This window comes from Furipterus horrens, unplaced genomic scaffold (assembly GCF_987537825.1).
Source record: "Furipterus horrens unplaced genomic scaffold, mFurHor1.1.pri manual_scaffold_4, whole genome shotgun sequence".
NCBI classification, from domain to species: domain Eukaryota; kingdom Metazoa; phylum Chordata; class Mammalia; order Chiroptera; family Furipteridae; genus Furipterus; species Furipterus horrens.
In genome coordinates this window covers 68,345,487-68,489,665 of record NW_028327174.1, presented here as the reverse complement: position 1 = coordinate 68,489,665, position 144,179 = coordinate 68,345,487, and the positions used below count along the sequence as shown (strand labels likewise).

At 37.0% G+C, this 144,179-nt stretch overlaps 1 protein-coding gene across 1 annotated transcript; it reads left to right on the top strand.

Moving 5' to 3' along the window:
* Positions 1–37,123: 37,123 nt before the first annotated feature.
* TSPAN8 (tetraspanin 8) lies at positions 37,124–90,031 on the top strand. The gene is made up of 9 exons (XM_090273621.1): positions 37,124–37,174; positions 61,722–61,890; positions 72,992–73,054; positions 77,822–77,959; positions 79,392–79,466; positions 79,567–79,674; positions 83,456–83,590; positions 86,371–86,454; positions 89,754–90,031. The coding sequence occupies exons 2-9, from the start codon at positions 61,831–61,833 to the stop codon at positions 89,805–89,807; spliced, it is 717 nt and encodes a 238-aa protein (XP_090129747.1). The 5' UTR covers positions 37,124–37,174; positions 61,722–61,830; the 3' UTR covers positions 89,808–90,031.
* The last annotated feature ends 54,148 nt before the right edge of the window (positions 90,032–144,179 follow it).

Genomic DNA, 144,179 nt, shown 5'->3' with positions numbered 1-144,179 from the left:
CTCTGTCAGGTGTTAATTAACTATAAAGGTGTGGGTTTATTTCTGGGCTCTCTATTCTGTTCCATTGACCTATGTGTTTCTTTTCATGCCAGTGTCAGGCTGTTTTGATTACTATAGCCTTATAATATAGTTTCATATTAGGTAGTGTGATTCCTCTAACTTTGTTCTTCTTTCTCAGGACAGCTGTTGCTGTGTGAGGCCTTTTGTGGTTTCATCTAAATTTTTGAAATATTTGTTCTAGTTCTGTGAATTACATCATTAGAATCTTGATATGAATTGTGTTGAGTCTATAGATTGCTTTGGGTAGTATGGACATTTTAATGATATTAATTCTTCCTATCCATGAACACGGTATGTGCTTCCTCTTATTTGTACCTTCTATTTTTTTCTTCAGTGTCTTAATTTTCTGAGTACAGGTTTTTTACACCCTTAGTTAGGTTTACTTCTAAGTATTTTATTCTTTTTGAAGCAATTGTGAATGGGATTATATTCTTAATTTCCCCTTCTGTTAGCTTGTTATTGGCATATAAAAATGCAACAGATTTCTCATATTAATTTTGTATCCTGCTACTTTGCTGGTTTCATTCATCAGTTCTAGTAGTTTCTTGGTGGAATCTTTGGGGTTTTCATTGTACAGTATCATGTCATCTGCTAAAGACAGTTTTACTTCTTCCTTTTCAATTTGAATGCCTCTTATTTCTTCTTCTTGTCTGATTGTTGTGGCTAGGACTTCCAGTACTATGTTGAATAAGAGATGTGAAAGTGGACATCCCTGTCTCATTCCTGACCTTAAAGGGAACACTTGTAATTTTTGCTCATTGAGTATGATTCTGGCAGTGGGTTTCTCATATATGGTCTTTATTATGTTTATGTATGTTCCCTCTAATCCCACTTTGCTGAGAGTTTTTATCATAAATTTGTGCTGGATTTTTTCAAATGCTTTTTCTGCATCTATTGATATAATCAAGTGGTTTTATTTTTTATTTTATTTATGTGGTGAATCACATTTATTGATTTGCGAATGTTGTACCAACCTTGCATCCCAGAATAAATCCCACTTGATTATAGTGTATGATATTTTTGATGCATTGCTGTATTTGGTTTGCCAATATTTTTTTGAGGATTTTAGCATCTATATTCATCAGGGATATAGGCCTATAATTTTCTTTCTTTGTAGTGTCTTTACCTAGTTTGGGATTTAGGATAATGCTGGCCTTGTAAAATGAATTTGGGAACTTTCCCTCCACTTGAATTTTATGAAATAGTTTGAGAAGGAGAGGTGTTAGTTCTCAAAATGTTTGGTATAATTCACATGTAAAGCCATCTGGTTCAGGACTCTTGTTTGTTGGGAGTTTTTCTTATTACTGCTTCAATTTCACCAGGTATAATTTATCTATTCAGATTCTCTGATTCTTCCTGATTTGGTTTTGGAAGACTGTGTATTTCTAAGAATTTATCCATTTTTTTCCAGGTTGTCCAATTTGTTGGCATATAGTTGTTCATAATATTTTCTTATAGCCCTTTGCATTTCTTTGATGTCAGTTGTTGTTTCTCCTCTTTCATTTCTGTTTTATTTACTTGGGTTATTTCTCTTTTTTCTTGATGAGTCTGGTTAAAGCTTTGTCAATCTAGTTTATCTTTCCATTGAACCAGCTCTTGGATTCATCAATCTTTTGTATCATTTTCTTAGACTCTGTATTGTTTATTTCTGCTCTGATCTTTATTATTTCCTTCCTTTACTCACTTTGGGCTGTGTTCATTTTTTTTTTTTTTTTTTAGTTCCTTTAAATGTGAAGCTAAATTGTTTATTTGAGCTTGTTTTTTATTTTTTGACATAGGTCTGTAATGTTGTGAATTTCCCTCTTAGGATTGCTTTCCCAATGTACCACAGGTTTTGGATTATTGTATCCTCATTTTCATTAGTTTCAAGGTATCTTTTCATTTCTTCCTTGATATTGTTGTTAACCCATTCATTGTTTAATAACATGTTATTTATTTTCCATGTCTTTTTGTGTTTTTCAGTGTTCTTGTGATTGACTTCTAGTTTCATAGCATTGTAGTCAGAGAACCTGCTTGATATGATTTCAATCATCTTAAATTTATTGAGGCTTGTTTTGTGTTCTAACATGTGATCTATCCTAGAAAACATTTCATGTGCACTTGAGAATATGTATATTTTGTTGCTGTGGGGTGTAATACTCTGATGATATCAATTAAATCCATTTGATCTAGTGTGCCATTTAAAGCCACTGTCTCCTTATTGATTTTCTGTCTGTAAGATCTATCTATTGAACTCAACGGGGTGTTAAAAATCCCCAACTATGACTGTGTTTCTATTGATCTTTCTCCTTATGTCCATTAAACTGGAACCTTCCAGAATGTCTCCTCAGTCAGGTTTTTGAGTGTGAGGGGATGCAGAGATGGGAGAGAGAAAGGGCTGAGGGTCAAAGTTGGGGCAGGGCGACAGTGCATCTGGGTAAGGCAGATGAAAGTCAGTGAGGTGATCTCAGAATGGTGCTGGCATGGTCGGATTGAGGCCTGACCTTCTCCTGCCCTCACCACTGATGTCAGCTAGTTCTGGGTAAAGGGAGGAGTCCAGGAAACAGCTATCACTGCAGGGAGACCAAGAAGAGAAGATGGTTAGTGGGGAATGGCATTTAACTGCCTGCATTCAGAAGTGCGTGCTTATTCGTATAGGGTTTCACACTGATCAGTAGTCCTCTCTGGTCACAGGAAACTAGGCCTGATGCAGCGCGGAGTGAACAGGCGTTTGTGGACTGAAAAAAACCCACAGAAAGGGGACCTAAACCTTGAAGATCTCTGAAGGAGGAAAGTGAAGCTAACGCTTAGCTTATTTACTCTGCAGCTACACATATTTAGATGCTCCTATGTTGGGTGTGTAAATGTTTACTAGGGTTATATCATCTTGTTGGATGTTTCCTTTATCATTATGTAGTGTCCTTCTTGTCTTTTACTATAGCCTTGGTTTTAAAGTCTATTTTGTCATATATAAGTACTGCTACCCCAGCTTTATTTTTCCTTTCCATTTGCATAAAATATCTTTTTTCTATCCCTTTACTTTTAGTCTGTGTATATCTTTCAATCTGAGATGGCCTCTTGAAGGGAGCATATATATGGGTCTTGTTTTCTTCTCCATTCAGCTACCTTATGTTATTTGGTTGAAGCATTTAAGCTATTTACATTTAAGATGATTATTGATAGATTCAAATTTAGTGTCATTTTATTGTTAGAATATTTTCCTCTGTTATCCACCCCCCACCCTTTTCTTCTTCTTCTTAAAGCAAGCCCTTTAACATTTGTTGCAGTACTGGTTTGGCATTTACAAACTTTTTTAGCCTTTTCTTGTCTAGGAAGCATCCTATTTTTCTTTTGATTTTAATTGATAGCCTTGCTGGTTAATGTAGCCTTGGTTGTATGTCCTTGCTTTTCATAACCTTGAATATTTCACACTATTCATTTTGGCCTAAAATATTTCTGTTGAGAAATCAGGTGATAGTCTAATTGGTGCTCCATTGTAAGTAACTATCTGTTTTTCTCTTGTGGCTTTTAGGATTCTCTCCTTGTCTTTGAGTCCTTTCATTTTAATTATGATGTGTCTCAGTGTAGACCTTTTGGGGTCCAACTTATTTGGAACTATCTGAGCTTCCTGGACTTGTGTGTCTTTTTCCTTCACCAGATTAGGGGAATTTTCAGTCAAATCTATTCTTCAAATAGGTTCTCAAGCCCTTGCTCACTCTCTTCTCCTTCTGATATTCTCATGATGTAGATGTTATGCCTCATGTTGTTCAAAATGTTTCTTAAATTCTCCTCAACTTTTAAAATTCTTTTTTCTTTTTGCTGCTTCGCCTGAGTGTTTTTTTCTTCCCTGTCTTCTAAGTCACTGATTAGATCCTCTGCTTCCTCTAACCTACTGTTTATTTCTTCCAGTGTATTATTTGTTGCATATGTAACATTCCATTTTCTTTATTTCTGACTTGTCCTTTTTTTATGGTTTGCATGTCTTTTTTTATGCTGTTGTGTATCCTTATAATCATTATTAAAACTATCTGATAAATTCTGTGCTTCCACTTCAACTAGTTCTTCTGGAGAATAAAAAAATTTTTTTTTATTTTAAAATTATAATTGACATACAGTATTATATTAGCTTCAGGTGTATGATACAGTGATCCAACATTTATATGCCTTATAAAGTGAAGACCACAATAACTCTAGTAACCATTCTGGCACCATACATAGTTACTACAGTGTTATGCTGTACACTACATCCTTGTGACTAATTTTTTTCTTCATTTTTTTATTGTTGTTCTATTATAGTTGTCCCATTTTCCCCTCATTGCTCTTCCTTGGAGAATTCTTCTGTTCTTTCATTTAGGGTCTGTTTCTTTGTCTTCCCATTTTGGTTGCTTCTTTGTATTTTCTGCCTTAGCTATTAATATAATCAGTGATATGGCCTAGCTTTAAGCACCACAGGATGAGGCAGAGTAATTCCTGTGGGCAGGGCTCTTGCTTCTCCTCAGGCCAATGACACTTGGAGAGGAGTGCTCTGCCTGATAAAGATGCCTCCTGCAGTATGGGGAGTTACTCACCACAGGGATCCTGACACCTGTTCCTTTAGATCTCTCCTCAGAGCCACAACCCAAGATGCTCCTCAAGTGTCTCTAGTCCACTCTTTCTTCCCTCTGCTGGAGCCCAGGGTGGATGCAAACAAAATTTTGTGTGTTGGTTCTTTAAGAGGCTCTCTGCAGCTCCAGCCATCTCTTCCTGGCAGACAGAAACCCTGCTGCTTTTCATAGCTGAATGTTATCTGGGATCCTTTCTGGCTCTGGTGCTGTAGGCTGGAGAGCCTAGTTTGGGGTTTAGACCCAACACGTATCAAGTTGAAACCCCAGCCATTGAAATATTCCTTCAGAACTTCAGCTGCTGCCCTTGGGAACCCAGCTAGCCTTCTTATGCCTTCTCCGCACTCCCAACCAGTTTTGTTATGGTGAGATAGTTTCTTCTGTCTGTCTGTAGTTATAAGGCTTCTCTTCATCTAGGGTTCATTTGTTTACTCAGGAAGATTTTTCTACAATTTAGTTGTAATTCCAGAGTGTCGTAGGTGGAAGTTAGTGTAGCTTCCACTTATTCCCCCACCATTGTGGATTTCCAAACGATTCTTGATATTTGGTCCTTGATGCTTGGTCATGTCTGAAATGTTTATGGAGACTTTTAGTCTATGTTCATACACCTACCTAACCCCATGTGCTATATTACCAGCTAGGTTACTGAGGCAACAAGGATTATTATTGGCAATATAGCCATACAATTATTGGACCAATAAAACATGATAGTATTTTTTATGTATTCACTCTCTAAACCAAAAGTATAAATAAACATTATGGGCTACTCAAACCCAGTGATGATTTCTAATGATCGACATTTTGGAAAGGATTATTTTTCAAGGATCTTTTGGTGTGGGCCAAAATGTCTCTGTGGACATTTTGTAAATGAAAATCGCCAGGATAGAATCACTTATGTCAAGGAGTTAAATGAAGTCTGGTGATAATGAAAAGGTTCCTTTATTCTCATCCCACTTATGAACTTTTGAAGCAGTTATGAGACCACATCCTGAATATTACTTCCTCTTTACCATGGCAACCAGACCATCTGTACTTTTCATCTTAAAAGGAGCCAATCAGGTTCACCAGCCAGTATCCTTCATTTACATAGAAGGTCTAACTGACGTCTGTACTCATGGACTTCTGTGCTTGCCATAGTCACATCTTGGAGTCTCACAATCAGGACGTGGTAAATCCTTTTTGAATTACTCACGATACCATATTAGACAGCCAACAGGAAAAGTTTACTTTTTTACAAACTTTGTGAGTTTTGCCTTTATAAACCCTACTTTTTGGGTTCTCTTTGAAGTGCAGTTTGGATTGCTATCTGACTCTACATCTCTTGGATTTGAGTCCTTTAAGGCCCCAAATAAACTTTTGATTTGTTTTATAGTCTCAGATATTTACTGGTCAACATTTCATGGTGTCAGATACGTGGGATTTTCCTTGCCTCTTCCAGTGCCAGCAGATTCAAGTAAGGTAACTAAAGGAGTCCATTGTGCTCAGTCTTCTCCTCAGTGGTCCTGAGTTGGTGGCGTAAGTCCTCTTTGTACCCAAACCTTCCACCTTGGTCGAGGTTCAGGATTATTTGGGTGTCTTCTATTGCCAGTTCTTGTCTATGGGACTTAAAATACCCACCTGGTTTTGCCTTTGGGATTCAATGTGCTTGTCTGGTATGTAATTACTCCTTTATCCCTTTGTCAGAATACTCTTTCTGTAAAATGAGGAGGTCACATTCTAAGGGAATAATTGCTGAGCACCCACTTTCTGAAATTCCAGCTGTGTTCATGTTTGAAAATAGTGGGCCTTTGTCCTGCAATTTCCTTTCTTGATGAGTTATGATTACCAGGGATGATTTGCAGCTGAACTGGCCATTTTGAAGAACTTCTGACCTTTGTTAACTTGCTTTTCACAAATCTAAATAATAAAGCTATAAAATAAAACAAACTGAATGGTATATCTACTTTAAGTGGTACTTTTAGGCTTCCAAATGTATTCAGGACTCTAAATTAACCAAGAAGAATGAACAATTGAAAGAAGTAAAAGTGGCTTTTGAAGCTGCTTCTTTTCCTCTCCCATATTTGTTTTCAGAGGTGAAGCAGCCTTCCTCTCTAAAATCTGCCCCTTTTTAATGAGGCCTACTGAGGCCACTCATTTTATATTCTGAGTCTTCCAACTTTAATGTTCACCCTTGCTTTCTATTTCTATTTGTTCTGTTCAGTGTCTGTTTGTTGAAGCTTCTTGGTAAGTCCCCCATTGTGTTCAAAAGGGGGAAAGCACATGACTCCCAGTGTTTTGAAACACCTTTTGGAAGCAGAAACCCTCATAGTTAAGACATTTTAGGGAATCCAAAGGCAAGATAAATTCCTCTTAGTTTATGAAACAGGCCTTGTGCCTTTCTGGAAAAATGGGTGAACTTTTGGATAATTGGGGCTTTGGGGTAATTTGAAATTTAAATGGCCATTATGGGGTACTTTTGTTTGAGGCTTCTTAGGGGAAATGGAATGTATTCTGTGATTGTTATTCAAAAATGTCTAAAATAAAAATTGACTTTAAAAATGGTTTTAAAATGACCCTTACAGTATACAGAAAACTTTGACTATCTGAGCAAATAACCTTAACTTCATCCATCTGCCAGTAACATAAGCTAACAACGGTTATAAAATACAAACTGTGAGCTCTCTGTCTGTGTCTTTTCTGTGTACATCCAGCTATATATATTATAGATAAGATATTTTTATTTCTGAATGATATTGCCAAACTTAATTTGTAAATTTAAGATTGAATAGTGAGGAAGCCCTGTTCAATTGACTTAAAACAAACAAGCACTTATATGAATAGAAGAAATATGTCAGAAAGTAACCCAAATGCTTTCCAAGTGCATGTGATCTAGGATTAATTTTTAGTAAATTGAAGCTAGCGTAAGGTTATTGGTTTAATTGAAACAGGCAGATCTTTAGAGTTGTTAGTGCTGTAAGATAATGCAACTACACCTCTTTCATTCTACTTGGGCTTCTAATCCAATAAGCTTGTATTATCTCTGATACAAAATTTGTCAGCAAGAAAAATAACTTAAGATGATGGCTAATCACTTTAAAGTCTCATGAAACCTCCAAGAGTAATTAAACATGATTGTGAAAACAAATGATTTAAGTAGTAGTAAATGGGATAAGACCGTCTCAGTGAAATTTTTAGTAAAAGATTTTCTAAGATTTTCAGGTTACTCAGATTTTTAAAGTCTGCTAATTTAAGTTAAATGATGAATTAAGTCAAACTCTAAAGAAGAACTGAGATGAGAAAAGGAGATGTGGTTGTCCACTGCCCTGTTAGCTTTGGGACCAGCAGGCAAGTTGGGAAAGAAGAGTAAGTGGAGGTATTAGTGTGTGATTTTGCCAGGCTAGAAGGGCACAAGATGCCTCAGATTAGGATCCAAACATTTCTGACAAAACCTGATTAGGATAGTAGGAGATGAGATCTTTTGGAAAGTGATGCAAATAAAGAGGAAGATGTTTATAATGACTGAAAATGATTGTATATAAAGAAGTAAGATATGTGTGTTTGGTTTAAAAATAAAATAAAAAAAGGTATGAGGGGTGGAAATACATTTTTACTGATGGGAAAGAAAGTAATTTTGTCCTAAAGTAAAATGATTGGTTCAGAACAAGGAAGAAAAAAGTAGGCCCAAAAGCTGAGGTGTTTGTGAAAGTTGTGGAAGGTTTGTGGAAGTTGCCGAATGTTTATGGAAAAAAATATTGAAAAAGAAACTTTATGTATGGTCAGACTAACCAATTTTGGAATGGATTTATTTAAATTAACTTAAAAAATATGCTAATACAAAGTTAGGATTTGGTTTTCTCTCTCTCTTAAGAGGACAAAGTTTTCCTGTATTATTAGTATGCTCTTAACAGGATTGTAAAGAGAAAATAAAGACTATGCTTTATTAAGATAAATTCCTGAGCTCTCATCATAAGGTCTTTGATTGCTTATGTAAACCAAATCTCCTTAATAATTAAAGAGGTAAATTTTGCTTCCAACCATTTAACTTTCTGTATTTGCCTGTGATAATTAAATGGAACATTAAGTATTGTTTCACAATGACCTATGATCCCTTTGACCCAGTGTTTTAAAACAGTTGATATGTTTGACGATTTTAAATTTTAAGTAGAATCTTGATCTTAACCTGAAATTAACTATTTTTTTTTAAAAATAAGGAATCTCTCTTTACAAAAGGGGAAACTAAACTAATTAGATGATCTGATATGCTAGAATCTCTATTTGATATGCTAGAATTAAAGTTTGAAAAGTGGCTTTTAATCCAGTTGCCCCTTCTCAAGGATAAATATGTGCTAGTGACTATTTGTATAAATTTTAACTTGGTAGAAGCATTCTCATATTGAAGAGGTCACTAAAATAATTCAAGAAAGAATTTTCCAATTTGGGGAATCCCCACAGAGCTCCATAATAATTAGTGAATCCACTTAACAGGACAAATTCTACACCAAGTATGTGAAATTTGTCCAATATTACAAAATTTCCAGTCTGCTTATTAGCTCTGTGTTTTTGGCTTTGTATTATAGAAATGAGTACAATAATCAAAACTCAATTGACAAATTAATTAAATTTTTAAAATCTGTTTTAGGCCTAAAGCTCTTCCCTTATTTAACCTGAGGTCTATTCCCTTTGGTAAACATGTACTGTCTCCTCTTGAAACCACCAGTTGGAGATCTATGAGGCTAGGCCAAGGAATGTATGAACTTGCCTTGCTAAAAGGGGACCTTGTGTCCTAAAATAAGAAACTCATGAAAGACTTCAAGAATAATACAGGCTTGTAGAAAAGTATTTTCTTAGTGCACTCCCAGGAGACAAAGATGTTGATAATTATAGCCTATAATCTGGAGGTATAGTCTATTGGAAAAGACATCACAAGGATTCCCTTCAGCTTTGCTGGAAGAGACCATACTAGGCACTATTTTTTTTCTATTTCTTCTAAATATTTTATTGTTTATGCTATTACAGTTGTCCCGATTTCTCCCATTTGATCCCTTCCATCTAGTCCACTCCCTATTCCCCCAGTCAATTCCCATACCATTGTCCATGTCCATGGGTCATTCATATATGTTCTTTGACTAATCCCTTCACTTTCTTTCAACCAGTCCCCACCTCACCCCTCCCCTCTTACAGCTGTCAGTCTGTTCCATGATTTTATGCCTCTGGTTCTATTTTGCTCATTAGTTTATTTTGTTCATTAGATTCCTTTTATATTGTTTATTCTATTACAGTTGTCCCAATTTCATTTTTTTCTTATGCACCCCTCCACCCAGCCCACCCCTCTCACCCAAATCAATACTCTCTTTGTTGCCCATGTCCATGAGTTTTTCATACATGTTCTTTGATTCATCCCTTCCCCTTCCTTCTACACTTCCTCATCCCTCCTCCGCTCCTACTGCTATAAATCTGTTGCATATTTTCATGTCTCTGGTTCTATTTTTCTCATTAGTTTATTTTGTTCATTAGATTCCAGTTATAAGTGAAGTCATATAGTGTTAGTCTTTTGCCACCAGTCTTATTACACTTATCATAATAGTCTCCAGTTCTATCTATGCCATCACAAAAGGTAGGACTGCTTTCTTTCTGCTCCGTAGTATTCCATTGTGTAAATGTTGCCACAGTTTTTTAATCCACTCATCTACTGATGGTCACTTGGGCTGTTTCTAACACTTAGTTATTATAAATACCACTGCTATGAACATAGGGGTGCATGAGTCCTTTTAAATTGGTGTTTCAGAATTCTTAGGTTATAGTCCCAGCAGTGGAATTGCTAGATCAAAAGGCAGTTCCATTTTTAATTTTTTGAAGAAATTCCGTACTGTTTTCCACAGTGGCTGCACCAGTCTGCATTCCCACCAACAGTGCACTAAGGTTCCCTTTTCTCCACATCCTCGCCAGCACTTGTTTGTTGGTTTATTAATGATAGCCATTTTGGCAGATGTGAGGTGGTATTTCATTGTGGTTTTCATTTGCATCTCTCTGATGGCTAGTGATGTTGAGCATTCTTTTATATGCCTATGAGCCATCTGTATGCCCTCTTTGCAGAAGTGTCTATTCAAGTCCTTTGCCCATTTTTTAAATTGGATTGTTTGTCTTCTTGGTGTTGAGTCAAAAGAGTTCTTTGTATATTTTGGAGATGTATTATTGGCAAATATGTTCTCCCATACAGTGGGTTCCTTTTTCATTTTGATGGTGGTTTTTTTGTGGCTGTGCTGAAGCTTTTTAACTTGATATAGTCCCATTTATTTATTTTTTCCTTTGCTTCCCTTACCCTAGGATATATATTGGCAAAAATATTGCTCCATAAAATATCTGAAATTTTATTATGTTTTTCTCCAGGATTTTTATGGTATTACAACTTATGTTTAAGTCTTTTATCCATTTTGAGTTTATTCTGATGTATGGTGTAAGTTGGTGGTTTAACTTAATGTTTTTGCATGTGCTAGTGCAGTTCTCTCAACCCCATTTATTGAAAAGACTGTCTTTACTCCATTGTATGCTCTTGCCCCCTTTGTCAAATATTTATTGACTATAAAGTCATGGGTTTATTTCTGGGCTCTCTATTCTGTTCCATTGACCTATTTATCTGTTCTTATGCCAGTACCAAACTGTTTTGATTACAATGGCCTTATAGTATAATTTTATATTGGATATTATGATCTCTTCAACTTTATTCTTTTTTCTCAAGATTGCTGAGGCTATTTGAGGTCTTTTTTTGGTTCCACATAAATTTTTGTAATATTTATTCTAGATCTGTGAAGTATGGTATTTTAATAGAAATTGCATTGAATCTATAGATTGCTTTGGGAGGTATGGACATTTTAATGATGTTAATTCTTCCAATCCATGAGCACGGCATATACTTCCACTTATTTGTATCTTTCTTCATTTCTTTCTTCAGTGTCTTATAGTGTTCTGAATACAGGTCTTTTATCACCTTGGTTAAATTAATGTAGATACCTTATTTTATTTTAGTTTTTGCAATAGTAAAAGCTATTTCTTAGTTTCTCTTTCTGTTAGTTCATAACTGGTGTATAAAAATGCTGTTGATTTCTGAATATTGATTTTGTATCCCACTACTTTTCTGAATTCACTTATTAGGTCTAGTAGTTTTTTGCTGAAACCCATAGGTTTTTCTATGTACAACATCATGCCATCTGTGAATAATGAGAGTTTTACTTCCTCCTTTCCAATTTGGATGCCTTTTATTTCTTCTTGTCTGATTGCTGTGTCTAGGACTTCCAGTTCCACATTGCAGAAGAGTGGCAAAAGTGGACATCCCTATCTTGTTCCTGATCTTAAGGAGAATGCTTGTAGTTTTTTCCCATTGAGTATGATTCCATCAGTAAAAAGCATGTAAGAATATGGTGTTTACTTATAGTTCCTGATTTCTGTCAGTCTCATTCCTTTTAATTCTTCCCAGATGTAGCTAAATATTGATTATTCCAAGGTGAGGGCAGATAGAATTTTGAGACTAATATGGGAAGTCAACCACCTCCTTAGAACTGTAGTGTCATGGTCTGGCCTTGGCACTGCTCAGTAGAATGTTCTAAAATCTAATGAGAACCATTAGCAAAATAACCTACTAATTATTTTTAACCTTTTCATCTCCTGGCATACATACACTTACTACTAAAGTTCGCTGGCACACCAAAAAAAAAAAAAAATTTTTTTTTGCTGATCTGACACACACAAAAAAATTGGTATAATTTTGATTAATTCACACTAGCTGGCTATTCTTGTGTTGGCTGTTGTCAGTTTTTAAAAAATATATATTTTACAATCTAAGGAAAAAGAGGTCAGTGCTCCTGACTAAATAATCAGGTATTGCATGTTTAAAAAGTTTTTGTAGCACACCGGTTGAAAATTGCTGCACTAGCTCTATCAATGCTCAACAAAGATCTTCAGATTCCCTAACTTCAGTAATTCTCTACACAGAACTGCTTTATATTATTTGCTTGCTGCCCAATGAGGAGTTTGTGCCATAACTAATACCTCTTGCTGTCCCTGATAAATACCACTTTTCAGGTAGAATGAGGAACAACCAAGCTTTTTAAACTCTCCAAGTCCCTTAAGGGGCATTCCTTTTTCTTTGCAAGTGCTACTCAATGGTTAGAATTTTAATTTTCCAGTATTTTTTGCTGGCTCCCAACTGAGACTATGGTTATTTTAATGTCTGGATTGTAAATTGTTTTAATTATTATTGTTCTAACTTATTTGATTGTCAAACTGTTGATGTTTCGTATAACCAAGTGTCTTAAGTGCCCTGTAAAAACCCAGAAAATGGTTGCACAAACATCTGAGATGATCAATCAAGTCTTCCCTTCTAAAGGACCGCTTCCCAACTAAAATCTTGATGAAAGACAATTCTGGATAAGGAGCCTAATACACATTCAATACTTCTCATAACCCTCTTTTTTGCTCAAAAGCAGCAATTGACCTATGACTGACTTTTGTTCAGATAACACCTCTTCTCCCTATTTCCATGTGAGACATGACACACCAGAAATGAGCCTTCCTGATGACTAGAAACTAAATTTTCTGAATAACTCTGTACCAAAATGATGATCATTAGTGCTTTCTATGGAAAGATCTCAATGAAAACTGGGATATGTGAATGGAAATTACCACAATAGAATCACTTATTTTAAAGGAACTAAAATGGACCTGGGAGATCACAAAGAGGTTGCTTAATGCTTGTTCTAACATGAAATTTTGAACCAGATGTTGAGACCACATCTTGAACATTGCTTCATGCTCACCAGGGCAAACAGATCATCTGTATTCTTTATCTTGAAAGGAGTCAATCAGGTTCCCTAGCCAGTAGCCTTCATTTGTATAGAAGACATAAATGAAGATTGAAATCTTGGACTTCTGTGCTGGCTGTAGAGACACAATCCAGAGGTTTCTTATCTCAGAGTCTCACAACCAAGACCTGTCCAATAGGAAGTTCTCTTTATTACAAAATTTGTGGGTTCTACCTTTATATACTCTACCTTTCTTTGTTCTTTTTGAAGCACAGTTTGGATTGTTATCTGACTCTGTGTCTCCTGGACTTGAATTTTTTAATATCCCAAATAAACTTTTGTTTTACAGCCTTAGATATTTATTGGTCAACATCTTGGACTGGACCAAATGTTCACTAATAAAGCATAAAGGCCCTATATATTCTTTGCACATCTTAGTTCTACAGGATTAGCTTTATAGTATTTCACAGGTCCCTTAGGTCCTGTTTGCTCTTCTTCAATCTTTCTTCTTTCTATTCCTCATATGTAATAATTTCCATTGTTATATTTTCAAATACACTGATACTTTCTTCTGTCTTCACATCTGACTTTGAAACTATAGTGAATATTTTTAAATGTTTTTTATTGATTATATTGTTACAACAGTTCCAATTTTCTCCCCTTTGCTCCCCTCCACCCAGCATCTCCCTCCCTCAGCAATCCCCCCCGCCAAGTCCATACCCCTGGTTTGTAAAAAAATAACTATCCCCCCCCCCCTCCAGACATTAGGACCCTTTGTAATCTTGTAAAGGACAATGGGCGAAGGTCTCAAGCTCCTCTAGCTGCTTCAAGCTGGACATGGTCATCGTCCTACCTACCCTTGGGTCCAGAAAACCCTAATAAGAGTGGGGGTGTGGAGGGGAGGGTGGCCTTCCCACATGGGGAAGGATCGTGCAGACTCCAGGTCAGTTGGCTGTCTCCGGTCAACGGTGTGCTTGGTTTAACAGGCTGGCATCCTTGTTGTGTTCTGGGGGAAACAGATTTGGCGAAAAGGGTTAAAAGACATCATTCAATCCATAACTACTAGATGACAAAAGGCAGGGATTAATTTTTCAATGTTCCATATTAGGAGAAAGAAAGAAAAAAAAGAAAAAGAAAAAGAAAAAAAAGAGGGCTTCTTTGTAGGAAGGTGTGCTAGGCACATCTCACCTGTCCAAAACCCTTTTGCCCATTATACTTAGTTTGGGCTGAGGGAAATAGTTTAGGTTTTCCCCCTCTCAGACCTCTGAGCCTTTTCTGTCCAAGCCATTAGGATAGAAAAGAGAAACCAGTTTTAAAGTGAAGCCCACAGACCACCCCATTCTTCACCAACCCAGCCATTTAGTTCAGCCAAACCGTTGAGTCTCAGGAGGCAGCGCTGCAGAGAGGATTAAGTGAGGCTTATGCGTACAGACAATCACTCAGGTAATGTGATCATAGGCTTATGTCCTTTGAAAACAGAAAACACGTGTTAATTTATGTAACATAACCCACAAACAAGTCTCTAAATCTGTAAGGCTGTCTTATTGGGAAGACATCCAGTTGCAAGGCACTTGAAATTCTATTTGCCTGCAACTTGAATATCTTTGATGATATCACAGACATGGTTTAATTTTCAAGTGAAACCATATTTTAAATGAGAAGAAACCTTTAAGACGGTTAGTTGCCCTATTTTATACTCTACTACTGATCATTGTGATTTTCCTTGAATAATGATTTTTCTCCCTAAGGTTACCCTCCTTGTCTTTAAAGGGACTACATTAAGTCCATTTTTAATTTATCCTGTTCATTTGCATAAACATAACAAGAGCAGCAAATGATCAGTTATGATCTTTAGTTCTCCTTTGCTGGAACTTACCCAAGGAATATTTGGGGTGACCCTCAATCTGTTCTTCAGGGCACAGAAGCTGAGCCACATATCTGGCATTCATCCTTGCCTGTACACACCTGTTTTTTCCAAGTCTTTCTGGTTTTTCATTGTGCCTTAAGGTCCCTTCTAGCCATCTTTCAGGAAAACAACCTTTGTTCCTTCCCTGGAAAGATTGCTGTGGACCGCACAACCAACCATGGTACCAGGCCTTTTATCTCACGGGCTTTTATTATTACCTTTGAAAGTCATTCCCAGTTCCTCAGGGCTTTTTGGTAACAACCTAAGCCCAAGCATGTCTCCTTTAGGCTTGACATTCCAGTCAAAGACTTGGTCAAAAAAAAAAAAAAAAGGAACCTCTATTAACAACTGGTCTTATTAGTTCTATGCAAAGAAACTTATGTCATTACTTACTTGTTTAGAATGCCAAACTCTGGAGGGATCAAATAGGGAGAAAAATATACAACGTGAAGGAAAATCTTTGTCCTAATATTCACTGAACTGGCATTTCCATTCTTCATATTTTCATTTTTCCCCCACTAAAAAATTTTTTTTGTTTTTTTTTCCATTACAGTTGTCTCACTTTTTTACCCCTCTTGCTTCCCTGCACCCTGCCTCTCCCTTCCCCCACATTCAGTCTCCACTCAGTTGCCCATGTCCGTGGGTCATTCATACATGTTTTTTTTTTTACTTGACCCTTCCCCTTCTTACACCCTTCTCTTCCTCCCCCCTCCCCCCTTGTTACTGTTAGTCTACTTCTTGTTTACATAGCTCTGGTTCAATTTTGCTCATTTGTTTGTGTTGTTCATTAGTTTCCTGTAATAGGTGACAGCATAAGGTATTTTTCTTTTGTTGCCTGGCTTATTTCACTAAGCATAATTCTCTCTAGTTCCATCCATGTTGTTGCAAATGGTAGAAGTTCCTTCTTTCTTTCTGCTACATAGAACTCCATTGTGTAAATGTATCACAGTTTTTTGATTCACTCATCCACAGATGGGCATTTAGGTTGTTTCCAGCACTTGGCTATTGTAAATAGTGCTGCTATGAACATTGGAGTGCATAGGTTCTTTTGAATTGGTGTTTCAGGATTTTTCGGATATAATCCTAGCAATGGAATTGCTGGTTCAAAAGGCAGTTCCATTTTTAGGTTTTTGAGGAAATTCCAAACTGCTTTCCACAGTGGCTGCACCAGTCTGCATTCCCACCAGCAATGCACCAGGGTTCCCGTTTCTCCGCACCCTCTCCAGCACAAGTTGTTTTTTTCAGCTCCAGAATTCATTTTGAAATTTTAAAAGATCTTTTTATTGATATTTCCATTTTGTTTGCACATAATTTCCTTGAGTTTCTCCACAATTTTCCTGTCATTCTTTAAGCATCTTTAAGAGAGTTTTAAAGCTTTGTCTAGGAGACCTGCCATTAAAGTCTCTTTAGCGATAGTTTATGTTGATTTTTTTTCTTTAAATGGGCCATACTTTCTTTTTTCTTTGTATGCCTTGTGCTTTGAATTTAATAATGTGATAACCATGGAAGTCAGATTCTTCTCCTTCCTCAGGTTTTGTTCTTTTTTGTTGTTGTTTTTGTTATTACTGTTTTTATTTTTTTTGTTGTTGTAGGCTGTCTCTATGACAAGGGTCAGCCTAAGGTGTTAATTTAAGGTCTTCTCAGGTCTTTTATGGGCCTTTCCCTGGGTGTGCATGGTCACTTTCTAATTTTTCTCATTTATGCAGTTTTTTTGGTCAATGTAAAAATGTTCAAACCTGCAGAGAATTTTTATAAGAGTTTTCATAAGAATTATTTGAGCCAAATTGATGACATATGCTCAAGAGCAAGATCTCCAATGCTCCAGAGAATAACAATTTTGAAGCTTCTTTTATGAATTTTATATTAAGGAAGGAACAAAAGGAAGATTATATGGAGGTGAGAGAAAACAAGGTGGGGATTAGATTACAGGATAATTAATAAGATTAGGTGCTCTCTTGAGCCTTGTTTCAAAGGTGTGTTAACCAAATACACAGAAACAATGGACAGAGCTTGCTTAAGGCAAAGAGAAATCTTTTACTAAAACTTATATGTCTGGGGACTGACTACTTGCTGTGACCTGCCCTGTTAGGAATTTATGATTAGATCACCCTGTTAGGTTACTTTTCATAGAACCCTTCCCCACCTTCTTCACATTTTGAAAGTTTCTCTGATACTCTAATTTTCTGGCTTCTAAAAGGGAAAAGGCTGAAAAATGAAGGTGTGGGAGAATGCTGGCCCTTTAAATCCCCTGGAAAACACTTCTGCTGAGAGTGGAGGGGCTTGCAACAGTAAGCAGAGGTTCAATAACAATGGCTGCCTGTCTTTTTGTCTTCATTTCTGTGATCAGAAGCATAGTTAATGAGTAGAGCTCAGATTTTCAATATTGGGAAGACAAGGTACTTTTTACCTACCCTGGCCCCTGCAAGCTGTGTGGAAGCTGCTCAAGGAATAGGTGTAGAGTTGCCTGTCATGGAACTGGGGATGGAGGATGGGTAGCTGCTACTGTTCTAAGAGCTGAAATTGACTGAAATTAACTACAATTTACTACCCAAATCTCATTCCATGGAAGTTGTAAGCCTTCAACAAACTCCCCAGTTCCCAAATATTTACAACAGAAAGATTCTGCCAGGGCAATTGTCCTCTGGGTTGGGAGACAGATTTCTGGTGTTTCCTATGCTGCCATCTTCCACAAATCCTTTACCAGAGGATGAACTCTTATGTGTTGCATTACATGTTGAATCTTACATGTTGTATTAGTCAGGGTTCTCCAGAGAAGCAGACCAATAGGTTAGGTATATAAAGAGACAGACTTATTATATGGAACTGGCTCATGCAATTATGAAGGCTGGCAAGTTTCAAGAGCTTCAGGGTGAGTCAGCAAAGCTGGAGACCCAGTAGAGCCAAAAGGTGGTGTAGTTCCAGAGTGAGGGCTAGTAGGCTCAAGATTTCAGAAAAGCCAATGTTTCAGTTTGAGTTCAAAGGCAGGAAAAAAGCCATTCTGCCAATTCAAAGACCATGAGGTGGAAAGAATTCTTTGTTACTCAGGGGAGAGTCAGATTTTTTGTTCCTATCCAGGCCTTCAGCTGATTAGATGGGGCCTACCACTTTATGTAGGACAATCTTTCCTCTGTCTACCAATTTAAACATTAATCTCACACCCAAACACTCAAACACCAAATAATGTTTCAGCAAATACCTGGGCATCCCACGACCCAGTCAAGTTGACACATAAAATTAACTATCATGCTTCTTTTATAGAAATTACATCTGGAAATAACTGGATGTCATGGTCCCTTTAGGGATAAAAATCTAGTGACTGCATCTTCTCAGTATGTTACTCAAATATAATGCATAGGCTTAATACACTATGACCCCAGTCCTGGACAAAAACAGAACTTTATGATTTTGGTGATGATGATGATGAAGTGCAAGTCACTTAAATACTCGACAGTTATATTTATGGAGAAAGACATTTCCTTTAATGCTCTTTTATAGGCAAGAGGGAAAAATCTGCGAACGTATTTTGGATAACATACAAAATTGTCAGGGTCTTGAGTTACACCATGCTCAGAGCGCAGGAGTACCTTACGTTAACACAGAACATTCACACTTTATACAAGCAGGGCTTGGGAAGTTTAAAAATATCTGGACAACAGGCTTTTTATAAAGATATTCATATTGGATTCATGAGTATATCACAGTTTCCCCAGGGAACAGTTTAATAGACGAGGCTGATTCAGAGGCAGTCTCTGACATAGTGAAAAGTCTTTAAGCTTTGGAATCTCCTGTTGCAGGAGTACGAGACAGTAAAATCAAGAGCAACCAGCATCTCATGTTCTTACCACCTTAAAGCTCAAGCACCTTTTTCAGTGCCAGACCAGGGAAGAAAGCCTGGACCTGAGAGGGGAGATATAAGTAGAGACATTAACCAAATTCACTTAAAGTTTCTCATCTGGAGCACAAAGCATCTGGGAGCTTTGCCATGGAGCATTCTGGTTGGCAAATTAAGGGCCAGGTGCTTGTGTTATTGGTTCTTAATAATTTATCTCCCTCCTTTTTCCCCTAATCAAAGTCATGGAGTCATATCTTATAGTGAGAAGCATATTTAGAGATCAGCTAGTTTCTCCCTTCTAATTCAGAATTGAGGGCCTTTTTAGGTTTGGCTGGGCCACATATCTCACCAAGGTAGAACTATTTTCAAAATACTGAGTGCATCTTATTGAGGATGTTTCTAATTAATCTCAGTCACACATATGTCATTGGTAGAAATTATTTCATTCTTTCTCCTACAGCAGCAGTTTAAAAGTGTAGATGATTCACTTGTTTCATTTATCTCTTCATTTAGCAAAATTTATTGGTGGTTTGGCACTGTGGCAGGTATTATAAATAAAAGATGATCAAAACCAGGCAAGGACCTGGTCTTTATGAGTGTATAGTTTAGTGATCGTATTAGTAATTTTTATAATAATTTAATTATTATTTAGATTTTTTACATTATATAACTTTTCAGCATAAAGAGAAAACTAACAAAAGAAATGAAATTAATAATTTTCTCTCTGCTGTCCTATTTTGACTGCAACTTAAAAATTCCTTTCGTATCATTCATTGTCCTATGTCTATCATTTTTAGCTTGGTTTTAATCACACTGTACACTTTCCTCTTCATTTTATCAAAAATGAAGAAAATAAGGGAAATATTTCTATGTATACAATTGATAGAATTATATATGAAGGAAAAAAGAAACATTGAAACCATTGCTGTATTTTAAAATGCATTTTTACAAGTTTAAATTATACTTGTCATCATATTTTTATGTTAGCCTACTGAATTCTATAATGTGAGATCATCATCAAAATGACCATAATCTCTTGTAATATAGAAAGGATTACTTTTGCTTAATCTTGTGAGAGATCCGTTGTTGGTCATATTTCTTTCCTTTCCTTACCAACCATAGGCTACTTCCTTCTTTTAAAAATAGGTCTAAACTTACTGGAGGAAAGGTCTGTGCTATTTTCCCTCTCTTGGTTTGAGTTTCCAGAGGGTTAGGGGGTTGGGGTTGATATTCCTCCTGGGAGTCCACATGTGGCTGTCATGGGAATGTCTCTAAAGAAGGACCAGTAGGAGCTAATGAAGAGCAGGATACAGTAAAGCAGTTAACTCAAGTCTTGCATGCTTCTTCTGGATTTCAATTATTCTGGGCAGTCTAGTGGAGTCTGAATTACCCGCAGCTGCTTACTTGCTCACTTTCTTGTCTGCTACAGCAGCCAGCAGCTGTTCTCTCTTTCTTATTCCATATCCAGATGCAAACAGCTGTTCTCTCTTTCTTTACAATTGTCAGCAGTGGCTCATTCTGCCCCAAGCACATGGCCACCTGCAGCAACAGGAATTTTATTTTTCGGTTGTGGGGAAATATTGGACAGAATTAAGAAGGCTGAATGGATGAAGGAATAGAGGGGACGAGAGGTGGTCAGATATAGAAGGAGCCTGTATTGCCAAGCCGGAAGGGGGACAGGATGCTTCTAGCTGTTTTTCAAAGACTGCATAAGTCAGTGACAATAAATACTTCTACTTCTTCCTTACAACTGTGACATTCACCTTAGAAAGCAGGGCATTATCACTCACGTATACATCCCTGCAATCGGAACGCCAAGGAAGAAATTGTGATGGTGCTTGGTGTTCATTTATTTTTTTAAGAAGAATTTATGGGCATTTACCATATATCAAACACAGTTCTAGACACAGAGTAGGTGCTAAAAAATGAGTATATATTTAAGAACATATATATTGATAAGTATAATTATGTGTACTTAAGTATATACTTACCAGTCTATCTTATTAGTCTAGTCTCTGTTAATAATATCAAAAGCTAACATTTTAAAATTAATTTCTTCATTGAATTTAGCATCCCCTCTGCCCACCTCCCCACCCCTGTTCTTCCTTGGGATTGGAAACTTTTGGATTATCAGCTTCACCAAGAAATATTTCTGATTCTCATTGCTCTCTCTTTTTGAAGGGACTAGTGTGAGGAAGTTAGAACTGTTCATAAGTTACCTCATTTCACCTTCATCAGAAACTCAGGAACTCAGCATGGCTGTTCCCATCCAGTTGATGGGGAAACTAAAGTCAGAAGTGTGAAGCTGCTTACTTACCTAAGGCCCACAGCCAGGGAATGACAGCCAGCACAGAGCACAGACTCTCCCACTCCACAGCGCAAGCCTTTTCACTACTGCCGTCTGCTTTCCTACAGGGTTCTCCCTCCTGTTGTTCAAATAATATTAATGTTGCTATTAGAGAATATGAATACTGATAATTGTTTTTAATATTGTGATTGTAGAAGTATCATATAATTGTTCCAAAGTCTTCATCTTTAAATGACAATTGGTCCAAACTTCACCATTTTAAGCTGTAGGGTACTGTTGTAAAGGGTGGAATAAAAGAGGAAATACTGAGGGCTCATAGGTAAAGCTGTTATTACAAAAAAGGATCTGTACAGTGCTAGGCTATTCTCTGTTAATAGTGGCTTTCAAAAGAATATTTAACCAAAGCATGGGAAGGCTTGATACCCTCATTTCACACCCTAACTCAATTTTTAGTGGCCAAACAATGTTAGTGATTATTTGGGATATGAAGTGGGAAAGAATTGGCTGAGGCTCTAAGGAGACTTCCTATGCTTTAGGGCGCCATTAAAAAAGACCTCCTTATTCTTGCATAAATTCCCTAAATTTTCAGGGCCGGGTTTCTGTGGCTGGCCAAGAGTCAGTCTCAGTTAGGATCCTGCCAAATTGAGCATCAACAGCTCATTTGGCTTGGAAGAAAAAGAAATGAGAAACAACTGACATTTGTATACTTGAAATTATGAGCAGTTTCCCTAACAAAGAGAGCAAACACTTTCAGCTTGTTTTACAGGAAACATACACATTGTACAATCTGGTTGGTTAGCAGCTGGCTGTGCGTATGTAGGGCATATGTGATCACATATGGATGCATAAAACTCACATATGTTCACTTAAAAGGACACTGTCAAGTCATTTTATGACTTTTTTTGTTCTCTAGGCTCCATTGTTTATAAAATCTCCTTAGAAGCTTAAAAATACAATTTCTTTCCCTACTGATTTTTGTTCTTTTTTTAACAAGTATTTTGAATGATACTCAAATAAAAAGGACTGGTTCTATTTAATACCAAATCCTACTTAAATGTATACAGCAATAAATACATCATCTAATTGGAAATAAAACTCTATGAGGGAGACAATTTTTTATGAAGAGAAAAATAACCATCTTCTGCCCTTAGAATAGACATTCCCAAATTGCATAATACATACAAGCTTATCATCTGGCATTTCAGTGCTTCTAGTAAGTGTTAAATATTACATATAAGAATTGGTGGCTATGATAAATCCTATCTTTTTATTTTTAAATATATTTTAGCAATAGTCTCCTAGCTTTTTTACTAAGCAAAAATCCTTTGAAAATATTCTTGCTTTGGGAAAAAGCTGTGAAGAATCAAATCAACAAGGCAAAAAACAAACAATTAAACAAAAAAACCTGGAAAGGTGTTCAGAGTCACAACTAGTGGAGGAAAAAAAGGACAAATGTAATTGTTAGTAGATATGTGAGGATATGGGCACTTTAATTGATTGCTAGTGAAAATGGGGATCTTAAATAGCTTTTTGGAAGTAAATATGGAAGCAAGTAATTTTAAAAATTAAGAACATATACTTACTCTTCAATCCAGCGTTTTCCTCTTGGGAATCCAAGTTAGATACAGAAGCACTGGTATAAAAGACATAGACAGGATTTCTACAGCCACATTAAATATTGGAAAAAAAATGAAAAATCAAAACGAAATGAATATACTTTAGGCCCTGTTGTTAAACAAGTTAAGGTATATATATACCATGGAATATTATGTAGTTTCTCAAAAGAGTAAATTGGAGCAAGACCAGTTGCTCAGAAGGGTTACCACCAGATAATGTTGGGGGAGAAAAGGAAGACATATAGAAGAGTAGTTACATAAGCCCATTTTATAAGTCATTGATCAAAAACCTTATATATATGTTTATTTCTGTGTAATTTGTATGTACACATGTTTGTATAAGGTTGTACAATGATGGAAACAAATTTAGATGGATACATGCCAGGTTGTGAAGATGGATTATCTGGAAGGGGGTGAGAGGACTGGTGCTGGGGCTGAGCAAGATACACAAAAATGGAAAAGACTAATATAAGAAAGAATTAGTATAAAAGATATGGCCACATTTATGCAAAATTGCATGTATATACATGCAAAACATTTTTGAAATAAGCGATCTGAAAACAAAACATTTTCGTTTTCTTGTTTTCAGGATTGCTCTCCATAGATAGAGATAAAGGAGGATGTGAAAGTTGTAGAAGAACTTAGATAATTGTGGAGCAATTTGAATGAGGGTTGGCTGATGACCTTTGAGTCTAAGGTTTCCAGCGTAAGATCTAGAAGAGCAGGTTGCATTCAATCATTCTAGGGTACTGGTGCCACCAAGTGGTGCCTGGAGCAATTGTTGGTGGTATTTTCTTAGGATGTCAATTTCTCCTTGGGATGAAGTCCACAACTGTGATTTTTGCGCTCACATGAATAGGAAGTATGAAAATGGATAAGGAGAAAACAGCTTTTGCCCTAGAATCTGAGCTCCCCTTAATTTCTCCTTTTGGCAGTTTCTCTGCTATGCCTGACCTTCTCCTGTCAAAGTCCCTTGAGACGTGTTCAATATTTTCTACCTACTTAGACTAATTTTACACCTTGTCTAACTGCTCCATCTTTTATATGGGTTTTCTTTTTTTATTGTCACCATCCTAGCTTGACCATCTCTTATTATGTCTTTCCTAGTGCTATAAGAACATTTTCTTGGACTTTCATATCTCTGCTCCAATCTAGCCCAAACCCACTTCTATACCAAGCTTCCTGAAGTTCGGGTCATTTAACAATACTACTCAAAAGCCTTCCATTGTTTCTCCCTTTCCACTAGCAAACTCTACCCTTGAAGCACAAGCTTTTACTTGGGTGAACATATTTCTCAATTTTCCTGGGATGATCCTAAGTAACTTCAGTTGTCCCAATTTAATTATTGTGACTTAACTCACTCTCAAAACTGCTCTGATTTGGATAATATATGGACATCCTAGTTCTTAATCAGTAGGTTCTCCTGCCTCTAATACAAACAACAAATAAGCCGACAGAAGAATGTATAAAGTTCCTGCAGTATGGGGATATTGGGTCTGGGTAGAGAGTATATATTTTTCTGTGAATATTTAAATACCAAATATAAATTGTTTGGGATTCATTTCCCTATTTAAAATTTATTTTTTTCTGCCATTTAAATGATAAGTGGGGCTTTTTGTTCAAACTTTAGTAAGAAATTATATCTCTGTAGTTTTTATGTTTCTCTTTTTGTTTTTCATAGAAGAGATTAGTCTTATTTGGTACCTGATGGATATCACATTTATAGATCATTACCCAATGTGAAGAATATGCAACTGAGTAGTAATACAGCATTATTACAGAAATTCTAAGATTTTTGAAGTGGTATAAATATTTAAACTGTGAGTTCCTTCAGCAGAAAAATGTCATATATTATTTATTTAGCAGTTAAGATGCTGCCTGTGCATAAGTGCCACTGAATACAATTTACAACAGTCCTTTCCAGTTCGTAGTACTGAAATTTGGGCACTGCTTCCTGGGTTTATGAATTTTATGTTTCTGCTTGCCACATGTTGGTTGTTTTGACAGGTTGAATATACACTATTTAAGGAAATGCTTTGTCTTTAGCTTTTCATTAGTAGGAATGCACTGTGAATTTTTCTTGTAGTAGAACAGAATTTGAGCTCAGTCACCCATTTTCTCTTACCCAGATCTTTCCATAATCAGTTAAATACATTTTCAAGACAACTATAGTTTGTGTTCTTGAAAAGGATTTTTTGTGTGAGAACCTGGAGCTATACCCTCATTAACACCAGGTGCTCACCAAGTAACTAATTAGTTACTTAATGCCGGTATTCTTCAGATCATTATGTGCACTCTTTTCTTACAGTCTAGATTTGAGTCATTCTAAAGTCCAGGAAGTTGGAGATCAATTTAGGCTACTCTTTAACTCATGGAAAGTTATTCATTCACTGTCATCCCTTTATCTCTAAAGTGTCTGCCAGGTGCTGAGTGAACAAAGGACTTCCCAGAGGGGTGTTTTCCAGCAGATGCATATTCATCCATACCCTCACATGCATACATGTGCATGGACACACATACACATACAGCAACGTTAGCTTGTCATGTTAAAGGAAAAATGAGTAAACTGCGCTCTTCATTTTTTTTTAACGTAACTTATTTTGTGATACTTTCTTTCTGATCACACCAACATCATCAGGAGCAGAACCAGGCTTTAAACATGATGGCACATCTATAGATATTTGGCACTCTGTTATCTATCAGTATTTCTTTACATATTTCTCCTTTTTCTCCAACTGTGTAATGGATTTACATAACATAAAAGGGAAGATGCTTATGTTCCATGTTTGTAAACAGATTGCCTGGATTTGAATCCTAGCCCTGTCATTTACCAGCTTTGCGACCTTGGACAATTGACATAACCTCTCTGTGCATCATGTTACATATATGCAGAGCGGGGCTCATATTCTGTCTCCGGGGACTTACTTTTATTTTTGGCAGCTTTATTGAAATACAAAAGTTACCCATGTAAAGTGTACAAGCCAGTGTTTTGTAGTATAGAGTTTTGCAACAATTTCACAATCTAATTTTAGAACATATTTATCAACCCCTGCAAAAATTCCGATAATATCAGTAATCATGCCCCAATTCAGCCCACAGGTTTTTCTGAGGATTAGATGAATTAATATATGAAAAGCACTCAGAATATTGTCTGGCACCTAGTAAATGCTATATAATTGGTTGCTAATATTATCATTCATGTTATTATTATCATTATCATTACAATTATCTTTTTACTCTCAGTCAATATAGTGCCTAATATTTACTAGGTACTTGTTGAATAAATGAAAGAGTGAAAGATAGTGGACATTATTTCTTCAACATTCTAACTAATGCCCTATATCATGTAGCATGCAGACATAATCCAAGGCACCTCAGAATCTGTGTTAGAACACAATAGTGAAGAAAGATATTTTAATATGAGCTTTTATAATGGCTTTACATGATGGTGTTGAACCATGATTGAAAAAAAAACCAAAAAGATAGTCCTAAGTCCTGAGTGCTGATAAGTAGCTTTGTGACTTAGGGAAAGACACCAACTCCGAGCCTGTGTAGTTACCTGTAAAATGGAATTGGATTCACTACATGATTTCTAAATTTACTTTTCTTTCTAACATCCTGTGATGTTGCCCACCAATATATGTCATGTGAATTGTATGTCATTTATGTATTGTCACCTAGACACAAAACCATAAGATGTATTTTTACAACCTTATTTGCTACAGTTCATGGAGTGTTTTTTGTCCCCAGAGACGACATAAGCATGGGACATCTCTATCCTTTGGTTTCTTCCTGCATACAGAATAAAGTCTAAACTCCTTGGCAGAGCATGCATGACTCTTGTAGGTTTCTTTTTGTCTGTGGAATATTAATCTTCAGTTCTCTTGGGAGCCAGACAACAGATGTTAGTTTGGTGAGTTACCCAGATCACAATGCCTGCAGGCTCGCAGGACTGTTATGCAAGAAGCCTTCTGCTCCTTTGGCCATGATAGGCCAATTCTCTCCTGGTAATTTTCAATTTTTAGTGGAGAAAAGGAAGGATTGAAAGTGGTGGTGGTGACTTCTGGGCAAGATGGAGGTGTAGGTAGACATGCTTTGCCTACTTGTGCAACCATAGAAAGAATTACAACCAGATCTCAAATACAAATAACACCCAGAACCATTAGAAAATTGAGCTCTATGGATGTCCAACAAGCAAGAATTTAAAGAAGTCACATTTATCTAGATGGGTAAGAGGGTGGAGTCACGGAGATGAGGCAGAGAGGCAGGGTGGTGTGGAGAAAAGGCAGCGGTGGTGGAAGCAGTGGAACAGATGGCCCCACATTCATGTGTGGTGGATAAAATTCAGGAGGAATACTTTGGGAGCAAGTGATCCCAGCGCCAGGCCAGACTATACAGCCCAGGGTTCCAACACCAGAAAGATAAACTCCCATTACCTCTGGCTGTAAAAACCAGTGGAGGTACGGGTGGTAGAAGAAACAGCCATATTTTCACTCCTTAAAGGGCCTGTATAGGCTTAGAACATAGAAAAACTCCACATCAGCAGGTGGAATGGTGCCAATCACATAGGGGAGGTGGGTGAGGTCACTGGAAATGGGGTGAGTGCTGAGCAGGCCTCCAGAATCCAGGCAGGGGCATTCTCCCCTCTCCAATCCTGCCCAACCCTCACCCCCCCCAACAAAGAGCCACAAATGGGTTGCCCTTCCCTGGCACTACCTAAGTCTCCGTTCCACCCAATGTACAGGTGCCTTTTCTACATAGGCCATGCTACTAAGACAGGGAGTCCAAGCAGCTCTACTTAAACACAAAAACAAACACAGGGAGGCCACCAAATTGAGGCGGCAAAGAAATATGGCCCAAATTAAAGAACAGAACAAAACCCCAGAAAAACAACTTAATGAAACAGAGATAGTCAACCTATCAGATGCAAAGTTCAAAACACTGGTAATCAGGATGCTCAGAGAACTCATTGAGTATGACCACAAAATAAAGGAAGAAATGAAGGATACATTAAATGAAATATAGAAAAATACACAGGAAACCTACAGTGAAGGGAAGGAAGCCAGAATTCAAATCAATGATTTCAAGAAATAAATAATCAACTAGATCAGAAAGAAGAGACAGAATTTTTAAAAATTAAAAGAGGCTTAGGAACCTTTGGGACAACTTTAAACATACAAACATCTGAATCATAGGGGTGCCAGAAGGAGAAGAGGAAGAGCAAGAAATTGAAAACTTATTTGAAAAATAATGAAAGAAAACCTCCCTAATCTGATGAAGGAAATAGACATACAAGTTCAGGAAGCACAGAGAGTCCCAAACAAGTTGGACCCAAATAGGCTCACACTGAGACACATCGTAATTAACATGCCAAAGGTTAAAGATAAAGAATCTTAAAAGCAGCAAGAGAAAAGCAGAGTTACCTACAAAAGAGTTTCCATAAGACTGTCAGCTAATTTTTCAAAAGAGACTTTGCAGGCAAGAGGGGATGGCAAGAAGTATTCAAAGTGATGAAAAGCAAGGTCCTACCACCAAGATTACTCTATCCAGCAAAGCTATCGTTGAGAATGAAAAGGCAGATAAAGTACTTCCCAGACAAGGTAAAGCTAAAGGTGTTCATCATCACCAAGCCATTATTATATGAAATGTTACAGGGACTTATTTAAGAAAAAGAAGATCAAAACTATAAACATTAAAATGATAACAAACAACTACCAACAACTGATTCTAAAAAACAAAAACAAAAACAAACTGAGCAAACAACCAGAGCAGGGACAGAATCATAGACCTGAAGATCAGCTAGAGGGTTATCAGAAGGGGTGGGTGGTGGGTGTGGGTGGGGTGAGGGGTGGAAGGGAGATAACAGGGGGAAAGGTAGAGGGGTTAAGAAGCGTAATTGACTGGTACAAAATAGACAGGGGGATGTTAAGAATAGTATAGGAAATGGAGAAGCCAAAGAACGTATATACACAACCCATGAATGTTAACTAAGGTGGGGAATTGCTAGAAGGAATTGGAGTACTGGGTGGAGGGGGGCAATGAGGGAAAAATTGGAACAACTTTAATAGCAGAATCAATACAATACAAAAGAAAAGAAAAAAGAAAAGAAAGTGGTGGTAGTGGTTTGTTTCAGCCACATAGTTTATATTTCATTGCTGACTGGTATTGTAGATTAAGGTACTCTAAAAAGATTGTCCATTTGCTCCTATTACCTGGATTCTTTTAGCGATCCTGGAGTCTTTCAAAGACACGCTTATTCCATGTTCTTTTTGCTACAGAATGTTATCCACATCCTTTCAAGAAATTGTCTTCTCCTTTTTGTTTTTCTCTTTGACTTAAGTTGGCAAAACTTTGTTTCTAACTAAACAAAACTACCAACCAAACAAAACTGATTCAGATTCTTTTGTGATTTGACCTACATCCAATTTGCCAGATCTTACTTTGTGACTAAGCTTATATGGGTGTATATGGATAGCTTAATAATAGTAATAATCCTATGTAAGTTTGTAACTATTGGCTATTATGATTAACATTAATATTCAAGACATTAATGAGTATATGTAGAAAAAATAGTTAAGCTAAAATATTGTGAAAGCATAGGGGAGTCAGCTAAATGTATTTATTCACTTAAGAAATCATTACTGAGTACTATAGTGTGCAAGGCACTTTTCCTTTTCACCCTTCTTGGTGAAGGGAGCCACATAAGCTATACCTTCAAAGATATTTGCTTGCTTGAAAATTTAAATCAACCTCTGTTGTAAAGTAATGCTATGACCATTTGCTTCTTTTTCCTAAAATATGAAGGGAGAGAAAATCATTTGTCTCTTTCTCCTAAAATCTGAAGGGAGAGAAAAACAGTATGTCATTATAATCTTTCTTAGTTATGGTCCCATTATAGATTTGTTCCTTTGGTTAGTCCTGTAGGAGTCCTCTCACCTTCCACCTCTCAATTTAGATTCTGAGTGGAGGTTGTACCATCCTTGCTATGTCATATGAGATGTAACCCATTAAAGGGATCCTTGCACTTGGATGCCGCACTTAAATGTACCTTCTATAAAGGTATGGAGGATCTACCTTTTAATTTAAGGCTGGCTCTCTCAATAACCTCCACACATAACCCTAAAAGCCTAAGCACTAGGTACTGTTATTCTGATTTAAAAGGTAAAAGAATGAGGCATAGTAAGGGTTAAAAAAATTATAAGGTCATATAGCTAACAGATGACAAGATTCAAATCTAGACAGAGTCACTGGCAGGTCCTTGGTTACAAAAAAAAAAAAAAAAGAATCCTAAATTTTTTTAGTGATTGCTTACTAGAAGCATAAATGTAAATCTAGGTCTTCTAATGACTTGGGAAAGGGAATTATTTTATAACCTCAGTTTACCAGAAAACCAATGACTGTGAGCTCAATTCTGACTTTGTAGGGCTTTCAAATTGAGACTCGCATAACTGTCTTTTAAGAGAGAGTGACATTAATTCAAAGCCTGCTTTGTGTCAGCTGCTATTCTGAGTCCTCTTATAGACAGCATGTCATGGAATGCTCAGAACAAGTCTGTGGGTAAGAATTGCTACGTATGCTTTACAGATGAAGACAGTGAGGCATGGGGAGTGGACATCACTTGCCTGAGGTCACACTATTATTAGGTGACTGAGTTGGAACTCAAATCTAGGCCCATCTGACTCTAAAGTTTATCTCACTTCTGGTGTTACCCGATATTTTAGGCATTTCTAATTTTCATTTGTCTTTCCAACTTTGTTAATGGCAATATGGTAACTGATGTGTATTTTAAGGAGTTGAATGTTCCACGGAGAATTTCTTGAGCTTTGTTCTTACCACAAAATATTAGTGAAGCAAATGATAGTAATTCTTGCCAAACTCAAATCGGGATTATTCCCCTTATGTATGTTTTTGCATATGGTTGCTCACCATTACAACCATTATATTAGCATTGAATAACCAATGTATTCTGGTTACAAATGTGGGAAAAAATATAAGAAAAAGAATCTGTTAGCCAGTCAGTTCAGTATATCATTATATTAAGGACTTTATTATGGGTTATTCTGAAAGAAAACGATATTTCTGAAATTCTCAACTGACTTTGGCTCTTACCAGAGTACAATTGACCTATTAGTTTAATGTTAACTATTATTAACACAGAAAGAATGCCTCAATCATATCTCTGTGCTTGTAAGCATAGTGAAGGTAAAGGTCTGGTTGTCAAATACTTGGAATTGATCCAGGAGCCCAATAAATGCTATGGAATAAATGGTAAAGATCCACTTAGACTGAACTATGAAACTGGCGAAATTTGGGTGCTTCTTTCTTACTGACCTTCTTTTCCCCCCATGACTGCCTGATCCTCCTTAGCCCCTACCTGATCTTTCTGTTTGCTCCAAGTCCTGAGTAAAATAATCTTATCATATTAATGCTGGTGACTTAGAGTTATCTTTTTTGAGAAGTATTTGTAATTTTCAAAGGAGGTTAGAGATAAGAAGGAATGTACATGGTAGACCTTTACTATCCACAATGGGCAGGGGGCCTCCAAGGCCCGTCAAACCAGTTTGGGAGCAGGTTTGATCATTAGACAAGCTCTGTAAGATGGGAGAAGTCTGTGCTCTATTTTTAGTCATTAACGTGGCATTGCTTTTATTGTGTCAGGGCTCCTTCCTTTTTTTTTGCTCTGGTCTCAGGGTGATTCTGTGCCAAAACAGAATCAGAGACCAGAGCACCTGCCACCTGGCTCAGGACTTGTACTCCACTGCTTGTCTTTCTCTTAGTGCCACATGTGAGATGCTTTTTTGCTCTCCGTCTCTGCGTATTCACTTTGTGCAGTGTCTCTGATCCATGGACACAATCACCAAACTTTGAAAATGGTTATAAATGCCAAGACCTATTAATAATCACACCAAATAACCTAAATAGACATCTCTTTAGATCCAAGATGAAAAACCTATATAATTTCCTAACATTCATTTAGAAACTGGGAAATCAAAGTCCTTAAGTCAAATTCTGGCCAACACCTGCTTTCGTATACCCAAGAGCTAAGAATGGTTTTTACAGTTTTAAGTAGTTGAAAAAAATCAGAAGAAGAAGAATATTTTGTAATATGTGAAAATTATATGAAATTCAACCATCAACAACCATGAATAAAGTTTCATTGGAATACAGTCATGTTCATTCATTTACATACTGTCTATGGCTGCTTTTGTACAACAATGGTAAAGATGAGTAGCTTCAACAAAGGCCTGAAAAGGCCGAAATATTTTTCTTGCCCTTTATAGGAAAAGTTTGCTGAATCCTGATTTAGTTACTCATCTGCCATTAACTAGGCGAGCTGCCTGGAAATCATTGTGAAGTAGATCCATGCTACTTGCCCTTGTATCTATTTGTGTCCCCAGGAAGCTCTGCCAGCTTGATTAATTGCATTAGTGGATATTAATACTGGACAATCAAGCTAATATTTGCCTGGGCTGCTGAGCTGTCTAGGCTGCCTAGTAATGGTTGTGCTCTGCACAGGAATAATGAAATAGAAATAGAAGGAGATATAACTCCAAGTTAACATTATTAGTTTTACAATATAATATAATTTTTCTGCCCTGTGTACATTTCAGTAACCAAGTTTAAAAAACATTATGGGTACAAAGCAAAGCAAGACACACAAACATATTTCCTATTCATTTGGAAAATGTGAACAAATGAAGGCACAGAGAAATTAAACTTCCTAACATCACATAGCTACTGAATGGGAAAACCAGGTATCCCAACACCTCATTGCATCAAGTTGCTTCTTATTAATGAAACTGCCATATGTACAACATTGTGAAGAATACTTATAGAATTCAGACTGGGGCTTAAAAAAAAATCTCATTTCCCTGGAAAAGAAATGTAAGGACATTTAGCTAATTAAATTAGATCTAATCTACTCACTTTCTTCATTAGTAGGTAATGAAATTAACAGGATCTTGAAGGAATTTTTTTCCCAACTCTTTCACTCAAGTGAATGGGATTGTTACTAGATGAGGCTTGAACTTCATATTGAGTGTATCTACGGCCCCTAGATTTTCATCCCTAGTCAGTGGATCACAGTTGCATACTCTCATTTGTTTTTTCCAGAGACAAAATCTCTTACAATATAAGATGTGATTAGGTGGTGATATACTTGTGATGAAGGCCATCATGTACATATATTTTGCTATCAGTGGTTTGGCAGTGTGAGTTAACAGCTTTGACACTAGAGTTTTTGCGCCCCTAAGTAATGAGTTTTTAGTCTTCTAAGTATGTTGCCCCAAACAATGAGGCATGTACATGCAAGCTGCATCCTGGGCAACTCCAAAGGAACGGTATGGCTTTAGAGAACAACACAAAATTTATGACCTTACCTAGTATTTATATATGGAAACCCACAGGGAATAAAAAAGAGGACCAGGTGTGTGAAATTAAAGAGAATTAAGGGATTAAAACTTACATCCAAAATGTGTGTAAATTTAATGCCAGCATTTCCTTTAATTGATTTCCAGGATTTAATCTTAACAGTTCTACCATACTGATGGTGATTCTATGTGCAATGTATGAATGAACATCTGATTAGTTTACAAAAACAGAGTATATTTATGTTTTCACCTTAATAGTGAAAATATTTTCTTTTATTTATTCTTTGACTTTTGTCCACATGTCTTGTATCTTGCAGAAAATAATTTGTTGAATTATAACTAGTTTGCAACAGAGCGCAGTGACGTTAGATTATTCACATAATGGCCTGGCAGGGAGACGGGCGTGCTTTACCTCTTCCATCTAGGGGAGTAACTACTCATTGGCCAAATGATGTCCCGATAGATACCATGTATAAGATTCATCACTGTATTTCATATACTGAAGCCAGCAGGACAAATGATACTTCCTGCCTCTGCCCTGACTTCTGTCCCAAGATAACTGATTTATGCTAATGATAATACAACTATTATTTTGATTAGTCATGCAAAAAAAAAAAAAATGACCAGGACAAACCTTATCAAAATCTTTCTACTTCCTCCCTCCCTCTCTTCTTTCCTTCTTCCCCTCCTTTTTAACTGTTAATAGTGTGTTTGTTCATCCTGTAAAAAGTACACTAATGTTGTTCATTTACTCTTATTCTCACCTGGGAAAAACAACAATTAACTTTGAACAGAGAGACAGGTGGTGGAGCAGACTTTCTGCAAATCTGGTTAATCAAGTCTAGACTGGAAAGAGAACAAAAAGGAATACTCAATAGTATTGATGTGATAGGAAAGACCTGCATTGCAGCTGTTCTCACTAAGCTCATTGAAGATATTTTAAATGAAACTACTCTGATGAAACTGTAACATGTGATGTAGCATGAAATGGGAGAAGAGTGCCAGCCTCCAAAAGTCACACAAGTGATGACATTTTTTAATTTGTATGCTTCCCTTGGGTGCGATGGCCTCATATTTGGAACGTTTTTTGCATAGATGTGAATGTGGAACTGTTTTGTTATTTTAAAGTCTATTGTGAGTTTAGGTGGCATATGTGTGCAAAGTCATTGTTCTTTCATTTCTAGGAAGATGAGCTTCCTTGTGGAAAAAAAAGTCTGTTAAATTAGGCAGAGCTCTTTGAAGATGGCGCATGTAGCATGTACACACATACTTTATTTTTGATGTTCTTAATATATCTGGACTTGGAGTGTATAGCAAGAAAGCCTAGAAAAAATAGTTTTATATGATTTTAAAAATAAGTGAATTATCCTTTTCTAACTCCTGAGGTTTATTATTAAAATGGCCCTGTGCTATGCCATTCTTTCTGTCTGCTTCAACTGAAATAAACAGACAAGGACCTTTTCAACTTGCAAAGCATTAAGATGTGAGGAAAGTAAAAACCAAACAGTTCAAGTAATGAAAACTTATCATGAAAGTTTGAGAGAGGGGTTGCCCAAGGACAGTTTTCATGTTGATTCTACTTCAGAAACATCTCGAGGTCAGAATAATTTTGTGAGGCAAATTTTCCTTAGGACACAGGGTATTGTTTCCTGGTTCAGAGTGAGAAAAGACTGTCCTTTGAATATTGTAAGGCAAGGAAACTAATGATCAGCATGACTGCTTTAGCTGGAAAGAAATGAGTTGTTCAGTGAAATGCCTTTGTCATTTGAGGACCAGGCCCATCTGTCCGCAGTATCCACATGGGGCCATTAAAGCTTGTGTTGTAAAGCATACGTCCTATGAAGGAACAACTGTTGCATGATCTTCTATTTATGTACAATGAACATCTTTGGTCTGTTCCTATATTATAAAACATAATAGCTGGGTTTAACCTACAAATTCCTGATTTTAAATCACATGGGAATTAGGATGTACTTTGTGTGTTTATATATGATTTCCTAAATGGGTACTATCAAAGAGTTTTTATAATTAATAAAAATATTTACATATCATCATCACTTTCGGGCCATGTACAGCAGAGCAACAGAGACAGGAGTGCTGTTTTCCATATAGTTATTCCCAGCTACAGTACTCAAAGCTGGGCTCTAAACACAGTTCCATTATTGCATTTTCTTTCAAACTCTCAGGCCCAGCAGTCTGAAGCTGTTTAAAGTGGGCTATGTCACTTAGCTACTCTGAACCCCCATTTTCTTTTCCATAAAATACAGAGAATAATATACGAAGCATCATGTTACTGTCAGATGTGATAAATTAACATGTACATAATTTCAGGCATATGAACACAAACATATACACACACACATATATGATTATCTCCAAACACTGAAGAATTTAAAAAGCAGATTTGTAATAGGAGAGTGTATTTATATAACTTTGTAACTCTATTAAAGACTTGCAACAAATAAGCTCTGTGTGTCTGTGTGTGTGCACAAGCCCACATTTGCTGTCGCAGTAGTGACTTGCAAAGGAGCAAGGAAACAAACCAGGGACCAATGAGAACACTAACCCCACAAAATTTAAAAACAAAAATAATACAGACTGATTGTGGAAACTAGAAAGAGTATCTCAAATTTTTAGTGGAGATTCACATTCCATAATCCACTGGGTTTTGAGAATTCGGCATTAAACGGCATGTATTCCCTTCTTCTCCCTGCCAAGACCACTTCATTTTTGTCTGCACGCACATCACTCTCCCTTCCTTTTCTCAAGTTTCAGGAGAAGAGGTGCCCACGCCCCTTGACTCAACAGAGAGGTGTGCTCTCCAGGTCAGTCTTCCCAACCCCATCAATGCCAGGACCCCGTACTTTTATTGTTTCCTCTTTAATCTGTATATTCAGCCTCTCTTGATTTTCTAACCTTGACATTGTAAATTGTATAGATACTCAAGCATCTCATAAATATGTTTTAAAACTTCCTATTCCTTTATTTTAACCTACCTACCTTTTCTTCCCCACCAAATTCATCCAGTAATCATGTGCTTATCTCTATGCCCTCAATTCCCATTTACTTTTTAAAAATGCAGTTTACATGTTTACCAAAATGCAAATTTGATAAAATTTCAGTTTAGAGAGTCAAATACTTCTGTAAGGCTTTGCCTCTCTTGAAGTCCAGAGTCAATATGCCTTTATTTCCTTTATCCTTGTATTCTTTATATCACTACATAACACACTGTTTCTTGATTTTTCCACTGCAGGGAATATCTGCCCACATCTATGAAAAATGAGGATTTCTCTCTAACACCATTCTTCAAGTATATAGTTCCAAGAACTCCCTTTCTTTTCTAGTTATATATTAATTTTGGTGTCACATGCTTGTGACTGTGAATCATCATTCACAGGTGAATCATAGGATTATATTTTCTTTCCTGCCCACCTTTTTGTAGTCCCTGGAGTGAGCAATTTTTCTTCCCTCATTTGCTTAGTTTTTTCAATGTACTCATTAACTCCTCATCACTTGTCTAAATCTGCTCTCATGTTCAAACACATCAGGGATTCCATCAGTTTCAGCTATTGCAGACTTCTTTCCTGGAGCCTCTGACTTGCTCCAGTTTGGGCTGGTTGTTATCCACACCTGGCACACAGCTGTCCTCCCGGAATCTCTCTTCATCACTCAGGATTTCCTCAGCCTCACCATTGAGGTGGATTCCCTGTTTCTACACCCTCATTCTGGTAGGATACTCTCAGTAATTTCCGGAGGAAGAGTGTGTGGGGGATGTGTATAAATAATGTGGGTTCTTGAATGTCTAAAAATGTGTGCAGTCTCTCATCACACTTAATTGGTAGTGTAGCTGTATTTTGAGTCTAGAATTCTGAGTCAGAAATCACTTGCCCTTTGAATTTTAAAGTCATCTGTGTTGTTAAAAAAAATCCAAAGCCATTCTAATTCCTGATCTTTTGTAGGTGATTTAATTTAGCTTATGTTTTCATTTTATTTTATTTTTCTCTCTAGTCACTTTCTAGAAACATACGTTGTCCACAATGTTCTGAAATTTCTCAGGATATGTCTTGATATGGACATATTTTAATCTTGTATTTTTTTTGGCACTCCATGGATGCTTACATTTTTTTTTTAAATTGATTATACTATTACAGTTGTCCCAATTTCCCTCCTTTGGTCCGCTCTACCCAGCACCTTTCACTCCCTCTGGTGATCTCCTCTCCTTTGCTTTTTGCCCATGGGTCATGCATAAAAATTCTTTGGCAACTCCATTTCCTATACTGGCTCTTAATATCCCCTTGCCTATTCTGTAACTACCAATTTGTACTTCTAATCCCTTCACCTTTCCCCCCATTCCCCAGACCACCCTCCCCACTGGCTGCCATCCCAATGTTCTCCATATCTATGATTCTGTTTCTGTTCTGCTTGTTTGCTTAGTTTGTTTTTTAGATTCAATTGTTGATAGTTATGTATTTATTGCTATCTTAATGTTTATAGTTTTATCTTCTTTTTCTTAAATAAGTCCCATTAACATTTCATATAATAATGGTTTGGTGATGATAAACTTCTTTAGCTTTACCTTGTCTGGGAAGCATTTTACCTTTGATTCTAAATGATAGCTTTGCTGGACAGAGTAATCTAGGTTGTAGGTCCTTAATTTTCATCACTTTGAATACTTCTTGCCAGTCCCTTTTAGCCTGCAAGTTTCTTTTGAGAGATCAGCTGATGGTCTCATGGGAACTCCCCTGTAGGTAACTGTTTGCTTTTCTCTGCTGCATTTAAGATTTATCTTTAACCTTTGGCATTTTAATTATGGTGTGTCTTGGTATGGTTCTCTTTGAGTCCATCTTGTTTGGGACTGGCTCTCTCTGCTTCATGGACTTGTATATCTATTTCCTTCACTTACTTAGGGAAGTTTTCTTTTATTATTTTCTCAAATTAGTTTCCAATTTCTAGTTCTTTCTCTTCTCCTTCTGGCACCCCTATGATGTGAGTGTTGGAACACTGAAGTTGTCACAGAGGCTCCTTGCACTATGGTTGATTTTTTTGTATTCTTTTTTTCTTCTTGCTGTACTGACTGGATGTCTTTTTCTTTCTTATGTTCCAATACATTGACTTGATTCTTAGCTTCTTCCCTCCTTTGTTGATTACCTGTAATTTGTTTTTTATTTTAATCAATGTCTCCTTCATTTCTGATTGGATACTTTTTATGCTGTTGAAGCACCCACTGAGTTCCTTGAACGTTCTTATGACCAGCGTTTTGAACTCTGCTTTTGATAGATTGTTTATTTCTATTTTGTTTAGTTCTTTTTCTGGAGTTTTGATCTGTTTTTTCATTTGGGCCACGTTTCTTTGCTCACTTTGGCAGCCTCCCTGTGTTTGTTTCTATGTATTAGTAGAGCTCCTATGTCTCCCAGGCTTTGTAGAGTGCCCTATGTAGTAGGTGTCCTATAAGGTCCAGTGGCACAGCCTCCCTTATGTTCCAATCTGGGTACTTGAGGTACATCCTCCATGTGAATTCAGTACTCCCTCCTCTAGTAATTGAGTATTGATTGCTGTCAGCAGATCAGTGGGAGGGATTTACCCAGTTCAGATAGCTGGTAGGACTGGCTGTGACTCCTGGACAGCAATCTCCTCCCTCTGTAGTTTGTGTTGGCGCTCTGACATTGTCTGTCACTGTCCACTGGGTACACAGGCTCTGGAGTTTTTCAGGTGGTGCAGGCCTAGGTCAGCCTTTACCTGTGTTCTGTCTGGGGCTCCTTGGAGTAAGCTATTAATTAAGTGATCTGCAGATGGCTGCTGCTAGTGTCATGCCTGGGGCCACTCAACAAGAGGTATGAGGGCTGGGCCCAGCTGTTACTTTCTGAGCATATTTATACAAGCCTGAAGCCTATGCCTAGTCCAGCCATTCATATGAAAAAACCACTGTTACCATCTTGGGTGGGCTCATAAATTGGATGGAGCAGAGCCTGAGGTGTAAGTTAAGGCGGGTCTTACTGTGTGAACCAAGTTGCTGGAGACTCAGATACAGTACTACTACATTGTAGCTCTGTGTGGGGGAGGGCTCAGAAAAGGAACAATGCCACTGTCTGAAGTTCTGTCTGGGAGGAAGCTCTCTCCAGCTGTAACCCTGATGCCAGACATTTCAGTTCTTCCCCATATGCTGCTGGTACCCTTCTAGGTGCTGGCCCAGTGCTAGAGCCCAGTGGGACTGAGTCTGAGTAAGTCTTAGGAGATGTCTGAGAATTTCACAGTTTCTTCCACTGATCCAACCCCCACAAGTTTTTAGAGCCAAAAATGGTGGGGACTTATCTTCCCGGCCCTGGAACCCTGACCTGGGTGGTCTTGTGTGAGGCTGGGATCCCCTACTCCCAAAATACCTTCCATTTTATATCTACCACACATGGGTTTGGGACCAATCCATTTTGCTTCTCCACCACCCCATCCCTCCTACCCATCTGGATGAATGTGGTTTCTTTAATTCCTTAGTTGGACTTCCATACAGCCCAGTTTTCTTACAGTTCTGAGTGATATTTATTCTGTAGTTTAGCTGTAATTCTGCTGTAGTTGTGCAAGGAGGTGAGCCATATTTACCTATGCCTCCATCTTGGCCAGAAGTTTAGATGCTTTCAATGTAGGAAATGTTCTTGAATTTGTTATCTGATGATTTCCTTTCCTCTATTTTTTTCTATTCATTTTTCTGGAACTTCTATTACTTGAATGTCGAGCTTTTTTGAACAATTCTCCAACTTTCTTTTCTTTATTATCTATTTCTTTATTTTTCATGTACATTTTAGATTCCTTGAATATTTTCTAATCCTTTTTATAAGTTTTTTATATCTCAAATCTTTTTATTTTTACAAGGGCTCTTTCTTATTCTCTGATTGTTTCCTTTATATATTCTGTTCATATTTCACAGGTAATACATTTTTCCTCTCTGACTATGTAAGTGGCAGTTTTTTGAAGTTTTCACCTCCTTGCATGGTTGATTATTTGCTGCTTTTTTGTTTTCTGTCTTCCATGTTAGGCTTTCTTTAGTTGTCTGGGGCACCTTGACTATCTTCCCATGTAGAAGATAGTAATACTAAAGAGCTGCTAGAACGTTCTGAAGGAGTTGGGTGCATTCTGCTTTATGGACAGTGGGCTTGATGGTGGAGAGCAGGTTGGGCTGTTTTTCTAGGGAATTCTTAATGTCAGTATTTTCAGATCTTTTTCCTTAGGCTGCTAAGAATTTCTGGAGAAGACTCTTATTCTCCTGCCTGGAAGGTACAACCCTGATCGCCAGTTTTCCAGAGGCAGAGTTAGGGGAGAAGGTTGGAAATTTCAATGTTTGGTATGAAATATTCCTTTATCCTTTTGAATTCAGCATGGCACAGTGACTGTGTTGGTGTCTTCTAAGGAAGAACTTTTATTTTTCACTCTGAGGACTATAAATTTCTAGTCTTTCATAAAGCAGTGAACCCTATGTGCTAGAGACCAGAGGCCATCTTGGAGTCTGCTTTTTTATACAAACACTCAAATCATCCTTCTCTTTGTAACCCTGTTTTCACTCAAACTTCCAGCTGCATCAGAATCTGATGCCACTACTTCCAGAATATCTGACTTGGGGGATGTGGGGTGCGAATTGGTTGGCTTCTTAGCTTTCTCCACTGTCGGTTTAGGATTCCTCTTTCTTGAGTTTGTTAAAGTATCTTCCACTCATCCACCAGTTTTCTCACTTCCAAAATTTTGTTATCTCCTTGCCTGTTTGGTTTGTCTTTGCAGGTTTTAATGGTTTTAAAACTATCTTCAGTGTTGTCTTGGTGGATTCAGAAGAGAGCAGGGGTAAGTGAATATTTCCAACCTGCTACCTTTATCCAGGTATTCCTGCTCAGTTTTCAAGTAACTTTTCAACCACACTTCCATATTACTGACACAGCTCCAGCAAGGGAACTGATGGGTCAGGCCTCAGCAGGGCTTTTCTTATCTGGGGCATTTGAAATTAACCATTTCTATTATCCTTAACACCATTCCCCTCTCTGGGATTTGCAGCTCTCTTACTCTTGGATCCCTGCATCTCCTCCTTCCCAGTCTTTTCATGGTGTTTCCTTTTTTGGTTCACACTTTTATTGTTGTTGTGCCCTAACTTCCTTTCTTCTGTCTTTACTATTTTGACTTTTCTACCTACCCAGGGTCACTGCATTCTGTGTCATGATGTTCACTGCCTCCTTGCCATGAGATTCATAAACCTTTATCATTTTTTTTTTTCCTGAGCTCTAGTTCTTGGTACTCAACTTTCTTCTAGATCTTGTTACCTCAACTTCAACATGCCCATAACTAAGCTCATCTTTCCTTCAAATCTGTTTCTTCTTATTTTTTTCTACCTCAATGAATGATATCACATATTATAGTAACTTAAAATAAGAACTTTGTTACAACTCATATTAAAATAACTAATAGTAAAACACTGAACTCTGACAACCCTATATCTGAGTTGTCTGCTTTCTTCATATTGTGCATGTGTGCATGCTTATGCTATTCCTATAATTTTTTAATGATTACCCCAGTCTTTAAACCATCTTCCATATTGCCATCAAAAAAACAACAGCATAGTTCTTCCTAAATAGCAAAATAGATCATGACTTTCCCCAGCTTTAAACTCTGTCAGTTATTTGTTTACCATAGATAAAGTTAGATATTTTAGTTGGTAATACAAGTCTTGCCGTGTTGGCTCATGTGGCTCTCTCTCTTTTTGGAAAGATCCTGCCCCAACCTGTAGATGCACCTCAGTCATCTTTCAAAATTCAGCTCAGTTGTTTCCTTTTTCCAGTCTCCCATGCACACCCTCACCCAGAGTAGAATTAAATGTCCTATCCTTTGTGAAATGCATAGTATGGAGATTGGAATATAGGCTCTGGAATTATACTTAGGTCTATATACTGGCTCCACTCTTATGACCTGTGAGATCTTAGTTATATTTCTTTAATTCCTCTGTGCCTCAGTTGCCTCATCTGTAAAACAGGGTTAGAAATTGTACCTACCACTTGGGGCTATGAATTTTAAAGAATCATGTAAAAGCATTTAGAACAATTCCAGGCACATAGACATTTTCCAAAGTTTCCTCATTATTTCTATCCCCACTGTGTCCTAGATAAACCTTTATTATAACCCCTCTGACACGTTTTGTCCTCATTTTCTTGCACATATGTTTCTCTCTCTCTGATATTTTAAGCTTTTTGATGACAGGGACTATGCATGATTCACCTCTGGGTCCTCAGAGAATAGCATTCTGACTGGCATACTAGAATATTTCAATATACATTTGTGGCTAAATGAATATGGGAATAAAAGTAGAAAGCATATGTGCCATTTGTACTGTAGGGGAAACATTTGTGCTTCAATGGAAAACTGCTTTGGTTAAAGCATTTTCTTCTGGGTTACCCAGTTCTGACTTTATGCAGGTGCTGGGCCTTTTAATGCCTTTGAGCTATTTTATAATTCTGTAAATTGTAAATAATTGGCAGCAATAAATAATGTTTTTTTGGGGGGGAGGGAGATGCAAATAGTTTAGCATTATAGAGATTCTATGATCCCTTTCCTTCACTATGGAAGTAGCTAATGTTTTTTCTCATTTGCACATTCATTTCAATATTTTTGACCTATAAATTGTCTTTGGAGTCTTCTTTAAAGTTCTTGTAACTTCTTATCAACTCCTTTATTGATGATGAATTAAATAAAATCTTTAACATATGTTAATTTGATATATGTATGAGCATCATGGCTTTATTTAAAAAAAAAAATTCTTTAGCAGTGCCCAAGACTTGTCTAATGATGATCTTGCATATCTTAAAATATTTATGAGATGATCTAAATAAGATACACTTTAGCGATGAAACTATTCTTCTTATGGGATATCAAGATTTTTATTCAAGATTATTAAGACACATTAGTCTCAATTCTGGACCAAGTTTAAAGTCTCTTGTCTAATGGGAGGCCTGACTTCGGGATCTCTGCGCTGAAACTTGCACAACCCTTCTAACAACTCATCTCCTCCCACGAGGCAGAGAACAAAGACACATTTTTAAAACTATGTAGAGAATCATATGGGGCCCTTATGGGGCTTGGGGCATATGGAATCAGAGATGTGAGAATAGTCTTAAGGATTATGGAAAGGAAGGTTTGGCAGAATAATAAAGGAAGGAAAATTACACCTTGAACACCCTTTCAATCTTTATCAAATTATAACTATTACAAAGACCATTTAACCATAAAAGAATCCACCTTAATTGTATCCACTAACTTCTGGAAAATAACAAAATATAAATTATATAAAGCTACTAAAGAAAAGCAGGTCAGTTTAGGACTAGCCAAACAGAAAACTCTAATTTGGGCTAACTGTGTTAGTAGCATAAACTGTATGGCAAACTTTGACAAGAAATGAAAGTTTATGAAGGTCAAGTGTTACAGCGTAAGATCTTAACTTGCTTTGCTTTAATGAGAAAATCCAAGTTATTTGTAATCAACACATTAATTGTATGCAAATGTATGTGGTTAAATCTGCTCAGAAACAACAATTTTCCTTAATTAAATTAAGCTTTCTGCCTCCTTACATTTTGATTACATTATTCATTTGCTTCACAGAACAAATGTAAAATCTTTTAATATCAGCATACGAATTGGTGAGGATTTGTCATAATACAGAAATCTAGATGAAGGACTAATCAAGGAAAGAAGAGAAAAAGGATGCTGAATTTCTCTTGAGATATTCTGTGTTTAGTGTTTTTATTTCCCTCTTGTTTAAAGCTGTAACTATTGATGCTTGTTATTCAAATGTCTGTTAGGTTTAAAAGATTGCTCAGTGATCAGTAACTTTCATAGATTGGCTACCAGGTGTATAAGGTCAATAGCTATAGCAATAACAAGAATGATCACTTGCTGAGAATTTACAAAGGGCCGGTCCTGTGCCAAGCACACTCACAAGAACATTCTTCTTGTGAATGAACTAAAACATCTTTTCTCTCCCCCACACTATTTTATGGCTGGCTCTTTATTTTTCATATCAACTAAAACATCTCTCAAGAGGTATCTTCAAAGAAGGTTCTTACTATTGCTGACATTTTTGACATCTTGTCCTTTTCCTTCATGGCACTCATCATAACTTGTGAGTACAAACTGATTTTTCACTTTATTTACTTTGTGTTTATATCCTGCTAGACTGTAAACTCTACTAGAGTGCTGACCATACTTGATCTATTGACTATCATACATACCCAGAATCTAGCACTTCATAGGCACTTAAAAATATTTGTTGAATAGACAAAAGAACAAAGTTCTCGAAGCTGGTAAAAGCAGAGTCTTACTTTCAGAGTCAGGGCTTTGTGAAGACAAAGCCCATGCTTTTGCCAAGAGCATTTGGCTTGCACCTCCTCTTTGGAGAGCTCATCATCTCTCTCTCATTGGCTTTTTACCTCAGAGTCTCTCTGATGGAGCTTTCTTGTCTTCCTTGCAAGCTGAGCTGCTTTCTATTGTAGTGTTTCTGGAAAAAAGTTGTGAAACTTTCATTTTTGAAAACATGGTGCTATTCTGATGTCAGTGGACACCGTTTTCAGCCTGCTGTCTGTTAGGTTAATTGGAACCTGCCGTCCTCTTGGGAGGGCCAGGTTGTGCAAGGTGACTTCATGATGGGCGATGTAACATGAAAGTGCTCAAAGCATGTCAAATGGTTAGGAAAGTTGGAGAAGGATTTTAGTTAAGAGATAAAAGGGATAGAAAGAAGGATGCTGACAAGTCAGAATGTAGTTTTTAGTTTTGCTACTTTTGCATTAAGCTAAAATATTGCAGCAGGTTTAATAAAAGGAAGCACTGGGTTTTGTGCCAAAACAACTAGAAAGTCTAAAAAGAATTCTCTAATTAGGGTGATGATGAGGAAAAGTTTGTGAGTTGGGGAATAGCTGTTTCATTGATAAAAAATGATTATTTTTCAAAATTATTACTACTCTTCTCTCTAGAAATCCCTTACAAAAAAAGAAATACCAAAATATTTATTTACTCTTCCATTCACTCAGTATTTGCTAGACAGTGTATGGTATGAGAGACATAAATCTGAAGAAATATAGGCCCTGGTTACTTGCATATTAGTAGAAAGAAAATACAAAGATATGACCACAATAGAAAATGCCTAAATTAAATTATGGAATAAGTATCTCATGTGTTGGCGAAGATGTGAAGAAAAGGGAACACTTGTGCACTGTTGGTGGAAATGCAGATTGGTGCAGCCATTGTGGAAAGCTGTATAAAGTTTCCTCAAAAAATTAAAAATGAATCTGCCTTACGACCAATCAGTTCCGCACTGGGAATATATCCAAAGAAACCCAAACACTAATTTGAAAGACTATATGAACCCCTATGTTCATTGCAGCATTAGTTACAATTGCCAAAATTTGGCAACAGCCTAAGTGCCCATGAGTAGATGAGTGAATAAAAAAGCTGTGGTACATTTACACAGTGGAATACTACTTGACTGTAAAAGAAGAAGGAAATATTATCTTTTGTGACAGCATGGATGGACCTGGAAAGTATTATACTAAGTGAAATGAGCCAGTTAGAGAAAGATAAGTACCATGTGATTTCACTTATATATGGAATCTAATGAACAAAATAAACTAACAAACAAAAGAGATGTAGATTCATAGACATAGAAAACAGACTGACAGCTGTTAGAGGGGAGGGGGTTGGGAGCTGAGTAAAAGAGGTGAAGGGATTAAGCAAAAAACAAACAAACAAACAAACAAACAAACAAAAAAACCCCAAAACCGAGGACTTCTGGCCAAGATGGAGACCTAGACTGACATGCTCTGTCTCCTTCTACAACTAAGAAGGACTACAACTACTGCAAAACTAGAAATAACCAGAAGTTCCAGAAAATAAAGCTACATGGAAGTCCAGTGTATGAAGCTATAAAGAGGTGGTGCTTGTCTGGACAGGTAGGACGGGCGAAGCCAGGGTGGAGAGGTCAAGCTATGCTGGCAGCAGCAGCTGTGGCAACAGGTGACGGGGCTCCGGTAAGCACAGACACCTGTATTTAAGGGGAGGAGAGAAGAACCTGGGGAGCACCCCCGGCTGCAGACCAAATCTCTCAGTTCATGATTCCGGGGAAGGCAGACCCCTATTGCCTAGGACTGTGAGGGCTGGAGGGCATGGGGATGGAGAAGGAGGCTCTCGGTCTCTCAGCGGAGAGAGAACAGCAGGAATTCATCTTGGACCCCCGCCTCTACACAAAGCGCCACAGCGTGGTGAGAAGGGTCACCCAGTAGTGATGAGTGCATGGGGCTCCGCCCTCCTTTAGAATAGGAGGTGTGACAGCCGCACCCAGGAAGGAAAAGTAAACTGTCAGGATGGCACAGATTATGATAGAGATCCCAATCATGTAGCTGACCAGACAGCAAATATATGATCTATTGGACCAACAGATAGATAATCTTTCTGAGGCTCAGTTCAGAGCTATAGTTATAAGACAACTTACAGAACTAAGAGTGGATCTTAAATAAGACAGGGAAGGAATGAAGGCTAGTCTTGCTGAAATGAACAAAAACACATATGAAACAAGTGGTGAGGGAAGGAAAACCAGGGATCAAATTAACAAATTGGAACATAGGGAAGGGATGAACAGTGCAGAAAGAGGAAACAAAAAGGAAAATGAGGAGAGGCTTAGAAACCTATGGGACAGCTATAAATGGGTCAACATCTGAATCAGAGTGTTGCCAGAAGGTGAAGAAGAACTAGAAATTTAAAAATTATGTGAAAAAATAATGAAGCAGAACTTTCCTAACCTGAGGAAGGAAATGGAATTACAGGTCCAGGAAGCACAGAGAGTTCCAAAAAAGCTGGACCCAGGGAGAACCACACCAAGACAACATTATAATCAAAATATCAAAAATTAAGGATAAAGAAAGAATCTTAAAAGCAGCAAGAGAGAAGAGCATTACGTACAAATGGGTCCCAATAAGACTATCAGCTGATTTCTCAAAGGAGACTCTGTAGGCAAGAAGGGACTGGCAAGAAATATTCCAAGTAATGAAAAGCAAAAACCTACAACCATGATTACTCTATCCAGCAAAGCTGTCATTCAGGATAGAAGGGCAGAGAAAGTGCTTCCAGGACAAAGAAAAACTGAAGGAGTTCATCAGATCTAAACCACTGTTATATGAAATGTTAAAGGGACTTGTTTAGGAGAAAGAGGACATTAAAATGAACATTAAAATGAAAACTGTATCACAACAACCAACAACAGAAGCTAGGGAATCAAAACAAAGGCAAACTAAGTAGGCAATGAGAGTGGAAAAAGAGTTATAGGTATGGGGAATATTATGGGGGAGGTCAGCAGGGAGGGAGAAGGGGGAGAGGGAGGGAGATGGTACAAGAATTAAGAAGCATAGTAGGAGGGAATGGAATAGACAGGAAGATGTTGAGAAGAACTATATGCACAACCAATGGGCATGAACTAAGGGTGGGGGGACAACTGGAGGGAGGGGGGGTCAGTGGGTGGAGAGGAACAAAGGGAAAAGAAATTGGGACAACTGTAACAGGATAATCAATAGAGCATATTAAATAAAAGAATAATAAAGGAAAGGGTTAAACCAAAGAACTTATATGCATGACCCATGGACATGAATTAAGGGGGTGGAATTGTTGGGGGAAGGGGGTATTCGGCAAAGGGGAGCAAAGGGCAAAAAAATTGGGACTACTGTAACAATATAATCAATAAAATATCCTTTTAAAAAAAGTCTCTATGGGCATTTCCACTACAGCACTGAATCACTGTCCATCTTTCCTCACACACCATCCCTGCAAAAAGCCAGAAGTCTCTCACAGTCATGGTTATCCAAGGCCTGTTTCTGCCTTACCCAGGTGCAGATAGAATTTCTCTCTCTCTGGCACTCTCCCGGTTGGCGTTTGCCTCTGCAGTTGGATGTGCTGCCCGGTGTGTGTGTGTGTGTGTGTGTGTGTGTGTTTGTGTGTGTGTGTGTGTGTAGCCTGGCTCTCCCAAACCTTGTGTATCCAAGTCACTCCCAGCTGGGGTCTGGGGCTTCTCTGCCCTGGAGGGCAGGGAGCTGCAGAGCTGTGATCTCTGACCAGGCTCACTGCAGCCTCAGGCACCATGCTCAGGGTACTTCCTCTTCAACCTATAAAAATCTCTTCACTGCTTGTTATGAAGCATCTTCTGTCCCTCTTGTCTTCCAAACTTCATATCAGCTAAGATTCCGTTGAATGGTCAGTTTATTTTTCTGAAGATCAGCCAAGTATCCAAGCTGGGGACAAGAGCAAGTGGACTCAGCTTCCACCTACTTGGCTGCCATACTCTCTCTCCTAGTTTTTAAATTTTTTTCTATTGTTTTTCTATCTGAAAATTTATTTATCTTTGTTTTTTATTTCCTTCTATCTTCTAACTTTGGGCCTTTTTTGTTTTTCTTTTCTAGATCCCTGATGTGTAACGTCAGGTTGCTTTTCTGATATCTTTCTTTTTTTCTTTCTTTATCTTTTTTAGTGTACACATTTATTGCTACAAACTTGAACTCCTACTATTGCTTTTGCTGCATTCCATTCATTTTGATATGTTGTATTTTCAATATTATTTATCTTGATGTATTTTATGATATCCCTTTGTATTTATTCTCATTCAGGAGTGTGTTGTTTAATGTCTACATTTTTGTGAAGTTTCCAATTTTCTCTCAGCTGTTGATTTTTAGTTTCATTTATTTGTTGTCAAGGTACTTGATATGATTTCAATCTTATTAAATTTGTCGATAAAAATCCATTTACCTTGAGAAGAATGTGCACTTACTTGTTATTGAGTGGAATGCTTTATATGCCTTTTAAGTCCATTTGGTCTATAGTGTTGTTAAGGTCCTCTGTTTCCTTATTGATCCTCTATCTAAAAGTTCTAGCAAGTATTGAAGTTTCTTACTATTATTGTATTGCTGTGTATTTCTTCTTTTAGTTCTGTAAATATTTGCTTTATATATTTAGGTGCTATAATGCTCTGTGTATAAATGTTTATAATTGTTATATCATGCTGGTGGATTGATTCTTTTATCATTATGTAACGTTGTTTGTCTCTGGTGACATTTTTTGACTTAAAGTCTATTTTGCCTGGTTAAGTATAACCATTTGTGCTCTTTTGATTACCATTTCCTTTGAATATCTCCCTTCATCCCTTCAGTGTCAACCTATGTGTATGTCCTTAAATGTAAAGTGAGTTTCTTATAGGCAGCATATGCTTAGGCTATGTCATTTTATCCATTTAGCCACCCATGTCTTTTGATTGTGGAATTCAACCCATTTACATTTAAAGTAATTATTGATAGGGAAGGATTTACTATTAACATTTTATTAGTCGTTTTCTGTTAGTTTTGTAGGTCTTTTATCTATCTCTTCCTCTCTTGCTGTTGTCAACTAGGCGTTTCATCACCAAAAATAATTTATTTGGGAAAAAGGAGGGGTTGTAACCCATGCATGCAGACATGGCAAACTATGTGCACATTCTGCCTGGTGTGCCAAGATGGAGAGCTATTTATCCAAAAGAAAAGGAAGTTAAGGGAAGGGAAATTTAAAACCATAGAGCTTTATTATAAGCATAAAGTTTTACTTGCAGAGTTCTCACGTGCTCTTGAGATTGTGTGCTAGACTACCATAAGCCCTAGTCCTCCTGTATACCCTTGATATTAATTGTGTTTTAGTAATGTTCCGGTTAGTCTTTATCACTGAGTGTTTGTTGATTTTTTTGTGTTTTTGTATATCTTTTCTATTTTTCTTTTGTGTAAATTCTTCAGGCTTATTTCTGTGCTTATCTGGGGCTTATATATCTTATGGTTGTTATGGTTTAATTAAGGTTGATAAAAAATTAAGTTTAGTTGCTAAAAAAACTCTACATTTTAACTTTTCTCCCCACACTTTTTGTTATTGTCACAATTTACAAATGATAATATTATTAAACATGTTTTTAGTTATACTTATATTTTTATTTTTCTTTATTTTTTGTCACCATTTATCTCCCTTATAATCTCTTCCACCTCCACCCCCTGCAAATATTTTGCCTTTAATATTTGAATTTAAAGTAAACCCACCATCATTACAGTAATACAGTATTTTACGTTATCAATGTGTTTACCTTTACCAATGAACTTCATATTTTCTTATGCTAGCATATTGCTATTTAGCATCTGTTTCAACCTGAAGAACTCCCTAGTGGTCATGAACTCTCACAGCTTTTGTTTATCTGGAAAGTGTTTATCTTTCCTTCATTTATGAAGAACAGTTTTTCTGGATATAGTAATCTTGATTAGCAGTTATTTTTCTTTCAACACTTTGAATTTATCATTTCACTGTCTTCTGGACTACAACATTTATGCTGAAAAATGTACTGATAGTCTTATGAGGATTATACATAACCAGTTGTTTTTCTCTTGTCATTTTCACAATTTTGGTTATAATGTGTCTCATGTGAATTGGGGGGGGGGTGTAGTGGAGTTTATCTTATTTGGTGACTTTTGGACTTTTGGGATTTGGATATCCATTTCCTTTGCATCTGTGAAGTTTTACCCATTATTTCTTTGAATGTGCTTTCTGGTCCTTTCTCTCTCTTCTCCTAATGAGAATTTCATTATGTGTATGTATTTCATAAGTACCTTAAGTTGTCTTCATTTTTTAAAATTCTTTTTCTTTTATTCCTCTGACTAAATTATTTCCAACAACTTGTCTGCAAATTTTACTGATCCTTTCCTGTGCTTGATCCAAGCTGATGTTGAAGCTCTCTAATGAATTTCTTAGTTCTGTTATTGCATTCTTTATGTCCCTATATCTGCTTGCTATTTTAAAAGCATTTTCTATCTTTTTGTTGAAATTCATACTTTGTTCATGCATTGTTCTCTTGATCTCAAAGAGCATCTATCTATACGATAGCCATTTTAAATTCTTTGTCAGGTAAATCACATAACTCTGTTTCATGAGCATCTGTTTATGGAGATTTATTCTTTTTCTCTTTGCCTGATTCTTCATTTTCTTTGACTCTTTGTGTTAGTGTCTATGCATTAGACAAAGCAGGAACCTCTCTGGGTCTTCATAGATGAGCCTCATATAGGGGATTACCCCCAGTCAGCCTGGTGAGAGATTCTGGGGCCTCTATTAATTCTTTTCCTCCCCATGGAGAAGCAGGCAGCAGAAGTTTAGTCAGGTTATTCTGTGGTGAGCCAGGAAGGTGAGCTATGGCATCTGCCAGCATAGTCTGTTATTCCCATTCTCCCCCAAACTGCTAGACATGATTCATGGACCTATCTAAGCTCTAAGACTAGCAGGGCAGAGGTCAGTTTTCTGGGGAACCCCCTCAAAGAAGTTGGTGTGCTCTGCACATGGCTCTACTCTTTCTCTCTCTAGGAAATTTGAAGGCTGAATTTCTTCACTTGCTCATTTTATGGCGAGCATGAGGTGGGGTCATGGTATCTGTAAGCCCAAGCTTCATTTTTTTGTCTTCATTTTCTCTTAGGCTGCTAGGCTGTGGTGACCCATCTAAGTTCCAAGACTAGCAGGATTGAGATCAATCCTCTAGGGAGGTCCTTCAGAGCAGTTGGAGCACTGGATAGACAAATAAGCCCTTTCCTTCCCCTGGGAGAACTGGGTGCCAGGAGATCTCTTTCTGACCACATGGCATTGCATCAGTGGAAGTGACTACAGGAAGAGGGTGACCTGAATCTCCTAATGGCTTCAATAAATTTTTTTTTTATGGTCACTTAGTTTCTAGATTTCTCATAAAAGAAATTTGCTCGTGAATTGTTGTTTAATTGGTATGTTTATGAGCAGAAGAATGGTCCAGGGCCTCCTACTCCCACACATTGCTGATGTCACATTCTGAGGTACTGAAGGCTAGGGCTTCAACATGTGAATGGGGGGAGAGCACAATTCAGCCTATAACAGCTGTCCATACTTCCAATAACATATAAATATGCTCCATTCTCATTTCCTAACTCTCTACAGGATCTGACCTGAAGAGTGTCCTCTGATCTTACCTTAAACCATGCTCCCCATAACTCTTTATAGTTCATAAAAATCAGACTTGTCCCTTAAACGTGCCAAGTTTATTCTTACCTTAGGGCCATTGTCCTATCTGTTACTTTTGATTGAAATTCTCTTCTGCTAGATCTCACCGTGGTTTTTGTCTTCTGATCATGCAGGACCTATGGTATTTACTTATTCAGTGTATTAATTTTTAATAATAATTATGGATATCATTTGAGAGCTTACTTTGCATGAGGCCCTATACTAAGTACTTATATGCTCTATTCTATAGAAACAGCATGCAGAGTGGTTGAAGATATATGTAGTTTGGAGCTAGACTGCCTGAGTTTACACCCAGACTTTATCACATACTTTGGGACCTTGGGAAAGTTATTTAACTGTTTGATGCCTCAATTTTCCTCCATCAGCAGCCATTTATTGTTATTCCAAGCAATCTCAAAACTACAGAAACGTTACAGGAAAGATATAAATAATTTTCATGTATCCTTGTTTGGAGACCTAATTCACTTTCATTTATTTGGCCAGTAACACCTTTCTTTAAAAATTTTTTTTTATTATTTATTTATTTGTTTGTTCATTTGTCTATTTTTAGAGAGAGGGGAAAGGAGAAAGAGAGGGAGAGAAACATCACTGTGTGGTTGCCTCTCATGTGCCCCCAACTGGGGACCTGACGTGCAACCTAGTCATGTGCCCTGATTGGAAATCGAACCAGCAACACTTAGTTCTCAGGCCAATGCTCACCAGTGACACCTTTTTATATAAGAGATCTGATTTAGGATGACGCATTTCACTAAGTTGCTATGTCTCTCTCCAGCTCTTTGAGCATGGAATAAGTCCCTAATTTTTTCTTAACATTCAGGACCTAATGTTTTAAGTGATTTAGGTTAGTTATTTTGTAGCCTGCCCTTAGTTATGTTTCTTAAGTGTTTCTTCCTGATTTGACCCAGGCCCAGGACTCAGTTTAAGTGTTACCTTCTTGAGAGTTTGATTTAATGTGAAATAGTTCTCTCAATTACTTGGTAGACAGGATCCTACCATTTTTCTTTGTTTGTTTTCTTATATATTTGTTGTTTGCTGTCTCTAGCTGGTGGACTATAAGGCCCATCAAAACAGCCTGGACTTTATTTTTCTTTTGCAGTGCTTCATTCTAGCACATATGGTGATTATAACCTGCCAGTCACTAAGAAAGACAGTAGCAATATAGTGGTGAACACAAACAGATGCTTTGTTATTATTTCAAAATGCACTAGATGGTGTATTCAGAAAATTTGCTATTTACTCATTCATTTCACAAATATTTATTGAACATATACTATATCCTGAGCTCTGGGGATATGGCAGCGAACAACTCAGAAAATGTTCCTGACCTCCTGAAGTTCACATCCCAGAAAGGAAGCAGATAATAAAACTAATAAATCAATATGTAATAGAGGGAGTAGAGAAGGTGAACCATCTCTCTAGCTCTACAGATAAAGAGGATTCCGGAGAGAGAAGAGGAAATGGGAAGGCCCTGAGTTGTGAAAACATTTGGCAACTCCAAGGACCAACAGGGGGTCCACTGTAGCTGGAGCAGCTCAAGTGAGGGAGTAAGTGGCAGGAAATGAGGTCAGTGAGGCAGCCAAGGGCCCATCTTGTGTGGCTTTGGATTTCGTTCTAATTGTGACGGGAACGCATTAGAGGGTACAAAGCCTGGGAGTGACATAATCTTTTACTGGACAGAGAATTGCTTTGTGAACTATTTCCTTCTGAGAAAGCTCCTTAGGGGATTGTCTAATAATCAGTGAGTCTCAAGAAACTTGACATTTCTGGCTATTTCTTATACATCAAGCACTGTACTGGTAGCTAGAAATCCTGGAATGTGTTCCCAGATTTGCACGTTCCTTTTTGAGGGCCTCGGCTGGGTCAGTCTTTTCTGGCTTAACAATATCTCTTCATGCTCATGTATTTAAGAAAGTCTGAAGAGTGAAGAGGAAAAAAAGCAGAGCACTTACGGGAATTCTCTGGCTCTCTGCAACCTCAAGCATGAATATGGTATAAATAAATTAGTATGCAGAAAGAGTTTGGATCCTTTCCATAAGAAAAATAAATCAGTAAGTTCTCCATTGGAGTATTTTCTGGCGGTTTAATAATTAGTGTAGGCAAAATTAGAGGTCAGCATGACTCTGTAAAGCAAAACAACCCTTTAGTTTTGTTTTACCCATTGCCACTTTCTTGACTCCAAAAGTAGCTTATTTAAAATTTTTTGACTTCCTCACACTGTTGGCCTGTGGAGGAAGCATTTTCTGAATCAATCAGCGTGTTAATAAGTTAGAAAATTACCGGGAAAGTCAGGGAAGGACAGTTTTATGGCTGAGTATACATGAAGAAAGGAACAAGAAGAGAATTCTAGGAGAAACGATGTATCCCATGCCCAGTTTTTGAAAAGATCCCATGTGGATATTTTATTTTTAAAGACATGTACTTTTGATATGGATTGAAATTGGGGTGATCTGTTCATATGGGATGACAGCGAAGAAGCTGTAGCCAGGCCCTCTTGTTTCAGAATTATGGTTTAGGTGTTAAGCCACAGGTTTTCTGGAATATTTCAGTTTCTTTTGCCTCCTCACATTAAGAGAGAACTAGGTCTTCCAAGTACTCAAGGAATTCTAAATAGTACTCTCTGTGGTTTAAAACATAATTCAAACCAGAGTCTGATTTCTTTTCTTTCTTCCCTGAGCTTATTTGAAATACATTGTATTGCTTCTTGTAAAGGTGTGAAATGAAAGTTTGGTATTTCCTGATCAATGGCATTTTACAGTGGCTCCCTGATATTTTATTTCCCCCTGGGAACCAGAATAACCATGCAATACATTCCCACTGTGTGAGGGTGAATAAACTTTTCTAATTTAGAACTAGTCACTTGTGAGATCCTAATTAACATGAGCTAAATGTGTCTATTTATTTCTGACCAGTCATGGGATAAGCCTGCAGTGAAATTCGTTGTAACATTTTGTTGACTGACTCCTTCAGTTTGAACCTCTGATAGAGCACTGCCCCACCCTATTCTATTTTTCCTTCTCTACTCCCCGTCTCACCCCACCCCCCTTTTTTTTTAATTCTATGTTGGTGGCCTCCAGTCACTTCCGTGCCTCTTAATTACTGTTACCTCAGAGCCTAACCATGCCTGGCAGCTAATGTGTACCTTGTGAACTGACAAAACAAAGGACTGATTCAGAAAGAACTCACAGAAAAGCAGGTTGACATTTAAACTTGAAACTCAGAAAGCAAACAACCAGGCAAACATTCGGCACAAAAATGTAGTATCCAATGATCCCGGGCTGGTGGTTACAAAGCTCTGTTCTGTATTCTTTATTCTCATGTTCAGTATTGTAGTCTGTATATGGGCACACATCCTAATTTATAGAGAAGGAAAATAAGATTGACTTCTGAGAAATCAGCTAGTAAAATCTATAGAAATAGACCAAGAGAGCTGTCATGTTGAAGTGAAGAATTTCAGAAATATCTAAAATGCAATTAAAATGGGGTCTTGGAAGTAGGACTGAATTGTAATTATAGACTGGTGAATAGATGCCTAGTCAATTTTCATGTCCCCTTATCTGGGGATAGGCTGTGAGCACAGAGGGGACATGGACTGAATAGAGTTCAGAAAAAGTAACCAGTAGGACAAATAATTTGGTGATGTGTCAGTGATATGCCACCACTGGGAGTGTTTTTTGGATTCCTGAGATCGTTCTAGACTCATCAGCCTGTTGAATCTTGGCAATGTATTCACTGACTCCTTTATTGAATTTAGCTCCCAAGAAACCATCTGTGTATGCTCTGGCTTCTGCACTGCTTTCTTACAGGGAGAGGATTTTCTGATCAGCCACTATCTTAGGCTGGATGGCTCAAAGGGTCCATTTCTCATGAAAAACTAAGGAATTGACATTCTGGTTTCTGTAAGATCACTTAAGGTGAATCAGTCCTAAGAAGCAGATCAATTCAGGAAGGGCTGACAAAGCTGAGTTTCAGGGGCTGCCAAGCCAAGGTCCTGACCCTGGACCACACCCAGAAGCTGGCCTCTTTCTCATCTTGCTGTAACTGCTACAAATATAAAAGGACTATGAACACTGCAGGGAAGCCTGATAGGAATTCACAGGCATGTTTAATCCATCGTGGTTAGCAACTGCATTTTAAATCATTGTAGCATTTGCCTCAATTTTTACTTGGAAACTCTTAATAATAGATTTTGATGATCTAAAGTCTACTTTCTCATACACATTTCCATATTTTTCTTTATGTGGCTCATACTATTAACTTCATGTCTAGCTGCAAATGATGAACATTTTAGGATAAACATAATCTATTAAAGAGAAAGAATATTGGAAATCCATTCTTCATAGAAACTGTATTGCTACTTCATGACAATTCAAAGCCACGCTTTCTTTTTGAGCTAGAATTAATACTGCAACTAGATATTGTTGTTTCAATATAACATCCTGCAAAAGAGGAGAGGGATCATTCTCATACCAGATGCTTCCTATTCCAGTGGGAATATGCAAAAGGTTTTTATGAGCCAGGCTCCATAAGCACACAGGGTAGAAAGCATGGACCATATAGTCACATGAAAGCATAAAAAGAACATTGGTCTTGGGAATGTTGGAATTGAACTGGAAGACAAGAACCAAGGCTCTGCCCTCTGTAAAAACGGTTATAAAACCTGTAACTGAGCAACCTCAACTTTCCAAAAATAAGAAAAATGGTTTTTCAAAATGAAAAATGCTAAAGAGTACCAGAACTTTCTCTTCACTTTAATTGTTTAGAATGCATGACCTCATGACCTAAGAACAGTCATAAGAAAGAGAAACTTCAGCATCATTTTTTTTTTTTTTTTTTGCTGCTGCTACCATCCTTCGAGAAAATAAATGGAATATTCACAGTGCCTTAAAAAAAAAACAAACCCATTTTGGTGACAGTAGTAAAGGGAGAATATATAAAATAAAAGACAATATAATCTTTTCTCTAAAAAGATTTTTTTAAGTACCTACTCCACTGACAAATATATTCAGTAATTAGATTTTGGGAACAAAATCTTCCTTCTTATAGTTTTGTTTCTGAAATTTAGTTACCTAATATATTTGTGTATGTGTACTCATGCCCTTTCCTCTGCTCTGAGCTCAATATGACTGCCTCTTGGAGAGTTTTCATGATTAATCAGATTTGAACCCTCATCATGTTTGACCCTGTGCGTTCACTATGAGTGATAATAATTAATGTGATGGAAGCATTAGGAAAATTTTATCTAAATTTATTCAAACTTCCCTTCTGCTCTTTCCTTCAGTTGTTATTTTTTGTGATATCCCACTCTCTACTGCTTCTCCTTTCCAGCCTGGTCTCTCCCTGGTTCTAAGATTTATTACTGACACTCTCCAACCCCTCCATGCTCCAACATCTACTGTTAAATATCTGTTCTGAAACAATTTCTCAAGATAAGTTAATAGCAGACCTATAACCTTAGTATGTAATTCAAGAAATAGTTGATGCAAATGGACAGAATACTGATCTGATCATTATAAGGCCTCATTTCTAGAAAGGGCTCTGACAATAAACAGTTTTGTAACCTTGGGCTATTCAACATCTCTGAACTTCTTTTCTCAATTACAAAATATGAGGGTTTGTCTAGGTTAGTGTTTCAATAAGTAAGTACTGTAACACTGGTCCAAGGATAAGTCTTTCAAAATATGTTCTAGGGCCATATTGTTTTGGGAATTGCTAAGTACTTTGCCACCTTCTTAAACATTAGCAAGTTAAGGTTCTGACAAGTCCTGAATTAAGAAACTTCTTCTTTACTTGATAATATACTTTTTTTTTTTAAGGGGGAGGGATAATATGTTGGTAGTTTCCTAGAACTCTATTAAGGAATCCCTAGTAGAATATTCTGAGAATCTTGGCTGCAAGTACATTATCTCCAATGCCAGCTGCTCTGGGTATAGAGATACATAGATCAGGATCTTGGTCTTTCAGGCATAAAAGATCAAATAGGACAGAGAAAAAAAATTAGTGTTATAAAGGATAGCCATGTTAGATTAAAGTTTTTTTCAAATTATAGTGGGCGTGACTATTGAGAAGCAAGTAGCACTCCTCAGAGGAGGGGCAGTAGACGAGGAAAGGGAAGGTTCCACAGGTGAAGTTCCATTTGAGCTGAACACTGATGGGAGTTTACAATAATTCACCAAGTAGAGAAGGTGTGAAAGGATACTCCAAGCAGTACTTCCTTCCTCTGATCAGTTATGTCTGGTAAAATTTCTCCTTCACCACCAACTCAATTTCTGGATTCCTGGTCTTTGAGAAATAATTTTATGATTATGGAGCCAAGGAGTGGAGGCTGCCTAGAGAGAAAGGAGCAGGAAAAAGTGCTGGGAGATGAGTAGTGATTAGCTTGCCATGTGCTTCAAGTGTCACTCTTAAGGAGTCTGAAATTTATCCAGTAGGTAACAGGAAAGCATCCTTAGCTTGGTTTTTAATCGGGGGAATTACATGATGAATAAGTATTTTACTAAGAGAATTATGGAAAGAAAAAGAGAAAATTCTAGAGTACTGGGAGAAAAGTTCTAGAGTGGTAGGGAAAAGAGGAGGGGCAAGGAACTGATAGAGATACTAATAAGGATACTATTGAAATGGTGCACATAAGAAATGAAAAAGGACAGAATAATGACAGTGGTAAAAGAATGTGGTGGAGGAAACAAATTTGAAGTAAATTTTGAAGATCAACAGATCGTGTGAAGTTATTGGATATGAGACAAGAAAGAAGAAGAAATGCAAAATGACTATGGTATTTAGCTTGGACAAATGTGTCTTATCAAACTTACTGGGGTAGGAATTTAGAGGCATGAACTGTTTCATATAAACTTTGAATTGAACTGGGGAGTCTATTACATAGAGCACTTTTCCTGTAAAAACATATCCATTGATTTTTGTGTTTCAAAGTTCAATAATGATTTAAACTAAAGAGTATATATATATATATATATATATATATATATATATATATATAGTTTTGTTTTGTTTTTAAGGAGATTCAGCATCTACAAAAAAATCTATTCCAAACTGAAATTTGGTAGGTACTCAATATATGCTTGTCAACAAAACAGTATTTTAATCTATATATTTCTTTTGATAAATAATCATTTTTAGGACCGTAAGTCCATTTGGTTTTTCATTCAGTCAAAAATTCTTTTTTTTTTAGCCATGGCTAATCCTATATATACCGATATCTCAGGAGAAATTTCAAAATGATTTTCATTTTCTAGGAGGAAAGAGCACAGAACCTAAACAATTTTACTGATTTAAATATTAAACAATTATTTTTTGAATTAGTTCTAAATTTTGCCATAACACTAAATATTGTTGCTGTTAAAACATTAAAAACATATTATGTTTATAGTCAAGGAGTGGAATTGTTTCAAAAGCATCTTTGTATGTCAGTAAAAATTAGAAAAATATTCTTTTAACTATTCAAACTTTTTAGAACTTCCTGCTTGTTTATTGTATAGAGCTAAACAAAGATTTTAAAGAATTACTTTTTTCCAAAACTCTTTTGAAGTACAGGGTTCTTTTATTTCGAGGAAAAAAACAACAATCTCCTTTTGAGAGGCAGGATGTGGAGACCAGCATGACCCAAAATGTTTACACAAAAGCAGTCCACACCTCCTAATTAGGTCAGAGAATTTTGCTTTTACCTGCAACAGCTGTCTTCTATTAGTACTAGAAACAAACTGTACAATCTATGGTCATTGAACTATGACCACCTATTTTTTTTTTCCAATTCTTTTTGTCCAAGAGACCAGGAATCCAGAAATTGAGTTGGTGGTGAAGGAGAGGCTTTGCTAGACAACTGATCAGAGAGGAAGGACGTACGAGAAGTGACCAGAATAACCGGGCTTATCTTCTGGAGGGTGGGCCCTTTGAAGTACAGGCTTCCCCTGCTAAGTGAACGGTCTAGGAACCCATCTGTATCAGTGTACCAGCTGGCGTTGTTGTGAGAGGCTGTGTTCAGCTTCAGTGAATTTTTAAAAAATAATCTTTCAATGCATGTGCCCATTTTGTGATGAGTGATTTATGAGCGAACCTGTCCACACTGCATTGAGTATTCAGCACCCTTTGACCAAAAACAGCATGACCCTTGTGTTCCACCCTCCCTATTCACCCACTCTCACCCTGAGTGACTCTTTATTTCCCCAGATGAAGAAAGTCCTCAAAGGGCAACATTTTGCCAATGTGGAAGAGGTGAAACAAAAATTGGCAGAAGCACTAAAAGGCATCAAAATTGATGAATTCAAAAACTTTTTTGAACAGTGGAAAAAATGCCTTGATATGTGTATTGTATTAAATGGAGAGTACTTTGTAGGTGACTGAAGTTTAAACATGTCTGAATAGAAACAATTTTTTATAAACAAATTCTGGTTCTCTTTGGGTTCCCCTTCATATAGTATTTGCCTTAAAAACAAACTGAACTATCGAAATGGCTATATGTTATAAAATGAACACAATAAAGGTAGTCAGAGAGTGACTCCTGATATTTTTTTTCCCTCTTACATCATAAACAATTAAAGATAAAACCTGAATGGTCTTATGATAGGCAGGGCAGCCTTTCCCTCCCCCACTTCCCCCAACTGCTCTGCATTTAAGGCAGCTCCAAGAAATTCTTTTGAAATAAGTTCAGAAGCTTTGGAAGGCAGGTACATGTAATGGTTGTTAACCACTGTTCTGGGGTTAATGATAAAAGGTTGCTATGTCTAAGCCTTCTGATTTGGCAGATTTCTAAATGCATTTTAGTTCATCTGAACGAAATTTTGCATTCTTGAGAAAATGGAGGTCAAAACTGAGTTGAGAAACAATGTCCCTTTATCTCAGAGGAAAACAATCTTATTTCCTTCCCTACAGTTGAAACAGAGGGCAGGCAAGACAGGTTGTGGTTTCTGAAATCTAACAACCTAGTATCGCTGTGCCATTCTCTCCTGGGTTCAATGCTACTCCCTTAACTTAATATCTGTTTACTTTAGAGGAGGCAGTTTTTGAGAAAGGATCATAAATATACTGGCCCTGTGCCCCAGAAGCCATGAGAAGCAAAAGAACATACTCGCCTGGAGATAGCCCTTGAGATATTTGAATGTTTGGGTTAATTTTTTATCCACTTTAATAACTAGATCCCCTCCTCCCCCTACTTCTTTGCTTTCTATTTCTGCTCTGAAGCCGTGGGCACAGAAATCTCTCCAGGCAAATTACTCCAGAGCATATCGCAGGACAATCCTATAACGAACAGTTAAATTCACAGCATCTGGATTCCTGATCCTTTTCCGACATGGCAGGTGTGAATAGCTGTATAAAATATTCTATGTTTATCTTCAACTTCTTGTTCTGGGTAAGTGTTTTTCTTTTAATTATCAATTTTAGGCAAGAAAGAGAATCTTGATATTAATATCATAAATGAGAACAGACTCTGCACTGGAGAAATAGGAGGAGGAAGAAAATGTATTTTCCATTTACTTGTTTGGATTTGTTTGTTTTTTCTTTGGTTGTTTCGGTAATTGAAAAGGGGCCAGTGACTTGAAAAGCGTGCCTCAGGATCTGTGAGGACAAACGTTTTATAAATGTTTTGATATTGTTCAAAACAATCACAGAGAAAAAAATACCCCTTAATTAAAGGACAATTATTCTTAGTTTTATATCGTGCAGTCCTTCCTAGAGTTAGGACCCCGTGAGAAAATTCTGATCTGATTCCATCTGGATGGAGCCCGAGCCCCTGAGTCCTAATGTTTACATCTGGGTTTGAAACAGGTGGATGGTGGGGTGTCAGAAGATAAAGACCTGAGAAGAGGATTATTTTCAGAGACCCAGAGAAGAAACAATGGGTCATAAAGAACTTGAGAGGGAAACAATAGAAGTATTTTAATCGTGAAAAGATTAAACTAAGCCACACTGGGTTTGTATCAACAACTTAAAGTTAGAGTTTCGATCTGTCATCATCCCACCTTTTAATCAACAGGTTCTGTGTGTTAACAAGTTCTTATAGTTCTCTTAAAAGTCTGTTAACATAAGACATAGCAAATAAATTGATAAATGGAACCTGACATTGGAAAATGGAAAAATAAGATACAGAAATGCAATAAGGTTAAGGGCAGGCAGTGATGTTGGAAAACTGACATTATTATTTTTAGTATATGTGGTTCAATTTTAGATTGTTCAAAAGAAAAAAATCATTTTGTATATTGATTTAAAACTGACTTATTCAGTATAAGCAGGAAAGAGTTGTGGTTTTGTTTTTTACTTGGTTACCTCTAGTATCTAGTATTTAGGTGCCTCTGGTGTCTAAATGTTAATAAACTTCTGTTCTATTAAAATAATGATGTACCTAATTAAACAAAATTATGAGAATACAGTCTTATTGTATAGAATGACTTTCTATTCAGTGTCCAGTAGCCCTAATGGACACAGATGATATGTGGGTGAAATGAGTATATAAATAGATAAAATAAATTAGAGAAGGTTTCTCCTTTGTATTTACTCTTTTCCCTAGAAAAATGGACCACTTTTGCAAATATTGAACGAAACTCTTGAATATACGCCCATTTTTAAAAGTCCTGATAAATTTCTTCCCTCGAGTATTTAAAATTGGTTCAACATTGAGAACAGAATATAAACAAAGAAATGCCTGTGTACTTTGGTTGGTTTTGTTTTTAGCTTTTTATTCTGGAGAACCCGAAACATTAACAAAATAGGACTGGATAATCAACTCCGTCATCTGGCCCCAATGGCCATGAAGCCACGGCCAGTCCTTCCCTGTTCGTACTTTCACCCACCTTCCCCGCCCCATATTATTTTGAAGCAAATCTAGGCTATAGTATTTCATCTGTCAATATTTTAGTGAGTATCTCTAAAAGATAAATAATTATTTAAAAAAAATGTAACCACATTGTGATTATCACACTAAAAACTTATTAAGAATTTCTTAATGGATTATGAAGTACAGTGTTCAAATTTCACATTGCCTCGTAAATATTCCCGTTTAAACCAGAATCCAAATAAGGCCTGCATGTTGTGCCCGCACATCGATGTATCTTTTATGTTAATGTTCATCTTTAGGCTATCCCTCCCTCTTTAGCTCTTCTTTTTCCTCCTGCCATTTTATGTACTGGTATGTGTTGTCTCGTCACAATTTTCACAACTTGTATTTGGCTATTTTCATACCCATGGTATGATTTAACATGTTCCCCCAGCTTCTGTATTTTCTCTAATTTAGTAGTCACATCTGGTAGCTTGAAATGATTCAGCTTATTCCTTTTGGCTGAGACAACTGCTTTATAAGTGACACTGTGTTCTTTCATCAGGAGGCACGTAATATTCTGACTGTCACATTTTATGATGTTAGTAGCCATTGATGCTGAAGAACCTAAATCCTTCATACCTTAAGAATTTCAAATTAGTAATACTCCATTTCTATTACTTCTTTCCTTTATTTATTGGCTGTACTATTATCAATAAGGAGAAATTTATCACTTACTGATTGGTTGCCAGTGGTACCCACTTTTTATTTTAAAAGACAGCACAAATGTTTCTTACTCTTTACCTAACAGATTTCAAAATTATGAATTATCTTTTTGGTATCATACAACAGTGATAAGCAAGTATTTCTTTAAGTATCCTATGAAATAATAAATTTAGATGCCATCAGAGTTCTCATTCTCATTGATGTGCAGTTTATTCCACCTTTGGCCAGTGGGAGCATATTCAGATTGGCTCCTGAGTTCTTTTGACATGATTCTAAAAACTTTGATAACTTCCTCACTATCTGGTATGACAAGATGTTTCAGGGTCACTTCCCTATTTCCTGCTCCAGCCCTGATTCAGCTATTTCTCCAAGAAGTCCTAATACCCTCTAGAAAAAAACAAAACAAAAAACTGTAACAATTGTCTTTTTATGAAACAGATTATATATGGCCCACTTAAACAAACCAAAGTATTAATATGCTAATAAATGCATAGCTCCTATTTTAATAACATGTCCCAGAATACCCAAACCAGTAGTAATCCTTATGAAATTATAAAACAGTTAAAATACAACATACAAAGTGAATATATTAGAGGTCAGTGTTTCATTAAGTAGGTTTCCAGGAATTTGGAATAGATCTGAAATTTAAACCACAATGATAAGTCTAAGAAAGAGGTATGTTGTAGGTTCAGGATTATTTGAGGTTAGAGTTCAAAGATAGTTGTAGATATCTGTGTCATGCTGTTTCTTGACATTGTTATTGCTTTCCTGGGAAGCTCTGATTATTTTATGGTTACATTATTTATTTGTTTTTCTGTTAATAAAGGCATGGTCTGATATTTCTAACTTCCCTGGGCTAAAGGCCTTGCTCTTATCATTAGCATAGTGGCGGGATCTACAATCTCTATGCGAGCATCTTGAAATGGAGTGTTTGGGTGAGGGCAACAGTTGTAAAGCCCAATGATAGCTTCTCAGCCAATAGGCAACACCTTTTCATTCAAAATCTAGACAGCAGGTGCAGTCTCTGAGGTTAGGGAGCCACTCCTCTTTCTAGTCTTTCCTCTAACCACAACCCAGAGTTCTCAGAATTTTACAATCCTTCATAGGAAATTAGCAATTTGTCACATGTCTAGTGTTCACTTAAGCAAAATTTTAACAGCCCCACTGATGTGGTTTTCTTGTAGATATCCATGCCCTTACATTTTTAAATGCATCCTTTCTGGTGTAACTTGCAAAACTAAGCCTTTGCAAAGTAGGGCCAGATGTTGAAATATCTGTAAGATATGCATGTGGTCATTTAAGTTAAACATATCAGTTTCTTTTGTGAGAGAACTTGAGATATGCCACATAAATATGTAGTGATTTCCATTTGTTAGAATTAGTAATTGAAGAAAAACATGTGAAAGTGAATATCACTTCTAATCATTCATGCTAGAGGTTGATGCAAGTTAGAGTGAATTGGAGATGCTGTAGATAATAAGTAAGGTATGGGTATAAACCTATTTCTCTGAGTTTTGTGTCAAAACAAATGAACTGCCCACATTTTCTTATGCTCCTCTCAGATAAGTCAGGCTTAGGAGTACGGTAGTTGCTTGGGGTGTCTTAGGAGTCTGGGGAAGCAGGAAACACAGGGCCCTCAGCCCGTGGATGCAGTGGAACAACTGCCAGAGGTGGAGAGCTATGGAGAGGCCAACTCTCCATGAAGAAAAGTGGAGCAAAGAAATGGCAGCAATGGCAAATGAGGTGAGGTGAGGAGGAGGAGCCAAGGTGCAAAGCCAAATGTATCAGCAAGTGAAAGAAGCCAATGCATGAGGCAGTATGAAGAGAGCAGAAGGAAGTCAGAATTTGGAGAGTGTCCAGAAACCAGTATTTTGATGTTCATCATTGTATTTTATGTGGTGCCTGGGTTTCTAGATTAGATGTTCTGAGAGCAATTACAAGAGTTGATGCAGAACAGACATAACTGGGAGATAGAGCTACATTAAAAAATAAGGTTCAGTTATATTTCATTCTGTCGACTGATGAAATCCCTTAAGATAAAGATTTGACTATGGCAGCAACGTGTAAACTTGGTAAATACAGCAGTTGCTTGCCCCTATGCAATCAGCATGGAAGTGTAACAGTGACAAAAGGCTCTGGAGCCTGGTGGTTGAGAGCTCAGGCTGAACCTCAGCTCCTTCAACACTAGGTGTGTGACTTTGGGGATTAGTTAATCTATTTCTGACATTGTGTTCCTCATCTATAAAACTGGGGGTAGTAGTGGTATCTACTCCATGGGGTTGTCATGAAGAATATGTGCCTTAACCCACATAAAGAACTCAGAATAGCACTAAATAAATATTTAAGAAACAGATATGTCAGTCAACATTGTGTAAGCATTTTTATTAGACAAAAGTATAAAACCACTGTGCCCCATGTGGTTTTATAACCAGTGATGAATAAATTCCAATGTTGCATTTTGAAACAGAGGGGGAAATAAGATGTCAAGAGTTATAAAGCAGAAATTCTTCTACCATAAATCAAGGGAATGGAAAGAACGTGTATTTGGTAAACAGGCAGAGAGATACAAAGCCTGGATTCACTCCGTATTGCCTTGTGGCCTGGAACATGTTCCTTGACTTTTCTGTGCCCCAGTCTCTACAGTTGTAAAATGAGGATGATAATTTTACCTGGCAGGATTAATTGTGAAGATGCACTGGGATACTTTAGGAAAGTCTGTAGGCAAGTATCTACATACAATAATAGTCAGTTAATGCTATTTTCCTCAAGTCCAACCATCATGCTGCTTTTTAATTTAGAAGTATTGGAATCTGGTGTGATAGTATTTTATACATTATGGGCTTTAGAAACTTAAGTATAATTTTAGCCCTACTCTGATCCTCCTCTGGCCTCATGGGGCAAGAAATCTGTGGAAAATATGCTCATTTTAAACCCAGCCTCCACTTTGAATACCTGGGACCACAATTTCCCTGCCCAAATGGCCCCAACCCTGTTTCCAGTGTCTGCACAAGCCCTTCTCCAGGGGGTGATCAGGAAGAAGCTATTTGCCAGGAATGAGAACAGGCTGTAAACAGATCTGGCTTGCAGGCTGAGGTATCCATACCCATTCCATTACATGCCTCAGACTTCAAGACACAACCAGACATGAGGAATGGAGGCCCAAGCTCACTGTCCCCATGCCACCCCCTCTGGACTCTGAGAATTCTAAATCAAACTTGTCTTCAGGTCATTAAGTAGGTACATTTGTAAGGTAGGAAGATAGAACAAATTATGTATATGTCTATCACCTTGAGTTATAAGTTCTCAATATAGAGACCTATGGTCTGTGGTTTGTGATATTTATTTTTGCTCCAGGCCCAGCAGATGTATATACAGGTCTTTATGATGTATATACAACTTTATGGCAGTTGTACTTTGAAACAAAGTGATAAAAACATACCTGAATGCACATTTTATCATTCAGAAACATTAGGATGCCAATCAAATGCTGAACATTTGTCTCTGTTTCCATATTTTGAAGTTATGTGAATTTTAGTGATTTTATATTTCAGTGCAGGAAAGATAACTTAAGGCATGCTCACCCAGGCCCTATCTGTGTCAGAAGAAAATGTGGTTGATTTCTTTCCCTTAAATTTAGAGATATTTAAAATTAGAATTTGCAGTAGTTAGAGTAGGTGCTTGGCTTATTTAATAGGTACTACACAGGGCACTACACTGTGGTCTTAACATGAATTGATGCAATAAATATCATTCATTGTGGGAGATAGAGAAACCACAATAGCAGAGCCTGTTAAGAATTGTTTCATATACTCCACTGGTCTAGAGCAAAGATTTTCTACCTGTGTGCTGCAGCAGGCACACTGGTGTGCCACAAGAAATTTTAAAACATGCAATACCTGACTATTTAGTCAGAGGAACTGATCTGTTTCCCCTTAGATTGTCAAATAAAAAATGACATCAGCCAACACAACAATAGTTGTTTGGTATAAATGAATCAAAATTGTACCAATTTCTTTTTGTTAGATTGGCAAAAGAAATTTTTTTGGTGTGCCGTAGAACTTTAGTAATTTGTTTACGTGTGCCATGAGATGAGAAGATTAAAAAATCACTGGTTTAGAGCATCAGAAAATCCGATATTGTGTGAAGGCTGGGGGGCCATCCTGTAAATCAGAGCCACCTTTGGCCATGCCTGTAGAGAAAATGCACAGCAACCTCCCTCTAACAGATCTGAGAACTGCCATAACCATGTTGTAGAAGATAAGGCAAACTAATAAGCAATCAGAATAGGTCTCATTAAAGCATGAATGAGGGAGAAACCGGCAGAAATCCTAATAAAAAAGACTGTTGAACTAGTGAAAAGGAATGTCACCCTGAAGCCTTAGAGGACAAGCACATAACCCCAGAAAGAAACTTTCCAGCATCCTGAAAAAAGAATCAGGGAATTGGCATCCACAATGCAATGCCAGAAAATACACCCCCATGGAAGGGTAGCTGAAGGTTATAAGAGAAGTTGAAGTTAACTGGAAGACCGTAGGATGAGATGAAAGTGGAAATAGATAAAATAAAGAAGTACTTCAAGTAAACCAGAAACACAAAGATAGAATTAAAATCCACTCTAGAAATCACATTACGTGGAGACAGTAATACAAAATCCCAAATTGAGAAGCTCTGCCAGAGGAAAATATAAAAGAGATAAATGATATGAAGGAAGTAATAATATAAAAAATTCTCATGAGCAATAATTTCACAGGCTATATCATCGCAATGCAATTAAACTAGACTTTTGAGTAAATGTTTAATAAAAGAGAATATTTGAAAATTAACAACAGCAGTACTGTCCCAAAATGTTAGGGGTTATCATAAAAATAAACCTTGTAGTTATCCAAATTACGCATTTGGATATTTTCTTACTCATTTGTAACATCTCAGGAGAAGCTTAGGAAGGTTTCCCCTAAGTTTGTCTAAAAAGTGTCTATATAGCTCGCAGTACATTCTTCCTCCTAGCATAGAACTATGTGCTTCCTTCCAGTTTTGACACTCTTCAAAAACACTTCGATAAACATGCAAATCTGAAGATAGAATTGAAGGGGAGGGAGTAGGGATGCCTGAAGGACACATAATCTGAAAAGATGACAAATCAGCCTGTTCTATGTCATCTGTGTCCCAGATGATGCTTCCCATTTTCTTTCTGCCTGGCCTTAGTCTGTGTGGACAGCCATAATGAAATGGCATAAAGTTGGTATGTTAAACCACAGAAATATATTTTCTCATAGTTCTGGAGGCTGGAAGTCCAAGATCAAGGTGCTTGCTAATTTGGTGTCTGGTGAGAATGCTCTTCCTGGCTTATAAATGGCTGCCTCTTGTGTCTTTACATGGCTTCTCTTCCCTGTGTGTGTACAAAGAAAAAGAGATTCTCTCTCTCTCTTTCTCTTTCTCCCTCTTGTTGTAAGGACACCAATCATATGGGATTAAGACTTTTCCCTTATGATCTCATTTAACTTTAATTACCTCCTAAAAGGCCCACCTCAAAATAGTCACATTGTGAGTTAGGGTTTCAACATCCCAATTTAGGGGGAATATAATTTAGTCCATAGCATGGTCATAAACAAGCATCAAAATTACCTCATTTCTTAGCATGCTGGCTCAGACCAAGAGCATCCTAATTCCATAAATAGAAAAATGTCCCATGAGAGCTGAGTGACAGCCACAATGACTCACTGGGGTGGGGTGGGTGGGGGTGGGAGCAGACCTAGTCAGTTCTGCAGTGTCCACTGTGGGCTGACCTGGGGGCTCAATGTATCAACCCATTTCCTTTTGCAAACTTATCAACAGAAAGAAGGACAGAGCTTGACATTTTTTCTTAATTTATACTCCCAATTATTTAAAACCATGTAAAAATGTCGGGGAACAAACCCATAAATACAAACTGGAATAAAATTGGTTAGTATCAATCATGACTTTAGAATGATTTTCTTGACAGAAAACCAATTTACTTTTAAAGTCATTTAACAAATTTATGAATGATTTAATATCTCTGGTTTTTACATATGAATTTCTTCAATAAGATGAGGATGATATATTTTAAACATATTTTTCTTTTGTTTTTACCATAAACTTTGAATAAGGGAGGGAAATGATAGTTTGGCCAACTTCAAAATCCCTAAGAACATTGATCTAATTGTGAAGATTGATGTTAGGCAAAATATTCTCGGCTTCTGAAATAATTGAATATTCTTTCTTTTTCTTTTTAAAAAGCTTTTAATTTGTTAGAGCAGTTTTAGGTTCACAGAAGAATTGAAAGGAAGGTACAGAGATTTACCATCCTTGCTCCCCATATATGCATAGCTTCTTCCCATTATCAGTATCACTCTCAACAGTGGTTCACCAACATTGATGCATCATAATTGCCCAAAGACCATAGTTTACATTAGGGCTCACTCTTGGTGTTGTACATCCTATGGGTTTGGAGAAATGTATAATGACATTGACATGTATCCATCATTATAGTATTTAGTGATCCCTGATCTTTTTACTGACTTCATAGTTTTGTCTTTTCCAGAATGTCACATAGTTGGAATCATACAGTAGGAAGCATTTGCAGATTGGCTTCTTTCACTTAGTGATAAGCATTTAAGTTTCCTCCACATTTTTTCATGGTTTGATAGTTCACTTATTTTTAGCGCCAAATAATATTCCATTGTCTGGATGTACCACAGTTTATTTACCCATTCACCTACTGAAGGGCATCTTGGTGCCTTCCATAATTTAGCAGTTATGAATGAAGCTGCTATAAATATCCCTGGGCAGGTTTTTGTGTGGATGTAAGTTTTCAACTCCTTTGAGTAAATACCAAAGAGCATTATATATCACTGGATCATGTGGTAAGAGTATATATAGTTTGTGAGAAACCGCCAATGTCTCCCAAAGTGGCTGCACCATTTTGCATCCTCCTAGCAATGAATGAGAGTTCCTATTGCTCCACATCCTTATCAGCATTTGGGGTTGTCAGTCAGTGTTCCAGATTTTGGCCATTCTGATAGGTGTGTAGTGCCATCTTATTGTTGTTTTGATACCTTTCTTTTAAATATTAATGTTACTGATAAGTTTCAGTGGCTGAGAAGAGTAAAAATTATCATTTGAGGGGAAAATATGGTTGGTTTAATAAGATTTCTGAAAAATGTGATGTCTAAATACATTGAAAAAGTGAACTAAAAAGTTCCATATAAACAAAAACAAAAAGTAAGGGTTTAAACAATATTACACTCCTAGTCTGTAAGAGTTCTTAAAGTTTTCTCAATAGTTTCATCAATAAATATCAGATACGGATGGTAATTATAATATCTATTTAGAGAACTAATACTATTTTCAGTGAAAGCCAAAAGACAGAACAACAATTAAGATAATCAATGTAGATCTTCCTGTGAAAGAAGAAAAAGAAAGAAAATATCAGTGAACAAATCAAATAACAAATCAAATCCAGTTGCTGTAGTATTACTAAAAATCACATAGTCTCATTATCATTTGACATAAATTCTTTCAGACTTATTTATTAACAAAAAACTGGGAAAATGAGTATTTTAATCTTCATCTGAAAATGAAATTAGAATTAGTCGAAAAGGAGGGTTTTTAGGCTCTAAAGCTGTTTTTCCAATGATTTGTATTTGATAGTGTGTGCATGTGTGTGCCTGTAAGATAATTAAATTATACAGGTTATTTGGTGATTTCATAGAGAGCTTTGGTTTTCCATTGCCTTCCTTGTATTTTGTAGGAAGAGTAGAAGCATGTAGTGGAGGCAGGATTGGATGAGAAGTGGTGCTGAATTTTCATGATATGACTATTATGTGTCAAGGTTCTAGTTTCTTTATCTGAATGAAGGGTTTAAATCTAGATGATTTTTGAGATCTTTTAGGGAACACAGATTTTTCTGGTTATTCAGCTCCTCATGGCACTCTCTGTTCCTTAACAAAGCGCTTGACTCTACTTCCGTGGCCAACTTAATGAGAAGCCATTAAAAATGAAACTGCTGTTTGGGGAGTCCACACATATTGGCTCAACTGTGCTTAAAAGCAATGACACTGTGAGGTCACCAGGCTTTAGAGGACTCTGGCACCATAAGGCCAGAATATTCTAGAAAGTCCTCCACGGCCTGCTGTGTTTGGTATGTTACCAAACTTGTTCTCAACATCTCTATCTAATAATAGATTTTGATTTCTTTTTTTAGGCCACAATATATATATCTTAAAAAAAAAAAAAAAGAAACCCTAATAGACAAGAGTTTTCCTTATACGAAAGTAAAATGTGTTTCACATTTTATGTGTTGGCCTTGGTCCAAATTAAATAATCTGGTAAAGTCATTAAAGGAATTTAAGACTTTAAGTACTGTTCCTCATTGTTCCTCTTCTCTGCGTAAGCTTTACTACCTAAAAGCTTATTTTAAAAGTTTATTTAGGTTCAAAAAGTGCTATGAATGTTTGTTGCTTAACTATAAATTTTATCAAATGTTCTACTTTTCTCTGTCTTTCCCAGCTTTTTGCTTCATGGATCTTGAATTAGTCAGTTATTCTCTTTCTTTTGGTCTAAGAGCTTCTCAGAGACAAAAACAGGGGCCTAATAAGGATATTTTGTCTTTAAACTGTTTTGACTTATCTTTTGTAAGTTAAAATCTAGCAGTAACACCAAGTTGAATTGCAACATGGAAAACCATCTTTCCCCTCCCTCATAATGGAGATGATTTCTTGTCCTAGACCTATGAATGGACTGTCAATGGGAAACAGACTCTTCTTTTCAAATTTAGCAATTGCACTGGACCATTTTAGCAGCTACCTGCACGTAAATATGCCTCATTTATGTCTTTAGGTTGTAATGGCATACTTAATGATAGATCGTTTTCACCAGAATGCTAGGGGTATGTGGAATTAGAGTTGCAGTTTATCTTAGTTGTACTCTAATATATATATATTTTCTTTTCCTACAGCTATGTGGTATCTTCATCCTCGCAATGGCAATTTGGGTACGAGTAAGCAAAGATGGTCAAGAGGTAAATAAATAAATATTGTACAAGCTTCTGCGACCCCAAAGTAGTTTATTTTTCTTATAATGATCAAAGTAATGACAATACTAAAAAACATTTCTATAGCATTTTCCTTAACTGCTTCCTAAGATTATTTGCATTGGTATGTAATTTTATAATTTAATTCAATTTAATTAATCAAGAGTATTCACTATATGCCTGGCACTGTGTTGGGCATGCATCAATCCTTCTGAAGAATGGAGAAGGTGTTATTCCAAACACAGGAAGATCGCAACAAAAGTGGAGGTGGGAAGGGGCCAAACTGAAAACTTGCCTCTTTTGTTATTTGCTTAAGACCAGCCTGGAGTGCTGCTGGAGGCCACAGGTCACCTTTCCCCCCACCAAGAACAATTTTTGTAGTATAAGGTATTGACAATAATTTGGCTGACCCCAAGGTGGAGCAGTGGTCCAAAAGGAAAGAAGGTGAAAAGTTCTCTTGGAGAAGATTTAGAATCTGTGTTTTAAAGGCAACAACGTACGTAGGTAGTTGGTAGTAATCAGTGGCAACTGGCAACAGAGTAACCCCTTATAACAACAGTAAGAGGCCAGTGACACTGGTGTAACTCAGCAGTTGGCTGGGGATGTCCAGCTTCTTGCTCTCTAAATAGGATTATAGGATTAGCATGACCCACTTCCCAACACCACACACCTTCTGTGTCCTGTGGCAAAGCTCTTACCACGATTTCCACAGGTCCGGAGGACGTTTATCTCATACCGTTGCTTCTGGCTCCAGTCTTTGGATTCCACATGTGTTGTTCCCATTTCACACCACAGTGTTGCAAATGTGGAAGGAGTGTGCGGGGGTGGGGACAAGGGTGAAGGTGTGGGAGGGTTGTTCTGTTAGTTTTACCCAGCATCATCCCTGGCACCATTTCCTGGTTCTCCTGCTTCCGTTCTCTCTGCCTCTTTTTCAGGGACACTCCACTTCAAATTATTTTTCTTACTGCATGCGGGGCAGTTCTCTTGCTCTTTGTTGTCTAGGCTCCTGCCACTACCCGGGATCACATTATCTACTGCTAGGGCCTTCCTGAAGTATTTTCCCAAAAAGTTTTTCTGAAAGGAATACTGATTCTTATTTGATCATAACTAAGTTATTATTGCCTGCAATTAAGGTAATGCAATTTTTTAAAATTAATTTTTATTTAAAAAATTTTCAATTGCAGTTGACATTTAATATTATATTAGTTTCAGGTGTATGGCATAGTGGGTTGACATTTATGTAACTTATGAAGTGGTCCCCCAATAAGTCTAGTACTGCATACATACTTATTACAATATTATTAATTATATTCCCTGTGCTGTACAGGTAACACATTATCTATTAAAACTTATTATACTGTGGTGCAGCTAAATGCCTTTTGACATAGCCTAGCTGAAAGAAAGATTAAAAGAAAATGAACACCTGTCCTGAATAGGTGGTTTTTCCCTCCCTCCCTCCCTTTCTCCTTCCCTCCCTCGCTCTTTTACTTTTATTTCTTTTCTTTTAAAATAATGCTTTCTTCCATTCAGAACCCAGAGAATCACAATGGAAATTAGCTGCTTCCTCATTCTGTGTCTCACCGTGTTGAGGGACAGGTGTGGCAACTAGTTGGCAACATCTTAGTCCATGGGGATTTTATTTATTGTTTTAAGCTAATGTGACTTCCTAATGGCTTTGGGCTTTGGGATTTGAGCCCATTAATGGTATTTGAATCTCTGTTGTCTAGAAACTGATGCCTAACTTTGGGAGTCAAATTAAACACAGAGATTAACAGCCACCTATTTTGAGGGTGTTTTGGCTTTTTAAAAATATGTGTACAGCCTTTATTTTATTATTTTATTTTATGTTATGTTATGTTATTTTTTCTAGTTAATACGGGAACATTTTCTTTTCCTTCAGTACTTCTGGTAAACAAGTTTGGTGTTTAGTCTATTAAGAAATATCCATGTTGAAGGTATTAAAGGAGAACTGTTGTCCTGGAGAGGGTGTTACTCCGCATCTGGGGATGAGAATAAATTAATGGAGCTAGACAGCATCTTTAGCCACATTTTACCTCGTGTACTCTGTCAGTCCCTAACTATTGTCAGTGTCTACCAGGACAACCTTAACCAGCTTGACTTATGTGAAACTGGCTTGATTTATATTTATCTGAAGCCAGTGACAGAATCCAGACTGTGCAAAAAGCTGAATTTTACTAGTGGAAAACAGTGGTAGCCATTTTGGAAGGGGAAACATGAGCATAAAGACAGAACAAAGCGACGTCAGGGAGGTCTTTTAGCTTATTTCCTTGTACTAAAGTGTCTCCTAGGGATGCTTTGTTCTCCTTCAGGATAAACTCAGCATCGTGAGGCAAAGCATCTGGGTAGCCATTCTTGTACCAGGAGATCCCTTAGAATCCAGGGGACCCTGAGCCGCCTTCTTTTAGGTTCAGCCATTCCTCTTTACAAATCCTCCCCTTGTCCCAAGACACACTCAGACACTGTTCATCCAAGACAGCTTTTAGCATTCTGTTGCCCCTCTCCTGTAACAAATACTAGATCTCAGATTTCCACTTCTTTTCTGAATAAGAAAAGCCACTTGTTGGGCTGGACTTAGAACAGAGCGCCTCAGAGACCCAACACACTGCTTTCTGACCAGTCTTTGGCTGTGGGCCGTCTGCTCAGATCAGATAGAAGTGCTTCATTAGCCTGCTGACTAAGTGCTGGCCACGTCACCCAGGTCTCTCTTGTAGGTACTTGCCCTATTGTTTCTCTGGGCTGTCTAAGCAAAGTTCTTTTTTCCCCCTTCTTTTATTGATTCTAGGGAAAGGGGAAAGGAAGGAGAAAGAGAGGGAGAGACACATCGATATGGTTGCCTCTTGCACACACCCCCAACTGGGGACTGAATCCGCAACCCAGAGACATGTGCCCTGACAGGGTTTCGAGTCAGCAGCCTTCTGGTTTGCAGGATGACGCCCAACCAGCTGAGCCACACTGGCCAGGACACAAAGTTCTGATAGCTCAGTGAGTGAGGCTTCAACCTTTTCAGATGCCTTACGGTATGCCTGCACTGGCCACAGCATCCTAGTGAGCAGTATTTGATGGGGAGTGGGTAGAGTGAATTTCCTAGTGCTATTTTCCTTTTTTTTTTTTTTGTCATTTTCTATTTTGACTCAGATGCCATGCCTGTTCATTAACAACACTGATTTCTTAGCTCCAACTGTAACAAGCAAACAAACAACAATCAAACACAAAACATGAAAAATGAACAAAAAATCTTTAGGACATATATAAATGGAAAGGTTTCTAGATATGTAAATTGAAACATTATCTGTAAGCACAGCCTCTTAGAGACAATGGAGGCCTTAGGAATCACAGAAGCTGACCTAATTCTCTTTATAAATGGGAAACTGTGGCCCAGCAGGGTTAGTTAGACTATTCCAGTGTTAAAAACTTAGTTATATATTAGGACCTGCTGGAATATAGATCTTTATTCTAATGCTTTGACAACTTCAGCACATTCTTTCCTACTGATTGTCCAATAAAGGTTCCTTCTAGCTATGAACTGGTTTAAGATGTCATTTATAATGCAAAAATCATTCATAGTGGTGTTGTTTTTGTTTTTGTTTTTGTTCTTATTTCCTGTTAAGGGAGCTGGCCTACATGATATGTACAAGATTCTAGGAGGCAGAGTCTCTGAGTTAGTCTAAGAACTAATGCTTTACCTGGAAATAGAACAGTAGATAGAGGTTATACAAGAAAGATGGGCTATGTGTGGTGCTCAAGTATAACAGGCTCAAAGTTTCAGTTTTTAATTATGATGTACTTCTGGATATATCTAGAGGACAAGTGGTAGACTGAGGCTAGGTGTTGTGAAGGTGAAGATGAAGAGTATGTGTAGCGGGAGGAAGAACTGAATTACGCAGTGTGGATAGCCCACCCACCACATAGGGCCCTAAGATTTTCTCCCTCAATATCTTGTTACTTAACAGTCAGGCAAAATGGAGAGTTCCTGGAAGACTCCATGGAAATAAAATTGATGTGGAATATCAGGCACTAGACTGTTTTTTCTTAGTTCAATTTTTTTGTTTGTTTTGGCACATGTAGAGGCCTATAAAATTACCATTGTAGTCAATATATGAAGCATTTTATTAACCCACTGAAGTTCCCTCATCCCTTTGCAGTCAGGTCCTCCTTTCCCTCCTACCCAGCTAAAAGTCAAGCCCTGCTCTGATTTCTATCACTGTAGCTTAGATTACCTATTCTTGATCATTATATAAATGGAATCACAGAGTAATCACTTTTGAATATGGCTTATTTAGCTCAACATAAGGTTTTTGAGGTTCATTCATATTGTTGGGTCCATCACTAGTTTGAGGAACTTGGGCTTTATAATTAATTTAATTACCATAAAAAAACAGGCATTACAGTACTACTCTTATGCATAAAACACAAAATATGTAAACCAAAGAGCGCATCGTGGGTGAGAGTACATCTTCTAAATTTAAAATAATTGGTGTTTTAAAATCCTATTGCATTGCTTCCATCCAATATATGTCACCTTAGAAAAATATGAAGTTGGAAACATTATTCAGACAAGTAATACCTTAACAGAATGTAAGCTCCTTGAGGGCAGACATTTTTGCTGGTTTAGATCACTAAAGTATCTCAAGGTCCTAAAACAGGTCCTGACACAGAGTAGGTATCCGGTGGATTTCTGTTGAATAAAAAAAAATCAAGGAAAGGGCTTTTCTGATTTTTCTTTTCTGTTTTCAGCTTCTCCGCAATGGGGACTCTAACATTAGTCCTTATGTTGGTGTGAATATCTTGATTGCGGTGGGAGCTACCATCATGATTCTGGGCTTCCTGGGATGCTGCGGTGCCATAAAGGAAAGCCGCTGCATGCTTCTGCTGGTGAGTTTTCCAGGCAAACCCCAATGCCCATCCCCACTGTCTGCCCCACTGTCTGCCCAAAGGGTTTGCCAAGATTGATGCAATTCTAACTTCTGTTTAGAGGGGTTGATTTTGGAAGCTAACATGTTTCGCTTAGATGAGAGGACACCCTGAGAGAAGACAGATTTTAGCCTGCATTTATTCATTATTATGGAGTGCTTGCTACATGTCAGATACTATGCTAAATGATGCAGAGACAGTAAGACCATTGGAACCCGTTAGGGAAGATGGACAAATAAATAATTAGCTAAAGTGGGAGTGGCCCATGAAGAAAATGGCAAGGATATAAGAGGGAACTTTAAGCCAGAAACAGAAGTGAATAAGGTATTTGTGCCAGTGAGGTTGTGATGAGCTTTCCTGGGGGGGAGGGGGGAGTGGGGGTGGGGCGGGGAGGCAAACCTGGCTTTCCGGAGGAACTACAAGGCCTTGGGTGTGGCTGGCCTGTTTGAGGTACTGTGGCACCTTGGGTTTGACTAGAGCGGCAGAGGCTCTTTTTGGTAAATGTTGGGAGATGGATCTGAATATGCACCGTGGCAAAATCATATTTTATGCTAAGAAAATTTAAGGGAGTGAGATAATCATGTCTGTCACTTAGAAAGCTTCAAGGAAGATGGATTGGGTTGGGATAACCCACAGACTTCACTTTTAAAATATATAGAAAATAATGAATGGATATAAAAAATACATTAGACATAAGAGTTTATCAGAGTTCACCTAGACTTGTTTCTCTCATAAAATAGTATTGTGTCAGTCCCAGAAAAAATATTTTTTAAGTGCCTGTTTATTATGAGGGAAGCTAAGGACAGAGTTTTAACAGAACTCCAGTAGCATCCATAGTGGCTACTTTTAGATTACTAAGGCCTCATTTGCAACTGAGGATTTAATTACTCAAAGACTTCGTTTTAAAAAACAATTTGTGGGCTGCATTCTCCAAAATTATGGTTTCATAGCTCTGAAGCCGGTTTCAAGAACATATATAGATAACAACAGCCTGGTGATTCTGGTAGTGGTAGAAACCGTGTTTTGCAGTCAGTTCTGCAGTTTGTTTTGAAGTTTGTGTTTGATGAAGAAAGAGGAGAACAACACATTGAAATAATTTCATCTTAAGTTTTTAAACTTTTCCCATTTGACATCAATACTAATGCCTACAATTCTATGAATGAATTTTCTTTTAACCACTTTCTATGGTCAGTCTTTGGAGCAAATATTTCTGAGTAGTAATGGTCCCCTAATTTGCTTCTTGAAACAAAGGGTAGAATAAATAAAAAGTGTGGCTGCTACTTCAAATTGTAATATGCTCCAGACTGCAGAAGGAAACACCATGCTGAAATATTCGAATGTGTTCCTGAATGCACTGGGGATAATATGTATTCACTTTTCTGTTCTTTTTCAGTTTTTCATAGGCTTGCTTTTGATCCTGCTCCTTCAGGTGGCAGCGGGTATTCTAGGAGCCACTTACAAATCTGAGGTGTGTACACCGATGATATTTGATAATTTTGGAAAAGCCTGAAAAATAGATATATTACCTTCTGGCATGAATAACTTAACAAATACTTTTTAATTTTCAGTCGGAGCAAATTCTGAATGCAACTCTCCATAAAAATGTAGAGCTTCTGACTGCAACAGGTGAAAGCGCAGAAGCATTCCAGAAAGCCCTGGATGAATTTCAAGAAGAGGTAATTATAATTCATAGGTCATTTGGGGGGTTAGACATAGTTCTTCTGTGTTTACTTAATTTTTAACAGGTGGATTCCTTAAAGATTGAAAAATATCTCCATTTTGCAGATTTTGACTGATTATTCTGTCACAATGCAATAAGAAAAATCCAAGAATATTTCTTTTTTTCCCAGCATCTTACAAAGTTCTAAAGCAGTTTAGAAGGACAGAGATTATGAAGATATATTTATGACAGATTAAGCTTCAGTTGGGCCAAATCAATCATTGTTTAATATTTATAGTGTGCTTAGGGCATTTGGAGAGTCAGTTTTCTCTCTCTCACTCTCTGTCCATGACTGCTCCCTCTCTCTTAAAAATAATATTATAGGACTACTTACTAGATACCAGTCTTTACATTTAAGAATCATTTAAGTCTCAAACAACTCTATGAGGTGGTTAATATAATTATCTTTATAATCCCCATTTGACAGATGAGGAGATTAGGACTTAGAGAGGTCAGACAGCTAACAGGTGATGGGGTTGGAATTTGAACCCTCATCTGACCAGCTGACTCTTTTTTTAATAAGCACACCAACCCCCCATTAGTTACTTAGTTTATTTACACTGCTTTGCTATCTTTAGGGTAAAGTCAAAACTTGGGCAGGCATTGAAGGTATTCTACTGTCTGACTCCTACCTAATATTTTAACTTTCTCAAACATGGCTCCAAAACGCAAACACTCTAGTCCAGCCAGGTTTGTCTATCATGGTGCTTTAAACAATTCCACCTTTCCTCCTTTGCATTATTCTCCATCTTTGGGATGTACTTACTACCTTTCTTGTTCTTTTCAAATAATACATGTACTTTGAGGCTTGACTGAAATATTACTTTGTGGAACTCCCTCCAACCACACCTTCCCATGTATATCCAAGTCCGGTAATTAATGTGTTCTTTCTTAATTTGAGACAAAACAAACCTCCCTAGAATTTGCATCATTTAGTACTAGCTCTTCCTTCTGGAGTTTCAGAAGAAAAAGAAAGTCTACTGATGGTTCTATACACTGCAACTTCTTTGAAAAATCCTTTCTTGAACTATTAGGGAACTTTTTTTTTTTTTTTCCCAGAGCATTACCCAGTTCCCATTTGGATAGACTCCAGCTTATAAAAATTCTGCCTACAGCCTCATGTCTAAGAGCCAAAATTTGATATGTATGGGTCCCTGTTTAACTTTGTGTTGTGCTTTACCTAGCTTCCCCATAGCTGCATCCCTTGATCCTCTCTTCTCTGGGTCATTCCCACTCTGAAACCCAGATTTACCCAGTCGTAAAGCAAGAAGAATTTAGGCAACTCAGTTTCTCCACTGGGTGGGACTGAGCATCTTTGATTCGCCCTGGTAGCTGACTGGGAACTGAATGTACTACAGGTAAACACTGGGTCTCTGGGTTAGGTCCTGAGTCACACTTCCTGCACATTGTTCCTGGTCCAAAGTCTCAGTGCCGGTAGTGGGATTCTAAATGTTCTGTTTGTTGGAGTACAGTTCTGAATTGCTTTCTTTCTTATATACTGATGCTATATCTGAAATTGCTTGTGTTCATAGGACCATACTTCCCTTTTAAATGTGCATTCTGAGTTTTTTTCTCTTTCTGTTATCCACCAGGGCTTTCTCCTTCCTTCCTCCTTTCCTTCTTCTTTCCTTCCTTCCATTCATGCTTCATTGAAAAGACTACTACCTCAAACTCTGTCTTAGTGACCTGGGGCTTCACCACACATGGACAGAAGTTCTAGATACCAAGTGGCTTTCTCTTTAGATTCCAGGGAGTTCCCATACAAATTCCCTGCTAAAATACTAATGAAATGAGCCCCCTTAGATTCTTGGTGATGACTGTCTAGAGATTGTTGTCTCATTCCCTGTGCAGTACCTTATTCATCTAGCTGTTATAAATCTTTAAACAAGTTCTGACCAATTTCTTCCCAAACTGCTCCCACTTCTGATCTGGTGACCAGGTGTCATGTCATGTTTAGCCTTTCTACCTCCTACCTTGTCTTCTGTAAGCATGTCTCTATCTATACCTCCCTCAGGAATCCTGAGATATATTAGTGGATGGATCTATGAGTGCAGATAGTGGAATTTATATTCTTTTTGGTCTGGAGTATATATATCAATTAATATTATTCAAGATTACTTAATCAGAAAGAATAAACAATTAATGATGTCTACTATGGGAACAGGAAAGGAAGGTAGTTCAAGATAGCCCTCTTTGCTAACATTAATTGAACTTGGGACCAACCGAAACCTCCAGCTCTTCGTCGTACAAATGCCTGCTGAGTCATATATAGGGTGGGGCAAAGTAGGTTTACAGTTTTTCATATGGAAAATAATACAATAGTTAATAAATAATGACACAATAATAAGCTGTTTCCAGTACTCACAACTGTAAACCTACTTTTGTGCCACCCTGTATTTGTACAATTGAGTCTTTGAGCCAAAGCACAAGACTTTATATCTGCCTCAGTTAAACTTGCTAGTTTAAGTCCATTGTCTGAACTACCTTTGGAACTTGGTTCTGTTCTTCGTTGTATGAATCATCACTTCCAGTTCTTTGAAAGAACTTGAAAAGATACTTTCCATATCTTTATTTAAATCATTGATATCAATGTTGAATAGATCATGTGCAGTGAGAGCATAATGGAAATTACAACTGCAAAACAGGAACACAGTAACAGCTGACACATATTGAATGCTTTCTACAAGCCAGTCACTGGATTAAGCATTTCATATCGTCACATGGGTTTTCTCATTTTTATCTTTGCAGCACATTTTCAAATTGATACTATTATTAGCAACTATTATTATCTGTATTTTACAGATGAAGAAACTGTAGCACAGAGAGGTTTAAGTAACGCGGGCAATGTGGTCACCCAGGAAGTGAATGCTCTTTCAATATTCTGGCCTTGTGATGCATCTGAGCCTGGAAAATTACCCAGTGCTGGTTCCATTTCCTTCAGCCCTTTTGCTCCACCTTTCTGCAGGAAAAGTTTTCTCCTATTCTACTTGGAGCAAATAGGACAAGATGAGAGATAATTACTTCTCTCTTTCATCTAATAACATGTGCCATATACTCTGAGTCATTGGGCTTATCACATGCTTGTTTTTCTTCCCCAAACATGACTACAGAGTCCCCAGTGTTTCCCCATGTTTTGGTTTATTCTGGGCTTTAAACTTTCTGACATTATTCTAAGAGTTTAAGCTCTCATTTGTGCCCCTTTCTCTCTTGTGCAGATGTCCATGTAGAATTTAATCTTGTGGGAGGCCCACTGAACATCTTTTTTGGCTTTTGAGAGACAGACCTCTCAGCTTTTTCCTCTTGGCCTCCAAAAGTGATCAAAGATCATGAGATGGAAATTTCATTTTTAAAACTTCTTATCTCTTTTGAGAAAAAGTTCTTTAAAGAGCTCTTAATTTGCTCCTGAACTCTTTGGGAGATTCTTCCCTAAAATCGAAAGTAAGTGGATCTGGTTCTGCTCCTCTTTTGTCATTAAAAATTGTAAGGTGAGTTTTTCATCTTCCCTCCAAGTTCCTCAGACTTTTGCTCCTGCAACCTATTTTTCTTCTTTAATATTAAGACCAAAAAGGAATATGCCATCATTTTTGCTTCCTCATTCAGAGAAGAAGGTAAAAATACATAATATTTTGGTATAAGAAACATTTTAATAATGGTTTCAGGGGAATATGAATCAATATATTGACAATGTCTTTATTTTCTTTAGTGCCTGCTTTTCATGTCTATTTTTCATCAAACAGTTTAAATGCTGTGGTTTGGTCAATGGACCTGCTGACTGGGGAAATAATTTTGAAAAATATTCCAAGTCATGTGAATGTCCAGAGAAGTCATTTGATTCTTGTATAATTTATGAAGGAAAAAGTGTTTACAGACAGGTAAGAACAAATCAAGTTTGGCACAGTAAGTGGTTCTGTTCATTTTTTTTCTGCAATAAAAGTCTTTAAAAAAAATTAAATTGCAGCAATTATAATGGGAATCATGATATAAAAGTCCCAGAAATTTCCAAAATAAAAAAGAAATCTTTTTTTTTTTAAAGATAAAAGCTAATATAAAAAGATGAAAGTATTTCATTTCTTCTATGAGTCTGGCATTATTTAAATACAACTCTAATAGATCAAAGTAACATGCTGCAAGGTGGGGCAAAGTACAGATAAGAGTTTATTTTGTCCTCTCTTTGGTGACTTTAATCATTATTTTTCTCTATTTTTTTCTATTTTAACAGAAGTTCTAGAAGTCTATGTTTTCACTTTAATTGTAAATGTAAAGCTTTTTTGTTTTTCTAATCAAAGATTTCTTTTCTCAAGTAATTATATAATTATAAAGAAAGGACTTGGCTTTTAGGGGTTTCAGCTCTGGATATTAAATTTACTTACCAATTTGTCTAATTAGTGCTCCAATTTCATAGTTGCCTCAGACATTAAAGTCAATTGAAAAAGTTAGGTTTATCTTTTATGTGTTGTTGATGTCATATTTCTTATGTCCCTTGTTGATGTCAATATGTGAACGTCATATTTATTATCACTGAATTCATCAAATATTTGTAATGGAAATCATGACATAAAAGTCCCAGGAACTTCCCACTTCCTATGTGCCAGACCTCCTACCAGCCACTGGCACTCAATTCCTGATTAGGGCACAGTGTTCACACTCATGCAGCTGATGCTCCAATAGGGGACAGGGGAAGATGACTAGGCAACTTCAATCCAACGAACTCTTGGTATTTCTTGGGTAGGAGCAGGAACAGGTGTTATGGGACCCCATCTAACTCAGTTTTCAGGATTCAAGGTATGGCTTCCTAGAAGACATGATATTTGTCTGTTACTATAGGGTTTTATATAATTTGTTCCCCTTGCCTGAAAGGAATGTGTACAAAAATGACAACACTAATGATATTAATGTTTCATTTATTTGCTGTTATACTTCAGTGCCTACTATATGTCCAAGAGACACTTACAAGAACCAGACATGCTTCTGTATCCTCTAGGAGATTATAGTCTATTTGAGAGAGAGATCTTTAACAGCTATTATAATTCAATAAATTAATTTCTGTAATACCTTATGATTATATTCAATCTAGCACTGGCTTAGTAATGGCCTGAGGTTAATTATATATCAGGATATAGGAGGTATCTCAGGAGAAACATGTCTCCTGCTGACTAACATCCCTTTTACTAGTCTTATTAAAATTAAGGAAACTGTTCTGAAGAGCAATTGCTATTACTAGTATTTAACGTAACATGTGAGGGAGGAGTTATATATCAGAATACAGAGCTACCGTGTCTTTCATTGTCCAAGAAATATCAAGTAAAAAAAAAGGTTTTTTATATTCCTCCTTGTTCCCCTCCTCCCTACCTAATGTTAGTGGCACAATATCCACAGGAAGAGGGAAATAAATCTGGTGTAAACAAATATAGTTTCCGCTTCGGGTAATAAGGAAATTAGTAAACTCAATTTGAGATTGCTGTCTCCTATGAAAGATTCAATGCAAAGATGTTTTTCCTCAGGATGCATTTTGAAATAAATCTCTGCCATTATCTTAAAAATAATAGACATTCCCTCCAAATTCACACATAATTCAGCTGAATACAGGCTGATAGTTGCACCAGTTTCCCAAAAGGAAGGTCATAAATTTATAAAATACTTTCATCTACCTTGTGTTTTTTGCAAGAAGTCTGGAAACCAAGATAACCTGGTTATCTAAAGGCAAAGAGGGGGAAGAACTCCTCAAGCATAACAAGTATGACTCAGTAGGTCATCAGTCTCATAGTTAACCATAAATAATGTAATAATTTCTTTGAATGTTTACTGCTTTGGGTCAAACAAGAATGGAGAAACCCATTCAGGAATGAAGAAAAGAAAAAAAAAGATTGCTTTACTAAGCCTAATGGAGAACTTATATTTTATTTAACAAATAGCAATATTTTGTTAGCCTTTTGCACATATAAGACTATCATGGGGATGATATATTTTCCATCCATACAGATCAAAGAAGTATTACATTGTGTATTATTTTTATTTTTAAAATTATTCATGTAATTTACACTTTTTGGAATTTTTAGGTTGATCTGAAATGTTTTAAGCTTGGAATTGCATGCTAGTTTGAGTAAATTTTTAAAAATGTGGTAAAGAGGTAACTTCCCAAATTCTCTTTTATATCTAAATTAAGGACCTAATAATGGAAATGTGACTTTTTAATTTTTAAGGTAAAAATAAACCTGATAAGTATTAGGAAGGGATTTTTGAAAAACCTTGTTGTAAAAATGAAAATTTTCACAATGATTAGCTAAAACCCCAGCCAGGGAACTCTGCTGTAGATTACAGGCCTAAAAAAATACACAGTAAAGGTGATAACATCTCTAAAATTGTAAGTTAAGATGAGATTATTAATTATGACTAAAGATCCCTAGATTCAACAATGACATAGTTGAAGCAAGATTTTGCTCCTAAAGTGCTTTCTAATGTATGAACAAACCACAACAATTACAAGCTTTCAGAGGGCAGAGGAGCTTGAAGTGGAGAAAATAATCCAATTCCTTTTTGTTGACTATGTTTCTTGGTAACAATGTGAAAAAATTAACCCTATGGAAAAAAATTTTAATTTAAATAATATTGTCAAAATTTGATTAAAGATAACTTTTTATGTTTTTTTTAACAGCCATGCATTTCTTTTATAAAAGACTTACTTAAAAAACATATTATCATAATTATGGGAGTAGCGTTTGGACTGGCAGTTATTGAGGTACAGTATAATATTTCATTATTGACTCTTTACACTTATTCCCTTGCTTGTCCATTAATTCTTCTAATACACATTTATGGTGAGCCACATGAAAACCAGGTGCCTCAGTTTAAAAGCACTGGGTACCAAGTGCCCAAAGGCCAACATTCCCCTCTATTAGTCTTGGGTCTGAGGAGGGGATTACAATTGGATGAATTGAGCAGACCTAAGCCTATTATTTCTGAATGATCTCTCTACTGTGAAATAAACATTGAATTGATCCCCACATTATTCTTACTCCTGGATATCTTTTTCCCTTTGAAAATTAGTACAAGAATTAAAGTTAGAAGAGCTCCAGACCCTTCCGAAACATAACCTTTAGATTTTCTTATATATACTCCAGATTTTGAAACAGAACATACAAATTGAACTCAAGAGTGTGGGGAGCTGTTTTCCTGCTATTTTATTCTAGAGAAATCTAACAAGTTCTAAAAATTTGAAACAGCTGCTTTTGATTTTCTCACTGTAAAGACTATCTTCTCACTTGGAGAAGTTTTTAAAGAAGCTGTTCTTGAGGTTTATGTATTTACTCTCATCAATCTGTTGATGTTGATGAGATTTCTTGGCATTTTTTTTTTTTTAAGAACCTGAATGATACTTTTTACACAGCCTAAAATCTTTGCTAAGAAGATGAAATAAAACTATTTCAGAGAAGCATTTTTGGAATCACCCTAGGTCTTGGTGAATTTAGATATCAAGTGAGTCAAACTTCCTCGCATCATGTTCAGGGCATTGGCAAGAATCCTAAAGATGTGTGGGGTGTCTTTTTGGTTAATGTCTCTGAGGGCTAGTTAGCTCGACTGAGCGACACTGCTTCACTCTCATGGAATGCTGGATAATGCTCCCCTTGGGATTTCTGGTAGCTTTTTACTTCTTACTTGTGCCACATCACTGCCAGAAAGGAATTTTAGCAGGATCGAAGCAATTTATTGTTCTAAGTGGTCATTTAAGTTACTGGTGGAATTACCCAGCCAACCATTAGAACCAGCAGTAAATGGGATGTTGAATATTACTTCCTGGTAGCCAAGAATAGGTATAAATACGAAGCATTCTCTGCTGGAAACATGACTGTCTTTCCTTATGTCTGATATATGATCGAAGTTGAATGGTGCTGTGTATCAAGTCTATTTCTCTCAATTCTGCCTTCTGCGAAATGTCCTTTATTTTCCTGCTTTGTATTCTGAGTTAATGCTAATTTAGAAATAAGATCCGATGGCCACAGAGGTGAGTGAAAAATCACACACATATATACTCATACATTTATGAACATAAATTACACACTACATGTTGCTGTAAAAATGTATCCAAAAAATGTACATCAGTTTGTCTTATAGTCATTAATCCTAGTTGCCTGACACTTAGGCCCATTTTGAAGGCTTAACACTTAGGCCTTGTTTCCCAAATTCAAAGTCAAGAAAACATAAAGACCCAGAGAGAGAAAAATATTTCTCTAATAAATATTTTGAAGAAGAAAACAGGAGCAAATATCTCCATGCAGTAAATACAGCCAAACTATCTCTATAAAAAATTGTATAAAAAAATTACCCTCTGACATTTAAACCTTTGGCGTTAGCCTGTTCAGGAATGGGCTCTGATGGAGTGGGCCAGTAGTTATTTCCAAGGCTCTGCTAAGACCACATACCCGAGGGGTTTTTCTTTGACAGGATGCTGTGAATCTATGCAAAATGCTTGAGTTTGTAAGAAAAATTTATTTATAGACAGTTTTGGAATTCTCATTATCCCAAGTTAAAAAATCAGACTATCATAACTCTCCTTATTTGACTATAGCAACTTACAAGCACAATAAATGATCCACACTTTGTCTTCTCATTTTATCTAAGAGAAAAAAAAAGCCACTGACACCATAGTCACCACTATGTAGGGTAAATATTACCCTGATGGGATCCCAGGAATAGCACAGTTAATAGAGAGAAAGATGATAATTTTACATTTTTTATACTGTTCCCGAATATGGGAACTTATGCACATTACTTATAGCCAGTTTATCCTGTGTCTTTGCATACATTACCATACAATGACTCTCTTTTTAATCACTTGCTATTTTTATGAACAATGATACATTTTCTTTTCAGAGGCAGTGAGTTGCAAGAAAGTGGGATATTAACTGTCTAGTCTGCTGATAGACGGTGGGCTTCTATTTCAAGGATGGGACAGTGAAAATTGATCGTTGCCTAACCCCAGTATCTTGCCCACTTCCTCTATTCTTCCCTTGTATTTGTCTCCCAGACTTGAGTGTTGGGACCAAGTCAAAAAAACTAAATTTCAAGGCTCTTTGAAATCATTCTAAAAGAATGACTTTGAGAACACTCTGAAAATCATTATTTTTGCAGAGTATTGATGTCTACTTTTTTTTTAAAGAAGACAAATATTGGGCAGTAGTTCTCATTTGAAATGCATTTTCAGAAAAGAATCATTAAGCAGGACATCTTAATACAGAAGGATCGCTTGGGATGACTCAGCATAAATGGCAGCTCGCCTTCCTTCTGCCTCCCCTCAAAGCAGGCTGGTGGGGAGGAAACCTTTCATTTGTAATACACACCAGTCTTTCTACATCAAAGCCACAGCATGCAAGTCACCAACTGCAAAGACAGTAAGGGCAAATTTTAGGCTCCTTTATTCTTGGTAGAGGCACTTAATGAGCTGGAAAAGAAATGCCCTAGATTTTCAGCTGTGTTTTTTCACTTCAAATGAAATTTCTGAATTAAGCTTATTCTCCATAGATTTAGAAATTTTTAAAGAAAAAAATTACTTTTTTTTCATTCCTCTTGGCAGTGCATAACTATGGCAAGAGAAATTCTAGACTCCTTGATTTTCATGCAGGTGATCTAAACCAGATGATCATCATTTTTTTTTCTGGAAACAATAGGTGTATTGAGTGCCCAGAGGCCTGAGGTACCTTGAGCTGCAGGGCAGGTACCCCCCCAGAAGGGTGCATGTGTGCAGAAGTGTGGATGCTCTGTGGCAGCTGCTCCTGAATAACCAAACAGGGCAGGTTAGTGGTGGACTGGCTAGCTGAAAAGCCTGATTAAGACACAAAATACTCAGAGAGCTTCCTCAATGCCATTTTGTCCCGTTAGAGTCTCTAACATCCCACGAAGAGAGATAGATGACTTAGATAAATAAGATTAAGTCTGTCAATAGCCAGAATCTTTTTGTATATAATGTTCATTCTGTCTGTTTGTAATGTCTCTGGCATTTTCCCTTAAATTCCATGTTAATCCTATTATTTTATTTTCTAGATACTTGGTCTGATATTTTCTATGGTCCTGTTCTGCCAGATTGGGAACAAATGAACCTGTGGATGTGTTGAGCTATCATCAGTCAAATTCCTTTAAAATTTTGCTTTGGCTTTGTGACTTTAAATATATGAGTGCTGCATGTGTTAGGAGCAGCAACCTGTTAAAATTTCTCATGTAGCTAGACTGTATCGTTCAGATGTATTAAACATATTTAGGATTTTAGTAATACTAGGAAAATGTATGAATGTACATTTTAAAATAAAGTAACTTTCTTTACATCGGTGCTTTTTTGTGTCTGATCACTGTGTTCAGGAGGTACTGTGCATAAATTATTCATCTGGAGCCACCCAGTGGAACAATCTTCAGCTCTGAGTGACAGTTAAGGCAGTGCACACAGGCTTTTCAGAAGCAACACTTGGTGTTGTGTGGCCTGTCACCCATTAGTGATAAGATGAAGTTAAGCTGCAAGTTGGCAGATTGAGAGAGTGGCCAGTTCCTTTCTGTTTATGTCAATGTCTATGCATGGTGTTTCTCAGTCCTTTCTATTATGGGGACAAGAAAGCACTAAGGCTTTGGTTCCTCTCTGGACTTCCCTCTGGAACATAGTTAGAACAGCTTTTGTCTTTCTAGTTCTCACAGATATTTTTTACGTTTTGCCTTTTATTGAGGTATAGTATACACCCAATAAAGTGAAATCTTAAGTATACACCTGTGCAAGCACTATGCAGATCAAGACATAGGACATTCCCAGCACACCAGAATGCCCTACTGGTGTGCTGGGGCTGGCTCACACCAACTTGCCAGAGCAGACTGCATGTGTACCATGGTGGGATTGTTTACACCATGGAAACTGGCATATGATATAATATCAGGGATTTTGTGGGGTCTTTTGAGAGCTGGTTGTTAAACATTTACTAGTACGCCACTGCTCTTCTCAGCCAAAACTCCCCCAAAGATAACCACTTTTCTGGATTTTATGATCACAGATTCACTTTGCCTATTCTTTAACTTTCTATAAGTGGAATAGTAAAATATGCATGCTGGCTTCTTTTTCCTCAACACTTTGTGAGATTCATCTATATTGTTGCATGCAACTGAAGTTAATTCTCATCATTATGTAGGAGTTCATTGTATATAAATATATATCACAATGTATTTATCCACCCTCCTGTTGATGAGTATTGGGTTTGCTTACAATTTGGCATTATTGTGAATAAAGCTGCTAAAAACATTTTTTTAAAATGTCTTTAAGCATGTACATGTACTCATTTCTGGGCAGATATGCAGAAGTGTAATTGCTTTATATACATGTATTTAGATTTAATAGATTCTGTCAAGAAATTTTCTAAAGTGGTTGTAGTAATCTATAGTCATACTAGAAAAATATGAGAGACTCGGTTTCTTCTGATGAGGAGAAAGAAGAAGAAAGGCAGTCATTGTTAAATAGATCAGAGTGACTAGTAAAGTGTGGAAAACTGGGGGGTGGGGGGGCTAGCTAGGTTAGACAATGGATTCTGTGCTCCCTTATTGATGATAAAGGTAACTGTCTTTCTCTGAGCAATCATCTCCCAGAAACCATATCAAAAACTGTACTTTTATTATCTTATTTTTTCTTATCACATCCTTATTAGGTAGATACTATCTATTATTATTCTCATTTTGCTGGTGAGAAAATAGAGAATTAGAGAATTAGAGTTCTCAGCCCAGAGCCAAACCACTAGAATTGGTGAAACTAAGATTTGAACCTTGATGATTGTCTCCCAAACCCTAGCTGAGGATCAAGCTCTACTTGGCTTTTCTATAGTATGGTTATTCATAAATTTGCCATATTTTATTATAATTACCTGCAACTCCTTAAAGGCATTATTTGTTATTTGTCATTATGTCCCCAGTACCTATTAAAGTGCTTGACACATAATAAGCACTGAATAAATTGTAGCTAAAAATAATACCTAGGTTTACTGAGAACTTATTATATGCCTAAAAATATTCTAAGCACTTCACATAGGGTAACTCAGTTAATCCAGAATGACCTCCTTAGGTTAGTACTATTATTAGACCCAATTTACAGACAAGGAAACAGGGCCCAATGAGGTCAATTAACTTTTTTAGGAGAGGCAACTAGTTAAGTGCGGGTGTTGTGATTCAGTCTAAGTGACTGAAAATGTGTGCTGTTTATGTCATATCATTTTGCCTGACCTTACAGTGTTATTGGGGGAAATAGATAAGGAAATGAGTATGCAAGTGCACCTATTAGGATAATTTATGGTAAATGTTTATTTCATGGTATCAATGACATGAAGAATTATGTCACGATAAGCAGGAAAGCAAAAATTATTTAAATAATGGAAATATAATAAAGGGAATTGCTGTGTTAGTAAACTTGGGCTTAAACAACAGAAAATAATTTTCTTTCCATTCCAGAGGCTGGAAGTCCAAGATCAGGATGCTGGGAGATTCCGTCCCTGTTGAGAGTTCTCTTTCTCACTTACACAGGAGGGACTATCTTCTTGTATATCCTCACATGGCACAGAGAGAATGAGTGATATCCTGGTGTCTTATAAAAACACTAATCCTACTGCATCAGGTTTCACCCTTAAGATATCATTTAACTTTAATTACTTCCCAACTCCAAATACAGCTGCCCTGACAGTTAGGGCCCAAATATAAATTTGGGGAGGGAGGGGACAAAATTCAGTTCATAGCAACTGCTTATACGGATGATGGAAAAAGTCAAAGGAGAGAGCAAGATAAACCAGAAATTAGCAACAGTAAGAAGTTGCTACCACCCTTAGGACTGGGAAGACACAATTAAAGTGACCACAGCCCGGGATCCAGGGCCACCGGGTAGAAGATGGAACTCATTGCTGGGACCACCGAGGGCAGGTTGTCAGAACAGAGAAAGGGAGAAGTGTCCCCATACATTCCCTTCTGCCCATTCCAATTTTTTGCCAGTACCTACCATTGGCTGAAATCACCTAGAAACCAGGAAACAAGGGAGCGTGGGCAATGTAGTTTCCTCTGATACAAAGTTAATCTGAGAATGGGAAGGACTGGACTGAGTGGATGAGGAAGACTGTCATAGATTTAAAGAGCAAACACACAGGTGCTGAACTTTTTGATGAAAGGTTATGAAATTGTAGAAAGTATAATGGATTTAACATTTTTTATGAGAAGTGGTACAAAGTTTGCAGGGTTCTTACTGTTTTGACAAAAATTCAAGTCATTTTAGGGATAGAGAGAAATTTTTAGAACTGTTTTTAACTGGGGGACATTTTTCTCTCAGGGAATATTTTGTTATATCTGGAGACATTTTTGGTTGTCACAACTGGTGTGGAAGGGGAATGTTACTGGTCTTTAGTGGGTAGAGGCCAAGGATACTGTTAAACATCTTATAATGCACAGGAACATGCCCTCATAACAAAGAAGTATATACATGGTCCAAAATGCCCATAGTGCTATGCCTGTGAAGTCCTGCTTTACAGAATCACATCTGAATAATGAAATATCCTCTTGCCAGGGGGCAGTAAGGTGCTTATAATGGAAAGGGAACTGGATTGGAGTCAGGAGTCATTATAGACCAGGCTCCTAACTTGATGGCTTTGTAATCTTTGCAAGTCACTTAGGTTTCATCAACTCAAAGTGAGAAAAGTTATATCTAGAAGACATTTATTTGCTTGTGATAGTTCATTGAAGTTTTAATTTTGATCTGAAGGTGATTATGAAGGAAGCTTTTACTCTCTGGAAGGATATTAAAATCAGATTTAAGGATAAGCTCATTTATTTTCGTACTTCCCAGAACAAACCACAACATTAAAAAACATTAAATTTTATTAAAATACTTAAGAACATAGCAAAAACAAAATAAAAAGGAACTGTGATCAAACCAATAATAACTCAATGTAGATAGATATGTTTCTTCCAATTAAGAGAAATGTAAAAATTAGCTCTATTATGTTTAATATTGTACCATTGCACTCAGATATATAAAATATACATTAAATTTTGACAAATGCTTCGCAGATCTGCCCATTTCTCTGCTTCCCTGTGGCTACCATCCTATCTGATCTCTCACAATCCCTCCTGAAGTGGAAATAGCTAATCGTCTATTCAATATCCTTTATTTCTTTGTACACCTTACTGATATATCCTTGATTTTGTTGGAGAACAATGAACCCAACTAAAATATTTTATTTCCCACCACCTACTGTAGTGAAACTCCTCTTTAACACACCTAGCAAACACACAAAGAATACACATAATTTGTGAGTGTTTCTTGTCTTCCACAGCAGCAGGCTGCTCCCATTTTAAATTAGTCTTTCAACAACATAAGAGCATTTCTAAGTGACTACATTTATTGGACCCCACATAGAACATTAAAATAGAATTTTATCATATTTTTGATAAAAGAAACACCCTCTGCTGCCTGAAATTGAAATCAAAGAAGTCACATAATTTGTACTATACAATAGTCCCTCTCTATATCGCAGTTCACTTATCACGGCCTCACTGAATTGCGGGATTTTAAAAAACATTGTATTTAATTATTTATCGTGGATTTTTTGCTATATCGCGGGATTTTGCAGTACTGTATACATATGTTGTTAAAGTCACGTAGGTTTAAGAGTGTAGAATATGTTTAAGAACATAAATAGTGTTAATAAGGGAGTGGGAAAGGTTAATAAGGGACTGAGAATGGTTTATAAGTGTGTGGGAAGGGTTTATAAAGCTTTAAAATATATTAAAGTACTAAAATAAATGTAAGGTTCCTACTTCGCGGATTTTCACCTATCGCTGGGGAGGAGGGAAGTCTTGAATGTAATACCTGCGATAAGTGAGGGAATATTGTACACAGTTGAAAAAAAATGTAACTTCTTCACTATCCCAGACTGGAAAGGACACAGAGATGGCTGTTTTGAGTGATGATACAAACCATTCTTAAGCATCTTCCTTGGAGAGTTAGTTCTGTACTAGACAATGAGCCACTGGCAAAGGTGGGATATTGTTCCAAATTGCCTCAAGGCCTGTTTCTGGACTCTGTCTTGTTCTATCATTGGACCAATACTGCTGTTGAACATTATGAGGCTTGATATAAAATGGAATATGCTCTCTCACTTTGTTGTTAAGTGCTCTGGCTATTCTTTGCCCTCGTGTTTCTGTAGAAATTTTGTAAGTAGTTTGTCGATTTGCACACACACACATCCCTACTAGAATTTTTATTGAGATTGCTTTCAATCTATAGCTTACATCTTTACAACATTGAGTCTCCCCATCCATGGTGTAACTATCCATTTATTTAATTTTTAAAATTTTCTCTTAATAATGTTTTAGAATTTTTGTTAGAAATCCCTCAATTGTTTAAATTAATAAGTAATCTTAGTAAAGTTGCTGGATTCAAGGTCATCACATGCAATATTGTTTTTCTATATATCAACCACAAAAAAAATACACATTGGAATTTCAAAAAAAGTCATTTACAAAGAATCATGAAATATCAAGTACTGAATAAACCGATGAACAATTGTAAAACTTTAACCATAATATTCATACAGCATTGTTAAGCGAAATTAATGTACATAAAAATACAAATTTCATGTGTTGATTTTGAATCTAATAACCTTGCTAAATTTACTACCAGTAATTAATTTTAATAATTTACCTATAGATTATATTGTGTATTTTCTACGTATACCACTGTGTCATTGGCTAATAATAGTTTTACCTCTTCCTTTCCAATATTTATACATTTTTTTCTTGATTTATTTCATTGACTAAGACATTTAGAACAATGTTGAATAAAAGTGGTATCTTCTGTGGGTGTTCAATGTAGACATATAGGTGTGTGTACAAAATAAATTCTAGAATTAGGTTATACGTTAGTTTTATTAAAACCAGAATTATACTAACATTCAGCATAAGACTAGGGACATATGTAGAGAAAAAGCCATTTTCAGTAACATTATTGATTAGATGGTTCGTAAGTCTGAAAGAACAATGGAATTTGGAGGAAGGGCTTGGATGGAATGCAATAGGAACTAACATCATTGGAGTGGTGAAAGGGGCCAGTTTTCCAAACATAAATTGTTCCCCAAGGAAAATGGTAATGGGCATTGGACTGAAGAGAAACAGATGGCCCTAAACACATTTATATTTCATATTAGCAAAATCCACATTTCTCATTGGAAAGCAGTGTGAATAGGAACAGACTTTGGAATTAAAAAATCCAGATTTAAATACCAGTTCCATAATTGTATAACCATAGGCAAGTTGCTTAATTCCTTTGAAGCTCAGTTGGTCACCTATAAATTGAAGAGAATGATTCGTACTTATTGGGATCACTATAAAGATGAAATGAGATAACACATGTATGTTATTGGTTATATATATATTGGCACAATAAATGTTAATTTTCTCCTTTTTGGTTTGAATTCTTTATCTTGTGTTGCTGTATAATATTTTTGACATAATAAACTATATACTTGCTCTTTTTTGACATATTAAACTATATACTTTATCTTGGTCTTTCTGTCTTTCTTGTCTCACCTACCACCCTTAAACTTCCACATTGTTCAAGTGCATAGTAGGGACCCTTGAGGAGGAAGAGATAGAGTGGGAAGTAGAAGTAATCTGCTGTGCTTCCAGCTTTTGCACTCAAGAGCTTAACATTTTAAGGCAGGTGTCTTAAACTCGTGGGTCTGGGCTGCACTTACTTTCAGATGTGTTTTGTGTTGCTTCACAGTGTATAAACTGTTTTAAATAGGTTCAGACACCTAAAAATTGGGATACTTAATATAAAACTCTGGGAGATCTGGCACAGCTGGATCTGCATTTTCACAAGAGGAACTGGCTAGCGCTCTGCAATGCCTGCCCTTTGGGTGGGGTGCTAGCACCCATGTTTGGCACAGCCACCAGGGGCCTGCGCCATCCTCTACGTCACCTGTGCAGCTGTTGAAAAGCATTCAAGTTTGTGTCCTACTGGGAGATGCTCTATGAATTTGAGGAATGGCCAAATATTTGGGAGAAGCAAGGAGAAGAGGTCGGGCATTGCTGACAGCATGGTGCATCTAGACCAGGCTTAGAAGTGTCCCAGACGGCCTCACGTCCCACCTGGCGCCAAAGTGACAGAAAAAGTCTCGTCCTCCACCTCAAGTATGGATTTGTCCCAGAAGTGGACACAAGGCAGAAACAAGATCTTCCTAATGGTGCTAACTGGGCAACTGTGTGCCTTATGGAAAATAATTGAATTGGCTCTTTCAACAACCCCCCCCCACTGCCCTACCATCTTGGCACTGAGGTTTCAGAAACTTGCTCAGATTGAGTCTCTGCCTCTGTGCCTATATCTCTCCCTCCCCACAATGAGCACTGAGAATAGTTTACTTACATTGTTTTCTCTATTTCTATGAGTTGGTAGTACTGGCTTCTATTCTTTTCTCGTCCTCTCCCCACCCATCAACACAACTCTCTTGAAATCTTGTCCTGTGGCTTCCACAATTCTACTGCCTCCTTCTTCTTGCTCTCCTCTTCCATCTGCTTCCAGCTCTCTCACTCCACCTGCCACCATCAGGTGCTCACTGCACTCCTGCTCCTTCTATATCCAACCTATTTTTAACTTAATTTTTTTCTTCTGGACACCGTTCAAATTTGGGATTTTCTCAGGCTTCTAGTCTTAGTTTTCTTTTTGTTCTATTTCTGCTTTCTTGTGGATCTTAACTATTGCCAACTCCCCAGTGAACTTTCAAGTCTTCAAAATCCATATCCCTGGTCAGGACTGCCTTTTTGAGTTGAATTTTTAGCTGATAAAAAGAGATGCTATAGCCATAACTGCTTTTCCTTCTGCCTTTTTGATATTGGTTATAAACACTAACAAATTTCTCACCCAAGCTAGGCATGTCAGAGTCACATTCAATGCATCCTCTTTACATACCTCGTCTAATTGGTCACCCTCCCTGATTGATACTTCAATCTTCTCTCTTCCTTTCCTGCTAGTCACAGCTTCAGTTCAGACCATCATCATTTCTCTTTAGAATTGTTGTAATAATCTCCTAATGGGTTTTTCTGCCCTTGTTTGTACCCTCTTCAGATCCATTCCTCACAGTGTTACATTACTCTCTCTCTAAATTAGAATTGCCTAGAGGCCTTTCATAAGAACTAATTCCACTTCTCCCTGCTCCTCTCCAGACACTCCTCCATGCGTATCCCGTGAGCCTTTCCCTTCCTGTTCCGCTGTTATCCCTTCATGCTTTGGCCGTGCTGCTCCCATGCTTGGGAGGACCTTGGTGCTCATCTGGTTGGACTCCTTCAAGATCTGATTCACATGTCACCTCCTCAATGGAGCTTTTCTGGATCCATCGAGACACAATTAATTTTCCTACTCATCTGCATTTTCCCATAGCACACTTATTTAAATATCACTTATTGTAATATATTTTGGCTGGTATTTTTTGCTTCCATTTTATTATAAACTTCCTGGGTACTCCTGAGCTCCTGAATTGAATTTGTTCCCCAGATCCTGGCATGGCATGTAGAATATTAATTAGAGGCTCAATATGTATATGTTGTTTTTAATATCACCTGGTCCACTTGAAGAAAGGTATTCATTCTTATCTCATTATCAGTATATTTATTAATAATTACAATAATAATAGCAAACACATACAGTGTTTATTGTATGTCAGGCACTACTTTAAAAAATTCACATATATCACATTCAATTTTCATGACAGTTCTGTTACTAAAATTATTATTCTCATTTTACAGATTATGAAACTGAACCATAGGGGGGTTAAATTGCCTAAAATTAATGGACCCAGGTTTCAAACCCAGCTATCCTGGCTCCACTGCTTACATTCTTAAACCACAATGCTATAGTATATCTCTTGAGAAAAAAAGATAACTTGTTTAAAAAGTATAGTTTTAGTTTCTTTCCAGAGTAGTTGAATTGTTGAAGGTGACACTGGAACATCAGAATATGTTAACATATTGCCATAAATCCAAATGTAGTGGTCCCCTTTCTCCACCCTTACACTTCACGTACACCCTCATCATAACATTTAGCATGCCGTATTACAAGGCTTTGTTTCCATGTCTTTTTCTGATTGGGAAAAGTTTGAGGCAAGGAATATGTCTTTTCTAACTTTATTCCTACCCATTCATAACATGATACCTGACAGGTGCATACCCAATCAGTAATTAATGAATGAAAGAATAAGAAATAGTGCTTACAATGTTAAAGACATTAAAATTGCCACATCCATAAATTAAGGTTGACAAGTTCTAAAACTGACAACCAATTAAAAGGACTCCAAGAGATACAAGATTAGAATATTCTATCATTTTTCATGATAGGAGTTTGTTTAGTGACCACTTTGATTTCCTCCTATTAAAATGAATGGTGATTAAGAGCTATCAAATCTGGAATCAGATTTTTCTGAGATCAAATCGTGGCTTCACCATCCAGTAGCTGAGTGATTGTAGAATTGTTACTTTCTCTTTGCCTCATTCTTATGAAGGATAAAAAAATCTCTGTAATGCTGTTGTGAGATTAAATGAGACAATGCGTGTACAATATTTGGAACATATAGTAAAGTTATTATTCAGTAAGTGTTAATAGCTATAATATCATTATTATAAGCATAATTAGAATTAACATTAGGATTTAAATACTCATCTAGTTTTGGTTTTGATTATGAAGCTTCTTTACACTTAAAAAAAAGTTTAAGGCCACCAGAGGCTTCATCTTCAAAGCTCTGAATTTTTGAAATGGATTTTGACACAAACTCCTCCACAAAATGATAAATTTGCTTAGAAGCTCTTTCCAAGGCTGCTGTCCAGCGATCATGTTAAGCAATGAAACCAAAAAGACAGGGAAGGGATAATGAGCCAAAAACTGAGCCGCATGGAATGACAGACAGTAAATGAAAGGGGATTTAACCTGGGAATCAGCATGAAGTTAAACAGCACGCATCACATCGAGTGGAGAGACAGCTCTGCCAGCTTTGCCGGCAAGGTGAGACCCAAATAAGTCATGTCTGTTTAATATAATCTGAACATCAGTTGCGGCAAAGCCAAGAGCAGTAACTAACTGAGGTGAACATGACATTGCACCTGGCTCACGATAGCTCCAAGAGTAATCTGTGACACTATTTCAAGTGATTCCAATAGAACATGATGTTCTCTGCAGAAATTGTGATTTTGGAAACAGGTTAGGGTTCATGGCAAAATTTAAGATGAAAATGGTGAGGAATGTAAAAAACAAGCAAGAAATCATTGGGTAACTTCATAACTGGAAGCCAGGATAAATGACAATTGGACTTATATTTTTAATACCATAAAAAAAAAGTTTACTATCAACACAGGCAAGTCAAGCAAACTAAGCCCAAGAAGTACTCAGAAATAAAATGAATATCAAATGTGTATAATGAGCATTAAGGAGTGGTGAGTACTCGTTGAACTGGGGGGAAGCAGAGTCTCACAGTTCTGGAAGCTAGAACCATGTAATAGTTGGGCTAGGACCTGGCTGTGTGTGATGTTGGTTAACCCCCCAATACCTTTTTTATCCTCGTTAATAATCTCTCAGCGGTTTAAAATTCTGGACTTTGAAAAGTACTTTCCAAAGACCTAAACATCTAAAAATCCTTAGATAGAAAGAGCAAATTTCAGATGGAAGAACCAACTTTCTTTCTTGGTGAGCATTCAGCCATTAAAAAATCTAAAAATATCTTGGAAAGAGCATATATTTGACAAGTATGAAGCAGAAGTTTTATTTTTCCTACTGCCCAGACTGCTCTAATATGTAATTATCCTATATATTTATGGTTAAATGGTAGCAATGTGTGACCTGGTTAAAGAATGTATCTTTTTTTTTTAGTCAAGGGAAGGAAAGCAGAAGGAACAATGCTGGAATTATGAGACCACAGAGTACCAAAAAATAAAATCTCTGCTCATATAGTCTTTTCTGAGATCCCTGAATTAAATTGCAATGTTGGATTACTTATTGTTATGAAAAAATGTTGATAAAATAATTAAAATTCTTTATGGAACTTATCCAAACATCCTAGGTATATGAAAGACCACATCATGTTACAAGAGGAAATTGTTGCTGGCACCAACACTTATTTAGTAGATGCCAGCTATTTACCAGGTTCAAGGCTAGATATTTTACATACTTGTATTACGCCAAGTCAACATCTCAGTACCAATGCCTGGATCCCAGCCCTAGAGATTTTGAATTAACTGGTGGTCATAATGTGCAGCTGCAGTTAGGAATCATGCCGTAGAGGAGTCTAGTGAGAATGAGGATCTGCTACCAGTACTTTTATTTTCCCTTTGCTGTTGAATTCCATAAATTTTCTCAAGCACAGTCCCTCAGAGCACCTAGAATAATAGGATCATCTTGAAAAGCACCCAATGTGTTAAGTATTTTCCATTCTTGAACCTGTGTACAAACCTCATATATTCAACATTTGGTCTTCCACAGGTTCTGTCTTGGTCCTAGATTCAGAGTGGAACTTTGAACAGCTGCACATCCATAAATATGGAACAACTTACACAAAACGTATCCATCGTAGTGTTATTTGCAGTAGCAAAATATTGTTAATGACCCAAGAGTTTACAAGTGAGGGACAAGTTTAATAAACTATGGTGCACTCACTGGTACTGTGCTGCTATAACAAAGAAAGAGAAAGACCTGTATGAGCTGGTATGACTGATTTCCAGGCTACATTGTAAGGGAGAAAATCAACAAACATTACAGCATGCTACTTTTGTGCAAGAAACAAAGAGAAATAGGAACATGTATATATATTTGTTTATTTGTGCAAAAGAAAGCCAAGAAGGATGAAACAGAAACTAATAAAATGTTTACTCCTATAGACAAAATATAAAAATGAGGTGGGGATAGGAATGAAGCTGAGAGTTCTCTGAGTATATCGCCTTTATAAGTATATTCTTTCGATTTTCCAATATGGTTTTGAACTATGTAAATGCTTTACATATGAAAAATTAAATTAAAAAGGAAAGAAAAATAACTCTGAAATTTAACATAAATAGAAACATAGGATCTAAATGTATATAAAATGAATAACTTAACCAAGGACATATTTTAAGTAACTTTGACATAGTTCTCTGACTGTACATAGTGTAAAGACATAAACAATAGCAAAATCCAAAGAGCTACCTCACTAAATAAGTTTATTGGGAGTAGTAGTACTCAAATTGCCATTTCGAAACTATTTCATACACAAGATAAAACAAATAAATAAATAAATAAATGCATTAACATTACTGTGAACAAAGAGTTTTAGCGTAAAAGAAAAAATATACAAATATAGAGCAAAAAGAGTTTGAAAATCTGAAATGGTAAATTTGAAATGGCAATATCAATATGCAATTGTATTGTAAGAAGACATTTCCTAGTTCTATTCACTGCAATGGTTTGGGGTTAATAATATAAGCAATATAACTCCAGTAACAAGTTTTAAATAAATGGAAGGATATGTCGTGTTCGTGAATACATCCTTTTGTTTATAATTAAAAATCAACATTGGTAAGTGTCCCTTCTTTTCAAATTGATCTACAGATTCAAAGCAAATAAAAATCTAAACTTTTTTGCTGTTTATTTGTTTATTTATTTATTTATTTATTTATTTATTTTAAGGGTTTATTTTTTATTGTATTTTTCCATTACCATTTATCCTCCTTATACCCTCTTCCACTTCTACCCACCTACCTCCCCCCTACTATCACAACACTGTTGCCCATGTCCATGAGTCCTTTTTCTTTTTTTCTTGATCCCTCCCCCCCCCTCAATTTTTAATTGAATTTATTGGGGTGACATTGGTTAATAAAATTATATAGGTTTCAGGTGCACAATTCTATAATACATCATCTGTATATTGTATTGTGCATTCTCCAACTTAAGTTCAGTCTCCTTCCATCACCATTTAACCCCCCCTATATTATCTTCTACCTCCACCTTCCCCCCCTTTCCGCTGGTAATCACCATGCTTCAACCATTTTTTGGTGGAAATTAATGGGCTGATTCAAAAATTCTGTTGGCAACATCTAGAAGAGCCAAGACAATGGGGGGAAAAAAAGCTATGTGACTTATACTACTAGATATTAAGATTTACTATAATAATACAATAATTAAGACAGTATGATACTGGCACAAGAATAGACATATAGACCCATGACACAGAATAGAGGCCAAGAACATACCCATTTATATGAAGTCACCTGATTTACAGTGACATTCAGTGAGTGAACAGATGGTACATCAGTCAAGGTTCTGTCAGGAGCTAGAAACCACACCAGTGATTTGAGCAAAGACAATTTAATATAAAATGTTATTAACTACTAAAAGGGCAAGCAGAAAATCTAACTGGAGCAACTGCAGAAAGCAGAGAGCAGCTACCACCCCTCTGGCAGAACAATCAAAGAGAAAAGCTTGGAGAGTAAGAGAAGGGCTTGCAGGGCTGACTCTCAGCTTCGAGGAGGGGTAGTGGTAAGCTGTGCCTGTGCTTATGAGCTTCGGAGGAGGAGGAGGTCTGCGGGATCAGCCACAGGCCTCTGAAGAGGGGGTGTTGTTGTTGCAGAAGACAAAACATTCTTCTGCCACTCCAGAGACAACATATTGTTGGATGCCACTCACAGAAACCACCAGCCACAGAAGTGCTCAGGAATAATAATAATAATGACAAGCAACCTAGAAAACAAATGGGAAGTAACAAGTCCCATCCTCTGCTCCAGATTTGAAGCCTCTATCAACCCCATAGCAAGCTAGCTAGCAAAGCAGAAATGTGGTTTGCAAACTCCCAGGCCCAGCATCACGAAGCAATGTCTGGAGCTAGGTGGGTTTGGAGCTGAAAGACAATAACCTAATAACTTACACATGTAATGCTTGCGATAAATGGTATTGAGCAGCTATATTTTTGTGTTGTAAAAAATGAACTTTAACCACTATTTCAAACTATATACAAAATTAATTCAAGATGGACCATAACCTAAATCTGAAAGAAATCGAACTTCTAGAAGACAACAGGATATCTTATAGACAAAGACTTCTTCCAAAGTCTCAAAAGCCATTAACCTTAAAAGAAGTGATTGATAAAATGTATTTCAATAAATTACAAACTTCTTTTTATAAAAATCCATTATTAGAAGGGTAAAAAGTAAGCCACAGGCTGGGGAAAATATTTGAAACACATATAATGATGAAACCAAAATAATATAATTATATAAAGGACATAATAAAAGAAATAAAACAGTCACTGGTCTATAGAAATTCAGAAACTTCACTAGGTAGGTATTGTCAGGTCTTCTAGTCCTAGGAACAGGGACTATATTTTATTGTCAGGTCTTCTAGTCCTAGGAACAGGGACTATATTTAATTAGACTTCAACTCAAAGGACTTCCATATAATATATATAAAAAAGACTTTCAATTCATTGAGAAGATCAATGATCTAATTTAAAGACAGACAAAGACTTGAACAGGCAATCCAGAAGAGACTATCAAAATGACCTATAGACAAATGCATCATCAATTATCAAGGAAATGAAAATTAAAATCATAATAAGATGCCACAGTTAGTTAAAATTAAGAAGACACATTAATAAGCATCAGTGAAGATGTGGAGCAACTAAAATGTTCTTATATGATGGGGAGTATAAATGGGAACAATCATTGTGGAAAACTGTGTGATGGTTCTGAAAAAAGCTAACCATCCTGCACAGGAGTCTAATGGGCATTTGTGCTTTTGTGGTTCATGCTTACAGATGAGCTCAATGAACTGTCCTTCACTAAGTCCTACGCTGGACACTGAAGGAATCCAAGGATATCAAGGACCTGTCTCTGGAGCTCTGGGGAGAATCAGTTCTTTGCCTCTTGCCATTCAGGTGACTGCCAGCATTCCTTAGTTTGTGGCTGTATTGCTCTAGTCTTCAAGACCAACATCTTCATATCTCTCTCTGCGTTATCTTCACATCATCTCCTGTGTGTGTGCGCGCACGAAATCTCCTTGTGCCTCTTTTATAAAGACAGCACTTATGATGTTACTCAGGCTTCTCTTGCAAACTGAGGTCCCTTATGATCAACTGCCCAGTCAGACAGGTAAAAGTTGGGAGCCAGGGTTTGAATTCTGACCTCCAGAACTGTAAAGGAATGCATTTATATTGTTTTAAGCTAAAATAAACCAAAAAACAAACAGACAAAAAAAAAAAAAAAACCCACTAACCATGAGAATTCTCCATGACATGAAATTTCACTTCTCAGTAAATAACTAATACATACAAATGCTTATATGCACCAAAAAACATATGTAAGAATGCTTATAGTAACATTATTAGTAATAGTAAAACTGTAAGCAACACAAACATCCATCAAAAAGTAAAATGAATAAATTTGTTATAGACATACAATAAAATACCACACATCAATGAAAGAAGAAATCACTAATACATAGAACAAATGGATTAAAATTACACATATGATATTGAATGAAAGAAGTCAACTACAAAGAGAACATACTATATTACTCCCTTTATACGTAATCCAACAATGTTTAAAACTAATTTATGGTGATAGACGTTGGAATAAATACTTATCTGTGGGAAAGAGGTAATAATGGAGAAGAAACGAAGAAGCCCCTTGGGATGCTGGAGATGTCCTATATCTTTTCTTTTCAAAACAAATAACTATATTTGCTTTATGTTTACAAATCTATTTAACAATGAATTAATAATTGATATTTATTTGTGGACTTACTTTTTGCCAGGATTCTCCTATTTGTTTTATACATATTAACTTATTTAACTCAGAACAAACTCTTGGATGTAAAATGTTTTTCATCAAAATACAGAAGTTTTTGAGCATTGTTCTTTACGTTTTTCTTCTTTAGAAAAAATTTTTTATCCTTATTATACTCCAATTATGCTAGTTGTCCAATAGGTCTTTATGACTCTGTTCAGTTTTATTCAGTCTTTATTTCTCTTTGTTCTATTGATCTCTCTTCAAATTTATTCTTTCTTTTGCCATCTCAAATCTGTTGAGCCCTTACTGATTATTTCTTTTCTTTTTCATGTGCTTTATTGATTATGTTACAGTTGTCCCAATATCTTTTCCCTTTGCTCCCCTTGACCCAGTGACTCCCCTCCCTCCAGTTGTCCCCCCACCCTTAGTCCTTGTCCACTGGTTGTGCATATGGTTCTTCTCAACACCTTCTTGTCTACTCCTCTCCCTCCTACTATGCTTCCTAATTCCTGTACCATCTCCCTCCCTTTCCCCCCTTCCCTCTCCCTGCTGATCTCCCCCATAATGTTCCGCATACCTGTAATTCCTTTTCCATTCTTGTTGCCTACTTAGTTTGCCTTTGTTTCGGTTCCCTAGCTTCTGTTGTTGGTTGTTGTGATACACTTTTCATTTTAATGTTCATAGTTTTGATCCTCTTTCTCCTAAACAAGTCCTTTAAACATTTCATATAACAGTGGTTTGGATCTGATGAACCCCTTCAGTTTTACTTTGTCCTGGAAGCACTTTCTCTGCCCTTCTATTCTGAATGATAGCTTCGCTGGATGGAGTAATTGTGGTTGTAGGTTTTTGCTTTTCATTACTTTGAATATTTCTTGCCAGTCCCTTCTTGCCTGCAGAGTTTCTTTTGAGAAATCAGCTGATAGTCTTATTGGGATGCCTTTGTAAGTAATTCTCTTCTTCTTTCTTGGTGCTTTTAAGATTCTTTCTTTATCCTTAATTTTTGACATTTTGATTATAATGTGTCTTGGTGTGGTTCTCCCTGGATCCACGTTTTTTGGAACTCTATGCTTCCTGAACCTGTAAGTCTATTTCCTTCCTCAAGTTAGGGAAGTTCTGCTTTATTATATTTTCACACAATTTTTCAATTTCTAGTTGTTCTTCTTCACCTTCTGGCAACCTTATAGTTCGATGTTGGCCCACTTATAGCTGTCCGATAGGTTTCTGAGCCTCTCCTCATTTTCCTCAATTCTCCTTTCCTCTTTCTGCATTGGTTGACTGTTTGTTCCTTCCCTATGTTTCAATTTGTTGATTTGATCCCTGGTTTTCTTGCCCTCACCACTAGTTTTGTATGTGTTTTTGTTCATTTCAGCAGGACTAGCCTTCATTCCTCCCCTGTCTTGTTTAAGATCTGCTATTAGGTCTGTAAGAATTCTTATAACCAAAGCTCTGAACTGTGCCTCAGAAAGATTTTCTATCTGCTGCTTCATGAGATCAGATATTTGCTGTCTGATAAGCTATGTCACCAGGATCCCTATCATGATCTGTGCCACTCTGACAGTTTTGTGTTTACCTTTGCTTCCTGGGTGGGGCTGTCACACCTCCTATGCTATAGGGGGCGGAGCCCTGTGCACTCATCACAACTGGGTGACCCTTCTGACCACGCTGTGGCGTTTTGTGTGAGGGTGGGGGTGCAAGATGGATTCCTGCTGCTTATTCTCTGCTGAGAGACCCAGAGTCTCCTCCTCCATCCCCACCCACTCCAGGCCTCACAGTCCAAGGTAATGGGGGTCTGCCTTCCCCGACATTGGAGTCGCAAGCTGACAGGTCTGGTCTGTAGCTGAGGGTGCTCCCCAGGTGCTTCTTATCTCCCCTTAAATAGGGGTGTCTGTACTTACCGCTGTTCCGCTGCTGTCACTGTTGCTGCTGCCACCAGCACAGCTTGACCACTCTGCCCCAGCTCCGCCCCTCCTACCTGTCCAGATGAACACCACTTCTTTATAACTTCATATGTTGGACAACCATTTATTTTCTGGAACTTCTGGTTATTTCTGGCTTTGTGATAGTTGTATTCCTTCTTAGTTGTAGAGGGAGATGGAATGTGTCAGTCTAGGCCTCGATCTTGGCCGGTAGTCTCCTGTGTGTGTTTGCCTCTGTGTCTTAGGTAGAGCTGTCACACCTATTATGTTGTCAGGGGCAGAGCCTTAGGGATTCATCAGTAACAGGTGACCTGTTTCACCACGTTGTGGCACTGTATCGTGGGGGAGGGATCTGAGAAGGAACAATGCCACTTGCCCAACACTCATCCCTTTTCCAGGTACTTTTCCCACTTCTGTATGGGACTGGTGCCTCTCTAGCTGTTGCCTTGGCTGTTGTTCCCAGAGTGGATGGGTCTACAGATGTTCTAAGACTGTAGGGGCCCTTTAAACAAGTGGACTCTGTTGAAAGACTGGAAGTTTCTGCCTCTGCCTGAAGTCCCAGTGGTCTGCCCAGTCAAAAGCAATGAGGCTTGATTTGCCCCGGTGCTGAGACTGTGAGCTTCTCGGTCTGGTCAGGAGCTGAGAATGCTCCCCAGGTGTCCCTCCTGACTTTTAAAAATGTCCATACTGATTATTTCAATTATTGTATTCTTCAATTATAGAATTTTATTGCTTTAAAAAATAATTATTTAGAATCCTTGTTAATTGATTTATCATTACCATACTTCAATTTAATTCTTTAAGCATAGTTTCCTTTAGTTCTTTGAACATATTTAAAATAACTTTTTAAAAGTCTTTGTCTGTTAAATCTAACCTCTTAGGACACCCAGAGACAGATTTTATTGACCTCTTGTTTACCTGAATGTAAGTAACATTCCATTTTATTAGCTTTTTGTGGAAAAGTTGACATTTTAGATAACATATAATATCAATGCTGCATTCTGAAAGTTGTTACTACTGCTGCTCTTTTCTTATTTGTGAACAAAAGTTACTAAAGCAACTGCTGAGGCTCAATTCTTATCAAATCTCTTTTCTTAGTGGTGTGTGACCACTGATGTCTCTTCTCAGTTTTCTTTTTCCACACAGTCCATTTGTATTTTTAAGTCTAGCCTCTTAGATATTGCCTCTAAGTTTACATAACTTAGTTATCAGCCAATGATTAGACAGAGGGTGTGCTCAAATGCCCTAAGATACAAGGCTCACATTATCTGCTGATGAATCCATGCACCAGTGCTGTACATATTAATATGCAAGATCCTTATCCACGTCTATGCATGTGTAAAATGGAGTGAGCTCTAAATATTTGTGCACCTAACTGTACGAAAGTTATACCTTAAAAAATTTAAATAAAAACTCATATTGTTTAACTCACAGGGTGACAAATTTCATTCTGAGGGCCAAATATGGCCCCTTGATATATATATATAATATATATATCCTGAAAAGCTGAAAATAATAACTCTCTGGCACCTTAAGGAAGTTTTCTGACCTGTGATCTAACCACCGAGATGTGGAGAAGCATAACCTAACCTATTGTGAATGACTGAGTTACTAGTTCTAGGAGTGAAAAGGCACAATAGTAAAAATAAAATAAAAACAAAAGCATTGATTTGGAAGGCAGTGGTTAGGGGCTAGGAACCTTATTGGAAGGGTGATCTGTTTTATGCAATGGAAAAATATTTGGTTTTCATAATAATTTGCAACACAGATGATAAACGTAATAAACTTGTAACTCTAAGGGAAAGGTTGAAAACATTAATAGAGTGTGTTGGTTGTTGTTGTCTGCAGTTGACAGGCTATTAAAACAAAGACTTGTAAGCAATAATAGAACAAAATAAAGAATTTAGAAATTCAGAGACCAGTAGGGTTATAGAAGGCAACTGTTTCATAGACCCAGGTATTAATAGTGAAAAATAAGATTTTGAAAGCTTTGATGAACAAAAGTTGACTAAACCTCAGACTGGTTGGCAAAAATCAAGCTATGAGTACCTTTTGGTTTTCATACTCATAACTAAGCCCCCTTAATCAGTTAATATTTTTGAGTAAAGCTTCAGTTAAGGGTGGAACTCTTAATATCTCACACACAAAGTATATTAGAGTGAAGAGATTAAGAGGGTGCCTTTCCCAATGAAGCCTGATGAGCAGAATCTCAAAATTACAATTAATTCAAGAGAAACAGAGAGCAGAGGGTGAGAAAGCAAAAGGATTCTTCAATCAGAATCTGGGAACTGTTTCTTAAAAAACAACTGTGAGTCTAGGTCCAAAAAGCTGATTAGAATTAATAGAAGAACAGGCTATTAATGTGTGATGTTGGTCGTGCTGAGAATGAAAGAGACTTTGTTCAAGACTTAAACCAGTCCCGAGTTCCAATTCTCTTATGAAGACAGAGTGGGCCAAGAATGTTCTTCAACACCAAAGTGGATCATATTCTTCTGTGCTTGGTTCAAATGTGGTTAAGAAAAATCATGTAAATGGGAAAACCTCAGAGGAAGAAGAGTCAAGGATTGGGAAGAACAAGAAACCAGCATGCCACCTGGAGATTATATACTTTGAACCTGCTGCCATAGTTGTAAATGACTTCGGAGTTTTCTCCAAGGGCAGGGTTGGATGTATTCTGCATGTGGAAAGAAGAGGGAACTGAATATTTGGTGACTATGAGAGTGGATGTCAGAAGATGCTATTGTTGCTGACCAATATTTCTTGTTCTTTTTATTCTATGTAAAAGAATAGCATAACAGAGCAAATGATTCTTTGGGAAGGAACTTTGAGCAGAGCCTAGTAGAGTCTCAGTATAGCTGACTGTCAGCCATCAACATGTAATGTGATTGTTAAATAAATACTGGTTGTTGTAAGCAAGTGGAATTTTGAAAATTTTTGTGACCTTGTCTGATCAATATAGTACAACCAATTTTTATTCTGAGAAAAGTTCTTACAGCAGCAACTAATTAAAAAAATGGAAGAACATGTTTAATGAAAATTTAGGTACTGAATTTCTGTTTCACAAGGAAGTAGATAATAAACATGTAACATTCACAAACTATTTTTGATATTTATTATCTATTAAAGGGACCACGTTGATATATATGACCACGTGAATATCAAAAGACACACATCTGCTGAAGAAACAAGTAGGTCTGTTTACATAGAACTCTGTGCGATGGTCTGAAAGTTTGTGTCCTCCTATAATTCATATGTTGAAATCCTACTGCCCAATGTGTTATTAGGAGGTTGAGCATTTGAGTCGTACCTAGGTCTTTAGGGTGGAACCATCATGAGTGAAATTAGTGTTCTTATCAAGGAATCCCACAGAGGTCTCTAGTCCCCTCTACCATGCGAGGACACAGAAATTAGATGATCAAAAACCCCACCTTTTCTTTATTATACATGGCTATATGTTACTTTAATTTAAAAAAGAATTTTATTTTTGAAAATACTTTTGAATAGGACTATTTATAGGTCAACTATTAGAGTAAAACCAATTTATAGGTCAATAAATAAATATTAAAATTATCATTTCAATTTTCTTAATACCTCTATTTCATGTTCTGATGTGTCCTGCTTGGAATACCAAATTATGTGATCACTTTACTTCTACGATTATTATTTTGTATGTATGTGTGTATATTTTTGGCTTGCTCAATATAGCCTTTATGTATTTAATTTCTTATAGTTACCTCCTTTTTGCTCTCTCAGGTGTACCCTCTAATTCACTAATTCTCTCTTTGACTATATTTAATATTATGGTTAACTCATTTGTCTTTCTTTTAATATAAATTATAATATTTTTATTTATAGAAATATTTTTTTATCCAGTCTGATATTCTTTGATAGTAGTCTTATTCTTTCTTTAGAATTTCAGTGATTTTTCTAATATCTTTAACCATTTTAATATATTTTTCATTCTCTTTCAGATTTTATGGTTTTCTCAGCTTCTTGAGCCTTTATTTGTATGTTGACTCTTTCTTGCTTCTTTCTTCGTTGTTTTCTACTTTAAAAAAATTTCCATGACCTCATTTTTAAAAGAGTTTAATGTTTTTTCCCCTGAAAGCATTTCTTTGTGTTTTAGGTTGTGTGAGATTTCCAGGATTAGCAAAAATCTGGGAAAAAATATCACATTGATTGTTGGGCTTTGGTATTCTCAAATAATTTGGGTAATATAAATTTCAAATTTTAGTATTTCTTTGTAAATTCAACCCCAAATTTTCAAGGGAGACCTTTGGCTAAATGGAGCCAACCAACTTCTTTGTCATATCTCTGGGTGGGTAAATTTGTATTAGCCCATGTTATCATCTCTCTACCTTTTTACAGAGAGTGCAGTATATTGAGGATCATGGCTTGGTGTGGGAGTCCCAGTTTCAGTCTCCCTCTAAGTAGGTCCATGACATCCTCTTTAATCACATGTTCTAAGTGCCCCAGACCAATAACACATTCAGAGCATTATCAGAATCAGATCAAACATTTACCCTCTGGTTTTCTGCATTGAATTAAACTGCACGCAGGTCTCCTTTATGAATCCTTTGCATGCTCTTTCTCATCCCTTGCTCATTTCTGTAGAGATTGCCTAATGTGCATTATATAGACCTTTATTGACATTTACCTCATTCTAATGTGTGAAAATAAAAAATTATTTGTTTATATATCTTTGTCCCTGACTAATGAAATTTTTAGGACTGTGAGGTCAGGTTTTGTATTTTATTTATTTTAGTATTTAAATCATGTGGTATGATATGCAACAAATTAATGGTTTCTAATAAATTTTGTAAATATTTTGGAATACATGAATGGAAGAAACTGTCTGTAACCATAGTGTTTTGAGTCTTTTATTTCTCCCCTTTGTTACCATACAACAAAGCATTCTTCAGCCACCTTGGGATTACAGCACTTGGGTCTTTCACCTTCATAGTTTGTTTCCTTCATTTACATTAATTGTGCCTTTTTTTCACCCTGCTTCCTCCCTATGCCCACCAGATATGTTCCCTCTTAAAAAATAAAATTTTAAAAATGCTGGAACACAAGTAATTTTATTCTTCCTTTAAAGTATACAAAATATATCCTTCTTAAAATGTAAACTTATGTAATTAGCCAAGTATATGAACAATGATATCTAAAAACCATAATTTTATTTATTTATTTTTAGAAACCATAACTTTTAAATTAAAGTCTTTTTTTGGATGTTATATTCTTGCTGAATTGCATGGACAGAGTTTATTTGCTACCTTAATGAGCAATTATCTTTCAAGCATGGTCATTTTATGACTGTTTAGAATTATTTATAAAGCTAAGTTACAGGTCAAGTACAAATTTCCACAAACTGCTCAACCATGGTTCATTTATTACCATCCTCTAGGAAGTTGACCCTTTAAAAGGGGATAAAAGGCTCAGGAAATAAGAATAATTCCATTTATTCCCTTAGTAATCTTATCAATGGGTGGTGTCAGATGAAAAGGAAAGCTAATATTTTTAAGAATTGAAACATTATGCTCTGACTCACAAAGGAAATACAGGACAGTGTAGATCATCTTGGACATAATTGTAAAGTCAGAAAGTAACTTTTTTCTGTATTGCTTTCATTTTTTCCAGTTTTATTGAGAAATGATTGACATATGTCACCATCAAAATTTAAGTTGTGTAGCATCATGGTTTGATTTACGTATATTTTGAAATGATTACTATAATAAGTTTAGTTGACACTAGTACTTATTTATGATATAACTGGAGGTTTGTGTCTTTTGCTCACAGTCTTCTGACTCTCCTTACTTCCTGCCTCTGGTAATCACAAACCTGACCTTTTTTTCTATGAGTTTTGTGGGGCTTTTTAATATTCCATATAATTGAGATCCTTCAGTACTTGTCTTTTTCTATCTGACTGATATCATTTAGTTATAATGCCTTCAAGGTCCATCCATTTTGTTGCAAATGGTAGGATTTCCTCATTGTATGATATAGTAATATTGTATTATATATAATAACTTCTTTATCCATTTATCCATCAATGGACACTTAGATTGTTTCCATGTCTTGACTATTAGAAAATAACGCTGTTATGAACATTGGGGTGTAGGTATCTTTTTGAGTTAGTGTCTTCATTTCCTTTGGATGCATTCCCAGAAATAGAGTTGCTGGTTCATATGGTAGTTATATTTTTGATTTTCTGAGGAGCTTCCATACTGTTTTCTATAGTGGCTGCACCAATTGGCTTACGCCTTAATAGTAGTAATAATATAGGTTAAAAATTATGTAGACTTTCTCCTTCCAATCCATCTTTCACCTGGCTTACAGAATGATGAATATATAAACATACTACTCCCTTGATTTAAATTCTTCAATTGCTTCCTCCTTGATTTCAATATAAACTCTGAACTCATGAGGATGACATTCCAGGTCCTTTATTATTCAGTCTTAGCCTAACTCTGCCACTTCATCTCTTGACACTTTCCTCGTTTCTAAATTTTTTTTTTCCTGAATGTTGTACTTTGTAATTGCCCAGAAACTCCATATTTCTTTGATTATAAGCCTTTGTTTTTCTTTCTCCTTTTATTTTCTCCACCTGGCTGCTAAAAGAGGATTCTCTCTGTCGAGTTAGAACATTACATGCCCCAGTCTCAGTGATGTGTTCAGAGATGGGCAGAATACCCAAGCCAGTCCTGTGAAAGATAAATCTAGAATTCTTGATGGAACTGTTAGGAAAAAGGTGCACTTTTTTTTTTTCCTAGAGTTGCTTAGCCTGTAGGAGGTAAGTCATAACTCCCTCTGATTTCTTAATTATATGAACTTTTCCTTTCCTTAAGCCAGTTTGAGTTGGATTTCTCTCACTTGAAGCCAAAAGAATTAGAATATAGTAGGTTTCACAAAAAGTTCACATGTAAACTAGATGGGGAAGAATACACATAAGTTTTCATGATAGAATAGGTGGAAAGACAGTTTTTATATAGGTCAGCACATATATAATGTATTTCCTTTCTAGAGTAAAAAAAAAAAATAGAACTATTTTTCCTGCTTAGAAAGGGGAATTGTTATGTGCTTGACTTCTAAAATTTCTATGGCTTTTTATATGTACAAAAGGGTAAAAATGTGATTACTCAGTCTGAGAATTTTGTAAGAATCTCTCTTAGTGGGACTACGTCTATTACTTTTGCCTCTGGTGATATCCCTGGCTGATTGACTTCCAGACAGTGTTAGAAAACCAAAAACTTTATAATAAAAGAGAAAGTGCCCCAAAAAGAAATTAAAAATGTCCAATACTAAAATAAAATCTAACAAAATTTTCACAAAAAATACTTAGGTGAACAATAAGCATATTTTGTATTGTATCCCAATTCTCTATCACAAATTTATTTTACAAGAATAAATAAAAATAGAGAAAACTAATGTGTAATTGAACTAAGTTTAAAAGATTTTTTTGTTTGTGGTATTTTTAAGAGGATCAGAATATTCTGCAAGGTATTGGCACATGGAACACTGCCATATTTGCAGCGGAAAAATTTGTTAGCAAAGCATATTTTTGGCAAGTAAATGTACTCTTGTGTGAGTCTTTAAGATGTAATTATGGAATACTAAAGCAATAGACACGTCAGCAAGGAGGAATAATTAACATAGTGGTTAGTTATTGTTCCAGTTATTCCACTTTTTGTTCCAATTGTTCTATTTTTCTTAAATTACTTAAGCTTTGAGCACTCAATAGCACTTTCATATGAACCCAAATACCTTCAATGGCTTTCTGCTACTCCAAGATGAAGTCTGAACTTAGTCAGCATAAAAGATTTTCCTGTGATCTAGCTCCAAAATGCTTCTGGACAGTGTCTCCCACTACTTCCTTACACAGTAAGATAGAATCAGTTAAATGAATTTTCTGTAAACCTCTTCCTCTATTTCTTTGCTATTGAAACATTCCCTACCTAGCAGGTTCTTTTTGCGCTTATATTTTAATAAAACTTCTACTTAGGTGAACCCCTGGCTGGTTTGGCTCAGTGGATTGAGCGTCGGCCTGCGAGCTAAGTATCGCTGGTTCGATCTTCCAGTCAGGGCACATCAGAGAAGGAAAACTCTGACTCCAAAAAACCTCCGCTGCCTTGTGGCATACCTCTTCAGGGGAAAGGCTAAGGGAGTAAACCCCGACAGAAAATCCTGAGCCGGAGTCCCTAAGGCGGTTTGACGTTGCAGTCAACACCGGCAACTCCTGCGGCGCACCTGAAGCCAAGCTGTATTGACTCCGTCTTTCCCTTGGACCCTTCAGCTGCGAAGAGAGGGGGGGTCTGCTGCTTGGGCAACTGCAGACCCTCCATATCACCCTGCCCAGGCTCTGTAGCTTCAGCTTCACTGGAGAGGACACTCCAGCGTCATCGCAAGATGTCGATTCAACACGGGAGGAGACAGATACCGTGTCACTCCCGAGTCGGACTGCACAACCATTCTCGGCGGTGCAGATAGACTCTTAAGAAGCTACACCATCGTCTCTCGAGACGGACGGCTGCTGCCGCTGACTTAGGTGATAAAAATTATCTTTTTATAGTTACATAAGTGGTTATATGTCCTTAATTTAGAAATAGAGAAAAGTAAAAGAAAGCAAAAGGTACCACAATCCTGTCACCCGGAATAAACTATTCTAAACATTTTTATGCATTTTTCTCTAGTCTTTATTTTTACATATATCTTCCAGTAATTTTTCTCATGTAGGATAAACAACTTGGGATCTTGGGCTTTTTTTCTTTTTGGAACAATCTTATCAGCAATTTCCAGCATCAATTAAGATCACTCAAAAACGTCATTTTATTAGTTATATCATTGTAATGAACACCACCCTTTTGCAGATTGTGTAGGCTGTTCCTAATTTGGGGGTCTCATAATTAAAGAATTCATGAACATAGTGGGAGAGTGTAATTGAAGAGTGTGAGTTATGCAGTCAGATGAATCTGAACTTCGGTTTGGGTTCTGTCTTATATAAGTTATATGGCCTTGACTTTATTCAATCATTTTTATTCAGCAAATATTTATGGAAGGCCCACTATGATCCAGGCACTGTTTTAAGTCAGTTCCTCCATGATCCTAGCAGAAAATCATGATAATAAACAAACAAATGTGTACTATTGGGCAGTGACAAGTGCTATGAAATAGAGTGAGGGAATAGCAAAGTAGGCACCCAGCTCAGTGAGCTCTAGATGAGCAGAAACACTTTAATTTCATTTGTACCTTTTTGCTTAGAACAGGTCCCATGAATCATTGTTGAAGAAGATTAATTTATATTATCAACTAGAACTATTGTTTTACATGTAAGTAAATTATTAATCAAAGTTGTTATTATCTGTAAGTGGATGGCAATGCATAAATTTTCTAGAATAAGTATGCTAATTTTAACAAAACTTTAGACAAGAGTTTGCCTCATCTCAAATAATTTTCACTTTGTATTGTGCTTTAAGAGAAAACTAATTGTGTTCCCCCAAAATCTGTGTCCTCAATAATTGCTGAAAATGATATAGAAACAATGGTATCAAAGGGAAAGGGGTTTTAGCAGTTACCATGTTTTTGGTTCATAGGGATAAAGTTATTTTTGTGAATATATTTCAATGATATCAGTTTAAAAAAATCTCTGCCTATTTTACAGCTGCTGCTTAAAACTCATGAATGGCGGATCTAAATGCTGACAACCAAACCTAAATGCTGTACTAATTGCCTGTGTGTCCATCTATGCAGGAGCCTTTAGAGCTTCCATCACCCAGCTCGCAACACACTGCAGAACTGTCTCAACTGAAGAAAATGTGCAATGGGAAATGAAGGATGACAGCAGAGTGGCTTGTGTTTCTTAAGTTTTGTTTCTGTTCCCAAGATGATGTTACTGCTTTTAATTGTGATCTGGTTAGGAACACTACACAAATGGGTTTGTTTCTTAATTCATCAGTCATGAATTACCCTGTTTGTGTTTTGACCCACATACAAGCCCACATTGTGGGGAAAATGCTTACATTATAATTTATGGGAAAGACATAGGGCCTTATTGTAGTTGTTACCGAAACCGGATAGAGTCCAAAGCCTTATTTAGGGACCATAGCTTTCTCCCTGGTTGTGAACATCAGCGCCTGTTTGACAGCCCATAGCTGAGTTCATATTTTACATGGTGCACACACACGTGTCTACACTGGAATGGTCATTGCTTGCATTTTTTTTATCCTCTTGTTAGTAAGTGAATGCCCAAACTGGGACATAGTCAGTCATGCATAATCAAGCTGAGAAATGTGTGCTTTGCTCAAAGTGAGTTCTGTCTAGTACGTAGCAGAGGAAGTTTATATGCAGTCTCCTCCTAACACTGGGAGATCGCTAAGTGGGGTGGTGCCAGAGTAATTTATCCAAACATGGCCCAGAGCAATGATGACTTTAAAACAGCAGGCATCCCATTCTGTTGGTCTGAAACAAAGGCAGTAATAAAAGCAAGTGTCCAATAGTTTCCACTGTCTTGCTTCCCAAACTTGTGATGTGTTCTGTCCATGGCCTTGATGTAATTTTAATGATATTCTCCAAGGGGCAGCCAAAATGTTCTTTTAAAAATATAAATCAGGTCATGTCATTCCTCTGCTTAACTCCCTCCTCCAACAATGGCCTTCCATTGCACTTAGAATAAAATCCAAAGTCTTTCAAGGTTTCTGCAGGACCTGGCTCCTGCCCTTCATCACACATCACCTGGAGCTTTTGATGACTATTCTCCAGCCACTCTGGACACTTTTTTCCTGAAACCTCAGTGCCTAAAATAGTCCCAGGACATAAGTGGTACTCAATATTTACATTTATTGAATAACTGAATGAATGAATAGCTCTGAGCAGCTGTTATTAAACTTGGTTGCACATTTGAATCAACTACAGACCTTTAAAAAATAGATTTGTCTGAAACCCATTCCTAGAGCTTCTGATTTCATTTCTGCTATCAAGTGGGGTACTAGTATTTTTAAAAGGCTTCTCAGATTATTCTAATGTGCAGGTAGAGTTGAGAAAGAGTGATCCAGAAGAAAAGACAATTGTTAATAAATGACTTACGTGGTTAACTCAGATCCCTGAGCTCTCACCACCATATACTGTTGTTATCTTATAGTCTTCTATATCTTCTCAAAAAGTAAATTTTTCCCAATTTATTGTTACAAGACCCTGTTAGATTTCAAATTACTGATAGACACTAGCTGTTATGACACAATGATTTAATTGGTTCAAGTTTGTTTGCTCTGTGCTAGAATCACTAAGTTAGGTTCCTGGAAGTTCCTGACACGGAAAAGGAAGGGCCATCTGAATCTGTTTCATACGCTACAGCTTTGCTGATTAAAAATAGCTGGGTCTCAGCCAAAGGTGTCGTCATGACCATTGCAAACAAGCCCCAGCATCCAGGCAGATCTGAAGTTCAAAGCTTATTTAGACTGGGAACACTTATTAAAGAAAATGTCATTTGCACTCAGAATAATGGCTTGTAACTCTTCCAGCATTATTTTTCACCTAATCGGATTCGTCTTCTACAGAGCAAACTCCAAGGAGGAAATCTGGAAATTTTGGCCTGTTATGTACACAGAGACCAGATGGCCGACAGGTACTGAGCTGGTTTTTGTAGTGGGTATGCTGAATGAAAAAGACAACTCTCTTTAAGAATACAATAAATTTCCCAAATGGTCTGTGTGAAATGTTTAAAAGTTGAAGATAAAGGTTTTGGGTTATGTTGTCCTTAATATGAAAGGGGGATAAATGAAGCCAGGTGCGTTGCTATTTTAGACTTGACCAGAGCTGTCTTCTGAAACTGTGAACTTTATAAAAGAAACTAGATGAGGTTTGGAAGCAGTAAATTAAAGTAGAATCTACATTGGAAGCAGATAACATGCTATCTGCTTATAAGGATCTTTTTGAAGGTGGCATGCTGAGTTCTCAGTTAGAAACGGTCAACCCTCAAAAGACTCTTTTAACTATTAGAAATGGGGAAATTGTTTCGTTTTTAGATATCAGGGCATTAAAATAACAGGAAGTTTCTTTTTCGGTTTCCTCTTCACACTCAAATACTATTTCCACTGTATGTGTTACATGTGTTGAGTGAGCTCCAATTCCTAGCAATCCTGTGAATGAGCAATGTCCACACTGTCCTGTGCTGAACAGCCATATTCAGCTTCTGTAGACTCATGCTTATGGCTTATTCCATGGAGTCAATCCATATGTTATTTGGCCTTCCTCTTTTTCTACTGCCTTCTGTTTTTCCCAGCATGATTCTCTTTTTTTTTTTTTTTTCAGATTTAATGTGTTTTATTGATTAAAATATTACATTTGTGCCAATTTCCCTTCCCTCTGCTCCCCTCCACCCGGTGGCCCCCCTCCCTCCAGTTGTCCCCCCCTTTTAGATTATGTCCATTAGTTGTGCATACAGTTCCTCCCAACCTCTCTCCGTCTATTCCATTCCCTCCTACCATGATCCCCAATTCCTATATCATCTCCCTCCCTCTCCCCACTCCCCCTCCCTGTTGACCTCCCCCCAATATGCTTCCCGTACCCACAGTTCCTTTTTCACTCTCGTTGCCTGTTTGGTTTGCCTTTGTTTCATCTCCCTAGCTTCTGTTTTTTTAAACCAGTCCCTTTAACATCTCATATAACAGTGGTTTGGATCTAATGAACTCTTTCAGTTTTATTTTGTCCTGGAAACACTTTCTCTGTCCTTCTATTCTGAATGACAATTTCGGTGGATAGAGTATTCGTGGTTGTAGGTTTTGGATTTTCATTACTTTGAATATTTCTTGCCAGTCCCTTCTTGCCTGTAGGGTCTCCCTTGAGAAGTCAGCTGATAGTCTAATTGGGACCCCTTTGTACATAATTCTTTTCTTCTCTCTTGCTGCTTTTAAGATTCTCTCTTTATCTTTAATTTTTGACAGTTTGATTATAATGTGTCTTGGAGTGGTTCTCCCTGGGTCCAGTCTCTTGGGAACTCTCCTTGCTTCCTGGACCTGCAAGTCTATTCCCTTCCCCAAGTCTGGGAAGTTCTCCTTTATTATATTTTCACTCAATTTTTCAAGTTCTAGTTCATCTTCCTCGCTCTCTGGCAAACCAATGATTCTTATGTTGGGCCTTTTATAGCTGTCCCAGAGGTTTCTGATCCTCTGATTGTTGCTTCCCAATTCCTCTCTCTGCATTGGTTGACTGCTTGTTCCTTCTCCATATTCCAGTTTGTTGAAATGAACTCTGGATTTTTTTTCCTCACCATCTGTCTCGTATGCGGTTTTGTTCCTTTTGTTATGAATGTTTTTCGCTTCTTTCTTATCTTTTTCCTGCTCTTTTGTGAATTCTGTAAGCCACCTGATAACAATGGCCCAGAACTGAGCCTCTGACAGGTTTCTTATCTGTTCATCTGTCAGGTTCTCTATCTGCTGCCTGGTGAGCTGTGTCACCGGTATTTCTATAGTTGCCTGCCTCATTTTGACAGATGCTTTTTGTTTTCTTGGGCCGGCTGTCGGGGGCAGTGCCTGTGTACGCGTCACAAGTCAGCGACCGGCGCCTGTCCGCGACCTATTTCGCAGCCCTGTGGTGCTTTCTTTGGGGGCGGGGGTCCAAGGTGGATTCACACAGTTATTCAGCTAGGAGACCGGGATCCGTCCTCCCGCCCCCCTGGGCCTCACTGTTCAAGGCGATGCTGTGGCCGCTCTCCCCAGCGCTGGGGTCGCGCACTGCCAGGGGCTTGACTGCCTCCGGGCTTTTTCGCCGCCCCACCGCTGACCGCAAACAGCGCTGCCCTCTTTAACTCTTACCTGCCCAAATGGCACCGCTGGTTTATAACTTCATATGTTGGGCTTCCGTGTAGTTTTATTTTCTGGAATTTCTAGTTATCCTTTGTTTTGAAGTAGTTGTATTCCTCTCTAGTTGTAGAGGGAGACCTAGCGTGTCCGTCTAAGCCTCCATCTTGGCCGGAAGTCATGATTCTCTTTTTCAAAGAACTCTACCTTTCTCATGGCGCGACCAAAGTAAGACAGCTTTAGTTTTGTCATTTTTGCCACCAGTGATGTTTCAGTCCACAATCCATTAACCTCAACTCCCAAATCCAAGAAATTCTTGAAAGTGAATTTTTTTTCATAATTCATTTGAGGTCGAAACTTTTCTTGAATGGATGTGAGGCTATTAATAATCTTTATTTGTGCCACTGAGTGTGATATCCATTCATTTCATTGAAGTTATAATCACATGTCTAATTGAGTATTTCCTCAGACTTCGTTGGAGATGCTACGTGGTACTCAGCATATGAGCCTTATTACCTCTCCAAAATCTGAACACTGAAGTGCATTTGGATTGGGTTAGGAATATGCCTACTCAAACTTGTCAATTTGCATGAGTTAAAACATTCATTAGTGTTGATGGATCTGCGATGCCTCACCAAGTTCTTTTATTTGTCTCATGTCACAATGTGCTGGTAGCTGTGACTGTTATTTTCAGGGAAACACACCTCTGAGATGGTGAGAAGAGAGAGTAAGAAAACTCCTTCACATGTTAAATGCTTCTTCATTCACAAAATAGGAAGTAACATCTAGTAACATATACTGAAGGTTTTTTTTTTTAGCACTATAGGACTGGTAAAGGTGGAGATTAACATGAAGATTTTACCTTTAAAAACTTATTACTCTTTTGTCAGTCCTCAAGCCAAACCTGAGTAATGATTGTGATAAGGTTTATATAAACATCACAGAGATAAAACAATTGGTCAATTGAACTAGGTTTGAGCTGGGCTTGGGTAATTATTCTGGACTCATACGTAACACGTTTATTTGGACTAGACTTTTAAATTTCTTTCCTATGAAGTGGTCAAAGTTGGAAAAAATGAGTTGATTGCTTTGATTTGCCTATTTGGAGTCAGGCAAATTTATATGCCTGAAAACAGTTAATGTAGTTTATTTTCACCTTAATTCAGTGGCCTAAGAACACACATACACACACACACAAACTCAAATACATGAGTGGAATTTTTGAATGTACATACTGAGTTCAGTTGTAATATCTGAGACAGGAACAAACACAATGACATTTTTAGTATGGTTTCATTGATTGGCTAGATTATTGGTGGTTGGTGGTTGACAACTGTGGATGAAATGTCTCAAAGAATATAAGTAGGAAACTGCTATTTACACTTAGAAGGTTATTGTGCTTGGGATCTCCTCACGGTGATTCATAGTTAGGATGTCCACTATAATAATTATTTTTTGGTGTGTGACATGTTAAAACTATGGTAATCTTACAGATGATATAAATTCCTTTCCCTATGTGCCATCTATAATCTTGTAAAGCATTGCCTTGAATTATTGCTTCTTTGGAAGTATATAGGTATCCTAAAAACTTTTGAACTGGAAAGATTTTGGGGGATGATCTACTGATACTTACATTTTACAGGTGAAGAAATAAAGAATGCTTTTCATTTTGCCTGTTACATATTGGAATGAAAGAAATCCCAAGGAATGAAGTGAATTTAGTTGTAATCATATGTTTTTCCAGTCTACTTGAAATCCACTATAAAAAGCTCTCATGGAGAAGGAAGACTTTGTAGTTAATTAAATATTCTTATTATAAAAAAAATTTCACTAGAATACATTAATTATTAAAGTATGAAGTTTATAATTTCAGCTTTTTAGAGAATGCAGAAGGCTCAGTGGGAACATGTTTGGTGTATTTTGCCAAGTCTTTGTCTCTTGTAAGTTTCCCCAAATCTTTAGAAGTGAATAAGACAGATACTATTATTTCCTATATTTTACAGATGAGGTAACTCTGCTCAGTAAGGCTGATTGACTTAACTAAGTAGTTGAGTTAGGAGTTGAACCCAATTTTTCTATTTTTAGATCATGTGATTGATAAATATATGTATTACTCTGCCATTCTATTGAGTGACAAATGAGCTGGATAATGGAACATTCTATTATAGTTTTAGATCAAGTGAACATTGATACCTTCTCTCAAATTTGTGTGCATATAAGGATTCAGAAGGCTTATGGCCCACTGCCTAACCTGTCCCAGCTTTTGCTCAAGACTAAGATCAACTATTTGGCAACAAGAAACAAAAGCCTGAGAATCTATTTGAAATGTCTCAACCTCAGTCCTCCAATGTTGGAATTGAGTTTAACTTATCTTCTTATACATGAATGATTTTATTTTTTATCCTGGCTTCTGGAATTATTTTTTGTATTTTTCTGGTATTACATACACATGCACACACATTTAATTTTGGAATAATTTATGTATTTATTTATTTATTTTTATTGACTTTTTCATTTCCATTTATTTCCCTTATACCCCCTCCCCCTACCATCACCACACTGTTGTCCGTGTCCATGAGTCCTTTATCCTTTTTGCTCAATCCCTCTCCCTGCCCCATAGCTGTCCTGCTCTCTGTCTGAGAGTCTATTTTGCTTGTTAATTCAGTGTGTTCATTAGATCCCACATATGAGTGAAATCATATGGTATTTGCCTTTCTCTGACTGGCTTACTTCTCTTAGCATTATGTTCTCCAGATCCACCCATACTGTCACAAATGGTAAAATTTTCTTCTTTTTTATGGTCAAGTAGTATTTCATTGTGTCCCATAGTTGTTTTATCTACTTATCTATTGATGAACACTTGGGTGTTTCCATATCTTAGCAATTGTAAATAATGTTGCAATGAACATAGAGATGCTTATGTTCTTTTGATTTAATGTTTTGCAGTTCCTTTATATATATTCCCAGGAGTGGGATAGTTGGTCAAAAGGCAGATCCATTTTTAATTTTTTGAGGTTACTCTATACTGATTTTCACAGTGGCAGCACTGATTTCCAGAAAAGTTACAGATAGTAGAGAGAGTTTCTATATGCCCTTCACCCAACTTCCTCTAATATTAACATCTTATGTAACCAACCATGACACTTTTATCAAAACTGAAAAACTAACATTGGGATAAGACTATAAACTAAACGACACGCTATTCAGATGTCACCAGTTTTTCCACTAACGTCTTTCTTCTGGTCTAAGTCATCATCCAGGATCCCACATTGCATTTAATATTTATGTTTTCTTAGTCTTCTAATCTGTGACAGTTTTTCCTTGCTTTTTATGACCTTCACACTTTTGAAGAGTATTTTGTAAAATGTCCCTGAGTTTATGTGTGACCGTTGTTTTATCATGGTTTAACTTGGGTAATGTATTTTTGGGCAGAATATCACATGATGAAGAGTCCTCATATTAGGAATATATAATAGCAACATGGCTCATCACTGGTGATGTTAACCTTGATCACTTTGTTAAGTGGTGTTTGCCAGGTTTCTTCTCTATAAAGTTCCTTTTTTTTTCTTTTTATGCTCTATTCTTTGGAAGCAAGACACTAAGCTCAGTCTCCTTTCTTTTTTTTTACTTTTCAATTACCGATTATATTCAATATTATTTTATATTAATTTCAGGTATATGGCATAGTGGTTAGATAATTATATACCTTAAAAAGTATCCCCCCTGCTATTTTCAGAACCCACCTGGCACCATACATAGTTATCACAATATTATTGACTATGTTCCTTGTGTTGTACTTTATATCTCCATGATTATTTAGCCTCTTTTTGAGGGCAGAGAAATTAAGCTCCACTGTCTGGAGGAAAAAGTATTAAAGCACTGTGGACATATGTTAAAACCATCACAGTAATTAATACATATTTGAGGAGAGATACTTTGAGGCTGTTCAAACATCCTACTTTTCTTAAAAGTTTTATCCACTAATTTTAGCATTCATTTATGGATTCTATTTTCAACAACTATTGCTTTGATTCTTCTGTGAGGAAGATTTGTCTCCTTTTAGTGGATCGATCATTTATGTATAGCAGTACGAACTTTTGGATATTTATTCCATTCTTTGGCTTATTATCCAAACTCATCATTATTTATTTTGTTGCTCAAATTGTTCTAGCTTTGGCCATTGAAGATCTATTATAACACAGTGGTTTGTCTACAGTTCTTCTGCCTTTACTGTCAGTTTCCCGACAATACTTTACAGTTCAGTTTTCTCCTTGTCTCATCCTTCCTGGATCCATGACTCTAATAAGGGTGTTTTTTAAATTTCTTTCTGAGAACTTTGTCCTAGGCCTCTCTGGCTTTACCGTGCTTAACCACGGGGTCTGTTTTCTTTGCTGATGCTCAGCTCTGATGCCAGACTCCTGTTCATCTCAAAGTCAGAGGCTCATCTCTTCTTTTGTTTGATAAATTATATAAATGTCTAATTGCTATGCTGTACACCTTAAACTAACATAATATTATATGTCAACTATAATTTAAAAAAAATTTTAAAGTCTCATTTATGGTGTGACTGAGGAAGAGCTCTGTTCCTGTGGTCTGCACTGCCACTGCGCCATTACCCAGGGCTGAAGATAATCTCCCAGAAAATGGAAACTGAATCTTTAAAATCTAAAATCTTGAAATTTTAGGTATTTTTGATGAAAATCACCCTAAAATGTATCATGAATTTCCCAAAGCGAAATGAGCATGATAGATCTGGGTTTTCTTTCCTTTCCTTTTCTTTCTTCCTTTCTTTCTTTCTTTCTTTCTTCCTTTCTTTCTTTCTTTCTTCCTTCCTTCCTTCCTTTCTTTCTTTCTTTCTTTCTTTCTTTCTTTCTTTCTTTCTTTCTTTCTTTCTTTCTTTCTTTCTTTTTTTAACATCTCAGAATACATTTTCTTTAAAATTCCAGTTTATGAAGTAATGGTCTCAGGAACATAGGAGATAAGTGATAGTGCTAAAAGTTTTGGGACTTTTGTCTAAGTCACAGTTAGTGGCTGTGATTCTAAGGCCAATCCTTGAGCCCCTTTGTCTTTCCTTTTCTCTTTTTAATCAAACTTGGTTTTACAACTTTGTTCAGAATTTTCAGGCATGAACTTTGCTTTCTTATTTTAACTTCAAGGGCATCAGATGATTAATATTCTTTCAAACTTACTAAAGAAAATACTTTAAAGAAACTAGGCGGAAAATATGGAATCTCAGGGAGTCTTATTTATTCCAAATATTTTTGTCCTTTGCATTACTCTTAAGAGGGACAACAGTATGCATTTTTAATAAATTACTGAAGTACTGGAAGAATTAAATAATTAAACTTTGAAAAATTTGAAAAGAGGGCAGCATTATATCCAAGATGGTGGCATATTTCCTCAATATCCAGAAGCCAATGGGACTCTTTGGCATGATGGGTCCCTATCCTGTGTGGCATGAGAAGAAAAAAGTTTCATATGATCGGGCAGGAAAAGTGAGTGAGCAAAAATGGAATCCCACTTCAGTCTAACAGACAGCACCATATTTATCAACTTTGTAATATTTGTTTTCATGTTTGTGTTGTCTTTGAGTTTTACACAACAGATTCTATACAAAAAAAAAAAAAAAGGAAAGAGGAGAGGAGTGGGGAGAGAGAACGCTGTCAGGAAAAACTGGTCAAGAAATTTTTAAAGCTCAGTTATGTGGGCTCATGAGATTTATATCATTTCGACGTGCTTTGAATAAGTATCTAAATTGAAACAGAGCTAGAACTTGTCTGATGTTCATCCATCACTAAATTTAATCTGTTTCTTTGCATTATGTATGTTGCCATGTTGCTTTACCAGTACTTTGCATCCCAGTTTTTTGTCTTTAGGATTTCTTCTTCAGTGGTTAGGAAAACAAGTGTAGCTCGCCTGGTTGTATGAAGAGTTCTGTGGAATTTAAGGCCCTTGAATGTGACAGACCAGGGCACGAAACCCTTTGAAAGAGCATCTTACATTTTTCATCTGCACTACAAAAGTACTTTACTTAATTCCTTAACTTCAAGTGAGACTATTTCAAAGATCAGTTTTTGAAAATATGCAAATTAGATTGCATTGAGTATGGTGGGAGACAGGGAATAAACAAAGAAATGAATATTTCTGGAAAAAAAGAAACAGAATAATTGTAAACTGGCACCTATTATTTTGGTTAAGTTTACTAACAAGCAAAACACTTTATACCACATCATTAGCAGAGATCATGTTGCCCCAAACCATCCACAAAACACTTCTGGTTCAGGATGCATTTGAACATGGACTTGAAGACAGGATCCAATGAAATATATATCCTTTAACCTCCTCAAATCTGACTCCAGGCAAATGTTCAGTGCTGTCCCCTGGAATTTTGTCCTCTGTGGTTTGCTCGGAGCCTTAACATTCAGGCAATGCTGCGAGATCTCTTCCATCTGACGTGTCCTCCTTGTGCAGGTGTAGTGATGGAGGGAAGGGGCGTTATTTTCTATGGTTAATTATTGTTTTCCCTGACTTTTTCTTCTAATGCATTTTCATTAACATTTTATTGTAGCCCGAAGCTACTTAAAGTCCAGGAGACACTTTTATAAACTCACATCACTTCTCTTCCAGTTCCCCATCTGTACTCACTAACTGGTTCACTGCGGGTCACTTGCAGAACTGCAAACGATAAAGATTTTAAGGACAGCTGGCTTTATTTTCAGTGGAATAGAAGCTAAACTTTGATCAATGAAACAGCCATAAAGAAAGGAAAAACCACATGAGGGTCTCTTGTTTATCAGCTTTTTCAGTGAGGAAATACAAACACAATAATGTTGAAATTCTGTTTTATTTTTTTGTTTTTCTTTAACATGGGAAAGTTTCGGGGATTATGACCTTGAACCATGAAAATTAGAAAATCTTTTCTCTGTGTTGCCTTAGACTTCCCACCGTGGTTGGGTTCATAAGACACATGCAAGTTCATGGCTCATGGTTGTAAAGAAATGTAGGGAGCCTGAAAGAAACAGAGTAGATGAGCTGAAGCCTGGATAAGGTAGAAAAGGTACTGGAATATGAGGTATTTAAGACCCAGGGACTTTTTGATCCAGTGGCCTGGCCTCATGTTGTACCTCTTATCAAACTGCTCACTCTTTCTCTACCTCTATCTATTCCCTACTTCTCCTTGTGTTCCATTTTAGCATTAGAACTTGATGTGATACTTCAATTACGAGAGTCATTGCTCTGACCAGTGAATATCTGACCTTGTTTATTCCCCTGAAACTCCTTCCCTGCAAGTCACTTGTTCAACCTTGTTTCCTTCCTCTGCTAACCATAATGTCTACAGTTTTTAATGATAATAACTTCACCCAGACAGTTAATTCCTGAATACCTGCTTATGAGACAAGTTAGCTTTGATCTATTGAGGACTAGCCCTCTATGATTAATCTGACTAGAATGGCTCAGAAAAAAGAGCTATAATCTAGTTGCTATGGATAAATACTCTTCATCTGAAGCCACTCTCTTCTCTGATAGCTGCAGGTTGGGAGGTAAGACTTTGGGGCTTCATAAGCTGCCCACAGTACCAGAAGGCTCTCAAGGCCTCTCCACTACTTATGGCCTTCATTGCCCATGGGAAGAACCGGACTCTCAGAAATAGTTTAATTAAATGAATGAGCACTACCTTGGTCGTGCTGCGTTTTAAGCATTCACCTTTGTAAAAGTGGTGAGAGCTGCTCCTGATGATCCCTTTACATCTATTCCTTCATATTGAGCTTATAACCACTTAGAATTGATAGAAGACTTCACTGTGATTCACCAATTAACTATTTATTGAGCACTAATAAATAATTTTATTATTTTTTTTAAATTAATTATTTTGTGTGTGTGTGTGTGGGAGAGCAGGGATAGGGGGGCAGGAGAGAGCAAAGGGAGAAACATTGGGGGAACTTTAATAGAACAATAAAATATTTAATTAAAAGGTAAAAGGGCAGATTAAAAAATTGTTTTACTCAGATTTTTTTTAGTATATTTTATTGGTTATGTTGTTACAATAGTCCCAATCTTTTCTCCCTTTGCTCCCCTCTGCCTAGTCCCCCCTTTCCTCCAGCAATCCCATCCCCTTTAGTTCACATCCATGTGTTGTTCATATAAGTTCCTTGGCTTCATCCTTTCCTATATTATTCTTAACTCCCCCCTGTTTATTTTCTATTTTGTACCAACAAATTATGCTTCTTAATCCCTGCACCATTTCCCCATTTCTCCCTCTACCCGCTCCCAGCTGATAACCCTTCAAATGATCCTCATACCTATGATTCTGTTCCTATTTTGGTTTACTTAGTTGGATTTTGTTTTTATTTTTTAGATTCAGTTGTTGATAGTTGTGATTTTGTTGTCATTTTAATGTTTATAATTTTGATCTTCTTTCTCTTAAGTAAGTCCCTTTGACATTTTATATAATAATAGCTTGGTGATGATGATCTTCTTTAGCTTTGTCTTGTCTGAGAAGCACTTCTCCTGCCCTTCCATTCTAAATGATAACTTTGCTGGATAGAGTAATCTTGGTTGTAAGTCCTTGCTTTTCATCACCTTGAATAATTCTTGCCAGTTCTTTCTTGCCTGCAAACTTTCTTTTGAGAAATCAGCAGACAGTCTTATAGGCACCCTTTTGTAGGTAAATCTCTACTTTTCTCTTGCTGCTTTTAAGATTCTCTCATTATCTTTCACCTTTGGCATTTTAATGATGATGCGTCTTGGTGTGGTCCTTTTTGGGTATAGATTCTTTGGGACTCTCTGTGCTTCCTGGAATTGTATGTCTATTTCCCTCACCAAATTTAGAGAGTTTTTCTTCATTATTTTCTCATATAAGCTTTCAATTTCTTGCTCTTCCTCTTCTTCTTCTGGCACCCCTATGGTTTGGATGTTGGCATGTTTAAAGTTGTCCCAGAGGTTTCCAAGCCTCTCCTTATTTTTTCAATTCTTGTTTCCTCACTCTGTACTGGTTGACTGTTTTTTCTTCCTTATGTTCCAAATCATTGATTTGAATCCCGATTTCCTTCCCTTCACCATTGCTTTTGTGTGGATTTTTCTTAGTTTTATTTAGCATAGCCTTCATTTCTTCCCTTATGTGTTTGCTGTACTTAAGCATATCTGTCAAGCCTGTGAGCATCTTTATCACCAGTGTTTTGAACTATTCATCTGTTAGGTTTGCTATCTCCTTATTTGTTAGGTTGGCTGTCTCCTTGTCACTTAGTTCTCCCACTGGAACCTTGATCTATTCTCTCTTTTGGTCCATACTTCTCTCTCCTCATCTTGACAGGCTCTTATGTTTGTTTGCAACTCTCTTAGGCAAGCTGTCGCTCCTGTTACATTGTAAGGAGCAGAGCCTTAAGGATTCATCAGTACAGGGTGACCCGTTTCACACCGTTGTGGCGCTGTGTGGGGGAGAGGTCTGAGAGGGAACAATGCTGCTTGCCCAGCACTTGCTCCTTTTCCAGGCACTTCTCCCACTTCTGTATGGGACTGGCACCTCCCTAGCTGTTGCCCTGGCCATCATTCCCAGTGTGGGCGGGTCTGTGGACATTCTAGGACCTTGGGGGCCCTTTAAACAAGCCAACTGTACTGAGAGATCAACAGGTTCTTCCTCTGCCCCAACGCCCACTGGTTTGCACAGTTGGAAGCAATGAGGCTTTATTTTCCCAGGTGCTGGAACCATGAGCTGTGTGGCCTTGTCTGGTGCTGGGAGTTCTCCCCAGGTGTCCCTCCCTGCTTTTTAAAATGTGTGACTGTTCTTTGTGCTGGCCTACTGCTGCCACCGCTGCTGCCGCCACCACACTGTGTCCTCTCTGCCCTGACTCTGCCCCTCCTACCTGTCTGGATAAATAGTTCTTTTTTATATCTTTTTTTGTTGGACTTCCATGCAGCTCAATTATCTGGAACTTCTGGTTGTCTCTAGTTTTCATTTAGTTGTATTCCTTCATAGTTGTGGAGGGAGATGCAGCGTGTCTGTCTAGGCCTCCATCTTGGCCAGAAGTAAATAAATATTTTTATTTTTAATACAAAGCACTATGACAGGTTCAGTGGGAGAGGGGAGAGGTTACTCATCAATAAAAATGTACCTTTGCATTTCCTGCTCTCAAAGTGCTTAATTTCTAATTAGGAAGATAGCTTAGGGAGAAATTGTTAAGAACTGCACAAGTTTTACTGATTTAAAATGGGACAGGAGTTTGGAGAGGGGCAAGCAGCTCATTTTGATGAGTATGGTCTAGAAGTTATTTATAAAGGAGTTTAGAAAGTAAACCTGGCATTGAAGAATGTGGATGGTTCCAACAAAAGAGAGAGGTTTGTGAAAGTGTATTTGTTAGGTATAGTTTCTATGTCCATTGTTCATTTTCTTGTGTTTCTAGTTTATATTCATGTTTTGATTGTATTATTGTGGGTTGCCTCTGATCATAGCTTTCAAGGGCTACAAAAATAATTTTCTATCACTCTTTTTGATAAACACCAATGAATATAACTGATCATAATGAAATTGCAGTTTTTAGCTTTCTTGTATAATAATTGAAGTAAATGTTCTGGGGTTTGTACTATTTTAACTTTCTTTTTATTTTAAAAAAGAAGTGATACATTTCCATTATAGAAATTTTGGAAAGTACAGAAAATTTACAAAGAGAAAAATTAAAGTGTCTATAATCTCACCATTCAGAGATAAACAATAACATTTTGGTAGATGCCCAGAAGAATGGTCGTGCACAGTTAGGCAGATTGCTCATTGCATAGCTGCAGGGATTATCTTTCACATAGAATGCAAATGTCAAGAGTGCTCTTAGAACCACATGGCAGGGGCCTGACAGCCAAAGCCAGAGTGTAGCAAACATATTCTCATACAACCTAACTCTTTTCACTTATTAGTAGTTTTTGTTTATTATATACAGTATTTATCTCAAATACATTTTAAATAGTTATGAGTATTTTTTTAATGTATCACACTTTTATTTATTTAAAAAAATTTTAATCCTCCCTTGAGGATTTTTTTTTATTGATTTGAGAGAGAGAGAGAGAGAGAGAGAGAGAGAGAGGAGAGAGAAACATTTCTGTGAGAGAGAAACATCAATTTGTTACCTCCTGCATACACTCTAATTGGGGAATAAAACCACATCCTAGGTATGTGCCCTGACTGGGAATCAAACCCACAAACTCTTGTTGCAAAGGATGATGCTCCAACCAACTGAGCCACCTGACCAGGGCTAATGTATCACAATTTTAAACAAATTTTCTACTATTAAACATCTGTGGGGTTTTTTTCTTCATTTTTATATTTAAGTTAGTATCACAATAAATATCCCTGTAAATATACATACATCTGAACTTTATTATAATTTGATTTTTCTCAAGTTAAATTCCTAGAGAAAAGACTTGGTAGAAAAAAAAACACTTAAAATGCATCAGAGTATAACACACTTACAAAAGTGCACACATCATAAGCATACAGCTTATTGAAGCAGCACCTAACTAAAAAAACAGTATATCATGGAACACAACACCCTCTTGTGTACCTGTTTAGTCATGATCTTGTTTGAAAAAAAGGCAAAACAGTCTAAGGCATGATGTCTAGTAACCACTTTTAGACTTCATTATGCCTTAGACTCTTTTGCTAGTTTTTTGTACTTTGTATAATGGAATCATGTAGGGCTCATTGTTTGTGAGTTCATTTCTATCATGGCATGGAGTTGAGGATTGTTAGTCCATTACTGGTAGAATTCCACTTTTAGAATTATAACACAATTTACCTATCCATTCTACTATTGAAAAACATTTGAATAGTTTCCAGTTTGGGATTACTACAAATAGTACCGCTAAGAACATCCCCATACGTGTCTTTCAGTGATCATATGTAGGAATTTCTGTTTGGCATACTCCTAGGTAGGAAGTTGTTGGGTTGTAAGAAATACAGATATTCAGCTTTAGAAAACTGCCAAACTGTTTTATAAAGTGATTTTATCTTCCCACCAGCAATGTGTGAGTCCTGGTTGTCCCACATCATTGCAATATCTGTATTGTTTGTCTTAAAATGGTGAGGGTGCAATAGTATTTCACTATAGTTTTCATTCACTTTTTTTTTTTTTCTGTTAGCTAATGTTAGGCGCTTTTTCATGTGTTTATAGTTATAGGCCATTTGGAAATACCTTTTCTGTGAAATGTCAGTTCAAGCCTTTTGCCCATTTTCTAATGTTATCTTTTTCCTATTGGTTTGTAGGAGAGATCTAAATACTTTGTTTAAAGACCCTCTTCAAAATTTTAGATTCTATTTAATCTGCTGAGAACTAGTGAAAAGAGATAGTCCCTGGAACTCACATAAGTATAAAGAAAATCTGTTGTGTGAAGGAAACCAGAAGAATTTTCTTAGACTTTGGAGCATATTTTCTTTCTGATGTGACATTTAAAAAATAATACTTTCTATAAAATTCTTAATGTGTCATAGTGCATGAAACAAGTGGAACTATATAGAGGTTCATTCTGACGTTTCATTTAGAGGTATTTTTAAAGAATTAAATTGTATAAATGCTCCAGTCTGGCAATCTGGAATAAAATGACAAGGAAACAATTTTAAATTCTCTAAAGAAGAAATGAAGAAAAAGAAAAAAATTATTATAAAAATGTTCAAGTTTCAATATGTATCTCTATTTAGATGGTGATGATATATCCAGGGATATATAGCAGATGTGCTGGCTTGTTTCCAAGCCCTGCTTGGAGGTTTTGAATCAAGGAAGACCGTTACATTATGTGTGAAATGCCACTTCAGTTCAGAGTCAGCCAGTAAATTGCTAATACCAACTTCATAGTCTTTTCAGGCTGATTAGCAGGAAAAGCATTTCCAGGTGCAAATATCCACAAGTCTAAATCATTTTTAAGGAAAAAAGTAGGCAGGAAACATCATATTCATCTCTGGGCTCTTATATATGTTGTAGGCTGGATGATTTTATATTTCTAAAATTAGGTGTGTTTCAAGGCCATAATATTCCCCTTTCTCAAGGAAAACAAGAATTTGAAGCCACTTTTTTCTGACACTACATTAAATTCTGGGAAAAAAGAGCTAAAGTTAAGAGTTAAGTAGAAAGAAACCTCACCAGTCCACTCAGGCATTCATCCAAAGTAAATTTACTCATTGAACAACTCATCCATTTTGGATTGGACCAACTACTGTTCAAGGTCTGTCCATCACCTTCTCAGCTGTGAAAGGAACATCATCCTCAATACTAAGGACACCATATGTTGAAGGTTATATCATGGAGTTTTGAGACATTTATAAAAGCATATTCTGTGGCGATGAGACCAAAGAGAGCATCATGAGTGTGTGCTCTGTCTCTGTGCATCTGGCTTTACTCTCTGCATCTTTTTCTTTCTTGTGCAGCAGAGCACTTTTTACCGGTTTGTGGGAAGGTCAATAAAAGAAAGCTATCTTAACTTGATAATAAAAGGCAAATAAGAGGACATATAAAAAAGTAATGAAGGAACAAAGGTTTTCTTTTCTGTCAAGAATTTCCTGATGAAATCATAGATTTCACCCAAGTAATCAATACCTTATTAAGGTCATTTCTCTGAAATCTTACCTAAGTCCACACAGAAAACTTTTTAAACACACACCAAAGCACAAAACTTGGGCAACCATCAATCCTACAGGATAAAAAAACTTGGGGTTATTTTTAAGGAAATTTTGGTTGACTTGACTGGAAGAACAGCTGCTCTTTATGGATTTCATCAACTGATGTGATTTCATCAGCAACTGTTGCTTTTCTTTCTTCTATGGACTTTTGACCTATGATGATCATCAATTTAAGATCAAGGCGCATGACCCAGCCTCATTGTTCTGGGATTTATTTTAAAAGAAAATAAATCAAGAAATGAGGAGCAAGGTCCAAACTAACAAAGAGCATCATATAGAAGAGATCAGTAGGGCATCTATGTTATTAAACTAGGGTTAAAACGAGTTTTAAGTAATATGTATAAAGCTGTTGTGGTGTATTTTAGGTGCTTGTGATAGAATGGAAGTATCATCACTTTTAAGTTTTAGAGTCAAAGAAGCAAAATATCATAATATTATATGTTGCTTTCTTTAAATGCTCAATAAACATAAATATTTTTCCTGACATATTTTTTCATAATGTTTTATAAGGGAATACTTTACATCATGAGCTTGGTATTCGTAAATGCTTGTGGAAACAGTATCATTACTTCTAATCATGCCTCATGCTTTTCTCAGCATGAATTTCAATCTCTACATTTAATGGCTATAAAAACAAAGTGGATAAAAAAATCTTGAAAATGAACTCTTCATATAAGAAAAAAATTAAAAGGGGGAAATGCGAAATAATGAGGGGATAGTTTACTTGAAACTTACCACATTAATCATGTCTCCTGTCTGCAACACTCACAGCAAGGAGATCTATTCAGACAATTTTTAATCAGGTTTTAGATACTTCATAAAGTAAGCTTTAAGGTAACCACAGCATTATAGAAGCTATATTGGACCATACATTTGAGAAAATATTAATTTCAGATCTTCTGAGTGCTCAGAAGTTTTCAGATAATGTCGCCTCTGAAGCATAGAGGTATGACACCAGTGTCGTTCTGTTTAAAAATGAATGGAACTCATGCCATCTCTAGTTCAAACATATTTAGTTGATTTTCCTTTATCTTTAGGATTAAGCCCAAATTCAATCTGACATTCAAGAGCCATCATAATCTATATTTTTCTTCTTATTTCATATTATTATTTTTGTTCTTAAAGTATTGTCCTTGAATCACCTGAACCAAAATAAAACTAAATTCATATTAAAATTGAAACTTAGGCTCTCCAAATAATTTTATACACATTAAATGCTGAGGCCCCTATTCTATATGAGCTCTCTGCACTAACAAATGTGATCTGATGCCCCAACATCATTCTTTGCTGGACTTGTATCTTTGGGCTCTGGCATGTCTTTTTTTTTTTCTATTCTATATTTTAAACTTTTATTTATGATTTTGAGAGGGAGAGAGAGAGAAGAAAACCATGGATTTGTTGTTCCACTTATTTATGCATCCATTGGTTAATTCTTGTATGTGCTCTGACCTGGCATGGAAGCCACAACCTTGGTGTATTGGGACAATGCTCTAACCAAATGAGCTACCTGGCCAGGGCATCTTTCCATTTTATTCATTAGTCAAGACAGATCAATTCTAAACACCTCCATGAAACCATCCTGCATGGTTTCTTTTGAGCCTTGTTTTTTTCCATCCATAAAAAATAATACTAAAATAAAAATGAAAGGATTATTGTGAGGTAATTCTACTACAACAACTAAAACCTGTTCCCAGAGCTCAGAGATGACACTATCAGTGTGTTGTGGGATTAGGATCCAAGCTTGTGTGATTTCAAAGGAATCCCTGCTCTTGCATGCTATGCCTGGTGGAAACATAAAGGTGTTGTATGATTGAGTTGATGAATATGATATGCCTTCCATCCATTTCAGTCTAGCCAGAGCAGCTCCAGACATTTGGATTGGAGGACAATCAGTGGAATTCTCGTTTTTGCAAGATAGGAGTCAAATGAGGACTTTTTAAATAAAATATTTCCCAGAAGGTTAGTATATTAAGGTACTTAAGAACTCTGCAGAAAAACATTGGTCTTTCAGAATATTTGGGGTTACATTTTCCTGATGGCATTTTTAGACCTAGGATAACTCTAGACCCTACACCCTTCCCAGTTAAGTTTAAATTTGTGTGAGTTTATGTAAATTGGTATAGACCTTCACCAGAATCTGGTCCATGGGAATGAGGGTTTAGGTGGAATTTAGACACTCCTTAGATAGTTCCAGATCTTCTAGACTACCTAAAGCAGAAGGAAGTAGAGGGAAAGCTTTGAAATAAAATGCTCCAGAGGAGACCTCCAATAAATCAGGGCTCCTTACCAGAAAGAAGCTCACAACAATTAATAAGCAGACATATATCTGCTCAGGAGGGGCTGAGGACGCTTAGGCTTAATTGGTAATGGGCTTCTTTAGACTGTGGGAAACTCTTTACTCCCAAATTTCTAAACGGTTTTATTTACTTTCACAACACCTTTTTGTTAATGGATGTTTGGCTCTGCGCCATTATCTCTGCATCATCTCTTAGCTTACTGCTTTCTTGGACAAAAAGACATTTCTGAAGAGCTTTTGCATTTGTTTCAAGGGGTTCCTTCAAGTGTATTTTCTTAATAGCCTCACTTTATTGTCATTTTAATTTGAAAAAGCAAACACAAAAATAAATACCACTTGGAAAAGGAAATTTACAAGTCGGATTTTTAGAGTGAAAACTTTAATTCACAGGGGATAGGGAAGAGAGAAACAAAGTGTTTACTTACCGGCAAATTCAGTTTTAAAAATGGGAAAAAGGCCCATGCTGGTGTGGCTCAGTGGATTGAGAGCTGGCCTGCAGGCTAAAAGGTCGCAGATTCGATTCCCTGTCAGGGCACATGCCTGGGTTGCCAGGTCCCCAGCTAAGGGCATGTGAGAGGCAACCAACTGAATGTTTCTCTGGCACATCAGTGTTCCTCTCCTTCTCTTTCTCCCTCCCTTCCCCTTTCTCTGAAAAAAAAAAAAAAAAAGGGAAAAGGCTTTATGAAGTAATCACACATGGAAAGCACCTGAACTCAATTCTTTGGCATCTGAGACTACCCTAGATGGTAACTGAAAATATTCTTGCCAGGGAAAGCTTTGCATTCACTCTTGCAGGGGAAACAGAACTTTGCTGACAAAAGCTCAAAGGACACTAGGCTGCATACTCAGAGGCATTAGCAGTTTTCAAATTCTAAGCATTTGCAGGAGAAGAGAGGGGATAGTCAAGATTGAGTTAAGTATAAGTAGGCATCATGTCAACAGATGAACATGTTGTTCATAGCCAGTTGGTTTGACACAAACATCTTGGGCTCCTGGAACTCGAAATGTGAGTTCATTTAACGAGATGCAGGTCTGTCTGGAACTTGGATTTCCGTATTTTACAATGAAAGAGAAATAATCAGAGTTGCAAGAACCTCCTGACTTATCTGAATTGTTCCAACTCTCCCTCCTTTTCCGCCTTAAGGTCTCTTATATAATTTGTTGTATTTTTTAATTTCTAGAATTTCTGCTTAGTCTTTTTTTTTTTTTTTCAAATAATTTCCTGTTCTTCAGTTCCAGAATCAGATAGACTTGGGTTTGATCTTTGTTGTGGACTGAACACTTGTATTCCCTCCAAAATTCAAATGTTAAAGCTCTAACCCCCAGATTTCCAAAACTATATTAGAAATATTAGAAATAATTAAAACTGGAAATAACATTTAACATCTTTCAAATTGGTAAAGAATTTTTAAAAAATCAAGTTCCATTAACGCAGAGTAACGATAACATTTACACGATGTAGGTAGGAGTGTAAGTTGGCACAGCACTTTGGAACAGAAATTGCATTATCCAATAAAGATGTGGCTATATTTGGAGAATGAGGCCTCCAATAAAGAAATTAAGGTTAACTGAGATCATGAGAATGGGGTCCTGATGCAAGGGGATTAGTGTCCCATAAAAGGAGGTACCAGAAAGCCAGTTTCTCTTTCTCTCTCCCATCATCCCTTCCTCCATCCCTCCCTCGTGCACACACTACACACACACACACACACACACACACACACACACACACACCAGGAAAGGCCATAGGAGGCTATAAGGAGATGACAGCCATCTGTAAGCTAGGACAAGAGGTCTCACTAGAAATCAATAACTGGAACCTTGATCTTGACTTCCAGCCTCCAAACTGTGAAATAATAAAATATCTGTTTTTTTGAAGCCAGCCAGTCTGGTGTTTTGTTATGGCAGCCTAAGCTACTAATTACAACCTTGTTTCTCTTACATCTGGAAGATCTAAAGACAGTTACTCAAGCTCTCTGAGCCAGTTTTGTCAACTGTGAATACAGTCCAATGACATCTAACACCAAGGGCAGTTGTAAAGATTAAAAGAAAAAAATGCATATAAAAGTTGCTCATTTCAGAGGCACAATCAATTTTCCCTTACCCTTCTTTCCTCTCCTATGGTTGGAGAGCTCCAGAAATGACAGCTAATTTCATTTTAGGGTATCTCTGACTTTCAAAACCCCTTTCTGATTATATCATTTCTGTTCTTCCCTAGGTTGGCATTATGGGAGGAAGTGTTTGAGGATCAAAAAATCAACCCTGTCTCATCTACTCTTTTTCCAAGCTAATGGAAAAATAAAGCACAGGTGTGAGACGGGCACCAACATATCAGCTATGTTGGTGAGGCTTGGTTGGCAAAAGCAGTCCGAGATAGCACCTAGGCAGACTCCCATTGCTCATTTGGACCTACCTAACCACTGGGTCACAAGTGCAGTAGGAACCCTTTCTCGATGCAGGGGGCAAACGTGGCCCCAGGAACAGATTAGAGGCAGATACTCTGCAGGGAGATCCAGAGGAAGGCCAGAAGGGCACAGCTGAGCATGCTCAGTTCTCTCCCCCAGATTTACTAGTCAGATAAATCATTTCTCCTCCCTACGTAAGGAGGGAGGAAGGGCAGAAAGAAGGCTAGATGTATTACTTCAAAACCATTCACACCTGGGAGTAGACATTGCCACATGGAAACATCAGGAGAAGGAAATAAAAGATTCCCCTAACCATACCTTCAGTTGCGAAAAATAAAATGTGACTTAAATGTTGAAGGAAAATGCAAAAGCCCAGTATGTGTTGACACGTTTTAATGTTAAGTCATAAAGGGAAACCCAAAACTGTAAGGGAGTCCACAGAGCAACTCAAGGTCAGTGTCAGACCTCCAAAAACACAGGTAGCAGAGAGGGAAAGCACAGAGCAAGGAGGAATTAGAAACAGATTGATATGACAAACAGGTAAGAAGATTTGTATATAGGACTATGAAAAGGGGAGCTTTGTGTTCAGAAAAGTCTGGAGGAAGCAACCTCCACCTCACAGAAGTGAGGAAAAAGAAGAAAAGTGGGGTGGAGTTTTTTTTTTTAAGTGAACTAAAAGATGAAAGGGAAATTTTTAAACATGAAAAGCAAAAATGTAATGAAAGGCGATCTTCTGGCTAGAGTAGCTATTTTTTTTTATTACAAATTTTTAAAAAATAATTTATTTATTTATTTGTTTGTTTATTTTATTTTATTTTTTAGAGAGAGGGGAAAGGAGAAAGAGAGGGAGAGAAACATCACTGTGTGGTTACCTCTCACTCATGCCCCTGACTGGACACCTGATGAGCAACCTAGTAATGTGCCCTGACTGGGAATTGAGCCAGTGACACTTGGCTCGCAGGCCGATGCTCAATCCACTGAGCCACAGCAGCCAGGTAGAGTAGCTATTTTTATAGGTGTGTGTGTGTGTGTGTGTGTGTATGTATGTGGAAGAAAAGGTGTAGGCATTTCAAAGAACTATTAAATTAAGGGATATTTATCACAAGCTAGAAAGAACACACCAACAACAAAAAGAAGATAGGCTAAAAGGAAGTAAAAATTTTTATAAAAATTTGAAATAAGTTTCTCTTTCATCTTACCCATTATGTGCTTTTTCACTGCCAAGGTCATTTGATACACGTTAGTTGTTTAGTGTTGGATATTGTCAAGTTATTAATGTGTCACATGATCATCAATATTAAAGATGAATTCTGCAAAGGTGCTATTGTCTACCACATTTTGCATTATTTTCATCGAATCTAGGTCCTTATCAGCTGTAAAATACACTATCATTTTACATACCACAAATAAAGGGGAAAAATGCTTCCAATTAAACTCAGACATTCTAGCAGATCCTTCAAGGTCTCAGAAATGATGCAATGTAAAAAAAAAAACATTTTAAAATTAATAAAATATACTGTTTTATTTTCTTAGTAGTATTTATCAGAAGTTGAAATGATCTTATTTATTTATTGCATATAATTTCAGTCTCTTTGTCTTAGAATTTAAGCTTCATTCAAGGCAGGTACTTTGCCTGCCTTATTCACAGCTGTATTTCTATCTAGGACAATGTATGCACATAATGGGGAATACTGTTTGATGACTGGCTATTCTTGCAAAAGGAGGTGATGAATGAAGAGAATTTTAAAAAGCTGGAATTCACTTGATACCATTCAGTTACCCACTCAAGAAGGATATTCTTCCTAAATTAATCTTCTTACTCAAAAATATTTTAGATACCCTCCTCTTAGTAGAGTACCACCCATCTCTGCCAGCGCCACACACACTCTCTTACAGTACTTGGCTTATCCCTCCATTTAATCTTGGGTTATAGTCCAGCCTCTATGAATAATGTAACTATCTTGCATAGTTGAAATACCTTAAAGATTCCCCTAGGATGGTGCCACATTGAAGAATAACATCTCTCAGTAACTCAAGCAAGAGCAAAGTGTTCCCCTAGGGTAGGAGCAGGTTACAGTTTCTTTTGATGGGCACCAGATGAAAGAATTGGCTGATATTTAGAGGCCATGCCTATGAAAAATACAAATCTCTGACTCCAAAAGTCACATACAGTGTGGTGAGCCGCTGTAACTAGGGGCGGCGAATGCAGCCACAGAGGCTGACAGAGAAGCAGAGACCCGGCTCTTCTATTACAGGTGCCTGTGCTCAATGAATGCAACATGGCAGATCACGTCCAGGATTTAGATCCTTTTTTCCTTTCCTTTTTCTTTTTTTATGTAAGTAAGGGAAGTAGAGTATGTTCCAAGTGCATAGGATGCTATTGCATCGATCATGTTTATCTTACTTTGAATACACCCTGGTAAAGTGTTCTCTTACAAAGTGAGGGAGGAATTGATTTATATTCATACTGTTCTGAATTTTTTAAAATTTATGATGCCATCTTCATTTCTAATAACAATAATACCTTATATTTCCATAGCGTTTTAAAATAATGCTTCACATTTCTACATTACTCCACTTTACCAGGCTTCTGGATTAGCTAATATATCATAGAATGGTCTCTAGCTTCAAAACACCCAGCTTCAATAATTGGTCTACCATCTATTAGCTGTGAAATATTGAAAAAATTACTTATCTTCTCTGTGCTTCGGTTTTTTAAAATCTGTAAAATGGGGATAAAACAATAACTATTGCCTATTGTTGTCATAAGGATTAAATTAGATAAGATTAAGAATAATGTAATCTCTCTGGATATTATAAGCCTCATGAGGAAATCATGTCTCTAAGGTTCCTTGCAGTTGTTTTATTATTGAGTTCATTCTTTAGTTTCTGGGACCCTGAAGAGTCATGTACTACTTGTATTTGGAACACCACTGATGTTCCTGAGAGAGAGCCTCAGACCAAAGCCTGTCGTGACCAGGTGAGTTCAGTTCCTAAATCTTCAAGGGCTATGTCCAAAAACCATCCATTCTTCATAAAATATTTCTGAAGTGTATGTTCACGGTACTGTTATCATCACAATGTATTATTTATTGAGTGCCATCCCTTTATGTGGGGCTGCGTGGAACACACAGCAGACCTGGCTTCCCCCCAAGGAAATGGAAATGGAATTCAGATGATTCATGAGATAACAATAAAGCTACTCATGGTGTGCAAACATGGTTTGCGATGAGATCAGCCTTGGAAGGCTCAGCTAAAGGAAGTGTTTGATAGGAGAGAAAGGGGGAAAAGTTGCTTGTCACTAAAGGAGCCAGACATGATTCCAGGTATAAGGGAGCATCATGAAGGTCAGCGACAAAAGGGGGAGGTGGCGGAGACAACACCAGGACCATACCAGCCACCAGAAAGGAGCACAGTGGGAGGAGCAAGATGAGAACAAATGACCCGGTTGAGAGTTGTCTATCTGTGGCCATATTCTGGTGCCATGTACTGTTTGTCCTGGGACAGACTGAAAGAACATCTCCTGCCTGGTGAAGGGAAGCTAGGAGTGGAAAGTTACATCACATCTGTACGGGTTTTTAATCTCCGTTTGGTTTTGTTTGTTCAAGTTAATGAAAATGATGTGCTATTGTTATGTAGTGATGCCAGAAAAAGTTTCACCAGAGACTTAAAAAATGTTTTTGGTACTGTGCCCATTTCATGTGGTTTCACTTTCCCCCGGCTTCTCTCCTCCCTCTCCTTTTGCTCTCCCTTCCCCCGAAGTCCTTCTCTGATACTGATGGATTAATATCATGTGATTGGAAGGATATTTGGAAAGAATTCAGCTAAACAGGCAAGCCAACCCCCAAAAGATAAGTGATGGGAAATCTAAGGGTGAATGGAATTAGTATCATTTATAAGAGACATATTTGTAGGATCATCCAATAGAAACACATAATTAATAGCTCCTCAAATTCATAGCTGGAGCTGATGAATTAAGAAGAATACACGTCCATCTGGGAATAATTAATAGTAATTTATAAACTCCTTTAAAGAAAGGAACAATGTCTTCACCTTTCTCAGTCAGTCCCCTGAGTGCCATAGAACCTGTTTTGTCCATCCAGCCTTTCAAAATTTATTAAGTACTAGGTATTGTGTGAAAGCATTGGGAGACACCAAAGAAAAAGAAGTTATCCTTACCCTGATGTAACTTAAATCTTTGTGGAAGAGGGTAAAACAAGACAGAATGTTAATATCTGCTCTCAGTAGGGTAAAATCAAAGAGATATGGGCTTATTGGTAGGGAGTGTATATCACTCAGGGTTCCCAAAACAAAGGGACAGAAAATCTACTCAAACTGGCTTAAAACATACATGGGAATTTACTGGCTCAGTCAACTGCAAAGTCAAGAGTGTTGAGAGATTCAGGCTGATCAGGCACTCAAATGACCTACCAAAAATCTGTCTTTCTCCGCTATTTTGTTACTATCACCTCTGCATTGGGGTGCTCTTAAGACAGGCACTATTTGTGTTGTGGCGAAGACAACCACTGGCTACTCTGCATTTATGCTCTACCACCCAGGTAATGTGGGCAGCAAAAGAATGCCTCTTCCCAAGGATTCCAGCAAAATGCTAGGG

Excerpts from the sequence above, each read along its gene's own strand:
- TSPAN8 (XM_090273621.1), top strand. The coding sequence starts at position 61,831 with ATGGCAGGTGTGAATAGCTGTATAAAATATTCTATGTTTATCTTCAAC. Across the intron at positions 61,891-72,991 it reads TCTTCAACTTCTTGTTCTGG|CTATGTGGTATCTTCATCCT; the intron begins GTAAGTGTTTTT and ends CTTTTCCTACAG. Across the intron at positions 86,455-89,753 it reads TTGGACTGGCAGTTATTGAG|ATACTTGGTCTGATATTTTC; the intron begins GTACAGTATAAT and ends TTTATTTTCTAG.